The 144,179-nt window shown below is 36.0% G+C and overlaps 5 protein-coding genes and 1 long non-coding RNA gene across 31 annotated transcripts; 5 read left to right on the forward strand and 1 right to left on the reverse strand.

Annotated features, from left to right (window-relative positions):
• Nucleotides 1-2,509: 2,509 nt before the first annotated feature.
• LOC127837377 (GTPase IMAP family member 9-like) lies at nucleotides 2,510-6,742 on the forward strand. Its single transcript, XM_052364380.1, has one exon. The coding sequence runs from the start codon at nucleotides 3,433-3,435 to the stop codon at nucleotides 4,432-4,434; it is 1,002 nt and encodes a 333-aa protein (XP_052220340.1). The 5' UTR covers nucleotides 2,510-3,432; the 3' UTR covers nucleotides 4,435-6,742.
• Nucleotides 6,743-14,672: 7,930 nt separating this feature from the next.
• Nucleotides 14,673-74,919, forward strand: LOC127837367 (angiopoietin-2-like). 19 transcript variants are annotated; one of them, XM_052364341.1, is made up of 16 exons: nucleotides 14,673-14,777; nucleotides 14,971-15,029; nucleotides 15,200-15,282; nucleotides 25,194-25,265; nucleotides 25,514-25,601; nucleotides 26,569-26,663; nucleotides 28,747-28,815; nucleotides 33,157-33,295; nucleotides 40,756-40,917; nucleotides 43,955-44,116; nucleotides 46,835-46,972; nucleotides 70,911-70,934; nucleotides 71,172-71,302; nucleotides 71,467-71,563; nucleotides 73,447-73,611; nucleotides 74,577-74,919. In XM_052364341.1, the coding sequence occupies exons 2-16, from the start codon at nucleotides 14,972-14,974 to the stop codon at nucleotides 74,843-74,845; spliced, it is 1,752 nt and encodes a 583-aa protein (XP_052220301.1). In that variant the 5' UTR covers nucleotides 14,673-14,777; nucleotide 14,971; the 3' UTR covers nucleotides 74,846-74,919. The 19 variants fall into 19 exon arrangements, with proteins under 19 accessions (XP_052220301.1, XP_052220302.1, XP_052220298.1 ...); XM_052364342.1 differs by lacking the exon at nucleotides 46,835-46,972 and adding an exon at nucleotides 57,665-57,802; XM_052364338.1 differs by lacking the exons at nucleotides 70,911-70,934; nucleotides 71,172-71,302; nucleotides 71,467-71,563 and adding exons at nucleotides 47,232-47,365; nucleotides 47,537-47,633 and having other exon boundaries at nucleotides 46,835-46,996.
• Nucleotides 19,173-20,586, reverse strand: LOC127837396 (uncharacterized). Its single transcript, XR_008029262.1, has 3 exons — nucleotides 20,472-20,586; nucleotides 19,486-19,572; nucleotides 19,173-19,302 (listed from the first exon to the last, which is right to left on the reverse strand). It is a non-coding gene; the product is annotated as an uncharacterized LOC127837396 (long non-coding RNA).
• A 15,636-nt stretch (nucleotides 74,920-90,555) lies between the features above and the next one.
• On the forward strand, nucleotides 90,556-93,526 carry LOC127837372 (angiopoietin-2-like). Its single transcript, XM_052364361.1, has one exon. The coding sequence runs from the start codon at nucleotides 90,603-90,605 to the stop codon at nucleotides 92,088-92,090; it is 1,488 nt and encodes a 495-aa protein (XP_052220321.1). The 5' UTR covers nucleotides 90,556-90,602; the 3' UTR covers nucleotides 92,091-93,526.
• A 4,557-nt stretch (nucleotides 93,527-98,083) lies between these two features.
• Nucleotides 98,084-100,503, forward strand: LOC127837381 (techylectin-like protein). Its single transcript, XM_052364383.1, has one exon. It carries the CDS (start codon nucleotides 98,459-98,461, stop codon nucleotides 99,422-99,424), a length of 966 nt encoding a protein of 321 aa, XP_052220343.1. The 5' UTR covers nucleotides 98,084-98,458; the 3' UTR covers nucleotides 99,425-100,503.
• A 6,519-nt stretch (nucleotides 100,504-107,022) lies between these two features.
• On the forward strand, nucleotides 107,023-142,238 carry LOC127837374 (stomatin-like). 8 transcript variants are annotated; one of them, XM_052364367.1, is made up of 11 exons: nucleotides 107,023-107,166; nucleotides 109,326-109,430; nucleotides 109,578-109,664; nucleotides 117,616-117,678; nucleotides 119,096-119,214; nucleotides 120,430-120,502; nucleotides 121,608-121,690; nucleotides 125,547-125,750; nucleotides 127,184-127,239; nucleotides 127,592-127,952; nucleotides 128,193-129,187. In XM_052364367.1, the coding sequence occupies exons 4-11, from the start codon at nucleotides 117,660-117,662 to the stop codon at nucleotides 128,403-128,405; spliced, it is 1,128 nt and encodes a 375-aa protein (XP_052220327.1). In that variant the 5' UTR covers nucleotides 107,023-107,166; nucleotides 109,326-109,430; nucleotides 109,578-109,664; nucleotides 117,616-117,659; the 3' UTR covers nucleotides 128,406-129,187. The 8 variants fall into 8 exon arrangements, with proteins under 8 accessions (XP_052220327.1, XP_052220323.1, XP_052220330.1 ...); XM_052364370.1 differs by lacking the exons at nucleotides 125,547-125,750; nucleotides 127,184-127,239; nucleotides 127,592-127,952; nucleotides 128,193-129,187 and adding exons at nucleotides 139,704-139,907; nucleotides 140,324-140,379; nucleotides 140,612-140,792; nucleotides 141,648-142,238 and having other exon boundaries at nucleotides 107,024-107,166; XM_052364363.1 differs by having other exon boundaries at nucleotides 127,592-129,187.
• Nucleotides 142,239-144,179: the final 1,941 nt, after the last annotated feature.

A 144,179-nucleotide genomic window follows, 5' to 3' on the forward strand; every position in this document is an offset into this window, starting at 1 on the left:
TCATTTATTTGAGAGTTAATACTTTAAATGCGTCATCTTACACCAGAGGTAGTTGTGTTTCATACAAACCAGTGTCTTGCTTCTTAAACGCTAGATTGGCTTGTTTCATTTATATTACACCTGAGCATGTTAACCAAATCAAATAAATTTACGTTTTATTATTTGCGTAAATTTACTAGCTGGTTTAAAAAATAAAACAAAATCAGTAAACGATCAAAACAAGTGAAACAACTGAATAATTTCGTATCTAAGTGTATTGTTGCTAATTGCATCTCCCAATACACTCCCAATATGGAAATATCTCATGGCACATGGAATAATTGTCAACCATGTGTCACTAAGATAAACCAAAGGGATTGTAAATTATAACTTAAACATTTCGTTATAAAAGTTTATCCGAAATCCGTTCTTTCCGAAATATAGCCATATATCATATGTCTATGTATTGAGGTTAGGCGTAAAAAGCAAGAAGAATCAATATCGCCAATATATTAATTATAATAAAACGTACCGAATATCACAATGTGAACTCCTTGCCCCGAAAATAAATTAATTGTCCATTTTAATAAACACACTGGCTGCCGCCATGAATCATGTATGCCGGACCCAATACAAAGTGTCAGGGGCAGGTAATCCAGACTAGTACACAATGCAAATCAAACTCCTCACAGCAGTTACTTCCCTTGGGCATTCGCCCGGTCATTAACCACTGCCACCACAAATATCACGTGATCTACATACAACAACAACAGGACAATAATAACAAAAATGGCGGAGACGCAGACGAACATTGTAAAAAATCCGTGTTTATTGTGTAGAAAAACCCAGCATTTTAATTTATATAGTGGAATTCATTCATCTTCGTTAATTAGTAAAATATCATGTTTGGTACAAGTCGATTTTCAACGTTATATTGATAAAAGGTCTAGTCTCTGCAAGTCTTGCCATCTGAAAATAAACTCTTCTTTTGAATTTGTACAATTAATAAAAGAAAAACTTAGCATTAATGAAGGCGTTCAAAACGCAGAAAAGCGTGGGGCTAGCAGTCCAATTACTCCCCAGTTACAAAAAACTGTAAAGGCTCTGAAAACAAATGTGGGAGTGAGAGTGAGTCTGAATCAGAATCTGTACTTGATGATGAAGAAAAAAATAATGACGATCATCATTATTCAAGACCCTTGAATGTTCGTTTAAATGAACCATCTGAAATATTTTAATATTTTCTACCAGCAGAAGAAGAGACCGTGGTTGCTGATATTCAGTCAAATTCTGTAAGCGTCCTAATGGAGTTGTAAAAAAGACCCGATAATCCAATTCATAATATGCCTTACTTACCCTTATCAATGTTCTTATGCTATGGAAATAATTCAATATGAATATGAAACACCAGAAATTTTCTATCACACTAGTGCCAGTATTATAAGAAATGTTATTATTATGACTGTATTATGTATAGGGCTGTAACGAATACACTAGGTGACGAATACGATACGTATCACAAAAACAGGGTGGCGAATACGAATATGTATTCGCGAATAAGAATTTCAATGAACAAAAGTATTGCTGACAACTTGACATGACATTATATAGTATGAAACTATGAGTATTTGTCAATTTGATTAATTTAGTATCATTGCATACTGAAAATATGAAATATAACACTTTGAAATAACAAAACACTGACTAGAACTGCTTAAACTTTGAACACAGCGCCAGACAAACGACATGTATTTGGCTTGCGGGTCAACGATATCAATAGCATTCCCTTTTCTAGGCTCCATGTTTGTTGATAAGTTGCACAATCATTGTCGTAAAGATAAACAAAAAAGAAATTCCATCTGCTAATCCTCTGTGTGTATGTTTGAGCATCACATCACTTGTATTTACCTAAATAAACATTAAACAACCATCTAAAGATTTTTCAATTCAATGTTGTAAATATTCAACCGATGCCCGCCATTTTTGTTGATAATCTCACTGTGTAACATAGTGAGTGGGGTAAACATGATGAAAAACGCCGGAAAAAGGAGAATATTTAAATAAATGGGTTTATTGTATGAACCTTCATTTGTAAGGTAAGATAAGATGATTAAACTTTCAAACTCGACACCACGTTGTTTGTATTCGTCAAATATTCGGTTCAGGCTCCCAAGAATCCAGGGGTCAGTGGTTCGAGCCCTGTTGAGGTTTACTTTTTTTCCTTTGTTTAAATTGTAGTATTGTTATTTTCCAGGAGATTTTTAGTTCAAATGTTTAAATTTATGAATATAAAGCATTTAAATCATTTAATGACAAGCTTCAATACATGCCAAAATCTGTTGGACGGCCCTTTTAACATATAACCAGACAGCAGTGCATAATTTCCAATAACACCTACAAACGAACAGAGATTATCTATTATCATATGAGCTTTCATAATAGATGACAGGACAAACCAAATCGAGCTGCATAGGAATGTGTATTTGTATGTCAGAAAACTGATATGTTTAAGCGATAAACCCGCGCAGCTTTGCTCATAATATGAATACCCATCAACCATGATAGTCTAGTTTTAACCTGATACAGTTCGTTTTCCGTCAATGGATTGTAATAAAACTGTCAGCGACGATAAATTTACAGACGACGTGGTGACCGTTTCATAAAGTCAATTTAGCAACACGAATAGTCATTTACTTTACCATTGTTAGATGTCGGATTTCGTAAATGAGACAATTGTTGTATTATTGGGTCCAGACGGACACGGAAAAAGTTCGACTGGTGTTAAAATTCTTGGACGCGAGGAGTTTAAGAAAGAATTAGACTTGAGCCGAAGACGATATCATTCAGGAAATCAAATAAAAAAAGCTACGTGCTCAATAATTATTGGTTATCGTTCTATTGAGTAAGAAATAGTCGACACTTCGGGACTTTTTAAATCAGGAGACGTAGCAGAGACAGCGCTGCTACTCCTTCAAGTATCAGACTTGAGACCACATGTGTTCCATATTCACTAAGGATGAACGACACACAACCGATATGTTGAGAATTGTATTCGGTGACCGTGTATTTGAACGCCCGCTAATAATTTTAACTTGGGCAGATGAGTTTGAAAGTGGACATAAATTTGTGGATTTAATGAAGATGTTCGACGATGGCAAAACGCTTTCAAAACTGTGTGGAAATCGGGTCCTGCTAATTGATAACGTAAAGAAAAGATTTGACTTTGATAATTTTCGTGTATTAATTGATGGGATTTCACAGTGTTGACGGTTTGTCTACGATTTAGATTACAGCCTGACCCTTAAATCTATCTTCCACAATTGTCTAGACGGCCTAGCCGATAACACTATTGCAATTCAGCTTGAAGAAATAAACACAGAACTTGGTCGGCGATTGCCTCATGGGGAATTGTCAGTGTCTGTTAATGAGACCAGATACAACGGAGCACAGCCCATGTCATTAAGGAGCAACATATCTTTTAAGCAGAAACTTGACTATAAGATTGTTCTTGTCGGGAAAATTGGAAATGGAAAAAGTGCGACTGGAAACACCCTCCTTGGGCGGGAAAGCTTTAAGTCGACAATGAGTGCAAAAGGAGTCACAAACGATGTTTACAGCGCCAGGTATACTACGACGATCGGTTTTTCTGAGTTGGTGGCTGAAAATATCGATACACCCGGGTTATTTGATTGTGGAAACGTTGCAGAAACGGCGTTGAAACTTCTTGATGTTGTTGACTTGAGGCCAAATGTCTTCGTTCTGGTCTTCAAAGCAGGTCGTTTTACGGAGGAAGAAAAATGTACGGTTGATATGTTCAGGATTATATTTGGCGAAAAGGTATTCAGGCAAACTCTTATAGTTATAACGCACGGGAGTGAATTTCAAGACGAAGAAGATTTTGCCATGTTTTTAAGTAATTCTGAACATGTCAACAAGCTAACTGAGCTTTGTGGAAAACGTGTGATGAAAATCGAGAACAGGACGAAAGATTTCGATGTAGAGAAATTTTACAGGTTAATATTCAAAATAACCCAAAATGGAAAACTGTTTTATGTAAACAAACATGCGAAATACCATAAGGATGTTTTGCAAAAATATCTCCATAGCCAAAACGGTGACAAGAGCATACCAGTTCAGCTTCAAGAAATGAGTGTAGAGCTCGGACGACGGTTGCCAAACTGGAAGGTCCCGCTGATCGCCGGTGCGGTTGTCGGCGCCGCCATGACTGGTGGAGGGATTCTGATGTTAGGAGCACTTGGTAGCGCTACCACTGCAGCTGCTGCTGCTGCAGGTACTGGAGTCTTGGCGTCGTCTGTAGGAAGCGCTGCGGCCTATGCCGGAAATATGGTGGCTGCTGGGGGAGCGGTGGCGATTCAAGGTGCGGCAGTCGTTGGTGCTGGAGTTTTAACATTGGGAAAAACTCTCGGACCACTTCTTTTGCGCAAGTTCTGGTGACTCTAGGTATATCGTTAGTGTTCTCTACTATGTTTACATATTCAAACTTCTCTCCATCAATGGCTGAAGGGGACGTATCTTTCATGGGTTAACATCACGTTCTTTTGTGTAAATTTGGAAAATAAAATTGAGCACGTAAGATTGAGAGGCATTACAACTTGTTTGCGAACTAATTTTATTAGTCAGACATGTTTCTTATGTGGAAAACTGTATCTGCAAATCGCAACATTTAAGGAAAGTTAATGACTCACGAGACTTTGCCAAATTTATTAGACCTTTTCAGCTCTCTCGGGCACAAAGAGCACTGGGTTTAGATACTGTGGCCACCTTAATACCTGCGTACTTCGTCGTGCGTTGGGGATCTTCATATTTGATCTCGTAAGGGCCCTTATGTTTCATCTTTATAAAACTTTTCTATAATTTTTATCTTGGCATAGCTTGGCCGAGTTTGAATAAGCTATTTCATGCGATATTAAAATCTAGGTCGACCGGTAAAATGTTACAAAAACCTTGTTACAATTTCAGAGGCCACATGTGTGACACAATCTTGATAAAACTTGGTAAAATGTTTATCTTGCTTATACCTGGGTCTAGAACAAATCGGGATTACCTTTGTTCCAAAACAAGGTCAGTAGGTCAGGTCTTAGAAAAACCTTGTCACAACTCTAGGTGCCATATTAATTATCTAGCTTAAACATGGTCAGACGGTTTATCTTGACATAATCTACATCGTATTTGAATCTTGATCGAGAACGCCCGAAATTGAAGTCAACTGGATGAATCTCAGAGGAACATTATTGTCCCTCTAGAAGCCAAAGTTAAGAGTCGGTCTCGATGTAATTTGGTCAGAATGTTTATCTTTACAATATCTAGGCTGAGTTCGAAAATGAAACATGTGCGTCGAAAAACTTATTCACAAGGTATAATCCTATTTATTTTTTAAACGACTGTTAGCACTCAAGAAGCCACATTTTTTACTCAATATGGATGAAATTTCGTCAGAATTGTTGTCTTGCCAATTTCTAGGCTGAGTTTGAATCTGGTGAATGTGTATCAAAAAATTAAGGTCACCAGGTCAAAGCTTTAAGAACATTTTACAACTCTACACTCAATATCAATGAAACTTGGTCAGAATTTTTATCTTGACATTATCAATACCATTGTTTTTTGTCATGTAGAGTAAAAAATCGCAATAGATTACATTGAAATTTAGGGTAATCATAGCAATATAATATATTGTGTCCTTCAGTTCTCTTTCATGACTTTATTAAAACATGACCTACAGGGATAGCTCTTATTAGGTGTACTGATTTGGGAAGTATCGTGTGTTCGGAATTAGTAAATAATGTAAAACAGACCCCTAATTTGGCAAGATTGCTTCCATGAAAACTTTAATGTATTCAGATCATTTCATTTATTGCTATGTTGTAAAATATGATTTAATTAGTTAAGAAAGTATAACAGTATATAACTTTAACAGACCTATGGATAATGTTGCGTTTGTTTCTTGAATGCTTATTGATTAAGAGTTTCAATATATGAACTAATTTTACAAAGAAAACGTTTAAATAAATATTACACTTTATTCTAGGATTTCATATTTGAAATACATTTTGTTTGAAAACGGTTGTAGTGTTCGGCATTAGCAGTAGATTGTTTATTTAAGTTTGTGTGTGTAATTATTTGGTGAAACGTATGTGTTAACGATCTTTTACACTTAGCATTGCATATACAATTTGTATTTGTATACAACCGCAGAGGGGTTTCTAAGGATTTTCGTCTGTGTGTTCTTTCTGTCAAGACAATCAATCTTGTCAGACAAAGTATTCTTTCAACAACAAAATTCGAAATTGCTTGAATTACTATTTATGATATGAAGATAAGCATAGGCTATTTGTATAAGAAAGATATACAAATTTCTTTTTAAAAAAGCCCATTTTCAACGTAGAATTATAACAACATGATTATTACAACTTGCTCCTATAAAGGTGTCAAATGATGCGAGTTAAAAAAAACTCAAATACATGTTTGCACATTTCTGTTCTCAAATAATCACAGACAATAAGTTTGTTAGTATATCCTGCAATACATACTGTATGCAGGTTTAGAAAATGATAAGCCTGCTTATTGTTAGGGATATTGAGTTTTTCAGAAAAATTGTATTGCAGTCGCATTACAGTTGCCATGTGTTTGATAATGTAGTATTTATCAACATTCCAATACAAACCTATGTTAATTATGACGTGTTATTGTTGTTATTGATTTCTTTCGAACATGTGTGATTAAAACTAATTGGTAAAAACTGAAATGTTCAAATATTTCCTTATTTCTGTTGATTGTTTCTTATAAAAACGTATGACGTTATATTGAATATTTGATTCTGGCTGTGTGTTGCATATTTCAACATTTATCTGATGTAAATTTTTTACTGAACCCAAGTAAATATAAAAAATGTGGACAGCAATTCCCCCCTTAACCCAACACAAGATATAAAAATACAGCAAATATGTCTTCTCTTTTGGGAAGTTCGTTTGACGATACTAGTTTTAAATGAGTTTTTATTCTCGTGATGTGTTATTGTCTCGTGATGTGTTATTGTCCTCACATTACAAAAAGCCAGTTTAACTTCCACACCTGATAGGTTACCTGCTGTGCAAGCTGTTGCACTTCATATCTTATTATGGGCAGCAAAATATGGATTTTCTCTGGCTGAAACGCTGGCTTATCAAGTTGGTCGTATTTAGTATGGTCTGGTTTAACATAAAGGTAAACTTTCAATGCATATCATGTTTCAAACTATTTGTGTTTGCATGAGTGCTTTTTGTAAAGGCACTTTGCATTTGCATTTGAAAACATGACACCAACTTGTATATGTCTTTCCTTTTACGTCATATATCGAGTCTTTCAGCAGAGTGCAGATTTTTATTAAACTTCACAGCGATGATCATTGAGTGACCCTTATGTTATTGTGTTATGTATTATGGGCCTTGATTAACTAAATAAACTGTTCTGTTCGGTTCTTCTGCAAAAAATGGTCAACTCGAACCAGTCCGAAGTACATGAAGGCAACCATAATTAAAATTTAAAAAAATCAACATTGAAACAATCTCAATCTACGAAACCACAAAGAGTCAAGTACTAAATATGTATGGGGTCATGACTGGTCACACCCGAGGGGTCAAATTGTTAATGTCGACCTGTACAGTAAATAACTTAAACAATCTTCATATTTGAAACCGCAGGGGTCAGGGAGTTTGTATTTGGTGTTTAAAATTGTAAAGTGGTCTTTACTAAATTAGTTCAAATCAAGATACTGGAGCCAAAAATTGGCCTCGCCACATTAGTTACATGATTAATAAAAGACTTGTTTATAAGACTTATAAATAATCTTAATTTTCTGTTTATGAAACCGCAACGGTCAGTGATTCAACGTTTGGCAGTACCGGGCTAAATAGTGGCCACGCCCCAGGTGCCACAGGATTTGCACAGACTTGCAAAATCTAACTAATAAAAAATCTACAAATCAACAAATCTCAAAGCTTTCTTACTATTTATATAGACTTAAGTAGACTTATATTATAAATAATTTTGAAATCTTCCTAAAAGGTTCTCATATAGGTTAGTCAAATTTTAGATAATAAATAATTTTGACATCATCCTAAAAGGTTCTCATGTAGGTTAGTCAAATTTAAGCTTCATAGGTCTACAAATTACAAGGAATCAAACGAATATAATCATGCGCCATACGAATACAGGAGCCCCTAGTATATCGATTTCTTTATGGTAAAATGTCTTTGTAAAAGTCATAAGAAAAAAGGATGTTGGTCCGTACAATATATCGAAATGTAAATTTATTTTAAAAATCCAAATTTCGTGTCTTTTGTCATTAAATGTGGACCAATTTGGCGCCAATTTCGTTTCCGAGTATAGAGACGTTAATTTGGGACTATCGTTTACCTGTTCAACCCGCTATGGGATTAACGATTTATTTGTTTAAAAAATATACCTAAATCAAAATTATTTAGTGCCTAATGCATTTTGCCGATCTTGGTGAAATCAGGGCTTACAGGCCATCTTGATACATCGACTATCTCCGGAATCCTCCATAGCAGATATAAGCAATTATGATTCATTGTATATAAATCATTTCTCAAATATGACTTTTCGCTATCTTGTAGATTCGTCTTTGTTGTTTTTGATTCTATCATTATAGCATTAATTGTTAAATAGATTCTAAATGCTTGATAAAAAAATTGTCCTAGACCTTTTCATGTATTTATTCTTTATTTACCAACTTATAAAATTCAATACTGATCACATGTCATGCCTTGATATATGTTACTATGTTTTGAGCATGTAAACTCATGGACTGTATGTATATTGTATATATTGAATAAACTATATCATGAGAGATTTACGTGACACTATGATCGGCTATGGGAAAGAGTAATACAGCAATATAAAAGACATAAAGAAGTTACAGAGTAGAAACACAATTTTAATATATTTGTACCTGAAGCTTTCACCGGGAAACGGCTCAAACAAACCTCCCAGGCATTAAATGGAAGTTAAATCTGGACGAACGGACAGTCACAACCACAGAGACATATATAACATTTCAACGAACGTGTGTCTACTATGTGCCCTCCATCTTCCCATCATTTTTTAGAATAGGTTAAATAAAGGTGATCAAAACAACAAGCTTAGTTTTTTATTGCCTTAACAGTACATATGACGTTCTTACGATTGAAATCCCAACTCTTTTTAAAAAACTGTATATTTCTCGCGTGACTTGTTAGTGAAATATTTTTCACCGGTTAAAGTGAGTGCGTAACAAAATGTTATTTAAAATTTTCTTAAACAGCTTAATTATAAAGATGTCGGACGCCTTAAATCAGAAAGCTGCTGTTCTGCTTGGACACGAAGGAAAGGAATGTACAACGGGAAAGGAAGGCATTCAAGCTAAAAAGCAACGAGAAAAAAAGCTCAAAATATAACATCGGAAATTGAATTTCCTCGACAATAGTTTCTCATAGCGATGTCGAATAGGAAACTGTTAACACTCTGGGGCTTTTCAGTCAAGAAACGTAGCGAAAACAGCTCTGAATCTCAGAATTCCCTACAATTGAACGACTTAAAGCCTCGCGTGGTCGTGCTTGTTCTGAGATCAGATGATTTCATTGGCAACGAAAAATACACTGCTGATATGCTGAAAATTGTGTTTGGTAAACACATATTTGACCACACAATGCTTGCATTAATACACTGTGATAATCTTGTATGTGACCCCCACTTGGATTCATTAAAAGAAAACTTTTATTTTGTCAGAGAGGTTTTGAAACTATGTTGAAATCGTGTCATTTTCATTGATAATGGCATAAAAAAGGGTTTGATTTTTATGATTTCCGTAAAATCACTGAACAGCATGCAACTCGTGGACGGTTGACGTATGATTTGAATTACATGTATACTTTTAAATTTGTCTTACACAATTATCTCTGCACCAATCCACTTACAAAAGCATTAAAAGTCAGCTTCAATAAATAGGCCAAGAACTTGGTCGGCGATTGCCACTCTGGACATTGTCGCATTGGAGAAACCAGGCAATCAGATCCACAATCATTTTCATTATTTAGCAACGAATACTTTATTCAGAAAGGGGCGCAAAATAAATGAATTTGCAAAAAAGCGCGACTGGGCTGGGATAACTTGAAGTCAGGCGATGATGCAACAGGCTTAACTAATTATATAACCAGCGCCAGATGTGACCGAATAATAAGGGAGTATAATAAAATGTTTTCATATTTATCTTTGGTCTAAATCCTGTGAAATTGTTTGACTGAGAGAGTGGTTAATTTTGTTTGATTTTTTGACCATATTCTAACGGATTTTTTTTTTTAAGTAAGCAACTAGGAAGGTAGGGATTACGTTCACAAATGCCTTCTTACTTAGGCACTCAAAGAACACACTCAAACCTGCTGAATCCAATACGGAAAATATAAAGAAGAAGGAAATACTGACACTCCGCTTTCAACCGACATGTGTACAGTATCGCAGTCGTCGCATGATCCACAGTCGATGCGATTGGACGATGTGCCTTAGTGTGATAGAAATACTTGATACACATAGTCAGTTTGAATGTCGGAAAGTTTCGGAAACCGCGTTTTAACTGGTCGATATTGTTGACATGAAGCCAAATATCTTCGTTCTTGTCCTGGAAGAAGGTCGAAATACTGAGGAAGAAAAAAATACGGTTGATATGCTGAGGATTATTTTTAGGAGAACATGTATTTTCGCATGCTCTTAATTTAACAACCCATGAAAATAAATTTCAAACGGAATACGAGTTTGTCGAATATTTTAGTGAATCAGAACTTTTCACCAATCTGAGTGAGCTATGTGGATTAAAGATCATGACTATTGACAACAAAAAAGACATTATGATAAAATAGTTTTTTTTTTTATTTGCAGACCAGATAACAAAAACGGATCATTGTGTTACGAGCAGAAAGATTTAAAACAGCACAAAGATGTTTTGCAAAAATATCTTCAATACAAAAAAATAATGAAAAGAGTGTAACAGTGAAGCTACATGAAATGAGTATGGTGCTCGGGCGACGGTTGCAAAACTAGACGATGCCACGTATTGCTGGTATGTGTCCGCACCATTGTTACTGGTTTCTGATTTTAGGTGCAGTTGGTGGCATTGCCGCTGAAGCTTCGGTCCACTGGTTCCCGGAAGTTCTGGTGACTCTATATGCCATTTAAGTGCTGGCAGCTTACATAGTCAAACGCCAATTGCGTTATGGGTCCCCTTTGACTTACGTGTGTTTGTTTGATCAACACAAAATCAACTGCATTAAATTTTTATTATGATTGCCGTATACGTAAATTTCTGTTTCCTCTGTATTCTCTTAAGTATACTAACACGTACACCTAGAAAATACGATTAAATGCATCCGGCAATACTCAGGATAACTTTTAAGTATATTTTGCGTACATCGGGTACTTTGTAGTATTTGAAGAGTACTCGGTACTTTTAAGTAGTAGTAACTAAGGTTATTTATTATGTGACAAAGACAAGGCAGTCAGTGCACAATTAGTAGAATTGTTTCATACAAGTCGTAATGAATGAAAGATCATTATGTTTAACTTACCTGGCCCCTTCGCCCCTGAGTGAAGGATTCGTCCCAGTCTGAAAATGACAGTCCTATCGGCCTCTTGCACTTGATGTGAATGATGGAATGGGGACGAATTTCGTATGCGTGTATTTTAACCTAGAAAGAAGTGTGGTTATGATTGTGCTGGTTATGTTTCATGTGTATAAGCTGTTAAACCTGTATAGCAGTATACGGATTGGCAACGACCAATAAACTACAACAGTTGTACTGAACGCTCGCTTACAAAAAGACAAATATTAGTTTCTTAAAACAAACTGCCGTAACTATGCGAAAAGGAAACACATTTGTCTGCTGTGCAAAAGGAAGACACATCTTTTTTTTCTTCTTTCATTTCACGAAAACTCGTTTCATGACGGAATGTTTTCAGGTGAGAGATATGAAAATGGCAAGCGCTATGATCAATTTACGAAAAACGTCACTCGTAATAGATGATGAATTCAGCGCTTAATACTCGCAACATGAATATATGTATGATTGTTAAACAAAATTCGAAAAGCTGTCATGAAATATGAATATTTCAAAAGATCCGAAAATGCTTTTGTCCGGAAAATACCAGCCAACCTAAATTATTCTTATCGACAGGATGATTTGTCCGCAGGGCCGTTAAATAAAATGCAATGATATGTTCGTGTTGTCTTTTAAATGTTGATTGTGCACAGGTCCGATAAAGAAAATGCTATCATATGTTCGTGTTGTCTTTTTAAATGTTGTTTTTTAAAACATTAAGGCTTTCTTCGCTAACGTCACGTTCTTTATCCGTTTTCAGCTCGCTTATTTCAATGTCCGCCATATTATAGCCAATGTTTCTTCTTCAACGTTCAGATTTATATACAGGTTACTGTTCATGCCATTGTAAGTGAAAGGATACCATGAACTTAAAATAATTATGTATTTTGTATAATAATTTTCTCTTCGTTTTTCTTACGTTTATAAAGCGTGGTAAAATAAAATAGGCAGTTTATTGCACACAGCGAATGAAATCATGGTATGCGGATATTACAATGCGGAGAAAAATACGGCTGATTATCTCCGAATGATTGTAAGTTACATACGTGTACACACTCTCTTACACTGCGGTTCATTACGAACGACAACTTTGCTAGGAGAATGACGTGTACATACTTGCACACACAAAATAGCTTCGAACATCGCATCACTAAGTACATGATTGTCCGTTTTTAAATCGCTTCTTTATAACATGCGCCGCGTTATGGGAAAACTGGGTTTAACGCATGTGCAGTCAGCACAGGCTAATCAGCGTCGACACTTAACGCATCAAATGGGTTTTAGCCAAAAATTTTCTTTAAACTGAAATACCATAAAAGCGGAAAGAACAGCACGCACAGGCTAATCAGGCACGATAGTTTCCGGTTTTATGGTAGTGTTCGTTTGAATGAAATCTCTTGTGCTTGCACATGCTAATCGACACTTTAGGCACATGCATTAAAGCCCGTTTCCTCAGAGCAATGCTCATATCAACTGCGTAAAAAATATAACTTGTCAGATATTGTTTGCATTTCACACACATCAGTTATTCGAACAGACTGGAGTATGCGTGAGATGTTCCGACGGGATATAGGTAAATGTAGTTTAAAGCTCATACAAATAGATGTCAAATACTTAAACATAGATTTTGGCATGTATTGAAGTTTGTCATTAAATGCTTTATATTTATAAATGCTACATTGGATCTACAAAGCTTCAGTAAAAAACTAGAATTCAATTAAAAAAAGAAAAAAAAGTAACCCTAAACTGGGCTCGAACCCCTGATATCAAAAAGTCTACCGCTTAGACCCCAGGCTAAAAACGGTATGTCGCATTTTGGAGCCCGGTGGCAACCTTCACGGGCAAGGTTACACTTTCAGGCAAAAGTCAAGATACAGGTATATATTGTCACAATAAGGCTTGATTGCTGTATAGCTTGACTATGCATTGAAATAGTTTTAAATAATGTGTACACTTATGTTACGCGCACGAACTACCAGGCAAATTTCGACGTTAAGATTAAACTTTGAAGTCAACATACATAATTTATTGTAAAAATACTAACGGTCTGTGTTATATATAACTTTTTCATTTACTGAAATACTAAAAATAAACGTGGCAATAAGGCGCTATTTACAATTTATGTCACTTGACATTTCACCTATATGTATGCCCTTGTCCATACCTTCATGGACAAGGTCATACATATAGGTAAAATGTCAAGTGACATAAGTTCTTTTAAAAAAATAAGGCGTATTTATCATGATCTTACCCATGCATAAAATGATCTTGAAATTACTTTGCACACATTTTATAGAAAACGAGCTAGTTTTGGCGCACAATAAACTCATGACTAAATTAAATATTTCACTTGGAAATAAAAAATAAATGAACATCATGGATTGTCAAGAATTTATTTTTGTATCATATATGTAGATGATCGCATAACTCACTTTGCCAGTGAATAGCTCTTGTTTACTTCCATATTTTTCTCTAATTTGAATCTTTCAACAATCAAATCGTTTATTCGTGAGAAGGTATCATACAGAGGTATAGTGTTCAATCAGTGACTCTTATTTGTACTACACGCACGGCGAGGTATATTGTTCAACCAGTGACTCTAACTTGTACTACACGTACGGCGAAGATTGTTATCGGTAATTGTACTATGCCAGTCAATTATTTAACCGTTTGTTGCAAACGTCTGGAATTCATAACAACAATGTATAGACATTGTATTATAAAACTAAGATTAATCTAGTGTTTTATATTCAGATTTAATACAATCTTAATTTTCTTAGAAAGTCATGGGTATGTGGATTACGTCCGTTTAGTTAGTTTTTTTACTTGGTTGTTGCACCAGTTCATAGCTATACATATTCCTTGTTATTCCCTCTCTTTATCTCATTTCTATTTTGTTATTTTTATTTATATCTTGCGTTGCTGGTAATATATTTTATGGATAGATGTGAGCCAAACGTTTACGCAATATAGCTGGGGAAATGCAATGCGTTCAGCGCTTTGATTTTCTCATATCATTCAAGTTCTAATGTTTCTTATCATGTCAATGACATAGCGTGATCCTAGTTCATAAGATACACTGACTGTAGCCTATCTTATCACTTATATCCACGTCAGCAGAGTCACTCTTCAGGTTGTGTCTCGTTCGATTAGCACGTAAGTTATAAGTTCGTGATGAAATATTTCTCGTGCTTTTTTGTAAACAGTCTATATATTTTTCGTATAATAACATAAATAGCTGTACACAGGCATGACAGTAATTATGCCATTGAATTAGTCTTATCGCGTCGTTGAATCATTTTTCGCTCTTGAATAATATTTGCTGTACATTTTTTATTCATTTTTTCAGAATGAACGTTTTTAAAGTATTGGTTTTGATCTGGTCAATCTACATCTTTGAGCAAAAAGGTATACACGTAAATCACATTTCCATATTAAATTCAACGTATATTTAATACACGTACAAAATTATCATACAAGATTTAATTATTAACATCATGTCGTTGTGTTTTTTATGAGATGTGCTTATATCCCGTTATGAGGACGTTTGTCATTGCTAAAACATTCTCCTTGCACAGTTGAAGCGCTGACCTGTCTGAAGTGCGACTACGTGGTGCAGCCTCGACACTGTACAACGGTTATCTCATGTCCGGATGATGATGTAAATAATATGTAGCGTATTGTTTTTTGTATTTTACTCGTTACCCTCCGCCTAAAACCATGAGAAGTATAAAAGGAACGTCCTCCGTCAGTAAGTCAGTTACATATATCCTTCGCCAGTTGCCGGTTTTTTTAAATGAAACTTGCATACACTGTTATATAGACGAATTGCAGAGGACATAAGTAAGTCATGCTGGCAAACGTCAAAGTCGAAATGGCATTGAAGGTAAATCACTTGAGCCTCAATTTTCTGATCCGGTTTATAACAATCATACCATTTCAAGAACTTTCATGAACATTGGATTATATATAAAGGCCCTCATTGTAATAGTTAAATCGCTAAAGAAATACATAGAGAATAATAGGTTGGTGACGTGGATGAAGAATGGTTATCTGGCAAGTCGGTGGAAGTTATCAGGTGAGCCGAAGGCGAACCCGATAAGATCCTCCGACGAGCCAGATAACCATTCTCCATCCACGTCACCAACCTATTATTCTATTTATCCTGTCACGTTTACAACATTCGTTGAAATGTTTCTAAAATATATAGTTTTCCAGTATTTTGTGTTTAAATATTTAATATGGGAAAAAACACGCCGCAGCAAAAACATTGTGACATCACGTCATGCAAAACGCTAAGGCTAGCTTCCGTCTTGTAGACTAATAAAATAACAAGTATTCCCCATCAAAGGTTCAACTATCAGCAACAGAATCGATTCCCATCAAATAAGTACCTCTGATATATGAATATACGCCTAGTAAAAATCGCACAAAATCGCATGACAGGAAATTTGATATTTTAGCTAAGAAACATGACCATCGTTGATTTTGTTTGGAAAATCTGTGATATATGAGAGTTTCCCTTATTTTACTCAGTGAAATTGAGCAAGTCTCGTATACTGTTTAATTTTGATAAGAGATCACCTCGAGCTGAAGCTTTGATGCAAAATGCAGCTAATTAGGTGTTTTCCTCGAAAGTGCGGGCTGTTTCAGTGCTTTTTCAGGGGTCTATTTACCCCACCCACTTTTTTAACAGTGAAAAATATTTCAATAGTTTGAAATGAGTCTTCATTAATATGGATTTGGGAAAATTTCAGTATTAGATAAGAATAGGGCCAACAAGAAAAATCACTAAGATAAATGTACTAATATGTATTGTGTTGTAAAAATAATTAATTTATTGTGGCATTTCTATCAAAGCAACACTAACAACGTGTACTATATCAATGTGTATCGTTTAAAACTAAATTTCATATTCAAGTTGCTACAAAACCTTAACATCATATCACTTTAAATGAAAATTTACTGTTATTTTGATATTAACAATTAAATAACTTACATAATATATAAATAAATATTATTTAAATATTTATATAATATATATATACATATATGTATACATATATAGCATATTTTACTACCTTAATTTACAATGGCAACTTTTTTATACACGAATTTCTTGGCGCAAATAATAAAAGCTATCATAAATCTATGAAGTGATAAACAATTAAAACACTTATATTGTAAAAAACATATAAATTAATGTTACCATGGTAACATTTTTGCATAAGTTACAGTACAAACAGAATGAAAGCTACCATAAGTCTGTAAACTGATAGAAGTTAACGTCGAATCAAATACTGAATCAATAATTCGTATTCACAAAGTACAAAAGCATATTAAAGTATACAATTGGATAAAAAATGGTGCATTTACTAGCGCTTCTTCTTATACTGTGTACAGCTGTAGCATGCATTAATTGTAATATATATTATACAATTTTACTTTATATAACTATGCATGCAAAGGAACAAACATACTTGTAGCCATCATTTCAAAGTGTTTTCTAAAATTTCAGATTATTGAGCCCTTACATCTTCAACAAAGATAACCAAATCTGAATACACGAGTTTCAGTACGCAATATTTGAGGTCAAACATACGAATTTGTACATAAAAATATGCGATATGTCTCAGAAAATAGGACATAAGTATAGTAACTGTTTAAGTACCATCATATAATGACGATGTGCTGTAACAATTATTTAGTCAAAGTATTATATTCATAACTACAGTAAAAAGCGTCTAATACTATTTCACAGACTGAACACACGTTAGACAAACAAATTTTTTAACCAATATGTTTACTTGGAAGTAAAAGATTGTGACTTTAAACTTCATCATCGCTATCAATCGCGGTCAATTTGGGGGAATTAGAACAGCCGACACCTCGACAAGCTCAACACCCAGTCGTACACTCTAACCCGTGCTTTCTACAGGTACATCTTTTGCTGTCACAATTAACTCGACAATTACAGCGGATAGCGTTCAGCAATGTTTCGGGTGCTGCCGGCATGTAAGTTTTAGTAGGCGTCAACGTTCCCTTAGTAGACAGCTCCCATCCCCAATCTGTAGGCTCAAGTGTATTATTTCCTACCCATATCTGACTTTGTAGATACACTCGCTGACTATGAAAAGATGCAGCTGCCGACGTAAGTGGAAGTGTACAAACCTGGACGCACACACTACTTGTCATAACCTTTGAGGTAAACTTATGATACCTCAGAGTATCCAGATTTTGATAACAGTCTTGACCCGCAACGAGCAAAACAATCGCTCTTTCACCAAGCTTTATAACTTCATCCTTGGAATCTGTCGCCATCATTCGTTTACCAATTTCTTTCAGCTCTGCATTCGAAATAATACATTTTAACGCCATGGGTTTTCCAATACCATTAATTCGTGAAGTAGAGTCGCATCCTGTCAATGCGTGAAGGAATGGTAGAAGTAGACAAATTTCGGGCGTTAAGACGGACTGTGATTTCTTGATATCCCAAACTCTTGGTTTGGTTCTGGAGTAATGTCTGATGTGAAGAATACGTTTTCATTTAATGGATTTACATTTTAGCAGAGCAAAACTAACAAATCCGTATCCTCGCCAATCACAAATACCGTGTCATTTTCAGCGTGATCTACTGCAGTTTGTACAATAAGACAGTCTGCATCACCTGTAGCATGTCTTAAATTGATCCCCTTTTCCAACAAGTAATCACCTAGTAGATTGATAAACTTCTGTTTGTTAATTATGTTCTTCAGGAAGACAACTTTTTTAGATCTGAATGGCGTATCATATGTGAATATTTAGCAGCTGTTGAAATGATATTCTTTTTCTTTTCTTCTTCAGTGACATTACACTGTTCCTCAGAGAACTTGTGTAAAATTGCAGAAAGAGTTTTCTTCATCACGACTTTATCGCATTTTCCTTCTTGTGAAATTACAGAGATGCAATCGCCAAAATGATGCAGTAATTTAGTTTTCATATGGGTGATAGTATAGGCACGATCTCCACATATTTCTTCCATCATCTGTCTTAGCTCATTTACTGTTAGTATCATACCTTCATTTTCTTCTATAAACGATGTAACCCTGTTAAATGCTTCAATTACATCAACTGAACATCGGTTCGGGCTTTTCTTAATTTTCTTGCATGGGCTGTCTTCATTCTCAGAGAAACGTAAAGGGATATTATTTCCGGTTCTGAAATTGGAGCTACACACCTGATGATAAATTGCATCAGCAGCTGGTAAATCTATGACCTGTGAAAGCCTACCCAATACATCTTTAGACCAATGATCATTCCTTTGCTTACATACTTTTCCAATTGTCACCTGAAAGTCTAATTCTGTAACAGGAAAAACATCAAGACTTCGCTTCTTTCCGTTCAGTTTGGCAGGTTTACCACAAAATAGACAATTTGTTTTGAAATCAAAGGAATTAGTTGACCTTGTAGAAAAGTTCGCTTCACATGTATTTATGTCAGATTCAATAGCTAATGATTGTAGTTCTCTTGGGTGAGTAAAGTCTCTTCTACAGTTTTTGTGTACTAATTGTCCGGGTATAACACTCAGTTGTAAGTTCTTTTTCTTACTAATTGAATTGATAGTATCGCATCCTTTGAGTCGAAGTTTAGCGGTTAAATCACCAGGTACGGCTTCCTCTTTACAAAAGGGGAACTCCTCTATCTACAATAACACATAAAACTTGATAACTCTTATATCATGTGTGATATTGTATGCAAAGTTTGAAACAGTTATAATTATATGAATTGTGTCTAATTCATTTTTAAATACACAGCACATACTTTATTCTATGTTATTGCTTTTGTAAAGTTAATTGCATATGAACAGTAAAATGTAAAGTTGTACCTTGTACAATCAAAACTAATCTTCATACGGAAACGTATCGGTTCACCGTTTTACACAACATATCGAGGACAGTCACTCTGCCAGTCCCTGAAATCCAAGAAAAAGGCATTATTTATGTTACCATTGACATTACATATGTATGTATTATAATCATAATATTTATGGATGTAAATAGACATGCTGCTTTAATATAAATGTATTTGAGATTTTTTTTACACATCACACTATTTTAAACATGAGCATGCATAAGTATTGTTTAATACTTCTATATTATAATTTCATCAGGCTAAAGTTATCCTTTACTCCTACTACTAAGTGCTGTACTTTATGCGTGTTTATTGACAACTATAGAAGTACCCATTTCAATTATACCATTATAAAATCTGAACAAATGTAACGAAACGACTGCAAAGAAAAAAAATGCAAATGAAAGTATAATGTATAGGCTTTAGAAAGTATGAGTAATGTATATGTTTGAAATACAGTAAGTTTACTTTCTACTTTCAAACTCTTAGATTTATTGTTTAGGAATCAACAGCGATTCAAATTGCAATAATGAGCATATAAAACAACACTTTCTAGAAAAGGGAAATATTTATTTGAGCAAACGTTATTGTCTTTACAATAACACACCAATAAACCGCTTTTCTAATGCAGTTTCAGAGAAAAGACCAAAAACTTTATGAATAATAAAGTGTTTCGAACAGGTGAATTTTGACACTTATGCGCTTCCGTAGAAAAAAAAATCAACAAAACCCGATTTTAAAAATACACATATTTTACAATATAAACTCGCTAAACTACATGATTTATAACTATTTCATAACTTGTTGACATATTTATATCAAATGCATATACTTTTAGACAGGTATTACGACAGAGAATACGATCGATGCATGCCGTATCGGTTGTCAAGGTCGAACACAAAACAAGATGGCATAATCTATGATAAACGGCAAATATGAACAAATTCAGTATTTACTTACATAGTAATCATCACGCAGACAAGTTTTGACCACATTAGTTGTGTAATCGGCAGCAAACCATCGCCAATCACATCAAAATCCGTCGAGGTCTTCGTTGTTTACATTTCAGTCTTCAAATAAAACGCGCGTGAGAACTTTTCACAGTACCTCCAATCTGAAGAGTACTCGGTATGGTGTGCGTGAAGTGCCATCACAAGTATATGTCAATTTTGGGTTTTTTAAGTGTCAATATCTTCATGCGCCCCAAGAGTTGAAAGCGCGATTTTTTATGATTTGTTAGTTGGGTAGTATAGTTTCGTACAGTGTTAAAATAATTTATGTTGGTCATAGTTGAACCCCTTTCTTTAATTTGATTAGTCTATTGTTAAACAACACAGAAATCGAGTCAATCGTTATCAATTCAATACAAAAAGACGAAATTATGCTGTTAAAATGATAAATTTTTAAACAAACAGTACTTTACACGTATGTTGTAATTTTTTAAATTGAAAACAAGTATATTTTATAAATAGAAAAAAGTACAGGCGTGCGCATGCGCGGATAGCAACTGACGGATATTCGAGGTCACATGGTCATCTAGCCTTATATCTTTTGGGATATTAGGGTACCTGGTTATCGGGCTGATTTAAAGGCATGTGACAGGATAAATTCTTTTATCCCACTTTTACAGCGAATTCGGTTGATTAAAGCCCCGTTGATTAAATTTCTGCTATAAACCACGGCACAAAATGACGTCATTTTTCGACAAAATGACGTCATAAATCCAGCAAAACTAATTTTGTTTGAATAAACAGGTTTACTGAATAAAAAGTGGGATAAATAGAATAATGGTTAAGTGTTGATTTTGTTTTCTAAGCCTCGTATGATAAACATGATCTTTAATCAACACTAACCTATTTAGTGTTTTTCCCAGTAGGGCAAAGGGGCATGGCGCATTACTTTCAAGAAGGGCATTTTAGCGCGCAGTTGAGGCAAAAAAGGGCAAAAACGTTCCCTGAATACCTGAATTACGGGGCAACATGTAATCGCATCTGATGCAGTTGTGGAAAAAATAACATATAAACAAGCATATTTAATGGTGATTGATGTATTTAACTTACTATGATTTATATTAATATATTTACCTTGCAATGTACATTTAAGTTCCATGCTGTTTCAATAAACTGTACAGCACGACAAACATAATAAAGCAATATATGCATATGAATCTGATTCTACACAGACCCACTAACATATAAATGAAACCATGTTTGTCTTATCCCATTTTCTAACAATAATATTGCCAGATGTTTAAAATAACATTGCGAGTAAATTGATCGCTAACAATATGCAAACACTCGTTTCCGTGACATACATCCACCAAGTAGATTACAAATAAATAAATAGTGTTGTTGCTATCTAAAACATTTTTATGCATCGTTGATTATCACAGACATTTCATTAATTCCTTCTTAATGTATAATCTCCATCGTTAATTCGATCGTTTACGACGTTATTTGCCATTTTTGCCGAGTCGCAATTTAATTCTGTATAGTCCGCCATGCTGTTCAAATGTCAAATGATGTAAGCGACAGGTGCGCATAGCAACGTTAAATCGTATACGCGATTCGCATTTTGTTCAATTAGTATACGTCTCAGTAATTATTTCAATAATTAGATCTTATTATCTTAAAGACGAAAGCGATAAAGAATAAATTTGTTTGTGTTTTTAAATGTAATTATGCGTAAAAATATATGTTTTGATATAACTGAATAATGCATGCAATGCACAATTGCCACGCGAATAACATCGAGTTTTTCATCAAAAGTCTCCGAAGTAACGATTTTATCGTGGAAGGAATACACGTTGCCGACCGAAAAGTGCGCTTGGTATAACATAGCCTCAATCGGGACTCCTCGGACAATTCCGCCATAACGGCGATCGTCTGACGGTGTGGTGTAGCCCACTGTCCGATGCGTTCGGGAGACGTTAGGGGTGTTAGGGGTCGGGTTAGGGTTTGGGTTAGCCTAAACCCAACCCTAACCCTTACCCGACCCCTAACCCGACCCCTAACCCTAACCCTTTTTTGGGGTTATCACCCCTGACAATGCCTCGCCCGTTGTAGTTTTCCGTCTCCCGATGCGTTCAGATTGACATAGCCTCTGGCATTATCGATTGATACTGACACGGGGGTTATTCACGCATGACTAATTCACGGCTTTGGAGCAGTCTACCTATAAATCGAGCACTGTAATAGATTAAATCTGCTCAAATAATATAATCGATTAGACGTTGCCGTCTCTCGAGTAAATCATGCACAGTCGGAGCGTCACAGACAATCAAGGACGCTGATGTTGCGGACCAAGTTAGATCGTAAGGCAATAAAGATGTTATCGATAAGAGCGCGTGGCGAAATTTGCCTTTGAAAAGAAGGGCGCGTGGCGAAATTTGCCTTTGAAAAGGGCAGCGTGGCGATCCGGGAGGGCGGCGTGGCTTTTCGCCACGCTAAAATGGCCTGGGAAAAAACACTACCTATTATTCTCTATATACACACCGCTAGTGTGATATTTGAGGCCATTATGACCTTGCATATACAGTTCAGAACAATACAAAACCTTAAAAAATATTAAAGCTAGTGTCACCGCCTTTGAACGGCTAATGTTGAAGGCCCACCAAAAACACGCTTAGCATTATTCACTTAAAATCGAATATACACAGTTGACGACAGATTCATTACAACAGGGTCATAAATATCCCAAAATTATTAATGTTGGGGTCACTGCTTTGAAACGATAAATGCACAAATGTCATGAGGGCTTAAACCGGTTGAATGGCATGCATAAAATCACATTGAAACCAGAATTAAGCACTGATACACAGGTGTCAATACAAATAAACCTATAAGAATTGTTATTTTAATTAAAAGGCAAAAACAAATTTTAATTGCAAAATAATTACTCGTTTAAACGGTTTGTCTTTGTTTAGTGTAGTTTCAAAAATGTCAATGTCGTTAATGATCAGTACTTGATCAGTAACCACATTAATTGGGATTCTTGTGCGTAAATATTTCAATGAACCCATTGATTTTACATACACTGCATAGTAATCGGCAAAAATATGTTTTACTCATATGCGTTTTCAGCGCCAAGGTACTTTTGTACTGTTTGCAATAAAGCCAAGTATGTTTTAACTTTTCATAAATCGATGATTCTATACTCAATTACTATATTCTGAATAGACGACGATCTTTCAATTATAGGTAGATTGCAAACTTAACATCATATTTCTACCTACTTTGCTTAATGGCCTTATTTCACTACGAAAACAAGCCCACGATTCGCTACGATTATCACATTTATTGAATCGGGAAGACTCGTGAAAGTCTACCATTCAGTTACGACACTGGTAGGATTGAGTTACGACGAATCGTGGGGTTCGGTTAAAGTCTTGCGAATAGGGTCGCGACTTCAATACGATGTTTAAGAATCTACTGCGACTGTACTACGAACGATACAGATCGGTCATGACTAAGCTAGGGCCTCACAGAACGCACCCATGAATTAGGCGCCAATTTCTATTGATATTTATCTAAATCGCGAGAATCTTAGCGGGCTCGCAACTCACTCGGGGTGAACTCGTGAGAGTCTTGATCTAAATCGCGAGCATCTTAGCGGGCTCGCAACTCACTCGTAGAGTACTTGTAAGAGTCTTGACAAAGTCGTAGCTGATTCGTAGACAGATCACGTGATCATCGATTTCCCGATTGAGTCGCGAATTAACTACGATTCCATTACGACGCCCAAGAACGCACTATGACGCTGTTACGAGTCAACTGCGATTAAATTCAGTCTTGGAGGTCCTGGCCAAATTTTAAACATGTTTAAAATCTGGCCACGATTTTTCGGGAGCTCACGAGTTGCAGGAAACACTTACGACCGGCCCACGACTAGCTACGAATGAGTTAGGACCTTCGTAGACCCAGATGAGACGCCGCATAATGCGGCGTCTCATCTGGGTCTGCGCTGTTTGCTTAAAAGGAATTTCTTTATGAAATATTCTAAATATAGAAATAAATATACTTGACATCCCTAATTTTGGAAATAAATTGATCCAATTTAGAAGGATGGGAGAGTCCACTAGGCATAAATTGGTTAAGCATGTTTGACTGATATTTTATTCAAATATGGACTGACCTTTAGTACGATTATTACTGTAATGCGCCGTTAATCGCGTTAATTTAAACGCATTTTGAATAAGGTCAGTTCACATTAATATAGTACTACAATTGGTGCTGATTTCTCATGGGAATTAAGAATTATGATAACCAAATTTCGGAATACAATTTTAACAACTTTCTTTGTGAAGTAACGATCTTCTGATTCCAACATGACATATTAACTCTTTCAGTGCTGGAACCGAATTTTGGAGGCCTTTGCAAACAGTTTGGATCCAGATGAGACGCCACAGAACGTGGCGTCTCATCAGGATCCAAACTGTTTGCTATTCTGATAGTATTCTTTGAAAAAAAATCGAAGAAAATGCTAATTTTAGAAGTTCTGCAGACGACATTTTAGCAAACGACAAATTTCCCAGCATGCAAAGGGTTAAATGCAGCTTATTCTTACAACGGTAGCGAACACGTAACACTTCCTGGCCAATAGCCAAGTGTAAAGATTCAATTGATGCTTCAATATCCTACGTAAGGACTGTAATTACAACTAATTTCTACATTTCATTTTCAGTCGTGCTTTGTTGAGAAGCAGACAAATGCATTTGGTGAAACAGGTTACAACCTTGGATGTATCTCAAAACGTGTATGTGCAAATATATGTTTATTAAACATTGCAAACAATAAAAACTGTGTAAATAATATATGATATGTTTCCCATTATAGATTATCAGTGCTCGTTTCGTTGTTGTTTTCTAGGAATTCATGGTTGTACGTAACAGTTCATTGTATCTGTCAATGCTTTGGATATATTTTATAACGACATCGGATGACATAATACATGTGTGTTCGATGATTTATTATACAAACACTTTTGTTTTACTTTTATAACAGTCGTGCAGAAATGCCATCTCCAGTTTGAGTCATTGTACACAGTGCTGTGACATGGATCTGTGTAACAACGCTGGATGCGGTAAAGAAGGTAAATACAAACAAGGGCTGTTTGTGAAACATGCATGCCCCCCATATTGGCTGTCAGTTGTAGTGGCAGCCATTGTGAGCATACGTTTTTGTCACTGTAACCTTGACCTTTGACATAGTGACCTGAAAACCAATAGGGTACATCTGCCAGTCATAATCAATATACCTATGAAGTTTCATGATCCTAGGCCTTATCATTCTTGAGTTATCATCAGGAAACCATTTTGCTGTTTCGAGTCACTATGACATTGACCTTTGGCCTAGTGACCTGAAAATCAATAGGGGTCATCTGCCAGTCATGATCAATGTACCTATAAAGCTTCATGATCCTAACCGTAAGCATTCCTGAGTTATCATCCGAAAACCATTTTACTATTTTGAGTCACTGTGACCTTGACCTTTAACCAAGTGACATGAAAATCAATAGGGGTCATCTGCCAGTCATGATCAATGTACCTTTGAAGTTTCATGATCCTAGGCCTGAGCGTTCTTGAGTTATCATCCGGAAACCATCTGGTGGACGGACGGACCGACGGACGGATCGACGGACCGACCGACATGTGCAAAACAATATACCCCCTCTTCTTCGAAGGGGGGGGGGGGGCATAAGTATGTGCTTTAGAAATTAGACGTATTGTCATGTGTTCAAACTGGGCTGGAAATTAGTACAAGTGCATGATGCTAAACGTATCACAGTATTGCATGTGTATTGCATAAACCCCACTTTTCCATGTTACACAAATCATGTCAACGCAAACAATTGCACTAAGATGGTATTATTATACAAAGGATCAGTCCATACATATCACAGCAAGGATCGAGCGAGGCTTAAAATATTAAACATAAAGTGTAATACTTTTCATGCTTTAACAACCCATGCTATTACAAAAGCACGTTTGAAACACCATAGCTTTATACAATATATAAATAATCTATAAAAACAGACGTTCCTTTATGGTTTTATTCAGGTTATCCTTTTCAACGTGCACCCGTGTGTTATAGTTGTGAAAACCCGTTACCTGAAGGTCGTTGTCATAGTATTGATGTTTGTCAGGAAGGAGAGGTATGTTCAGATAGGCAAATGGATATTAAGGGATTGCTAAACCTATATTCTTTACATTGATTTGTTTTAGAGCGCGTGATGTGTAATTCTCATTGCATTCTTATTAAGGTGCAATAGAAATAAAGGTCCGTTCAAATCTAATTTATTCTGCAACAACTACTGCATTGAAACGATGTATATAATACACATGAATAATGTTCCAAAGTCATGGGGGACTGGGGTTGTCTGAGCTCTTACTTAACAACACAAATATTTACATAGTAGAATTATGAAACTATATGTATCATCTGGTCGTTCCGATCGAACGATCATTCATGAGCCATTTTCCTCTAATTACACGTGTAATTGGTAAAGAAAATTTCGTTTTTTCCGTAAGATCTCAGTGTGGCACTTTGTTGTGTTTGACCCTTATTGAGTATTTAATAAAGTTTTAGGTTCGTTTATCAGTCGCGTTGTGCATATTGTTCTTTTGACTTCAAACGTTTAACTACAAAGATTTGCAAAATAAGGCAAATAGTCCTTTTCTATATTATATCAGTTTATTCGTTGATTAAATGATCGTTTAGTATTATATAGAAATTTCGTCTGGGTTTTATACAGACTGATCACATTGACAAAAACGTGATTACCAGCCCACCTGGCCCCGTGTTCACAAAACAGTTTTTGCAATCGAAAATCGATTTTGCTTCTCACTGAAAATGGATTTCCATCGTAGTTGATAGGCAAAAATAAAAATCGATATCAGTCAAAATCGATTTTCGATTGCAAAAATGTTTTGTGAACACGAGGCCTGGTTTTAGTAAATTAACAAAACTATTCATCATTCTGTCAAATTGGTATATATTTGTCCCCTTAACATGCCGCACAGCAGATCGTGGGTAATTAATATCGGTATCACCGCTAGATAACCATATATCCTTACAGTCACGATAGGTCGAATTTACGTAATTGGTTTCCAAAATATAGTTCAGATAACCTATATACTTTGTCAGCTTACTAGTACATGCTGCGTAGACAAGAAGTGTTACACTCAGGAACTAATGACAGCACTATGTTGCAATATGATGAAATTAGGTGCAAAAAAGGAGGAATTTTTATAATTATATGAATATATGGTGGTTGAGAAAACAATCAGTTCTATCATTTATATAAGGAAAATGTTATGATACTATTACTCCCCAGCGTCCTATCAACAAATCACATTATCTTGAGACTTCAAATAGCATAACATTTTTTTTATATAATAGTTTGTAGTAAATTGAGCATTGTCTTATTAAAGGGGCATTTTCACGTTTTGGTAAACTGACAAAATGAAAAAAAAAATGTTTTAGATTCGCCAGTTTTCGTTGCAGTTATGATATTTGTGAGGAAAGAGAAATACTGAACATTCACTATGCTCTAAAATATCCGTTATATGCATGTTTTGACGATTTAAAAAACTGAAAATGTTTAAGCGTTGCAACGCGAAACGATTGAATAATTTGAAGAGTTCTGTTGTTGTCGTTATATTATGTAATACTACGAGGATTGCTTATATAAATTATAAATACCGAGTGGTCTAAGCGATAGACTTTTACTCCAGGGGTGGTTAGAGCACAGCTGAGCGTTACATTTTTTTCTTTTTTTAATTATATTCTTGTTTGTTTTACTGGAGCTTTTTAGATCCAATAATTACATTTATCAATATAAAGCATTTAATGACAAACTTCAATACATGCCAAAATCTGTGAAAAGGTCCCTTTAACGCATGTCGTAAAAACGTGTTAAACGTTTTACATAGAGTTTCATGTTGGTTTGCATGCTGGCTGACCTGTGATAAACGTTAGCTATATTCTAAAACAATATCATGTTCAATTATACCATCGTAAATGTAGCTTATCAAAGTACTGATTTTTTGCGGGAAAGGATGCCGGAAATGGAAAACATTTTAGTCACAATGCCAAAAAGCCAATTGTCATTGTAATGACACTTAATTACTTCTGCAATTAAGTATGAACAAAAAAAACGATATAAACTAAGGCAACTTTGTGTTTTGGTTACCGGTAGTTAACTTTTTCTTGACACAAACGCACATTTTACATAGGTGTGCAGCTTAAACGGCGAGGACTCGTTTGGATCCATATTATATACATCCAGATGCATGCCAAAAGACGTGAGTATTATAGACAATGTTATTATCAATTTATTTATGTATTTATGTATGTATGCATTTATGTATTTGGGTATGTATTTACAGTACAGCTCCCGCAAAACCAACAAAATCCGCGGCTACGCCGCTGACACACTCTTTTGTTTTCGAAATTACTCCGCATCCACAACGAGTATTCCCGCGGCATCATGCCGAGGCACTCCGCGATAATTCGCGGAGTTACGCCGCGTCTGTTCCTGCCTCGGCATCGATCCGCGGCATCACGCCGCGTCTTTACACGCGGCGGTTCGCCGAAAAAATACAAATATTTATTATATACTATAACACATGTTAAATATTTTTTACATAAACGATTATTGGAAACAGATACAAATAATACGTTGATATATTTACTTCTGCGTGATTGTGTAAACCTTTGGTCAGCTTCTCTGCATACGGAACTTCATACATAATGATTTTGTAGGTCATTATAACCATATCAATGAACCTTTCACAGTTTAATCCCGAACATGATCTCGAAACAAGATTTGCTTTAAACATCGAAAATAACATATTGAGTATCATAAGATTTGCGAAAATACATATGAGAACCAAACAAATATACACATAGAAAACAAATATAAATAATGTTGACAATTTTAATAAAAACTTATATTCGTTTATATTTAACAAGAAATATCTTTAAAAAAGATATACGGCGTAAATAGTTTAATGAATGAGATCAAGGATAGCGAATGTCTTTTTCTGTGCAGTTCTTAGCTGCATCACACGCAGTACGGGATGTTACGGGGAGTTTTCGCGGCTTATTTTACATTATAACATATTGCTGGTCATAAACCTATAGATACAAAACAGAAAACCAAAAGAAGAATGAAAGTGAAATTTAAACATATGAGTCAACCGGCCACACGAGAACAAACCTGTTTTAGTGGTCTGTCGGGCATTGCTATTTGATTCGATTATTAACAGTATCGAGAATCATCGTGCTCATGCTTAAAGTGATATTATGGGCATTTTGCACTGTTGAATTGAGCTGAAAAGAATTAACAGGTCAAAATAGTTAGTTAAAATGTGGTTACTGATCAATTATCTGCAACTCACCTTGCTACCAGTTGTTTATAAAAATATATTTTATATTCGATATTCTTACGTGACCCACCCAGTCCTGTAAGCCGAAATGATCCGTAAAACAATATTGTGTCTTTGTGTCGTATGAACAAATCTGCACTAAAACTAAATTTAGGTTCAACTCGTAAACGCATGATCAGTTGTCAAACGAAAGTACGGTTAATATTCAAATGCATTATTTTTCTCTTTCTGGTATATTGTTTTAGTATGTTGATGCTTCATTAATTACTATAAGTGTATATGAAGTAGAAACATCAAAAATAATCAACGGTTGCGATAGACACCTATAAACTGTTACATGCTCATAATATCACTTTAGTACATTAGGCAATATGGTGGAATAATTATTGTTAAATTTATTAAAAATAATATGTATCATTGTATTGTTGAAAACACATTAAGAATCTATTATTGACATACCATAATTATATTGCTGAATATCTTCTTTTAACATATTTCTGGTCTAAAGAAAATTCCAGGTCACCTAGTTCACGGATAGCGTCTTTATTATATAACGATTATTTTACTGACCGCGAACTCCGGTGATGACCTGTATATAAACTCTGAATGTCCGCGACTTGACCCGAAACCTCGCGGGTTGAAATGCAATTCTTTAAAGTGAGGCCTCGCTTCCACTGCTCTTTATACTTTTACATGTTAACATGTTGACAGGAATATGGAAGTAAGTACTAAATATGAGAACATAGCCTTTTAAGTATAAACGCTTTTGCGCTGGTAATACTCTGAAAATAAAAGGTGTACGCACAAACTGTATTGATGTCGAGAATTGAGTGTAAAACTGTTCTATCTATTAAGCCTTTTCATTAGAGATAAAATTGTTTCATACAGTAAAACAGTGTTACAAAGACGCGGATATGTTTCCAATGTTCTGGTGGTATACTCAAATCAGCCAATGGAATAAATGAAGTGTATTCATTCGTACCTAGCCGCGGGAAATTTTATTTGAATTTTATTGGACACTTACAAAGGTCAAGTCAGGGTGAAAAGCTGGCTTATGCAGCTTACGCCGAAAAATGATTACTTTCACTTCGTCCCGATTTTCAGAAATGGCCATGTACATGTTGCATCTAAATATAAATTTAATAAACGAAATTATCGGGCAATATATTGAAACATTAAACTCGGCATAAATGTGACTACCAAAATAATATTGCGACGCAAAACAGTATCATTATTGTGACAATTAAATACACTTGAAAATCTGCTGTTCTTATAGAAATTACGCAAAAATAAAGATGACTTGTGTAATATCACGTTATCTGCCTGGAAAGCGTGAGCATTTTCATTGTAATTTTAATAAATCTGTGCAAATAATACGAGGATATAACAAGTAATAAAAGCGTATGCGAATCTAAAAGGAAATGCAGTGAGAACCCCGCCTTAAAATATCGAATTCTATACTGAAACATTAGGCGGTTAATCTTTTGATTTGTCGGCATTTTTTTAAACTGAAACATTAGGCGGTAAATATTTTGATTTGTCGGCATTTTGTTTCATTTCAGACTCCATGCAGTTTTCAGATCATAATCTCAGTGCTTTATTACCCGAACTCGTTAGTTTCTTGACACGTGTGCTACTGAAAATAACCACCGGTTATGGCCCAAACAAGCACAAAGTGTCTAGTCCCCCGTGTGTTTTATCCCTAAATGTTAGATAAGCACGTGCACTATTAATTATTATGTTGGTCAGTACAAAAGGCCTTCTGAAAACCGCCGACTGCGTCTTTGTTTTATTGCTCAATCAAGCACCGATAATCCAATATCCCGTGTATTACAAATTAGATAAGCGAGTGTCGTCTGTCAAACCCATAATTCATCAGTAAACATATTGAAGTAATTCTCGTATATGATCTCGGAAACGGGGCATTTACCATTACGATATTTTTTTTCATAAGATTTGCTTAAAACAAATGAAAACCAATCAAAAATACACAGACAAAACAAAATATAAATAATTATGACAAATTAAATGGAAAAAAACGTTGGTTTATTTTCGAAAAATCGCTTTTCCGTTCTCCCAATTTTCAGAAAATGACTTATACATGTTGCATAAAATCTGAATATAGATGACGCTGTTTATTGGTCGTTGTAAAAGAATATTAACTTTACACCGCACTTTGTGTGCAATCAGATACAATACAGTAATTGTTGCAATATTGAACGAACTTTAATATGAAACTGATACATCGCTTTTGACTTTTTTTTTATTCAGGAAAATGTCAAAATCATTTGCGAGATACCCCGATACTCAAATGGAAATTAACTACGAAGTTTTACAATGCTGTCTGCGCTACGCAGTTTTGTGTATCAATAAATTCACCCACGCCTATTTTCGCGCGCTTTTTGTTTTAGATAAACACTAGACATGAAAATATCATGGGCATATACATGTATTTATTTGTGTTACCCTTGTCCCGATTGGACACCTATTTCATCAAATCTTTATTAGAATTATATGCCGAAATTCATTTGATATTTTAGAAAAATGTTGGATGTCTGTGTTAATGAGTTTTCTTGAGCACTTTTCTCGTCAGTATTAATCACAATTTGCATTTGAAAATGGAATACACGGGATTAGCGAGTAATGGATAGAGACGGGAAAATTCACATGTATGTGGAAATCGATAATGACAGTCATAAACGCATGTATCGGTGAAACGATAGACTCGGGATTATACGCATCTATCAGGGAAAGGGTTAAGAAACAGTTAATAAAGATAATTTGGACAAATGATGCAAAACCTTATTGTCAATGTATTATGTAGTGAATTGTTTCGCAACGTAGTAACGCTCCATGTAATAAATTTTATGATGCGAAACTCGGAGTCCATTTCTATCCGAGGTACATGTACATAGTAAATTATAATTAATACGATTGTCCGCCGAATGACTCGACATCATCAACAAATTACTCGGCATCATGCCGAGGCGCGTCGCGGAGACGAGATGCGGAGTGCCTCGGCGGACAGACGCGGCTACTCGGCGACCAGATAGTCGATTCCGAGTCGACTCCGCGAACACAAGATGGCGTCTGACTCCGCGGATCGCGGAATATGTTTGTTTTGCGTGAGCTGTACTGTATGTATCTATGTATTTATGTATTTATTCATGTGTTTTTGTGTTTGTTTTTCAAAGTGTATGTCAATTTATTAATTTATTATGAAATCCGTGAAATACAAGGACAGAAGTATTTCAGCACTGTCTTTCCAAACCTGGTAGTGTCCTCATTGGTCGACGCAGTCACATGACATCCACACTAACAAGGTCACATGGTCTGCATGACTGTTTCAACTGTTGTGATGCTGACCTTTGTAACACAAATTGCAAAACCAGAGGTACTCATATTTTGAGCTCATTTGAGCATACTCTGTTCATGGTGGGCGATTGTGGAGCATGGGGGCAGGGTAAGGCCAAAAAAAATAGGTCCATTTCGGGTCGCCCGACCGTGTCTCCCGAATCGGCGCCGCTCCTCAACATTTTATTGGGGTCGCCAAATTTTTTTTTTCATTTTCGTTCATATAAGATGTTATAACAAGCAAACCAAGCATATGTATACATGTATTTTTTATTAAAAGCTTAAGTAGCCTTCCATTTTAGTACCCCCCGCCCACCCCCCCCCCCAAAAAAAAAATAAAAATAAAATCCCTACCTACAGACCCTGTTTTTTTCCAAGGAGACACCAAACGGACCTTTTTTTGGCCTAAGAATACGTGTGTCGTGCATCGTGTGTCGTATGTCTTGCGGTTTTCGCCATTTTGCTTCAAAAGGTATCCCTCTTGTCCATGGCATGTTTGTCCATCATATTAGGAAAGAAAAGCCGATCCCCCCTATTCACTTTTTAATGCGTATTTGTCATGGTACTGTCGTTAAATTGCATATCTTACTTATCGGTTCTTGTTTACCTAATTCATTTTGCCATTGCAAAAATAATCGTCCAACTGTCGGAACAGTCCAATAATAGTAACAATCTGATTCGAGATCTTTCATAAACGTATTGTAATGTAGACCAAGTAAGATTGATAATGTTAAGGTCAAACCTATTTGATCAAGAGTTGACGTCCTGTTGTAACTAGCGTTAACCAATCTATCAGAAACCAAAGCTGACCTAGCTTAACTTAACCCTTTGCATGCTGGGAAATTTGTCGTCTTCTAAAATGTCTTCTGCTGAATTTCTAAAATTAGCATTTTCTTCGATTTTTTTCAAAGAACACTATCAGAATAGCAAACAGTTTGGATCCTAATGAGACGCCACGTTCTGTGGCGTATCATCTGGATCCAAACTGTTTGCAAAGGCCTTCAAAATTCGGGTTCAGCGCTCAAAGGGTTAAAAACTGAAAAGCAGGTTCAACAGCATTGCTGTTGGAAGTGAAAATACTTGTATTCACTAAAGATCCTTCACAGCATTACTACTGAAATCACATGGCTTTTCTACAACAACAACAACATAACCTGTATTAAGCTTAAATCACAAATACAGTGACACATGAGTATACAGTGACAATGCAACTTTTAAAAAGAGTTATTAAAGGGATCTTTTCACGGTTTGGTAAATTGACAAAATTGAAAAAAAGTTGTTTCAGATTCGCAAATTTTCGGTTTTGTTATGGTATTTGTGAGGAAACAGTATTACTGAACATTTGCCATGGTCTAATATATCCATTATATGCATCTTTGGACGATTTAAAAACCTAAAAATTATAAAGCGTTGCAACGCGAAACGATTGAATAATTTGGAGAGTTCTGTTGTTTTCGTTTAAATTTGTGAAACTACGAAGATTGCTTATATAAAGAACAAAATACACATCTCATGTATGCTTGGCATGATAGCTCAGTTGGCTAATGCGTTTTTGCTTCAGGATTCCGGGGGTCACTAGCTCGAGCCCTGCTGCGGGCTACTTTTTTCAAGTGTTAAGTGTCATTTATTAAAAAAAACATATTATAAAGTATTCAAGCAAGGTTAACAATAAGCTTGAGATACAAACATGTACATTGCACATAATTTGCCTAGTGCAAGAATTAAAATATAAATCACAATTTGCTAACAACATTTATGAGTAAATAAGTAATTTGTGACATTGATAGTGGTTGCCGGATTGGAAAAATATGCATAAAACATATTTTAAACATGCATAGTGAATGAAGTAAGGTATTCAACATGAACTATGTAGTAATACCAAATATATACGCTAATTTATCCGGTTTCCCAGTTATTAATCTATTCTAGTATGCAATCGTTCTGCAGTTTATAGTGAGTTATATGGGGTATCTGCCTAATTCTGCGTATATCATATATAGTGGGGTGCTTTTTCTTTGATTGAAATATTTTCTCAGAAATTCATTGTGATTTCTAGCTCTATGATTGGACCTCATTTATCCCGCTTGTCGAGTTGTGACACTTTATAACCGATTGAATTTAATCGGTCTAGCGTGAATGCCTACTCGTTTCCGTGTGTAAATGCGTGATAATTGAATTAGAAAAAATCAACGCAATGGTTCCTATTGCAGTTGACGGGCTAATTATGCAAATCGTTGTCCGAGTATGGATTTGTTGATTGCTCTTAAATTATAATTGTATCATAATGTGCTTTTCTGTATTCCGTTCAGTGAATTTGTCAAGTATGTTTATGTCACTTAGCATCGATGATCCTGTAAAATCCTCGATTAAATGATCCAATTGTTTGCTTAATTGTTAAGATGCTGTCCTTCATTTCTGATAATTATCACAGATATATATGCATTACATATACCTTTAGACTGGCAATTTGCACTTAAAAGGAATTAATTCCATGAAAAATGTGTATGCATCCTTAACTTTATGAGTTGTGATCAGCACAGCAAATATTTCACTGAAATAAAAAACATTGACTCCTCTTTACCAAGTGGTGTGAACACCCCACACCGCACTTACTAACAACACGATACAGGTGTATTTTACACAAACTTTTAATACTTTGATGAAGGAATAAGCAAAACAAGAAGGTTGAATCGTTTTATATTACTTTTAATTATTTGTAGGGTGTGGTTGACATTCATCGAGGTAACATCTAAAACAATAACGAATGACCACGTCCGGTTGTAAACACTGAGGTTGCATTACACTATAAAGTTATTACATTCTTCCCCTTTTTAAAACTGTCAAATGTTTGACACCTAGTTTTTCATATTACTGATTATCTATAATATTGATTAAAATGACTAGATTAAAATGTGTGTTGTATAATGTCATTAAACAGTCAAAGAAAAAGATGTAAATTTAATTTACAACAAATGACTATGATGGTGCACAGAACCAATATTTTGTTGTGTCTCACAGGCATTATTATGGCCTTAAACACAGTGAGTACACAATTTGCTGTTAAACACTTAAATGAAAAATCAAGTTTCTTGGGTGGTCTGCGAAAACGTTGTGGATTGCGCCTTTCCTGTGGATGTTAAGGTGTTCGAGGTGAATTTGGAACCACCGGTTGGTCTGGTGACTTCTGAACCGGTGAAGTTGCTTCCACAATCGGATTGGTTTCGGTTGGAACTTCCTCTGGTGTAGCAGACTCTGCTACTGGACAGGTGTTTCTTGGAACGGGTGTGTTGGACGTTACTTGGTTCCCAAGTACTGGACCAACTTTAGACTCTAAGAACGGACTGTAAGAATCTGATGACATTTCCATCGATGAATGACGTGGAATCCATTGGTCTGCATGACAATATCGAATCTTGTTACTGCATTTCACCAGATATGTCACTTTCCCCAGCACTTTATGGATAACGCCCGAAATTCAATGCCACTTTCCGACAGTCGTGTTGGTTTTCACAGCCACCAAATCTCCATTGACGAATTCTCGCATCTTAACTGAAGGATCATGTTGGTCTTTCATCTCCGATTGCTTCTTCTTCAGGACCCCGTCCTTGTCTGGTTTTGTCAGACTCAGTCGTGATCTCAGCTGTCTGCCCTTGAACACTTGAACAACACGCATGGCTTGACACCAGTTGTTGTATGAGGTGTGATTCTGTACTTCAGCAAGAAGTCTGCAAGCAGATGGTTAACACTGACTGAATGTACATGTTTATCATTGTCTTTCAACCTTGCTTTTAATGCATGTTTGACAATTTGAACTGCCCTCCCTGGTTGCCCATTAGATGACGGATGGCAAGGAGGGGTGCACTTGTGATAAATACCATTCAATGAACAGAACTCCCGGAATTCTGCAGCTTTGAACTGAGGACCATTGTCGGAGACAATAACTTCTGGAAGAAATGTGCTTGCAAAAACAAGCCTGAGCTTTTCAATAGTGCTCTGAGTGGTTGTACTTTTCATTGGAACCACTTCCAGCCATTTACTGTAGCTGTCGATGATGATCAAGAATGATTGATTCTTGTAGTCCGCAAAGTCCATGTGGACACGCTCCATGGGTCGACTTGTACGTACCCACGGATGCAGGGGTGTTTCTGGTGGAAGGTTTCTCAAAGACTGACATGTGTCACATTTCTTGACCATGTCTTCCACTTCAGCATCTAGGCCAGGCCACCGCACATAGCCACGGGCCATTCGATTAACCCCCAAATGTTGATCATGCAACTCTCTCAATATTGCTTCTCTTAGTCTCTCCGGTATAATTGCTCTAAGGCCCCACAGCAAAACGCCACTGTCAACTTACAACTCTTAACGTCTGCTGAACTATGGCTTAATGTATTCATCATCATTGTGATTTGGCCAACCAGTCTTCACATAATTCAATACCTTACTCAATAAAGGAAATTTCCTGGTAATTTCAGCAATTTTTCTACTGTCAACTGGAAGCTCTTCGATGAAAGACACACAGATATCAGTGTTTTCGTCTGTTTCATTGCCTTTAACTGGAAGTCTCGAAAGCCCGTAACAATTTCCATGTTGCACAGATTTCCGGTACTGGATGTCGTACGTATAACCGGACAGCAAGATGGACCAACTCTGGAGTCTTGCTGCTGCGAGAGTTGGAACTGCTTTCTTGGGTCCAAAGATTGTAATTAGTGCTGAATGGTCAGTAAGCAAAGTACACTTCCTATCATACAAGTGTTTGTGGAATTTTTTTACCCCATATACTATACCCAAGGCATCTTTCTCCACTTGCGAATAATTTTGCTCAGCTTGCCCCAATGTCCTTGACGCGAAAGCTATGGGTCTCTCCGTACCATCATCCATAACATGTGATATCACGGCTCTTAAGCCGTAAGAAGACGCATCACATGCTAATGTCAGGGGTTTTGTCTGCTCATAATGAACAAGTAACTGATTGCTTGCCAACAGATTTTTACTTTCTTGAAAGGCCTTTTTACACAACTGGGACCAGTCCCAATTGACATCTTTTCTCATCAGGCGATGTAATTGATGTAGCACTGTTGACAGGTTTGGAAGGAATGTTCCATAATAGTTTAATAGGCCCAAATATGGCTTCAGTTCCCCTACACGTTTTGGCTCTGGTGCTTCCAATACTGCTTTTGTCTTCTCTCCAGTAGGGTGAATACCCTCAGAGCCAATATGGTGACCCATGTACACCACTGATTCAGCCATGAAAACGCATTTCGCTGCGTTGAGCTTTATATTGTACTTCTGCAAGGGGGAGAAAACCTCATGTAGCTTTACCCGATGCTGCTGATCATTTTCGGCTGTCACAAGGATATCATCAATCCTGCACACCACACCGGATAAACCTGCTAGTACTGTATCCATTAAGGATTGGAAGATTGCTGGAGCTGAGCTTACTCCATATGCAAGTCGATTGTAGCGAAACAATCCCATATGTGTGTTGATTGTTAACAGTGATTTTGAAGCTTCATCAAACTCTAACTGTGCATATGCTTGTGCCAAGTCCAGTTTCGAGAATTTCTTTCCACCAGCCAATGTAGCGAACATATCTTCAACGTTTGTCAATGGGTACTGTTCCTCGCTTATTTCCCGATTGACTGATACCTTGTAGTCACTGCAAAGTCGTATAGACTTTTTGTCAGCTTTCGGTACTACCACTAACGGTGAAGCCCACTCGCTGTGCTCTACTGGTTCAATCATTTTTTCCTCAACAAGTTTATTCAATTCTTGTGTGACCTTCTCTTTAACTGCATAGGGCACTGGCCTTGCCTTGTGAAACCATGCTTGTGCATTTTCTTTGAGTTTTATGCTGGCTTTGAATCCTTTGATAGGCTGTTCAGTTTAAGTGAACAAATGTTTGAATCTTGACTTAAGTTCTTCAATTGTCTCAACTTTAAGTAACACAAAATTTACAAAAATGGTTTTCCAATCTAATTTAACTTCATTTAGCGAATTGCGACCAAGAAGATTTGACTTGTTGCCTTTTACGATGATTGCCTGTAGAGGCTCTCATTTGTCACTAAAACAGTACATTCTCCCAGAGTTTTTATGTTTTTACCCGAGTAGCCTTTAAGTTTCACTGCTGTTGGCCTAAGACAACAATTCTGTAGGTATCTTCTATATATGTTTTCATTTATGAGTGTTCGACCACTGCCAGTGTCTAGCTCCATTTGAAGTTCAGAACCATTAACCATTAGCGTTATGTCAATTGCTTTTGATTTTCCATCTTAATTTGCATAAACTGATAGTGCGTACTCTTCTTCATCTTCTACATGTATGTGGTTTGTAGATTTTGACCTTTGTGTATGGCACTTCTTTGCAAGATGCCCTATTTTCAAGCACTTGTAACACTTGGCGTCTTTGTGTGGACATGTCTTTGGGTTATGTTTTCCACCACATCGGTAACATTCCTGCTGCTTTGCTCCTTTAAATGATGTACTTGGCTTCTTCCAAGGCTTATGCTGTTGCTTGTGATGGTGTGCCGCGGATTTGTTTTGAACTTTATTAACGCTTTCAGTGTCTTTGCCTTGTGCGCTGAAAGATACCGTATCTATTTTGGCCATTTCCATAGCCTGTGCAATTTTGACAGCTGCGTCGAATGTTAGCGAGTCCTCTGCCAATAGCTTTCTTTGCATTGATTCCGATGATAAGCCACAGACAAATCGGTCCCTCAAGACATCATCTAGAAATGTACCAAAATAGCAATTGGTAGCAAGACGCTTTAACTCTACCATATACTCGCCTAACTTTTCACCCTCTTATTGAATTTAAATCTTTCTGAGATGATCAAAGGTCAAGGGTTGTAGTGCCCCTTCAATAACTGGATCAGCTCCTGGTAGCTTTTGTCCTTTGGCAAATCTGGCTGGACTATATTGCGAACAACCCCATAAGCTGTCGCTCCGACCACAGATAAAAAAATGCTACCTTATTTTCATTCTTGATTTCGTTCGCCGCAAAAAACTGCTCCAATCTTTCAACATAGTTCTCGCAAATTCCGTGACTTTTCCTATATTAGGCATCGTGGAAGTCGATAACTCGTCGCCAGTTTTATAACTTTGATGAAGGAATAAGCAAAACAAGAAGGTTGAATCGTTTTATATTACTTTTAAATATTTGTAGGGTGTGGTTGACATTCATCGAAGTAACATCTAAAACAATAACGAATGACCACGTCCGGTTGTAAACAATGAGGTTGCATTACACTATAAAGTTATTACACAAACGGTCTTCATTAAGAAATTGTTTTAAGTGTTCTGGTCATACGTAGGGAAACGAATCGCTGTTTCACAGACAAATGTCAAAGTAACATTAAATATTATTGAATGCATTGTGAAAGCTATTTAATTCACTAATACGGGAGAATTATACTTTCAATACAATGCGGTCAACATGCAACTGATTTACTGCTAAACAGGCAGCCAACATGAAATTTTGTTTAATATATATTACTTTTTTAAGTAGACGGTCAGTGGGGTGCATGGACTACATGGTCCTTGTGCACATCTCATTGTAACCAAACACGAACACGAGCGTGCGACAATTCAGCACCGCAACATGGCGGGAGAGATTGCACCGGCCATACGACTCAAACACAAGGCTGTTACACTGACCAATGCCAAAGTAACATTGAACAGTATTATGTTAATGGTGTACGTCATTTAATTCAACTTGATTGGTTTGTTTGAAGCTTTTATGCATTCAATAAATGTCGATGGAAAACGCAGGTATTAAATAAATTAAGTTGGCGTGTTCCAAGTCACTGACGCAACATAAACTGTGAACTGTGCACTAGATAATGTGTTAATTAAATATGTTGTTTTGAGTGTTCTTGCCTAACGACGACACCAGAAGGCTATATCACAGACACATGTAAAAGTAACATTCTATGATAGTTTATACATTGTGTAAGCTATTCAATTCATATATAACAACATATAATTTTCATTTTACGTTATTTTAGCTCACCTGATTACTCAGGTAAGCTTTTGTGACCGGTCTTTGTCCGTCGTATGTCCGTCCGTCCGTCCGTTAACATTTGCTCGTAAACACTCTAGAGGCCACATTTCTTGCCCCATCTTCATGAAACTTGGTCAGAAGCTTTGTCCCAATGAAATCTCGGCCGAGTTCCAAACTGGGTTGTGCCGGGTCAAAAAATAGGTCACTAGGTCAACAAAAAGAGAAACCTTGTAAACACTGTAGAAGTCACATTTCATGTCAAATCTTCATGTAACTTTGTCAAAATGTTTGTCTTAATGATATCTTGGTTTAGTTCAAAAGTGGTTCCAATCCGTTGAAAAACATGGCCGCCAGTGGGCGGGGCAGTTTTCCTTATTTGGCTATAGAGAAACCTTGTAGACACTCTAGAAGTCACAATTTTTGCCCAATCATCATAAACATTTGTCAAAACATTTGTTCAATTGATGTCTCGGACGAGTTTGACAATTGTCGAGATCGGTGAAAAAACATGGCCGCCAGTGGGCGGGGCATTTTTCTCTATATGTATATAGGGGCAGTTTTCCCAATTTGGCTATAGAGAAACCTTGTAAACACTCTAGAAGTCATAATTTTTGCCCATTCATCATGAAAGTTGGTCAAAAAATTGATTTTATTGATATCTCAGACGAACTTGAAAATGGTCGGGATCGATGAAAAAAACTATGGCCGCCAGTGGGCGGGGCATTTTTCTCTATATGTATATAGTGAAAACATGTGAACACAGTAGAAGTCACATTTTTGGCCCAATTTTCATAAAATTTGCTCAGTACATTTGTTTCCTTGATACGAGAGTTGAGTTAAAAAATGGTTCTGGTCAGTTGAATAACATGGCTGCTGGGAGGGGGGCAGTTTTCTCATTATGCCCCCCCCCCCTTTCGAAGAAGAGGGGTATATTGTTTTGCTAATGTCGGTCCGTCCGTCCACCAGATGATAACTCAAGCGCGCTTATGCCAAGGATCATGAAACTTCATAGGTACATTGATCATGACTCGCAAATGACCCCTATTGATTTCTAGGTCACTGAGTCAAAGGTCAAGGTCACGATGACCCAAAATAGTAAAAATGGTTTCCGGATGATAACTCAAGAACACTTATGCCTAGGATCATGAAACTTCAAAGATACATTGATCAAAACTCGCAGATGAGCCCTATTGATTTTCAGGTCACTAAGTCAAAGGTCAAGGTCACGGTGACCCAAAGCATTAAAATGGTTTCCGGATGATAACTCAAGAAAGCTAATGCCTAGGATCATGAAACTTCATAGGTACATTGATCATGACTCGAAGATGATCCCTATTGATTTTCAGGCCACTAGGTCAAAGGTCAAGGTCACGGTGACTTAAAATAGTAAAATGGTTTCTGGATGATAACTCAAGAACGCTAATGCCTAGGATCATGAAACTTCATAGGTACATTGATCATAACTCGTAAATGACCCCTATTGATTTTCAGGTCACTAGGTCAAAGGTCAAGGTCACGATGACCCGTAATAATAAAATGGTTTCCGGATGATAACTCAAGAACGCTTATACCTAGGATCATGAAACTTCATAGGTACATTGATCATAACTCGTAAATGACCCCTATTGATTTTCAAGTCACTAGGTCAAAGGTCAAGATCACGATGACCCGAAATAGAAAAATGTTTTTTGGATGATTACTCAATAACGCTTAGGCCTAGGATCATGAAACTTCATAGGTACATTTATTATAACTCGTAGATGACCCCTATTGATTTTCAGGTCACTTAATTAGAAGTCAAGGTCACGGTGACCCGAAATAGTAAAATGGTTTCCAGATGATTACTCAAGAACGCTTATGCCTAGGATCATTAAATTTCATAGGTACATTGATCATGACTCGAAGATGACCCCTATTGATTTTCAGGTCACTAGATCAAAGGTCAAGGTAACGGTGACCTGAAATAGTAAAATGGTTTCTGGAGGATAACTCAAGAACGCTTATGCCAAGGATCATGAAACTTCATAGGTACATTGAGCATGACTCGAAGATGATCCCTATTGATTTTCAGGCAACTAGGTCAAAAGTCAAGGTCACGGTGACTTAAAATGGTAAAATGGTTTCTGGATGATAACTCAAGAACGCTAATGCCTAGGATCATGAAACTTCATAGGTACAATGATCATGACTCGCAGATGACCCCTATTGATTTTCTGGTCACTAGGTCAAAGGTCAAGGTCACGGTGACCTGAAAAAGTAAAATGGTTTTTGCATGATAGCTCAAGAACGCTTATGCCTAGGTTCATGAAACTTCATAGGTATATTGATCATTACTCGCAGATGACCCCTATTGATTTTCAGGTCACTAGGTCAAAGGTCAACGTTACAGTGCAAAAATACGTATTCACACAATGGCTGTCAAGGTCACGGTGACTCAACTTAGAAAAATGGTTTCCGGAAGATAACTCAAGAATGCTTACGCCTAGGATCATGAAACTTAATAGGTACATTGATCATGACTCGAAGATGAATTATTGATGAAACTTGACCACGATGTTTGTCTAGACAATATCTAGGTCAAGTTTGACATTTGGTAAAGATTGAATGAACCAACTCCTCTCAGATGAGCGAACTAGGGCCATCTTGGTCCTCTTGTATTATTATATGAGGTCCTTGTGCCAATGTAAGTTACTGTTTTAAGTTGACGGACAGTGGGGCTCATGGACTGCATGGTCTCTATGTACATCTCACTGTAACCAGACATGGACACGAGCATGCAACAATCCAACACCGCAACATGGCGGGATAGATTGCACCGGCCCTACGACGCAAACACAAGGCTGTTACACTGACCAATGCCAAAGTAACATTGAACAATATGATATTAATGGTGTAAATCATGTAATTCAATTTGATTGTTATGTTTGAAGCACTTATGCATTCAATTAATGTCGATGGAAAACGCAGGTATTAAATAGATTAAGTGTTCGTGTACCAAGTCACTGACGTAATATAACATGTGAACTGTGCACGAGATAATGTGTTATAAAATATGCTGTTTTGAGTGTTCTTGCCTAACGACGACACCAGAAGGCTTTAACACAGACATATGTAAAAGTAACATTCTGTGATAGTTTATACACTGTGTATGCTGTTCGATTCATATATAACAACGTTTTTAGCTCACCTGATTGCTGAGGTGAGCTTTTGTGACCGGTTTTTGTCCGTCGTATGTCCGTCCGTCCGTAAACATTTGCTCGTAAACACTCTAGATGCCACATTTCTTGTCCCATCTTCATGACACTTGGTCAGAAGCTATGTCCCAATAAAATCTTGGCCGGGTTCCAAACTGGGTTGTGCCGGGTCAAAAACTAGGTCACTAGGTCAAACAAAAAGAAAAACCTTGTAAACACTGTAGAAATTCATTTCATGCCCAATCTTCATGTAACTTTTTCAAAATGTTTGTCTTAATGATATCTTGGTTGAGTTCAAAAGTGGTTCCAATCCAATGAAAAACATGGCCGCCAGTGGGCGGGGCAGTTTTCCTTATTTGGCTATAGAGAAACTTTGTAAACACTCTAGAAGTCACAATTTTTGCCCATTCACCATGAAAGTTGGTCAAAATTTGATTCAATTGATGTCTTGGACGAGTTCAATAATGGTCGAGATCGGTGAAAAAACATTGCCGCCAGTGGGCGGGGCATTTTTCTCTATATGTATATAGTGGCTGTTTTTACCTATTTGGCTATAGAGAAACCTTGTAAACACTCTAGAGGTCACAATTTTTCCCAATCATCATGAAAGTTGGTTGAAACATTGGTTTTATTGATATCTCGGACATATTTGAAAATGGTCGGGATCGGTGAAAAAACATGGCCGCCAGTTGGCGGGGCATTTATCTCTATATGTATATAGTGAAAACATGTGAACACAGTAGAAGTCACATTTTTGGCCCAATTTTCATGAAATTTGCTCAGAACATTTTGTTTCCTTGATACGAGAGTTGAGTTAAAAAATGGTTCCGGTCAGTTGAATAACATGGCTGCTGGGAGGGGGGCAGTTTTCTCATTATGCCCCCCCCCTTTGAAGAAGATGGGGTATATTGTTTTGCTAATGTCGGTCCGTCCGTCCACCAGATGATAACTCAAGCGCGCTTATGCCAAGGATCATGAAACTTCATAGGTACATTGATCATGACTCGCAAATGACCCCTATTGATTTTCAGGTCACTGGATCAAAGGTCAAGGTCACGATGATCCGAAATAGTAAAATGGTTTCCGGATGATAACTCAAGAACACTTATGCCTAGGATCATCAAACTTCATAGATACATTGAACATGACTCGCAGATGACCCCTATTGATTTTCAGGTCACTAAGTAAAAGGTCAAGGTCACGATGACCCAAAGCATTAAAATGGTTTCCGGATGATAACTCAAGAACGCTTATGCCTAGGATCATGAAACTTCATAGATACATTGATCATGACTCGCAGATAACCCCTATTGATTTTCAGGTCACTATGTCAAAGGTCAAGGTCACGATGACCCGTAATATTAAAATGGTTTCCTGAGGATAACTCAAGAACGCTTATGTCTAGGATCATGAAACTTCAATGGTACATTGATCATAACTCGTAGATGTCCCCTATTGATTTTCAGGTTACTAGGTCAAAGGTCAAGGTCACGATGACCCGAAATATTAAAATGGTTTCCGGATTATAACTCAAGAATGCTTAGGCCTAGGATCATGAAACTGTATAGGTACATTGATCATGACTCGTAGATGACCCCTATAGATTTTCAGGTCACTAGGTCAGAGGTCAAGTTCACGGTGACCCGAAATAGTAAAATGGTTTCCAGATGATTACTCAATAACGCTTATGCCTAGGATCATGAAACTCCATAGGTACATTGATCATGACTCGAAGATGACCCTATTGATTTTCAGGTCACTAGGTCAAAGGTCAAGGTCACGGTGACCTTTAATAGTAAAATGGTTTCTGGATGAAAACTCAAGAACGCTAATGCCTAGGATCATGAAACTTCATAGGTGCAATGATCATGACTCGAAGATGACCCCTATTGATTTTCAGGTCACTAGGTCAAAGGTCAAGGTCACGGTGACCTGAAATAGTAAAATGGTTTCTGGATGATAACTCAAGAACGCTTATGCCTAGGTTCATGAAACTTCATAGGTATATTGATCATGACTCGCGGATGACCTCTATTGATTATCAGGTCACTAGGTCAAAGGTCAAGGTCACAGTGCCAAAAAACGTATGCACACAATTGCTGTCATGGTCACGGTGACTCAACCTAGAAAAATGGTTTCCGGATGATAACTTAAGAATGCTTACGCCTAGGATCATGAAACTCAATAGGTACATTGATCATGACTCGCAGATGAAATAATGATGAAACTTGACCACGATGTTTGTCTGGACAATATTTAGGTCAAGTTTGACATTTGGTGAAGATTGAATGAATCGACTCCTCTCATGTGAGCGAACTAGGACCATCTGGGCCCTCTTGTTCATTATAATATGAGGTCATCGTGCCTGTGTATGTTACTGTTTTAAGTTGATGGACAGTGGGGCTCATGGACTGAATGGTCTCTATGTACATCTCACTGTAACCAGACACGGACTCGAGCTTGCGACAATCCAGCACCGCTACATGGCGGGAGAGATTGCCATGGCCTTGCCACGCAAACCCAAGGTTGTAACACATCTTCATGTGAAGGTAATTATAAACTTTTTATCTAGTTAGTATTAATCGGTACATCAATGACAAAGTATGTATTCAATATTATGATAATAGATAGCTATGGTAAAAAGTATGTCAATTGTTATTACAACATAGGCTTGCACTTTTTTGAGATAACGATTTAAAAATATTATCATGTGAATACCTGGCCAGGTAGCTCTCTTAATACCAAGTACTTAACGTGTGTTCATACATTGTTTTCTTTGCTCAGTGAAAGATTGCTTGGAGCTACTAAGCAGTGGTGCTGCTCTGCTTAGTGGTGTGTACACCATCACCACCCCTCTAAATCACACCAAGATACAGGTTTACTGTGACATGGTGACGGATGGAGGAGGGGGGTGGACGGTAATTTGTAATTAAAATTTTGTATATCAATAATATGTTTGCCATTTGAAGTGTATTGAAAGACACTGGATACTTAATAAGCATGCACTACACGTAATTTCTAAATCAATGAATGGTTTATAAATGAAGTTGTTGATGGCATTGGTGTAATCTCGAAATTATATAATTTAGGTTTTCCAAAGACGGTTTAATGGCAGTGTGGATTTTTATCGAAACTTCAGTGAATATGAAAACGGGTTCGGACAAAAGGACGGCGAACATTGGCTCGGTATGTTTCTTGTTCCATGTTGTACTCAATAATGTTAAATGCAATTAAACAGACTCTATCTGTATCTAAACTTACGCCTTAATAGCAAAATACTATGCAACACATTAAAACCACTAAAACACATACATAAACAAAACTAAGTATTGCAATGGGTATAATCTAATTCCAGTTTGTAAATGTTAATGCTACTCAATGGGCTATTATTTTTAAAGGAAGGTGCACATCCAAAAACGCAAAAGATAGTATTGCGCGCAATAAATAATACCCCCCCCCCCACACCGCCCTGCCAATATGAGCGGATGACTACTCTAATGGTTAAAAATGTTCATTAATTGAGCTACATATTTCAATTAATCAAGTCAAATGAATTTAGTGTATAGCAATACAGCATGATAAATAAAACAAAATCACAAAATGTACATGCACACAGTACATGCCAAGATTAAAACCATTTCATTTATACCTTATGATAAAATATGACATTTCTGCAGTGAAATAACAGCAGTGAAAATTTGAAAAAATGTTATTTTCACCGGTGAAAATAACAAGTTTTCCTGACTACTTTTTCTACTTTTAGCTAATATCAAGATTTACTACCCTTGTTTAACCCACTTAAAAAGTATTGTTTATGATCACTAGTGAATTAAAATCAATATTACATCGAATCTAACACATTGTCTTTTTATTTTAATCTTTTTTTCACCGTTTATTTACATTGTAAAAGAGTTTAACTGGATAATTTCGCTGGATTTATGCGAACACGAGGCGAACACTAATGACGTCATTTTGTGTATTGAAATGTATTTAGGCACGCCATGGGAGAAATCAGACCAGATCAAACCATCGGATTATGGAACATATTGATATTGTGTTGTATTTGAATGTGTTTTATATTTTATTAAATAATGTTTAATATAAATACAATTTCATTTAAAAACAAAATTTACATAAGTTAAAATATATACTGCATAACAGCAAGTATACAGATAATATATCCTAATTTCAACAATAATTTAGTATTCAAAATATACATGCTCTTCTATTATAGTGTTATCGTTTCCTTATTGGTAATGTTTGCAAAATATATGATTTCTTGACATTTCTCAATTGTCTATTAAATTCTTTTTCAATGCTATTGCTAGAAAAATTAAACAACTAAATATAGCTTTAAATTGCAACTAAAATTCCAACATCATACCAATTATCGAGAGTATATGAAGTTAAATAGGCAGAATCCGGGTCCACACATAATGCAGTCTCATGCGCGTAAGGATAAACTTGTAAATACGTTTGCGGAAAATTCATCATTTGTCCATTGTGCATTCGCCTAGGAAGGCTGATTCAACAGTTGTAGTATCCAATAAATATCTTAATTGATCCGATGCAAGAATCTCAATGGTCATTCAATAGAACTGTAAAGTTCATTAGGAATTTATTGACCACGCTTTCATTTGCCAAGACCTTCTGGTGGACGCACGTCCATTGTGGTCGACATGTATTACAACAAATTGCATCATCTAGCATTTATCAGTCATTTTAGTTATTGCTGACGTACAGACCGACGAAGGAATAGACAGAAAGATATATTGACAACCCATAGCCTAATACGTACACCAAGTTCCAAGATGATATATGTACTTTTGGAGTTATTTCAATGTTTAGTTTTGTTATAAAAAGCGACCTTACGTTTGACTTATAATGGCCAAAACGGGTCGTGCATAATCCAAACAACATTTCAGGGCTAAAATACATTCAAGAGATTACATCAAGTGGTGACTATCAAGTGCGTGTGGATTTCAAGCGTTGGAACGGGGCAAAAGGATATGATGTTTACAAAAATTTCAGTCTACAGCCGGGTACTGACTACACAATGAATATTGGGTCACGATTAAAATCACTGGATGGTGAGTCACTTCTTAGACCGACAACTATTGGACGCGCAAATTAGTTGAGACCATGTAGTCACATATAAATAAAATGGTATGCAGCTTACAACGCCAAATGTTCTTACGAAAGTCAATGACACGTATTGAATTAAACTGGTTTATTATTTGCAAACCGCATGTTCAATATCTTTGTTCAAACAATTTGGTTCAAATCAAATTTAAAATTATTACTACTGTGAGTAATAAATGCAAACTGTCTAAAGACTCAACAAGCTATCGCTAACCGACATACATGCGATAATAAACAAGTGAACTGGTAATTTTTCTTCCAATAGCGAAGCGTTTTATTGTAAGTTGTTTATCGAAAACGATTTTTCGACAAATGTAGTATTAGTAAATACCACTTTCCGGACCTTTGCTTGCAAAACTATAACGGCCTATAATGGTCTTTGCTATCACAACTTAATGATACTTATGCGTTTTTGGAAGAACTGGCGCTATATGCACTATTAATGCAGTAGTCTGCAAAATAATTTTCAATTTTATTTAAATGTCGACTTGCAGCAATGTATGTTCTATATGAAATATTTTGATCGTGCAATATTTAAGCACTACCATAGTCAAATGATTATAATATCAGGAACATTGTATATGACCATTCATGAACAGCAATTGGATCAAAAGCATTTATAGTGTTGATAAAGTATTTAAGTTTTTTCGTATGAAATGTTCCTTCATCATTAATATTAATTAGGTATATGCTATTATAATTACATATATGATATATCATTTTTCATTATACAGCATATAAACGGAATCAAATATTTCTTTTAGTTTCCGCAAATTCGCTCATTGGTAATCCCTGGTATTCTCCAGCCGGCTGCGCATTCAGTACGTACGATCACGACGTTGACAAAGGATACGATAGGAATTGTGCAGTGCTATGTAGAGGAGGCTGGTGGTACAATGGCTGTCATGATGGAATTAACCCAAATGGACGATATGGCCGACCGCAATCACCCTCAACTGAGTACATGTTATATGGTTCGTTTGATGCGCTTGCTGCCATCACCATGATGTTCAAGCAGACATAGTGCAGTATCGAACAGAATTATGTGCATTAGCGTGTATAGCATTGTGCATTAAATTTACACCGCACGTAACTATAGCACTATGTCCATGATGTCTTACATCCATACAAATTATAATACATGCTGCGCGGTATTTTATTCTTCAATAATACAAAAGCAATTGAACCAGCGTTTATTGTATGACAGCACATAAAAGCTCAGCGTAGCACTTAAATAATGTTTGTTTAATTATGTTCTGTTTTAAAATACATACATAACAGTGGAAGTGTACGTTTCAAATAAATGATTAATTCTTACGCACAAAATGCAATTGTCGGATTGAGCGTGTATCATTTTCGAATTCCTATATGAGATACAAGAGTTTTACACACAGTCATCAGATTGATCATTCTTAAAACATAAGCTTATAAATGCGACGTCCGGCGCGACTTTATTGTTATATTTACATGACAGTGAATGCGTTTACTACATTTTATGGACCGATTTATAAGTTCTAACTTGTCTACACCTGCAGTCAACCGTCAAGCAATATGAAACGATTCAGACAGTGTTAACAATAAAATATATTTGCGAAATCATGTGAGCCATGAGATACCTTCGTTACTTGCATGTTATTTGATCATGGATTACGGTTCACAGTTACAATCCATATATTTTTTCGGTTTTTAAATCAGAGTGCCTGATTCCTTTGTTGTCGTTCTGTACAAATTTAATACCCGTATGCGATCGTCAATTCAATAATTTAATTGTCTCTAAGTTTTTAAAAACTTGTAATTTTTGGCTGTAAATTTTCGGATACTTATTTTTTTAATATTGTTTGTTTCTAAATTTTCGGACACGATTTTATTTTTAATGTTAAAGTGTCCGAAAACTAAGAGTTATTACGGTACCTGTAAACTGTGACGTAGTCACACGATTTTATATTAATCATGTTATTCTATCCCCACTACCTGAAAGTGAGAGATACATCGGAGTCACTCTGTGACATGTCCATCGGTCTTCAGGTATCGGTCTGTCTTGATTCATGTGGGGTTTCTGATTTTACAATGAAAAAAATTGATGACGAAACTTAAATAAAATTGAGCGACAGACAACTTAAATAAAACTGAGCGACACCGAACTTCTATGTGCAATACGATCAGAATTCTCTATTTCTATCAGCGCACATGAGAGACGATCCGACAATTTATGCTTTCTGTACCGAAGAAATGCGAACGAAATTAGCATAACGTAATGACAACCGGACATAAATGATATTCAGCTGGTCCACATAAAATTTAATAATGTCAACTTCACCCAACATAAAATCAACTGAACCCAGCATAATCCCAACTTAACTCAAAATAATGCAAACTTAATAAACATAATGCCACCTTAATCCAATATAATGCCGACATAACCCAACATATTGCCAACTTAACCCAACATTATGTCAACTTGACCAAACATGATGCCAACTTAACCCAACGCAAAGCCATATTAGCGAAGCATTATGTTAACTTAACCAAACATAATGCCAACTAAGCCCAACATAATGCAATAGCGTAATTTGATGGGATAATAACGTACACGGATCGACGATTTTTCATTGAGATTGTATTGTCCTTTTTAATAGTCCGCAAAATATTCTAATCAACAACATAGATGCGAGACCCTATACAGGTCGCGGAAAATAAGAGAACTAATGTGATCTCTCTCTGGCTGTCTGATGTATACGCCCTCAACTACAGAAGAGGATATATTAATATTCCTTGAAACATTCGATTGCGACGTGTGAAATACTTCCAAAGGGAACATGTGCAAAATAACGCGTGCAACAGTAACAACGGAAATATGACGAATGCAAGGGGCATATAACGAATACATACGGAATCATCCGATGATATGCAAAACTTTCGTGAACAAACATGTCTGACAGTTTTATCGCTTACATACACCATTTATGCGTTGGGCGAAATTAATAGGAATATAAACAAAATTAAACACGTAGTGACAAACACTAATTAAAGTGTGAGTTTGGATTGAAATAATTTTCATTTGCCACGATTTATACATGTATCTACTATTTGAACTACTATCAAAAGTAGGTCGTTACGTTACAATGCCAGCTAACCAAAAATATCAGTTTCTTTCAAAAGGATGACAGGAGGAGGGCAGGCCGAACCTCACATATTCCCCTGAATTAATAACAAACCACATACGCTTCTAAAATACGGTAATCTTAATACAATGTACCTATGCAGACAGAAAAGGAAAATATAAATGCCAAAATGTGACGCGTGAATCGAAAAGAACACACACATAATTTAAGTTTACTGGTGTCGTAAGTATCGGAAACATATTAACACTATTCTAGCCAAATAAAAACTCAAAAATCAACGAATATTTCGTAAAATAAAGTTAACCATTAAAATCAGTGTACCTGATAGCAATAGCCGAAATTTCAACGTTATATGTGGTCTGGTAAGATTGATAAAACGCGATACAAAATGCTCGTTTTTATTTCCGGCCTACAACTAAATGACATCCCTGCATATGTACATAATTCAATAAAACACAGTTGTAATTATAGAATACACATATTTTGAATATTTAGAAATTACTTCCTCCTGACGTGTACCTTAATTTATCATATGCATGTTGTTGTGGGGTTTTTTTTCAAAGAAATTTAATGCTGCAATCCAAATCTGGCTTAGGGGTTCGACAAAAACGTGCATGCCCCACCTCTGTAAATAGAAACATGTAAAGATTGATAAAAGTATGTTGTTGGGGCAGCACTTTGGTAATGTACAATAGTTTAAAATTAATTTCCACTCATCTTCTCAAATTTCTCATTCTTCAAATGCGTCACCTTCTGTCCAAGATTTGTTTATAATGTTACATTGTTTTAAAAGAGAAGAAAAATGTCGATTCTCATTAAAGTTTTTTTTTTAAAGTCTTAGGGGTTTCTTATATCTAAAGCCTTCTGAGACGTGTTTTTTGTGTATTCATCTTAAAACAAATTACATTTTATTGTTTCGCTCAATTACGTTTTGTTCTGACACCATTTAAATGTTTTGTGACACGATAATGTGCAAACATTTATTACGCATGTAATCTTAAGCACACATCAAATAAGCTTTTTCCCGTTTATAAGGTAGCATCTATTATCATATTACTTTGATAATGTATATATACATTAACACAGACATACTATTTTAAAACGAAATTAAACCATATTAGGGTAATTTACCAAACGCAAATCTTCCATACATATTTCAATTGTCGTACACAGTCATTTCCCTGGATTACCGATATATTGTACAATGAGTCATAGCGATCTACATATAAACATACTGATTGAGGGAGTTGTTCTAAATAAATAAATAACAATGGTATATATATCATGTTATTCTTTAAAACACATAAAAATAAACTATGCCATGTGTTCATTACAATTAGTACATACGCCGATTTTTTTTTCTTTTAAGGTATTTCTGGTATTAAGATATTTTGAGTTTCGCCTCAGTAAGTCGATTTCCTGGCGGGCTGACCACGCACTGACCCATGATACCATGCGAGATGGAATGCAATGCAATGCATTTAAAAAGAGGTCACGATTGCAAAACCAGAATGACGGCTTACGTTTAACTACCGACTGAAATATTGTGAAAAGTCCCTATAATTTAGGTATACACTCTTGTCCTGACAAAGTGCAAAATATGAAGGAGCGCACAAAAACTGTATGGCATACAATAATTTCGCGCTGAACACTCAGTTCGCAAAACGCCATGCAGCATTCCTGTAAATTAAAAACGGTAATTTAATTTTGCCCTTTACTAAGTTCACAAAGTAGATCGTCAATGAAATTATCTGTTAATGTAAATGAGTTAAAATAATATAGATTGCACTTTTTCGCGCAGTTTTGGTATTTTTCCCAACTACGAATATTCCATTCACTTTATCGTCCCGGGGGTAATTGTCTGAAGATTTGATTGAACAAATACAAAGGTCGAGAAAGGTCCAACCCCTGGGTTAGACAGTTACGACAAAAAATATCTGTTCCTGCTTACATCCTCTGAAGACTAAAAATATGACAACATCGAAGGTCATCGTTCGGTAGATCCCGGTAAGTTTGGACATTTTTACAAGGACTCATATTTTCAATATTTTGCACTTGTAGTTATTCATGTAATGATAGCGAAATCGGGAATCTCATTTTTATGTATGATTTCATGCACTTACGTTAATAAGAAATATAATCAGAAATGAAGTTCGGACACTGTAGGAACACCATTTTATCATGCGTAGCCCCTTGCAAAGATACTGCTTGGTAAATGTCATTCTGTCGGTCGGTACTTAAGGTCCGCAGACGAATTTCTTTCACGATATCTACACGGATTGAAACTGCAGGGGCCCACTAACTAAATTACATGACAGTAAGACCCGATAAACATTGTGTCCTACGGTGTCGCTGCGCAACTTACTTGAGTGCTTATTCGCGTTGTACGATGGGTAATACTGTAATACTATTTTTATTTTTGTATGTCTATTATAACAATGAAAAAGCTGGAAATTATCAGCTATAATTCAAAATTCGTCCCAACTTTCTTGAGCCTAGTAAGTTAATAAGGTAGGAGTGCTGTGACACACTTTAGGTTCACACATAAAGCTGCCTCTGGCTCGAAATGGACCACATAAACTTCGAAATACACACACGCACACAATGGTCACTTCTACAGTGGATGCGAGTGGGACAACATCTGAAGAAAAAGGTACGATACTCTAACAGAGGGTTTAATCACGTGCCAAACAAATTGGCGACGTCCATGCCGAGACAGGTATTTTTCGCCATGTTATACCCTTTATTCCTATTTTTATTATATTTAAATGCCGCTCACTTTCCAGCGGGGTTACCTCATTACAACTCCACTGAGTAAATTCATATATAACAACGTTTTTAGCTCACCTGATTGCTGAGGTGAGCTTTTGTGACCGGTTTTTGTCCGTCGTATGTCCGTCCGTCCGTAAACATTTGCTCGTAAACACTCTAGATGCCACATTTCTTGTCCCATCTTCATGACACTTGGTCAGAAGCTATGTCCCAATAAAATCTTGGCCGGGTTCCAAACTGGGTTGTGCCGGGTCAAAAACTAGGTCACTAGGTCAAACAAAAAGAAAAACCTTGTAAACACTGTAGAAATTCATTTCATGCCCAATCTTCATGTAACTTTTTCAAAATGTTTGTCTTAATGATATCTTGGTTGAGTTCAAAAGTGGTTCCAATCCAATGAAAAACATGGCCGCCAGTGGGCGGGGCAGTTTTCCTTATTTGGCTATAGAGAAACTTTGTAAACACTCTAGAAGTCACAATTTTTGCCCATTCACCATGAAAGTTGGTCAAAATTTGATTCAATTGATGTCTTGGACGAGTTCAATAATGGTCGAGATCGGTGAAAAAACATTGCCGCCAGTGGGCGGGGCATTTTTCTCTATATTTATATAGTGGCTGTTTTTACCTATTTGGCTATAGAGAAACCTTGTAAACACTCTAGAGGTCACAATTTTTCCCAATCATCATGAAAGTTGGTTGAAACATTGGTTTTATTGATATCTCGGACATATTTGAAAATGGTCGGGATCGGTGAAAAAACATGGCCGCCAGTTGGCGGGGCATTTATCTCTATATGTATATAGTGAAAACATGTGAACACAGTAGAAGTCACATTTTTGGCCCAATTTTCATGAAATTTGCTCAGAACATTTTGTTTCCTTGATACGAGAGTTGAGTTAAAAAATGGTTCCGGTCAGTTGAATAACATGGCTGCTGGGAGGGGGGCAGTTTTCTCATTATGCCCCCCCCCCCTTTGAAGAAGATGGGGTATATTGTTTTGCTAATGTCGGTCCGTCCGTCCACCAGATGATAACTCAAGCGCGCTTATGCCAAGGATCATGAAACTTCATAGGTACATTGATCATGACTCGCAAATGACCCCTATTGATTTTCAGGTCACTGGATCAAAGGTCAAGGTCACGATGATCCGAAATAGTAAAATGGTTTCCGGATGATAACTCAAGAACACTTATGCCTAGGATCATCAAACTTCATAGATACATTGAACATGACTCGCAGATGACCCCTATTAATTTTCAGGTCACTAAGTAAAAGGTCAAGGTCACGATGACCCAAAGCATTAAAATGGTTTCCGGATTATTACTCAAGAATGCTTAGGCCTAGGATCATGAAACTGTATAGGTACATTGATCATGACTCGTAGATGACCCCTATAGATTTTCAGGTCACTAGGTCAGAGGTCAAGTTCACGGTGACCCGAAATAGTAAAATGGTTTCCAGATGATTACTCAATAACGCTTATGCCTAGGATCATGAAACTCCATAGGTACATTGATCATGACTCGAAGATGACCCTATTGATTTTCAGGTCACTAGGTCAAAGGTCAAGGTCACGGTGACCTTTAATAGTAAAATGGTTTCTAGATGAAAACTCAAGAACGCTAATGCCTAGGATCATGAAACTTCATAGGTACAATGATCATGACTCGAAGATGACCCCTATTGATTTTCAGGTCACTAGGTCAAAGGTCAAGGTCACGGTGACCTGAAATAGTAAAATGGTTTCTGGATGATAACTCAAGAACGCTTATGCCTAGGTTCATGAAACTTCATAGGTATATTGATCATGACTCGCGGATGACCTCTATTGATTATCAGGTCACTAGGTCAAAGGTCAAGGTCACAGTGCCAAAAAACGTATGCACACAATTGCTGTCATGGTCACGGTGACTCAACCTAGAAAAATGGTTTCCGGATGATAACTTAAGAATGCTTACGCCTAGGATCATGAAACTCAATAGGTACATTGATCATGACTCGCAGATGAAATAATGATGAAACTTGACCACGATGTTTGTCTGGACAATATTTAGGTCAAGTTTGACATTTGGTGAAGATTGAATGAATCGACTCCTCTCATGTGAGCGAACTAGGACCATCTGGGCCCTCTTGTTCATTATAATATGAGGTCATCGTGCCTGTGTATGTTACTGTTTTAAGTTGATGGACAGTGGGGCTCATGGACTGAATGGTCTCTATGTACATCTCACTGTAACCAGACACGGACTCGAGCTTGCGACAATCCAGCACCGCTACATGGCGGGAGAGATTGCCATGGCCTTGCCACGCAAACCCAAGGTTGTAACACATCTTCATGTGAAGGTAATTATAAACTTTTTATCTAGTTAGTATTAATCGGTACATCATTGAATATTGGGTCACGATTAAAATCACTGGATGGTGAGTCACTTCTTAGACCGACAACTATTGGACGCGCAAATTAGTTGAGACCATGTAGTCACATATAAATAAAATGGTATGCAGCTTACAACGCCAAATGTTCTTACGAAAGTCAATGACACGTATTGAATTAAACTGGTTTATTATTTGCAAACCGCATGTTCAATATCTTTGTTCAAACAATTTGGTTCAAATCAAATTTAAAATTATTACTACTGTGAGTAATAAATGCAAACTGTCTAAAGACTCAACAAGCTATCGCTAACCGACATACATGCGATAATAAACAAGTGAACTGGTAATTTTTCTTCCAATAGCGAAGCGTTTTATTGTAAGTTGTTTATCGAAAACGATTTTTCGACAAATGTAGTATTAGTAAATACCACTTTCCGGACCTTTGCTTGCAAAACTATAACGGCCTATAATGGTCTTTGCTATCACAACTTAATGATACTTATGCGTTTTTGGAAGAACTGGCGCTATATGCACTATTAATGCAGTAGTCTGCAAAATAATTTTCAATTTTATTTAAATGTCGACTTGCAGCAATGTATGTTCTATATGAAATATTTTGATCGTGCAATATTTAAGCACTACCATAGTCAAATGATTATAATATCAGGAACATTGTATATGACCATTCATGAACAGCAATTGGATCAAAAGCATTTATAGTGTTGATAAAGTATTTAAGTTTTTTCGTATGAAATGTTCCTTCATCATTAATATTAATTGGGTATATGCTATTATAATTACATATATGTAATATCATTTTTCATTATACAGCATATAAACGGAATCAAATATTTCTTTTAGTTTCCGCAAATTCGCTCATTGGTAATCCCTGGTATTCTCCAGCCGGCTGCGCATTCAGTACGTACGATCACGACGTTGACAAAGGATACGATAGGAATTGTGCAGTGCTATGTAGAGGAGGCTGGTGGTACAATGGCTGTCATGATGGAATTAACCCAAATGGACGATATGGCCGACCGCAATCACCCTCAACTGAGTACATGTTATATGGTTCGTTTGATGCGCTTGCTGCCATCACCATGATGTTCAAGCAGACATAGTGCAGTATCGAACAGAATTATGTGCATTAGCGTGTATAGCATTGTGCATTAAATTTACACCGCACGTAACTATAGCACTATGTCCATGATGTCTTACATCCATACAAATTATAATACATGCTGCGCGGTATTTTATTCTTCAATAATACAAAAGCAATTGAACCAGCGTTTATTGTATGACAGCACATAAAAGCTCAGCGTAGCACTTAAATAATGTTTGTTTAATTATGTTCTGTTTTAAAATACATACATAACAGTGGAAGTGTACGTTTCAAATAAATGATTAATTCTTACGCACAAAATGCAATTGTCGGATTGAGCGTGTATCATTTTCGAATTCCTATATGAGATACAAGAGTTTTACACACAGTCATCAGATTGATCATTCTTAAAACATAAGCTTATAAATGCGACGTCCGGCGCGACTTTATTGTTATATTTACATGACAGTGAATGCGTTTACTACATTTTATGGACCGATTTATAAGTTCTAACTTGTCTACACCTGCAGTCAACCGTCAAGCAATATGAAACGATTCAGACAGTGTTAACAATAAAATATATTTGCGAAATCATGTGAGCCATGAGATACCTTCGTTACTTGCATGTTATTTGATCATGGATTACGGTTCACAGTTACAATCCATATATTTTTTCGGTTTTTAAATCAGAGTGCCTGATTCCTTTGTTGTCGTTCTGTACAAATTTAATACCCGTATGCGATCGTCAATTCAATAATTTAATTGTCTCTAAGTTTTTAAAAACTTGTAATTTTTGGCTGTAAATTTTCGGATACTTATTTTTTTAATATTGTTTGTTTCTAAATTTTCGGACACGATTTTATTTTTAATGTTAAAGTGTCCGAAAACTAAGAGTTATTACGGTACCTGTAAACTGTGACGTAGTCACACGATTTTATATTAATCATGTTATTCTATCCCCACTACCTGAAAGTGAGAGATACATCGGAGTCACTCTGTGACATGTCCATCGGTCTTCAGGTATCGGTCTGTCTTGATTCATGTGGGGTTTCTGATTTTACAATGAAAAAAATTGATGACGAAACTTAAATAAAATTGAGCGACAGACAACTTAAATAAAACTGAGCGACACCGAACTTCTATGTGCAATACGATCAGAATTCTCTATTTCTATCAGCGCACATGAGAGACGATCCGACAATTTATGCTTTATGTACCGAAGAAATGCGAACGAAATTAGCATAACGTAATGACAACCGGACATAAATGATATTCAGCTGGTCCACATAAAATTTAATAATGTCAACTTCACCCAACATAAAATCAACTGAACCCAGCATAATCCCAACTTAACTCAAAATAATGCAAACTTAATAAACATAATGCCACCTTAATCCAATATAATGCCGACATAACCCAACATATTGCCAACTTAACCCAACATTATGTCAACTTGACCAAACATGATGCCAACTTAACCCAACGCAAAGCCATATTAGCGAAGCATTATGTTAACTTAACCAAACATAATGCCAACTAAGCCCAACATAATGCAATAGCGTAATTTGATGGGATAATAACGTACACGGATCGACGATTTTTCATTGAGATTGTATTGTCCTTTTTAATAGTCCGCAAAATATTCTAATCAACAACATAGATGCGAGACCCTATACAGGTCGCGGAAAATAAGAGAACTAATGTGATCTCTCTCTGGCTGTCTGATGTATACGCCCTCAACTACAGAAGAGGATATATTAATATTCCTTGAAACATTCGATTGCGACGTGTGAAATACTTCCAAAGGGAACATGTGCAAAATAACGCGTGCAACAGTAACAACGGAAATATGACGAATGCAAGGGGCATATAACGAATACATACGGAATCATCCGATGTTATGCAAAACTTTCGTGAACAAACATGTCTGACAGTTTTATCGCTTACATACACCATTTATGCGTTGGGCGAAATTAATAGGAATATAAACAAAATTAAACACGTAGTGACAAACACTAATTGAAGTGTGAGTTTGGACTGAAATAATTTTCATTTGCCACGATTTATACATGTATCTACTATTTGAACTACTATCAAAAGTAGGTCGTTACGTTACAATGCCAGCTAACCAAAAATATCAGTTTCTTTCAAAAGGATGACAGGAGGAGGGCAGGCCGAACCTCACATATTCCCCTGAATTAATAACAAACCACATACGCTTCTAAAATACGGTAATCTTAATACAATGTACCTATGCAGACAGAAAAGGAAAATATAAATGCCAAAATGTGACGCGTGAATCGAAAAGAACACACATAATTTAAGTTTACTGGTGTCGTAAGTATCGGAAACATATTAACACTATTCTAGCCAAATAAAAACTCAAAAATCAACGAATATTTCGTAAAATAAAGTTAACCATTAAAATCAGTGTACCTGATAGCAATAGCCGAAATTTCAACGTTATATGTGGTCTGGTAAGATTGATAAAACGCGATACAAAATGCTCGTTTTTATTTCCGGCCTACAACTAAATGACATCCCTGCATATGTACATAATTCAATAAAACACAGTTGTAATTATAGAATACACATATTTTGAATATTTAGAAATTACTTCCTCCTGACGTGTACCTTAATTTATCATATGCATGTTGTTGTGGGTTTTTTTTTCAAAGAAATTTAATGCTGCAATCCAATTCTGGCTTAGGGGTTCGACAAAAACGTGCATGCCCCACCTCTGTAAATAGAAACATGTAAAGATTGATAAAAGTATGTTGTTGGGGCAGCACTTTGGTAATGTACAATAGTTTAAAATTAATTTCCACTCATCTTCTCAAATTTCTCATTCTTCAAATGCGTCACCTTCTGTCCAAGATTTGTTTATAATGTTACATTGTTTTAAAAGAGAAGAAAAATGTCGATTCTCATTAAAGTTTTTTTTTTTAAGTCTTAGGGGTTTCTTATATCTAAAGCCTTCTGAGACGTGTTTTTTGTGTATTCATCTTAAAACAAATTACATTTTATTGTTTCGCTCAATTACGTTTTGTTCTGACACCATTTAAAAGTTTTGTGACACGATAATGTGCAAACATTTATTACGCATGTAATCTTAAGCACACATCAAATAAGCTTTTTCCCGTTTATAAGGTAGCATCTATTATCATATTACTTTGATAATGTATATATACATTAACACAGACATACTATTTTAAAACGAAATTAAACCATATTAGGGTAATTTACCAAACGCAAATCTTCCATACATATTTCAAATGTCGTACACAGTCATTTCCCTGGATTACCGATATATTGTACAATGAGTCATAGCGATCTACATATAAACATACTGATTGAGGGAGTTGTTCTAAATAAATAAATAACAATGGTATATATATCATGTTATTCTTTAAAACACATAAAAATAAACTATGCCATGTGTTCATTACAATTAGTACATACGCCGATTTTTTTTTTCTTTTAAGGTATTTCTGGTATTAAGATATTTTGAGTTTCGCCTCAGTAAGTCGATTTCCTGGCGGGCTGACCACGCACTGACCATGATACCATGCGAGATGGAATGCAATGCAATGCATTTAAAAAGAGGTCACGATTGCAAAACCAGAATGACGGCTTACGTTTAACTACCGACTGAAATATTGTGAAAAGTCCCTATAATTTAGGTATACACTCTTGTCCTGACAAAGTGCAAAATATGAAGGAGCGCACAAAAACTGTATGGCATACAATAATTTCGCGCTGAACACTCAGTTCGCAAAACGCTATGCAGCATTCCTGTAAATTAAAAACGGTAATTTAATTTTGCCCTTTACTAAGTTCACAAAGTAGATCGTCAATGAAATTATCTGTTAATGTAAATGAGTTAAAATAATATAGATTGCACTTTTTCGCGCAGTTTTGGTATTTTTCCCAACTACGAATATTCCATTCACTTTATCGTCCCGGGGGTAATTGTCTGAAGATTTGATTGAACAAATACAAAGGTCGAGAAAGGTATAACCCCTGGGTTAGACAGTTACGACAAAAAATATCTGTTCCTGCTTACATCCTCTGAAGACTAAAAATATGACAACATCGAAGGTCATCGTTCGGTAGATCCCGGTAAGTTTGGACATTTTTACAAGGACTCATATTTTCAATATTTTGCACTTGTAGTTATTCATGTAATGATAGCGAAATCGGGAATCTCATTTTTATGTATGATTTCATGCACTTACGTTAATAAGAAATATAATCAGAAATGAAGTTCGGACACTGTAGGAACACCATTTTATCATGCGTAGCCCCTTGCAAAGATACTGCTTGGTAAATGTCATTCTGTCGGTCGGTACTAACTAAATTACAAGACAGTAAGACCCGATAAACATTGTGTCCTACGGTGTCGCTGCGCAACTTACTTGAGTGCTTATTCGCGTTGTACGATGGGTAATACTGTAATACTATTTTTATTTTTGTATGTCTATTATAACAATGAAAAAGCTGGAAATTATCAGCTATAATTCAAAATTCGTCCCAACTTTCTTGAGCCTAGTAAGTTAATAAGGTAGGAGTGCTGTGACACACTTTAGGTTCACACATAAAGCTGCCTCTGGCTCGAAATGGACCACATAAACTTCGAAATACACACACGCACACAATGGTCACTTCTACAGTGGATGCGAGTGGGACAACATCTGAAGAAAAAGGTACGATACTCTAACAGAGGGTTTAATCACGTGCCAAACAAATTGGCGACGTCCATGCCGAGACAGGTATTTTTCGCCATGTTATACCCTTTATTCCTATTTTTATTATATTTAAATGCCGCTCACTTTCCAGCGGGGTTACCTCATTACAACTCCACTAAGTAAATTCACAGCGAGTAAAGTCGATATATACAGCGAATTCGATTACGAAATAGACGCTTATCATTCGCTTGCTGAAATGGCTGGAAAGTGAGCGGCATTTAAACAATTAATAACAGTAATAAAGGGTATAAAACGACGAAAAAATACCAGTCTCGGCATGGACGTCGCCATCCTGTTTATCACATGATTACCCCCTCTGTCTAACTCTTTCAGTGCTGAAACCGAATTTTGAAGGCCTTTGCAAACAGCTTGGATCCAGATGAGACGCCACAGAACGTGGCGTCTCATCAGGATCCAAACTGTTTGCTATTCTGATAGTTTTCTTTGAAAAAAATCGTAGAAAATGCTAATTTTAGAAATTCAGCAGACGACATTTTAGCAGACCACAAATTTCCCAGCATGCAAACGGTTAAAGAACAGCACTCTGGACATTTTGGGAATTACGTTGAATTCAACCGCTGCTACCCGGAATGCAGCGTTCCTGTGGCTAGGAACGAGTTGGAGTGGCGGAAGCTTCACCTAGGGCCTTAGGGTGACGAAGATGTTGTACGTAGAAGCTTCGTATTTCCTTAGTAAAACAGTCTTTTGGAAAGTGGATTGAAATTGCCGTTTGGATACAAGTCCGATCTTACACTTTCTGGTCCAAAACCAAAGTTTTCGTCGAAATAGTAACATGGCCAAATGAAGCAATATATGTTTATTTGCTTTCTTTTATTGTAGTAATCAATAAACACTATGAAACGTTCTCGTTATTAACAAAATATCAATGAAAACTGTTTTAACTCTAAGGGTTTTTTTAAACTGACGCATTGGTGTACTCCACGACTTTTTATGCAGTATAATTGTTCGTCTTAGTAGTCAGTGTTTTTTTTCCTGATAAGTCAATCTTATCATTTTTCATGTCTGGTAATGGAATTGTACTGTTATTTTAAATTAACCATTGAAATTGAACGTACAAATGCGAATAGTAAGAGGGACAACTCTTACAAACATTTGCGAAAATTATCTGCAAGCTGTCATTCTCATGCAAATTGATAATCAAATCGGCCAGTATAGTCGGACTGATTTTGCGCTGAAAGAGTAGGTCTTGACCAATAAAAAAAGATCAGACATATTAGAAGGCGTCGACGGAGATTCCGTGAGGAGACTTAAGCCGTCGGCTCCAGAATCCGGAAAGACGCTCTACTTGACGTGGAACGCCACGACTCCTCGGTCGAGATCGGAGAGGTCAACCGTGCTGCCGTGTGGCTCAACACCAATTAACTCGGAGAACTAAAATCGGTTTGGAGTCCGCCCCGCTTTCTATAAATCGGCCTAGAACACCCGTGGATTTGTAAACCAGAAGCTGTGCCCTCGCCTCGTTGACGCTGTCTCCACCGCAGGCGAAGAATATTTCCTCGGCTCTCGCCGACAGTCCGTAGCATTCAATTTTCCTTGCCTGCGCTGTCGCATATCGTCACGAACTGGAGTTCCTTCGTAATATCATATACCGAATGGCTTCGCCAAATATTTGTTTTAATATTCAAGCCCGGCTGAGGTGTACTGGAAAGTTTAAATTTAGGTTGAAGTATGCATGTAACGCAATTACATATCTTTTTAATTTGTACAGACATTTAATTTAAACTTCTCACATGTCTTGAGGATAATCATATGTTAATAATTGACAAAGGCCGATATCCCAACCAGTGCTTTAGCAGAATTGCTCCCAGTTAACACACAGCTTATGTCTGGAACAGTCAGGTTAACTTTGGAAGCAATAACCCGATAATTATATGTATCTAACGTATATTGTAATCCAACTTTGCATATAAATCCAAGGTCTTTTGACACAGTCACTAACCAAAACATATAACTTTTACCAGGTTTATAGCAATATGATATCCACTGTTATAAATAAGGTTGCGTTTAAGTTGAAATTCAATTTAAAATTTGCATTCAACTGCAACAAGTATAATATTATTTCATATAAACGTAACAAATGTTTTGGGGATCATCGTATGTGGTAACCGACAAACGCCCATGAAATACAGAATTAAAGTTGCTAAAAACTTGACAACTTTGCTCGATAACTTCAGATGAGATTAAGATACAGTGCTGACTTGTTTGTATAGGTAGGTACCAGGCTGATCTAGTGAGGAATGACATTTAAAAACTATAAAAGTGCTATACTCTTGATATGTTTAGTTTGGATGCAGGAAATGTGCTGTAATTTTGTTTCTAATTAATTTGCATGCAGACTTAGGGTGGGTTTTAAAGGTGAAATTGTAATTATATTGATTGTGGGCAAAATATATAGGCCAAATTTAATAATCAACCAGATCACTTAAAGCACTTCTGAAATATAACCATTGAATTATACATAAATCGTGATGTTCAATTTTCTTTACGCGCGCTTTCCGGTAAGCGCGCAGTGGTAGGTGAACAAGCTTCTCACAGGTTCACACTTGAAGACCGTCAGCATACAAACTTGCCTGAAATGTGCCTGTACAATTATGAAGGGGAAACATTTACTGACTATTTTAACAATACAATGCAGTTTTACTCATTAGACACAAGAACGGTATTGGTTTCCCGTAACTTTGGTATTTTAATAGTTCAGACTAAAACACATCAATGTATACATATACAAACATGTACATGTGGTTATCTAGTATGAATTCAAATACGAAGGTGAAAGTAGTCATTTCACGGAAACCACAATACACGCGACCAAACAGATACCTTGGAACGTTGTGTATTGTTTCAAACAAGATACAGCACTGGCATTGTCAGTCGCGTTGTTTCATACTATTTTTAGCTTGCAGGGAAGTTCAGAAGTATGTATGTTTTGTGAATGAATTATTAACCCATTTATGCCTATCGTCTAGAAAAAAAGGCCTTGGCAAACAGCGTAGACCCAGATGAGACGCCGCATGATGCAGCGTCCCATCAGGGTCTGCGCTGTTTGCTTAAATGAATTTCTGTCAGAAATATTATAAAAATAGAAATACATATACCAGACTTGGCTAATTTTGGAAATGAATTTATCCAATTTAGAAGGATGGGAGAGTCCACTAGGCATAAATGGGTTAATTATTCCTGGGTAAGACGTTAAAACTTCCAGAGAATTAAGCCACTCACGATAAATGATTTAAAACGTTATTCTATAATAGATATTCTTTAATTTGATACAGGAAATTATTAATCAATCTTAAACTCATAATTATACTGCATTGGGTTACTATGACGATCTTTAATTCAGCCATCAATGACTTGCTTTCGTGGTTTTGCAAGTGAAGGTAAAACTAGTTTAGAGATTCTAAAGTGCTATACTCTGGATCAGCAGACGATTTATTGCATATATCAGTATATATCTTGCGGATGATTCCGGAGAAAGTCGATGTATCACGATTGAAAGTGCCGGTATGAAACATTTATATTGTACATTAAAAACACAGCTGAATAGTTGATGCGAGAGTAATATGTGTGGGCTGTTAGGCAGAATTGTGTTTTAGTAAAAGCGAATGTAAATAGAACATTCTTGTAACAGCGGCGGTTATTAATGACAAGAAAGATCAGCTGATGTGATAACATGGCACTCACTTAACCCTTTCAGTGCTGGAACCGAATTTTGAAGGCCTTTGCAAACAGTTTGGATCCTGATGAGACGCCACAGAACGTGGCGTCTCATCAGGATCCAAACTGTTTGCTATTCTGATAGTATTCTTTGAAAAAAAATCTAAGAAAATGCTAATTTTAGAAATTCAGCAGACGACATTTTAGCAGACGACAAATTTCCCAGCATGCAAAGGGTTAAAGATCAAATCTTATGAGCATCATCTAGTAGTGGCACGAGATCATGTGTTGGCATTAAATAAATGTAAATAAATGATCGAGCAATTGCTATTTGCCGATCCCATGGTTCATGTCAGTATTTAAAATAAAGGAACAACTTGAATGTTTTTTCCAAATACGAGAGGGTGGTTGTTAATCAGAATAATCGTCTTAAATAGGTATAACCACACATACCATTCCTCGCGTTTCATACACAATGAAAATATAATTTTACTTTTAAATTCACACTTATATGGGCCCATCCGTTTGTGCTGCTTTAGGAGGCGAAACGTTCCGTCTGTGTTTTATAGAACCACGGTGACAAGCTCTCTTTCGAATTTATCTTGGAATCAGAGAAATATCTGACCATCATGCATGCGCTTGCGATCTACGGTTGCTCGAACGCCAAGACGTGACGTCATCAAATCGCGTGACTGATGAAGTCATATATGTTGGCCCCGTGGAACAGAGAACGTGGAATAGCGATAACAAAATTGAAATATTAATGAATGGACCACGTCATGCGGAAATGGATCTTAGGAAATATGCATCCAGCGCTCCTCCAGACTAGCCGGCGCATGCGCACTGTCAGGTCGGGAGCTACTATGTCCGCCATAATGTCATAAACGGTTTCAATACAAAGACAATGGTCTCAATAGCGGACTTTTTTCGACTCATAATCAGATAATAAAGATGCAGAGGCCTGTCATGAGCTAAACGGCTTAGATATGTTCGAAAACCCATCTAACGTATGACACGGGGCATTTATGCTAAAATTATATATAATAATAATAATACTAATAATAATAATAATAAATAAGTCTAAAACTGTGAATTATTTTAATACAACACACGTTTTTAGCACTATATGCACAACTTACTTTACAACATCAAATGACATGCTTATTAATCAGGACACTTTGATGACTTTGATTTCATCCGCGTGTGGTCTACTTCACATATTTTGTTTTATTATTTTTATTATTATTATTACTTCTTATAAGTATTCGTTTTAGTATTATTATCGTGTGTGATTATTCTAAAAACAGTATATTTATGCAAAATAGCAGAATTACCGATACAAGTATTTTATGTAAAAATGCGAAAAATGCTAAAAAAACATGTTCTGTTTGTATAAAAGCTATACCTCGAGTTGAAGGAATAAAATAATAAGTCGTGTAACTACATAATAAAAATGTACCATATGATATAAATATTATAGACATATGAGTGCTATTGAAAATAGTGTACTCCGAGATGGCGTTTGTTTCCACAAAGATGTCAATGATGTGCACACGACGTAATGTTGACTTTATCCCAGAAAATGTCTATGATATTTACATGACGTACCGATGTGCACATAACTCTTTGAGGGGGTAATGTTTATTTTATCCCAAAATGGTGCCTATGATATTAACTATACGTACCGATGTGCACATAACTCTTCGATGGGGGAAATATTTACTATGTCATAGAAGATGTCTATGATATTAACATTACGTACCGATGTGCACATTACTCATCGAGGGGGTAGTATTTACTATATCCCATAAGGTGTCTATGATATTTACATGACTTATCAATGAGCACATTACTCTTCGAGGGGATAATATTTACTATATACCAGAAAATGTCTATGATATTAACATGACGTACCAATGTACAGATTACTCTTCGAGTGGGTAATATTAACTATATCACATCAGATATCTGATACTAACATCCCGTGCTCTTAATAACAATGGAGTTGATCGTGCACATTTTATGTGAAAATATTGCGCTCATAAAACTTTATTTGGTTTATATATTGAATAAGCGCCTACCGATTATTAGCTCGAAAGAACTGTACGGAAAACCCGCGCTACTTCTTTTAGCCCCACGCAGTGTTTTTCAAAAAGTATAGCCCGAACGGGATATATTACTTTCAAACGTCATTAAAACTAAGCAGGTATCGGTATATGAGATATTTTAATCGAAAAGAGAAAAGTATGATAAAATTGCCCATTCCTTTGTCCAGTTTATTTTCTAGAATTAAGAAGCCCATTGTGTTTCAAGAATAACACTGCGAAAGTGCAAATAAAATTGTTATGTATAATTTTGTTTTGAACGAGTTCGTAATATTTAACAGTACTTCGTTATTAAGACATGCAATTTATCGTCTAACAAAGTATTACAAAGATACTACTCAATTTTCTATCGATATGCTACTTTTTACATTAAGTACCTTTAGTATCTATCTAGCAGAAAATATGTATCGCATTAACCGAAACGCCGTATATTTTACTTCAATGTTGCATAGTAACAGTTTGCGCAATACAGGTATAACGATCAACGTGAGTGCTCAGCGATTCGGTTTCCATGACAAACGTTTTCAGGTAACCCAGTGTCTAATCTATTTTAGCCGTATCTTTCGTGTGCATCGCAGTTGCGATTCCCGTATTACTACTGCGTGTTAAACGATTGGAATATAAAAGTTTAGTTATGGATTTTAAAAACAAAATGTTAATGTACATGCTTTATTTAGTCTTATTTAAAACTGTTTTTTCACAATTATTAAGTGAAACATCGTCCTCGAGAATTTTTAAAAGATTCGACAGACTTGAAAACGATGTACTCGTGATTCGAGACGATGTACTTGTGATTCGAAAGGCTCTAAAAGAAGAAAGTGATATATTTAGAGAGGACATTTCTACGCTTTTTAACGAACTGCGAAATTTAAGAAAGGATATGGATGAAGAAAGAAAACGAAGAATTGGGGATATTTCTACGGTGTCCAACAGGTTAACGGAATCTGGACAGGTAGAAAGAAATGACAAACAACCAGTTTCCATAACGCAGCAATTGTCATGTGATTGTGGAGCTGTGGCGAGTCAATATAAAAATGTAATAAATGCATTTAAAAATGAAAAATCCGAAAACATAGTTCTTCGAAAGAAATTTGACGAAATTAGAAAAAAACATGATTTTGAAATCGGAAATCTTCTCGAAATGTTTAATAATAATGTTTCTGGATTAAAAAGTACGGACAAGTCATTACGTTCAGAAATAGACACCATCAAAACTGAAACAAAGGCGAATTTGAGCGCTACACAGAAGCTGGTTCACGACAGCTTTGTTGTCTGTCAAAAAGATAATAATTACGCGCGTGCTTACTTCGACGAAGGGTTAATGCGTCTAAATGCGTCATTGACGAATCTTTCTCTGAATGCAATACACGAAATATCTCGCATAACATCAGATATTGCCAGTCTTAAAACGCAAACGCAAGGTTGTTACACATCTTCATGTGAAGGTAATTATCCACTTTATATCTAGTTATCATTAATCAGTACACTTATGACAGTGTATTTATTCAATATTATGGTAATAGATAGCTATGGTAAAAAGTATGTCAATTGTTATTACAACATAGGCTTGCACTATTTTGAGATAACGATTAAAAAATATTATCATGTGAATACCTGGCCAGGTTGCTCTCTTTAATAATACCAAGTACCTAACGTGTTCATACATTGTTTTCTTTGCTCAGTGAAAGATTGCTCGGAGCTACTAAGCAGTGGTGCTGCTCTGCTTAGTGGTGTGTACACCGTCACCACCCCTCTCACCCACACCAAGATAGAGGTGTATTGTGACATGGTAACGGATGGTGGGGGATGGACGGTAATTTGTTATTAAAATGTTGTATATCAATAATATATTTGATGTGTATTTAAAGACACTGGATACTTAATAAGCATGCACTACACGAAATTTATAAATCAATAAATGGTTTATGAATGAAGTTGTTGATGGCATTGGTGTTATCACGAAATTATATAATTTAGGTTTTCCAAAGACGCTTTAATGGCAGTGTGGATTTTTATCGAAACTTCAGTGAATATGAAAACGGGTTCGGACAAAAGGACGGCGAACACTGGCTCGGTAAGTTTCTTGTTCCATGTTCTACTCAATAAGGTAAAATGCAATTAAACCAACTTTAACTGTATCAGAACTTACTTCTAAATAGTCAAACACATTAAAACCACTAAGACACACACATAAACAAAACTAAGAATTGTATTGGGTATGATCTAGTTCCCGTTACTAAATGTTAATGCTACTCAATTAGCTATTATTTTTAAAGGAAGGTGTACATCCAAAAACGCAATAGATAGTATTGCACACAATTAAGAATACCTCCCCCGCCGCCATTATGGGTGGATGGCTTCTCACATGGTTTTAAAAAGTTAATTAATTGAGCTTCATATTTCAATTAATCAAGTCAAGTCAAATGAGTTTATTTTATCTAAATCACAAAATGTACATGCACACAGTACATGCCAAGATTAAAACCACATATTATTAACATATAAAGAAAGAAATACTGTATTAGCTGATAACCATCGGATTATAGAACATATTGATATTGTGTTGTATTTAAATGTGTTTAACATTTATTAAATAATGTTTAATACAAATACAATTTCATTTAAAAAAAATACATACGTTAAAATATTTACTCCATAACAGCAAGTATACAGATAATATATCCTAACTTCAACAATAAATTAATATTCAAAATATACATGCTCTTCAATTATAGAATTATCGTTTCCTTTTTGGTAATGTTTGCAAAATATATGATTTCTTAATATTGCTCAATTGTCTACTAACTTCTTTTTCAATGCTATGGCTAGAAAAATGAAACAACTAAATAGCTTTAAATTGCAGCAATAATTCAAACATCGTACACAATTTTAGAGTATATTAAGTTAAATAGGTAGGAGTTCTGGGGCAGAATCCGGGTCCACACATAATGCAATCTCATGCTCGTAAGGATAAACTTCAAAAAACGATTGCGAGAATTTCTTCCTTTGTCCATTGTGCCTTGGAAGGCTATTCAAAGTTGTAGTATCCAATAATTATCATAATTGATCCGATGCAAGAATACCAATTGTCATTCAATAGAACTGTTAAGTTCCTTATGAATTTATTGACCACGCTTTCATTTGCCCAGACCTTCCGGTGGGTGGACGCACGTCCATTGTGATCGACGTGTATTACAACATGTTAAGTTGTTAATCTGTTTTCATTTTTTAATGTTGTTTTTATTGTAGTTCAATTGACTTAAAGGTCGCCTTTGCGTAGATGAAATGGTGTCCGTCTAGCGACCGGTAGGTCATGGGTTCGATCCCGACTCTGGGAGCGTACTTAAGATCACCCCATGGACACCAAGTACTGGTTCTAGGCCCAGAAAATGGACTCGAGAGCGTTTCAAATAAGCCTCGGGCTGTCGATGCAATACATATCAAATAAATAGATTTAAACTAATTGACTGTATTGGTAGTCGTGTACAAATAAATGAATAAATACAACCATGGACTTTGTGAGCAAAGAGCCTCCACCCCTCTTCACTGTATTATAGCTAAATGCATATGCCAATCTTCATTATAATATGCTATCTAGTTGTTAAATAACTACAATATTATTTGTTATTATAGTTTTGTTTTATAAACAGTGACCTGACCTTCTATATCCGTCGAACACTAAAATGTCTTAATAGCCCTTGATATGTATAATCTATGTTTGTCCCACCACCATCTTGCATTGTATCAGTCATTTTAGTTATTGCTGACGAACAGACCGAGGAAGGAGTAGACAGAAAGATTGATTGACAACCCATAGCCTAATACGTACACCAAGTTCCAAGATAATATAATATACTTTTGGAGTTATTTCAATGTTAAGTTTTGTTATAAAAAGCGACCTTACGTATGACTTATAATGGCCAAAACGGGTCGTGCTTAATCCAAACAACATTTCAGGACTGAAATTCATTCAAGAGATAACATCAAGTGGTGCCTATCAACTGCGTGTGGATTTCAAACGTTGGGGCGAGACAAAAGGATACGATGTTTACGAAAATTTCAGTCTGCAGCCGGGTACTAACTACACAATTAATATTGGGTCACGATTACAATCACTAGGTGGTAAGCCACTTTCTGTTCTAGGCTTTAATTAAACCATCAAAAACAATTTAAACGAAAAATGTTCCACCAGACCGAACTAAACAACGAGTACAATCTGGTAATAGTGTGGGACTTACGGACGAACGCAGGGGCGGGTAGACCTATTGGACGCGAAAATTAGTTGAGCCAATATAGACACATAAAAATAAAATAGTATACAGCTTACAGCGGCAAAGGTTCTTATGAAAGTCAATGACACGTATTGAATTTAACTGGTTTATAATTTGCAAACCGCATTTTACAATTTCATTGTTCAAACAATATGGTTCAAATCAAACTTTAAAATTAATAATAGTGTGAGTAGTAAATGCAAACTGTCTACAGGCTTAACAAGCTATCGCTAAACCGACATATATGCGATAACAAACAAGTGAACTGGTAATTTTTCTTTCAATAGCGATTCGTTTTATGATGCGTTTTATGGTAAGCTGTTTATCGAAAACGGTTTTTCGAGAAATGTAGTATAAGTAAATACCACTTTCCGGACCATTGCTTGCAAAACTATAATGGCCTATAATGGTCTTTGCTTCATAACTTAATGATACAAATGCGTTTTTGGAACAACTTACGCTATATGCACTATTAATGCCGTCGTCTGCAATATGATTTTCAATTAAATTGAGAATAACATTCCTGTTTAACTGTCGACTTGCAGCAATGTATGTTCTTTATGAAATATTTAAATCGTGCAATATTTAAACACTGCGATAGTCAAATGATTATAATATCAGGAATATTGTATATGACCATTCATGAACAGCAATCGGATCAAAAGCATGTATGGTGTTGATAAAGTCTTTAAGTTTTTTTCCTATTAAATGTTCCTTTATCATTAATATTAATTGTGTATATGCTTTTATAATTTCATATATGTAATATCATTTTTCATTATACAGCATATGAACGGAATCAAATATTTCTTTTAGTTTTCAAACATTCACTCAATGGTGCGCCCAACAATTCTGCAGCCGGCTGTGCATTCAGTACGTACGATCACGACGTGGACAAACACCCTATGAATTGTGCAGAGACGTATAGAGGAGCCTGGTGGTACAATGCCTGTTTTGATGCTATTAACCCTAATGCACTATATGGCGGACCGGAAACACACGAAGCGCGGTACATGATGTATGGTTTTAGTGATGCGGACCGGTTAGCGCTGGCTGCCATCACCATGATGTTCAAGCAGGCATAGTTCAGCATCGAAAAAAATTATGTGCATTAGCGTGTATGGCATTTTGCATTAAATTTACACCGTACATAAGTATATCACTATGTCTTACATCGATATAAATTATAATACTGGTGCTGCGCAGTACTTTATTCTACAACTTCAATTGAACTAGCGTTAATTGTATGACACCACATAAATGCTCAGAGTAACACTTAAAATATGTTTTTTTTGTATTATGTTCTGTTTAAAAAAAATACATAGCTATAGAAGTGTACGTTTAAACTTATCGATTAATTATTACGTAATATTGTCGGATTGAGCATGTATCATTTTCGAATTCCTCTATATGAAACACAAGAGTTTCACACATAGTTGATCATTCTTAAAACATAAGCTTAGAATGCAACGTCCGGCTCGAATTTACTGCTATTTTTACATGGCAGTAAATGCGTTTACTACATTTATGGACTGATTTATTAGATTCTTACTTGTTAACACCTGCAGTAAAGCCGTCAATCAATGTGATACACTCAGGCAGTTTTACAATAAAACATATTTGCGAAATTATGTGGACAATGAGATACATCGTAACGTGCATGTTATTTGATCTTGTACTATGGTTCACAGTTAAAATCGATAAGTTTTTTTTCCGGTTCTGGCATGAGGCAGACAACACGCCGACACGCCAAATGTACGAGCCGATTTTCTTTGCGACTTTTAAATCCGCTGTAAGTCTAGAATGAGTGACGTGTAACTAGTCTTTCCCGCTAGAACGAGAACACCACTAATACATATATATTATTCCGCAATTTGGCGTGTTGGATTCTCTGATTCGAATCGCTGTTGCATGCTTGAGGGCTTGAATGGATTGACGGGCAAAATCGAACGACATATTTCCGCGTCGATATACAATTATGGCATTTATCGTTCTTTAGTGTTGTCGAGGGTTTGAAGGTCATACTCCTATCCGATCGTCAATATGTTTCTTAATGTTTGGACACGAACTTTTGTATTTATAAGTGTCCGAAAACTTAATTACGTTACCTGTTATTTCATGTTTACGTTTAATGTTTAGAAGAAAACTGTAACGTAGTCATGCTATTTCATATTTTATTCTGTAATTCTATCACCACTACCTGAAAGTGGGAGATACATAGGAGTCACTCTGTTACATGTTCTTCGGTCTTGATACATGTGGGGTTTCTGATTTTTGCAATAAAACAATGACGACTAAACTGAAATAAAACTAAGCGACATCGAACTTAAATGAAATTGAGCGACATCGAACTTCTTTTTGCAATAAGATCAGAATGCTCTATTTATATCAGCGCACATGTTAGACGATCCGACAATTAATTCGTTCTGCATCGAAGAAGTCCTAATGAACCTAACAAAACGTAATAACAACCTGACCAAATTGTATCCCGCTGGTCCACATAAAAATTAATAATGTAAACTTCACCCAACAAAGTGTCAACTGAACCCAGCGTAATCCCAAAATAATGCGAACTTAATAAACGTCATGTCACCTCAACCCAATATAAGTCCGACATAACAAAACATAATGTCAACTTGACCTACCATGTTGTCAACTTTACCCAACGTAATGCCATATTTACTAAGCATTATGTTTTACCCAAGATAATGCTGTAGCGTAATTCGATGGGATAATTACGTACACGAATCGACGAGTTTTCATTGATTATACATTGTCCTTTTTAATACGACGCTTTCATAAGTCCACCAAATTTTCTAATCAACATGCGAGGCCCTAAACGGGTCGCTGAAAATAAGAGAACTAATGTGATCTCTCTCTGGCTGTCTGATGTGTACAACCCTCAACTACAGAAGGGGATATATTAATAAACAATGAAACATTCGATTGGGACGTGTGCAAAACTTCCAAAGGGAACGTGTGCAAAATAACGTGTGCAACAGTAACAAATGAAGTATGTCGAATACAAGGGGCATATAACGAATACATACGGAATAATCCGATGATATGCAAAACTTTCGTGAACAAACATGTCTGACAGTTTTATCGCTTACACACACCATTTATGCGTTTGGCGAAATTATTATGAAGTTTAAACAAAATTAAACACGAAGTGACGAATACTTATTGAAGTGTGAATTAATTTTTCCTTTGCCAAGATTTATACATGTATCTACTCTTTGAATACTTATCAAAAGTAGGTCGTTACGTAACAATGCCAACTTACCAAAAATAGCAGTTTCTTTCAAAAAGAGAACGTTTTGGCGTTACATACAAAACATTGGTGTTTAAACCAGTTCGACGGGCTGGCCGAACCTCTGAATTAATCACAAACCTACGCTTCACATTTTGGCATTCTTGTTTTTCTTTTCTGTCTGCATAGTTCCATGATATTGAGATTTTTTAGAAGCGTGTGTGGTTTGTCAAAGTAAAAAGTCATAACTCACAAATCAAAAGGGCAGGTTTAAACCTATACATACAGAAAAGAAAAACATGAATGCCAAAATGTGAAGCGTGAATCGAAAAGAACACACATAATTTATGTTTAATGGTGTCGTAAGTATCGGAAATCTATTAACACTATTAAAGCCACATAAAAACTCAAAATGAACGAATAATGCGTAAAATATTTCGTAAAATAAAGTTAACCCATTTAAAATCAGTGTTCCTTATAGCAATAGCCTAAACTTCAAGCCAGATGTGGTCTGGTAACATAGATTTTACGCGATACAAAATGCTCGTTTTTTCCGGCCTACAACTAAATGACTTCCCTGCATATGTACATAATCAATAAAACACAGTTATAATTATAGAATACACATATTTTGACTATTTAGAAAATATTTTCTTCTTACGTGTACCTTTATTTATCATATGCACGTGTGTTTTTTTCCAAAGAAATTTTATGCTGCAATCCGATTCTGGCATAAGGATTCGACGAAAACGTGCCTGCCCCAGCTCTGTCAATAGAAACATGTAATGATATATAAAAGTATGTTGTTGGGGCAGCAATTTGGTAATGTACAATAAATTATTTTTAATTAATTTCCACACATCTTCTCAAATTTCTTATTCTTCAAATGCCGTCATCTTCTTTCCAAGCGATTTTTATAATGTTACATTGTTTTAAAAGAAAAGAAAATTATCAATTCTCATTAAAGTTTTAGAAAACAGTCCTTATATCTAAAGCCTTCAGAGGCGTGTTTTGTGTGTATTCATCTTAAAACAAATTACATTTTATTGTTTCGCTCAATTACGTTTTGTTCTGACACCATTTAAATGTTTTGTGACACGATAATGTGCAAACATTTATTACGCATGTAATCTTAAGCACACATCAAATAAGCTTTTTCCCGTTTATAAGGTAGCATCTATTATCATATTACTTTGATAATGTTTCTATACATAAACACAGACATACTATTTGAAAATGAAATGAAACTATGTAAGGGTAATTACCACACGCAAATCTTCCATACATATTTCAAATATTTATACGCGCGTTCTTCAAACAGATCTGTTTGAGTCGTTTGTCGTACACAGCCATTTCCCTGGATTACCGGTATATAGTACAATGAATCATAGCGATACATATAAACATACTGGTTTAGAGAGTTATTCTAAATAAATAAATAAAAATGGTATATATCGTGTTATTCTTTAAAACACATAAAAATAAACTATTCCATGTGTTCATTACAATTAGTACATACGCCGATTTTTTTTACTTTTAATGTATTTCTGGTATTAAGATATTTTTAGTTTTGCCTCAGTAAGACGATCGCCTGACGGGCTGACCGCGCACTGACCATGATACCATGCGAGATGGAATGCAATGCAATGCATTTAAAAGAGGTCACGATTACAAAACCAGCTTACGTAAAACTACGACTGAAATATTGTGAAAAGTCCATTAAAGTATACACTCCTGTCCTGACAAAGTGCAAAATATGAAGGGGCGCACAAAAACTGTATGGCATACAATAATTTCGCGCTGAACACTCAGTTTACATCGTAGGAAAACGCCATGCAGCATTCCTGTAATTTAAAAAATATATAATTTGATTTTACCCTATACTAAGTTCACAAAGTAGATCGTCAATTAAATTATCTGTTAATGTAAACGATTCAAAATATTATAGATTGCACTTTTTCGCGCAGTTTTGGTATTTTTCACAACTACGAATATTCCATTTACTTTAACCTTGGTTAAACAGTTACGCCGGAAAATGGCTCTTTTTGCTTACATACTCAGAAGACTAAAAATATGAAAACATCAAAGGTCATCGTTAAGTTGATCCCGGTAAGTTTGGACATTTTTACAAGGACTCATATTTTCAATATTTTTCACTTGTAGTAATTCATATGATGATAGCGAAATCGGGAATCGCATTGTTATGTATGATTTCATGCGCTTACTTTAATAAAAATATATTAAGAAATGAAGCTTACCAAAATGAGGTAAGTTTGGACACTGTAAGAACACTGTGGACACTATGTTGTCATGCGCAGCCTCTTGCAAAGATACTGATTGGTAAATGTCATTTAATCAGCCGGTACTTAAGGTCCGCAGACGAATTTCTTTCTCGCACGATTTCTACACGGATTGAAATTGCAGGGACCCACTAACTAAATTACAAGACAGTAAGACCCGATAAACAATGTGTCCTATGGTGTCGCTGCGCAACTTACCTGAGTGCTTATTCGCGTTGTACGATGGATAATACTATTATACTATTTTTAGTTTGTGCCAACATTTGCATGGGACGCTTCCGATAAATATTTGCAAAAATCAGTATTGTTTGTAATGGATGCACGGTACTATTTTTATACAACCACTCTGTACTTAATTTAAATCACTTTTAAAACGCATTTCCACCGGAATTGATGCATTAAAATAATCTTTAATCTCAATGTATGTCTTTTTTAACCCCTTGTAAACACGATCACGGTGTAACATATTAGGATTAAGCCTCTATTAAACACGGGAATTATCTGATGTGAATGCTCATGGGACTGAGTCTGGTGCTATTAAATGTCGTCGGGACACTGTGCGTGCTACGAAGTATAGTGGAATCGTTGCGTCCGTCTGTATGTAGACACAAGCTTAAACATGTATAAATGTAGTTGTTCATGTGGAAATTTTATTATCCGGCGTTGAAAAGTTACGCAAAAATAACCTGTAAACCATTCTATCAAACAACAAGTCCTAAAACTTTATTTTTGCACGTGACATCAGATATCGATCCTTTACGAGTTTATACAAAATCATGCTCCCCCCCCCCCCCCCCTGGGGTCAAAACTGTTCACGCACCACTGTTTACATTTCCATACTAACATTCTTACAACTTGCTACATATTTCGTCATAGATTCACCAGGAATGCGTCACTACTGTGACAAGCCTTAACAAGTAAAGGTAACAAGTAAAGGTTTTTGTCTTGCGTCGGCGTACACAGTCATGGTGTACAAAAGCGACGGCGTGCCATGGAGTGACATGTCGTTGAGCGGCATGATACAGTGACCGAACACACCCACCTGCGAACTCAACATCACAGACACGCAATTCACTGTGTGTTCTTCACGTTAATAATATATCATGATATCCAATAAACCAATATACGATGTCTATCATTTCATTAAAATTATCCCAATGAACTGCATTTGTTACGAAGTGTTTCGGGTTCGAATTAGATGATTTACTTTTCATCACTGTTACATTACAAATGCCTCCATTAGGTTTACATTTGCCAAGTAAACAATGTGGAAATGTTACTTGTATTTCAAAAAGTAAGTTCATTTTCTTGTTAGAAGTGATTTATTAAGTATTGTTTAAACAATTAGTTTTTTAGGAATGTGTCTACGAGAATCCTGCATATAAATTTGGCTCGCTTCTTTGGCAGTGAAGGAGATATTCATGATCGGTAATCTGCGTAGAGTACGGAAGGCATTCGGTGAGCTTCGTCAAACGCGAATAGAATTCGGTAAGGTCGGTAGATTCCGGATCGTGCCTTTCCGTTTATTTGGCTAGGTGGCGCTCGGTATATAAAAAATAATTGGGAATTGGTCTCTGCTAGCTGTCCTGCTTGCGCATTGGTTGGTACACTCGCTTCTCAAATTGGCGCCCCGGGTTCAATTTCCGTTTCGGGAAGCATGTGAGTTTGGTTGGTGGACACCATGCAAAACAGGTGGGGTTTCTTCCGGGTACTCCGGTTTTCCCCCAAATCCCAAAACCACATCAAAATTGAAAAATGTTTATGTAACAATGAAAAAGATGGAAATGGTCAGCTTTTATACAAAATTCGTCAAAATTTTCTTGAGTGTAGTAAGTTAATTAGATTGGAGTGCTGTGGCACACTCCGGGTCCACACGTTATGAAGCCTCTGGCTCTAAAAGGACCTCATAAACTTCGAAATACACACATGCACAAAGGTCTTCATTCTCCAGTGAATGCGAGTGGGACAACATCTGAAGAAAAGGTACGATACTCTAACAGAGGGTTTAATCACGTGCCAAACAAATTGGCGACGTCCATGCCGAGACAGGTATTTTTCGCCATTTTATACCCTTTTTTTCTATTTTTATTATATTTAAATGTCGCTCACTTTCCAGAGGGGTTACCTTATTACAACTCCACTAAGTAAAATCACTGGGAGTAAAGTCGATATATACAGCGAAATAGACGCTTATCATTCTCTTGCTGAAATGGCTGGAAAGTGAGCGGCATTAAAACAATTAATAAAAGTAATAAAGGGTATAAAACGACGAAAAAATACCAGTCTCGGCATGGACGTCGCCATCTTGTTTATCACATGATTACCCCCTCTGTCTAACTCTTTCAGTGCTGGAACCGAATTTTGAAGGCCTTTGCAAACAGTTTGGATCCAGATGGGACGCCACAGAACGTGGCGTCTCATCAGGATCCAAGCTGTTTGCTATTCTAATAGTTTTCTTTAAAAAAATTGTAGAAAATGGTAATTTTAGAAATTCAGCAGACGACATTTTAGCAGTCCACAAATTTCCCAGCATGCAAAGGGTTAAAGAACAGCACTCTGGACATTTTGGGAATTACGTTGAATTCAACCGCTGCTACCCGGAATGCAGCGTTCCTGTGGCTAGTAACGAGTTGGAGTGGCGGAAGCTTCACCTAGGGCCTTGGGGTGACGAAGATGTTGTACGTAGAAGCTTCGTATTTCCTTAGTAAAACAGTCTTTTGGAAAGTGGATTGAAATTGCCGTTTGGATACAAGTCCGATCTTGCACTTTCTGGTCTAAAACCAAAGTTTTCGTCGAAATAGTAACATGGCCAAATGAAGCAACATATGTTTACTTGCTTTCTTTTATTGTAGTAATCAATAAACACTATAAAACTGTTTCGTTATTAACAAAATATCAATGAAAACTGTTTTAACTCTAAGTTTTTTTTTAAACTGACGCATTGGTGTACTCCACGACTTTTTATACAGTATAATTTTTCGTCTTAGTAGTCAGTGTTTTTTTTTTATAAGTCAATCTTATCATTTTTCATGTCTGGTAATGGAATTGTACTGTTATTTTAAATTAACCATTGAAATTGAACGTACAAATGCGCATAGTAAGAGGGACAACTCTTACAAACATTTGCGAAAATTATCTGCAAGTTGCCATTCTCATGCAAATTGATAATCAAATCGGCCAGTATAGTCGGACTGATTTTGAGCTGAAAGAGTAGGTCTTGACCAATAAAAAAAGATCAGACATATTAGAAGGCGTCGACGGAGATTCCGCGAGGAGACTTAAGCCGTCGGCTCCAGAATCCGGAAAGCCGCTCTACTTGACGTTGAACGCCACGACTCTTCGGTCGAGATCGGAGAGGTCAACCTTGCTGCCGTCTTGGCTCAACACCAATTAACTCGGAGAACTAAATCGGTTTGGTGTCCGCCCCGCTTTTTATAAATCGGCCTAGAAAAACCGTGGATTTGTAAACCAGAAGCTGTGCCCTCGCCTCGTTGACACTGTCTCCACCGCTGGCAACGAATATTTCCTCGGCTCTCGCCGACAGTCCGTAGCATTCAATGCCAACTTTCATCATATACCAAGTCTTTTCCTTGCCTGTGCCGCCGCATATCGTCACGAACTGGAGTTCCTTCCTAATAGCATATAACGAATGGCTTCGCGGACAAGTACACTTGGTCTAAATCCAAGAAATGTATCAGAAATGAAGTTTGGCTGCGACAAGTAATGGCGGAATTAAGCCCTTTGTCTGTTTGTCCACTATGGGTATATATAATTCAAACATTTTGGATTTTGTATTGCGACATTTTTTTGCATAATTATGTTCCTATGAATGTTGTTCCAACATATAATATATAATTGCCTGAAGCTTGTGTTTTCAACTCTCCTTTCACTGCACGGGTGGATCTCGCTCAAACTTCTACAGTTGAACGACCTTAATTAAGTTGTTTTTACCCCACTTTTACAGAGAATTCGGTTGATTAAAGCCCCGTTGATTAAATATCAACTATCATCAATGGCAGGAAATACCGTCAATATTTCGACGAAAAGCCGTCATAAATCCAGCGAAATTATCCAGTCAAACTAATTTTGTTTAAACAAAAAGGTTTACAAAATAAAAAGTGGGATAAATAGAATAATAGATTAGTGTTGATTATAGATCACGTTTATCATACTCGGCACGAAAACGAAAAAGCACTCGACAAGGCTCGTGCTTTTTGTTTTCTAAGCCTCGCATGATAAATCTGATCTATAATCAACACTAACCTATTATTCTCTATATCATTAAGAAAGGAACTTTGGCGGCGACGTCATTTTGAAAAATTGTGACCCTAGTTATTTCCACTTTATCACACATATTGGTTAAAGAACTTCATTAAACAACAGTGCTTGTTCAATCCAGAACTATTCACTCGCTGTTTAAATAAATTGGACACGTTTGATTCTCTAAAAACTAACAATGGTTATCTTGTTAATCAAGTTATAACATACTTCAGAGTTGTTTTTGAAAAACATCTTAAATAAATAGTGTGTAAATAATTTTATCTATAATTATAACATTTAATTACCTTAACTATCCATCGTATTGTTAGAGCTATATTACTAACATACATGTCAGTGTCAGTGTAATGCTTATGTTTGGTTTAACGGTCATCACCTCTGTTTAACTGTTAAAAATACACATAATAAATTGAAACGTCAAACATGTGTTTTGGTTTATTGAGTGATGTCACTTACCAAGTTCCATAACTCTTACGTGTAATTAAGCAGCATTGAGCACATCTATACTATGAAATTCAAGGTTAAGCTTTGCGTGCAACTACGCCATATATTTGCAACATATATCGTAATAAATAGCACATATGTGTTCAGGGCCTTCATAAAAATTCACTGACAAAGACTTACAACTTTGACAAGTTTTAAACAGGATTATGTTCCTTTTTGTTTTAATACTCAAGCCCGCTGAGGTGTACTGGAATGTTTAAATTTAGGTTGAAGTATGCATGTAACGCAATTACATATCTTTTTAATTTGTACAGACATTCAATTTAAACTTCTCACATGTCTTGAGGATAATCATATGTAAATAATTGACAAAGGCCGATATCCCAACCAGTAATTTAGCAGAATTACTCCCAGTTAACTTGCAGCTTATGTCTGGAACAGTCAGGTTAACTTTGGAAACAATAACCCCATATTTATATGTATTTAACTTATATTGTAATCCAACTTTACATATGAATCCAAGGTCTTTTGACACAATCACTAACCAAAACCTATAACTTTTACCAGGTTTATAGCAATATGATATCCACTGTTGTAAATAAGGTTGCGTTTAAGTTCAAATTGATTTTAAAGTTTGCATTCAACTGCAACAAGTATAATATTAGTACATTTAAATGTAACAAATGTTTTGGGAATCATCGTATGAGGTGACCGACAAACGCCCATGAAATACAGAATTAAAGTTGCTAAAAACTTTACAACTTTGCTCGATAACTTCAGATGAGATGAAGATACAGTGCTGACTTGTTTGTATAGGTAGGTATCAGGCTGACCTAGTGAGGAATGACATTTAAAATCTATAAAAGTGCTATACTCTTGATATGCTTAGTTTGGATGTACGAAATGTGCTGTAATTTTGTTTCTTATTAATTTGCATGCAGACTTAGGGTGGGTTTGAAAGGTGAAATTGAAATTATATTGATTGTGGGCAAAATATATAGGCCAAATTTAATAATCAACCAGGCCCCGATTTCTCGAAAATTCTTAAGTTATAAAGATTAAATTAAGACTTAAACCCCATTTAGTGGTTAAGCTAAGTACTGCAACTTAAACCGATTTCTTAAACGAGTTGAGCGAAGAGTTTAGCTAAGCGATTTTTATGCGATTATCTTGCCGATAGTTTTGGGTACAATCGGTACTCTTCCAAAAGTCGTCTGTTTACAAACAAAACAAAATGGCCGAAGAAAAAACCATAAAACGCTGTCATAATTGGTCAAAGGCAGAAAAGGCCTTTGCCTTAGAACTTATAAAATCACAAATTTAATAATCAACCAGATCACTTAAAGCACTTCTGAAATATAACAATTGAACTATACATAAATCGCTATGTTCAATTTTCTTAACGAGCGCTTTCCGGTAAGCGCGCAGTGATAGGTGAACAAGCTTCTCACAGGTTCACACTTGAAGACCGTCAGCATACAAACTTGTCTGAAATGTGCCTGTACAATTATGAAGGGGAAACATTTATTGACTCTTTTAACATTGCAATGCAGTTTTACTCATTAGACACATGACCAGTATCGGTTTCCCATAACTTTGGTTTTTAAACCCATTTATGCCTAGTGGACTCTCCCATCCTTCTAAATTGGATCAATTTATTCCCAAAATTAGGGATGTGTTGTATATTTATTTCTATATTTATAATATTTCTCATAGAAATTCCTTTAAGCAAACGGCGTAGATCCTGATGAGACGCCTCACCATGTTTCCCAATGCCTTTTTTTCTAGACGCTAGGCATAAATGGGTAAATAGTTCAGACTAAAAACACACCAATGTATAAATATACAAACATGTACATGTGGTTATCTAGTATGAATTCAAATACGAAGGTGAAAGTAGTCATTTCACGGAAACCACAATACACGCGACCAAACAGTTACAGTTACCTTGGAACGTTGTGTATTGTTTCAAACAAAATACAGCACTGGCATTGTCAGTCGCGTTGTTTCATACTATTTTTAGCTTGCAGGGAAGTTCAGAAGTATGTATGTGTGAATGAATTATTAACCCATTTATGCCTAGCGTCTAGAAAAAAAGGCCTTGGCAAACAGCGTAGACCCAGATGAGACGCCGCATGATGCGGCGTCCCATCAGGGTCTGCGCTGTTTGCTTTAAGGAATTTCTGTCAGAAATATTCTAAAAAAAGAAATACATATACCAGACATCCCTAATTTTGGAAATGAATTTATCCAATTTAGAAGGATTGGAGAGTCCACTAGGCATAAATGGGTAAATTATTTCTGGGTAAGACGTTAAAACTTACAGAGAATTAAACCACTCACGAGAAATGATTTAAAACGATATTCTATAATTAATATTCTTAAATTTGATACAGGAAATTATTAATCAATCTTAACATCATAATTATACTGCATTGGGTTACTATGACGATCTTTAATTCAGCCATCAGTGACTTGCTTTCGTGGTTTTGCAAGTGAAGGTAAATCTAGTTAAGATTCTAAAGTGCTATACCCTGGATCAGCAGACGATTTATTGCATATATCAGTATACATCTTGCGGATGATTCCGGAGAAAGTCGATGTATCACGATTAAAAGTGCCGGTATGAACCATTTATCTTTTACCGTTTGAACACAGCTGAATACTTGATGCGTGAGTAATATGTGTGGGCTGTTAGGCAGAAATGTGTTTTAGTAAAAGCGTATGTTAATAGAACATTCCTGTAACAGCGGCGGTTATTACTGACAAGAAGGATCAGAGGATGTGATAGCATGGAACTCACTTAAAGATCAAATCGTGTGAGCATCATCTAGTAGTGTCACGTGATCATGTGTTGGCATTAAATAAACGTAAATGAATGATCGAGCAATTGCTATTTGCCGATCCCATGGTTCATGTCAGTATTTAAAATAAAGGAACAACTTGAATGTTTTTTCCAAATACGAGAGGGTGGTTGTTAATCAGAATAATCGTCTTAAATAGGTATAACCACACATACCATTCCTAGTGTTTCATACACAATGAAAATATAATGTTACTTTTAAATTCACACTTATACGGGCCCATCCGTTTGTGCTGCTTTCGGAGGCGAAACGTTCCGTCTGTGTTTTATAGAACCACGGTGACAAGCTCTCTTTCGAATTTATCTTGGAATCAGAGAAATATCTGACCATCATGCACGCGCTTGCGATCTACGGTTGCTCGAACGCCAAGACGTGATGTCATCAAATCGCGTGACTGATGAAGTCATATATGTTGGCCCCGTGGAACAGAGAACATGGAATAGCGATAACAAAATTGAAATATTAATGAATGGACCACGTCTTGCGGAAATGGATCTTAGGAAATATGCATCCAGCGCTCCTCCAGACTAGCCGGCGCATGCGCGCTGTCAGGTCAGGAGCTACAATGTCCGCCATATTGTCATAAACGGTTTCAATACAAAGACAATGGTCTCCATAGCGGACTTTTTTCGACTCCTAATCAGATAATAAAGATGCAGAGGCCTGTCAGGAGCTAAACGGCTTAGATATGTTCGAAAACCCATTTAACGAATGACACGGGGCATTTATGCTCAAATTATATATAATAATGATACTTATAATAATAATTATAATAAATAAGTCTCAAACTGTGAATTATTTTAATACAATACACGTTTTTAGCACTAGATGCACAGCTTACTTTACAACATTAAATGACATGATTATTAATCAGGACACTTTGATGACTTTGATTTCATCCTCGTGTGGTCTACTTCACATATTTTGTTTTATTATTATTATTATTATTATTACTTCTTATAAGTATTCGTTTAAGTATTATTATCGTGTGTGATTATTCTAAAAACAATATATTTATGCAAAATAGCAGAATTACCGATACGAGTATTTTATGTCAAAATGCGAAAAATGCTAAAAAAACATGTTCTGTTTGTATAAAAGTTATGCCACGAGTTGAAGGAATAAAATAATAAGTCGTGTAACTACATAATAAAAATGTACCATATGATATAAATATTATAGACATATGAGTGATATTGAAAATAGTGTACTCCGAGATGGCGTTTGTTTCCACAAAGATGTCAATGATACGCACACGACGTACCGATGTGCACATTACTCTTTGAGGGGGTAATGTTTACTTTATCCCAAAATGGTGCTTATGATATTAACTATACGTACCGATGTGCACATTACTCTTTGAGGGGGTAATGTTTACTTTATCCCAAAATGGTGCTTATGATATTAACTATACGTACCGATGTGCACATTACTCTTTGAGGGGGTAATGTTTACTTTATCCGAAAAAGGTGCCTATGATATAAACTATACGTACCGATGTGCACATTACTCTTTGAGGGGGTAATGTTTACTTTATCCCAAAATTGTGCCTATGATATTAACTATACGTACCGATGTGCACATTACTCTTTGAGGGGGTAATGTTTACTTTATCCCAAAATGGTGCTTATGATATTAACTATACGTACCGATGTGCACATTACTCTTTGAGGGGGTAATGTTTACTTTATCCCAAAATGGTGCTTATGATATTAACTATACGTACCGATGTGCACATTACTCTTTGAGGGCGTAATGTTGACTTTATCCCAAAATGGTGCTTATGATATTAACTATACGTACCGATGTGCACATTACTCTTTGAGGGGGTAATGTTTACTTTATCCGAAAATGGTGCCTATGATATAAACTATACGTACCGATGTGCACATTACTCTTTGAGGGGGTAATGTTGACTTTATCCCAAACTGGTGCCTATGATATTAACTATACGTACCGATGTGCACATAACTCGTCGATGGGGGAAATGTTTACTATGTCATATAAGATGTCTATTATATTAACATTACGTAAAGATGTACACATTACTCATCGAGGGGGGTAGTATTTACTCTATCCCATAAGGTGTCTATGATATTTACATGACTTACCAATGAGCACATTACTCTTCGAGGGGATAATATTTACTATATCCCAGAAAATGTCTATGATATAAACATGACGTACAAATGTACAGATTACTCTTCGAGTGGGTAATATTTTCTATATCACATCAGATCTCTAATACTAACATCCCCTGCTCCTCATAACAATGGAGTTGATCGTGCACATTTTATGTGAAAATATTGCGCTCATAAAACTTTATTTGGTTTATTTATTGAATAAGCGCCCACCGATTATTAGCTCGAAAGAACTGTACGGAAAACCCGCGCTACTTCTTTTAGCCCCACGCAGTGTATTTCAAAAAGTATAGCCCGAACGGGATATATTACTTTTCAATGTCATGGTATATTAAAACTAAGCAGGTATCGGTATATGAGATATTTTAATCGAAAAGAGAAAAGTATGATAAAATTGCCCATTCCTTTGTCCAGTTTATTTTCTAGAATTAAGAAGCCCATTGTGTTTCAAGAATAACACTGCGAAAGTGCAAATAAAATTGTTATGTATAATTTTGTTTTGAACGAGTTCGTAATATTTAACAGTATTTCGTTATTAAGACATGCAATTTATCGTCTAACATAGTATAACAAAGATACTACTCAATTTTCAATCGATATGCTACTTTTTACATTTTATCCCATCACCAGACGTGCATTGTCGAAATAAACCACTGTGGAATAAATTTCCTTTATTTCAGCAGTGCTGAAATATAGCTGTCACGCGCGGCGAAGAATGTTCATATTACTCGGAATCAACTATAAAGTAATAATTTTTAGTAAAATCGAATCAGATTCAACAAAACAAACAATTTGATACCAAGATGTAATATAGTTTTATCACATAATGCAACTCAAAAAGCAAATAAACATTATTTACAAATATTAAGTGCGCGTACTCGTGACGTCATTATTAACACGTCATACGACACAATGCATGTAGTTTCACGCTAAAGATGCAGTTGTTTAGTGTCTCTTTTTTTCATTATTTCTTAAAAATCGGGGACGTAGAGGTATGATAAACGAAAAAACAGGTTGGTTACTGATCTTTTTGTAATGTATTAGGCTCGACACGATAAAAATAATGAAACAATGTTTGCTTAAAATATCTTTGGAATTTTCCGTCTAGTTCGATTTTCCTATTCTATGTATAAAGAAATAATTTACGACTAAGAAAATTGATGGGATAAATCGAATACTAGGTCGGTGCCGAATAAAGCAAAGTTTATCTTGCTCGGCACGAAAATCTGAACCACTCGCCAAGGCTCGTGGTTCAGATTTTCTAAGCCTCGCAAAATAAACTTTGCTTTATTCGGCACCGACCTAGTATTCTCTATAAGTACGTTCAGCAGTATCTATCTAGCAGAAAATATGTATCGCAGTAACCGAAACACCGTAAATTTTACTTCAATGTTGCATAGCAACAGTTTGCGCAATACAGGTATAACGATCAACGTGAGTGCTCAGCGATTCGGTTTCCATGACAAACGTTTGGCAGGTAACCCAGTGTCTAATCTATTTTAGCCGTATCTTTCGTGTGCATCGCAGTTGCGATTCCCGTATTACTACTGCGTCTTAAAGGAATGGAATATAAAAGTTTAGTTATGGATTTTAAAAATAAAATGTTAATGTACATGCTTTATTTAGTCTTATTTAAAACTGTTTTTTCACAATTATTAAGTGAAACATCGTCCTCAAGAATTTTTAAAAGATTCGACAGACTTGAAAACGATGTACTCGTGATTCGAGACGATGTACTTGTGATTCGAAAGGCTCTAAAAGAAGAAAGTGATGTATTTAGAGAGGACATTTCTACGCTTTTTAACGAACTGCGAAATTTACGAAAGGATCTGGATGAAGAAAGAAAACGAAGAATTGGGGATATTTCTACGGTGTCTTACAGGTTAACGGAATCAGGACAGGTAGAAAGAAATGACAAAGAACCAGTTTCCATAACGCAGCAAGTGTCATGTGATTGTGGAGCTGTTTCGAGTCAGTTTAAAAATGTAATAAATGCATTTAAAAATGAAAAATCCGAAAACATAGTTCTTCGAAAGAAATTTGACGAAATGAAAAAAGAACATGATTTTGAAATCGGAAATCTCCTCGAAATGTTTAATAATAATGTTTCTGGATTATACAGTACGGACAGGTCATTACGTTCAGAAATAGACACCATCAAAACTGAAACAAAGGCAAATTTGAGCGCTACACAGAAGCTGGTTCACGACAGCTTTGTTGTCTGTAAAAAAGATATTAATTACGCGCGTGCTTACTTCGACGAAGGGTTAATGCGTCTAAATGAGTCATTGACGAATCTTTCTCTGAATGCATTACACGAAAAATCTCGCATAACATCAGATATTGCCAGTCTTATAACGTCGAAGGAAATCTTGAATAACGTAACTGATAATTTAATTCAGCTTCAACGTCATCACCCACAGTCTTGCGACTTTGTAGAAAAGAGTGGCACATACAAAATCTACCCCAGTTCTCACCCAAACGGCATCATGGTATATTGTTATAAGGAATCCGCAAATAAGGGATGGATAGTAATACAGAGGAGAGCAGACGGATCTGTGAACTTCAACCGCACTTGGGCCGATTACAAAGCTGGCTTCGGCGACTTGAGTGGGGAGTTCTGGTTGGGAAATGAGAATATCTACCAGCTGACTAAGAACGAACCAAGAGAACTGCGGATCGATATGGAGGCGTTCAATGGAACAAAGCGATATGCACTGTATTCAAAGTTCAGTATTTCGTCCGAGTCTGAGAAATTTAAGCTACATGTGGACGGATACTCTGGTGACGCAGGAGACGATTTAACTAAACCTACTCGAACTCACAATGGTCAGTCGTTTTCAACTGTCGATGCAGATAATGATATTTCTAGTGCATGTTGTGTATGCAGTTATGGAGGAGGTTGGTGGTATAACAATTGTTTCGAATCCAATCTGAACGGGAAATACCTCCAGAGAAGCGAGAAAGTTATTTACAATCGTGGAATTATCTGGCCCAGCTTAACTGGGTGGAATACATCTTTGAAATTTGTCGCAATGAACATACGCTAAGGATGCAAGTTGGTACGTTGATATAACCTGATAGTTCATTGCCATCAGAGCAAGACAAATACTTGTTGTTCGTGTTTTATTTGCGTGTTTAATAGTTTGACTTTAATACAAGTTCCACTATATTATTAAACTCTTAATATTTTTAAATAACTTTGAGACACCTACCAGGGGAAACCCTGTCGTTTATTTATTGAAAACATAACCTGCCAACATATATCGGGCATCATTACATACCAATTTGTAACTAACAAATCGCTTCTTCATTTGTTATAACTTTTGTTCATCTACATAATTTAAAATACATTAATTGTTTTCTCTTGCTTCTACCTTTTTGAATGTATCTACTGTTTTGACAATGTAAAAGGATATAAGTACTAACAAGTGAAATTGCAATTTGTGGTATAAAACATGGGATTTTATTTAGCATGATGAAGTTGTAGCAGGTTATGCCTTTCATAATTATATATAGTGTATTGTGTTTAACGTTCATCGTGTCTTAAATATGTTTATGTGTAACTTTTAAATTTCAAGTTTCATGTAAATTTGATGTTTATCCAACCGTATACATGTTTGGGCTGCTGTATGCTTCTAAATATTTCCATATTTAGCAGAAGTGTGACCCCGGGTGAAAAGAATTTACATAAAACTCCAATCAATCGTCGTATGTGTTTGGTCTTTCTTATAGTTTCATACTAAATTCATCTCGACGCGCTATTAACGTGTTGTTGACTGACGGACGGACAGTCAGTCGGATACACGGACAGACGTATGAACGGAAGCCTTAATACCCTCGGTGAAACAGCAGAAAGGGGCTGAAAAGAAACTATCGCCAAATATGTATGTATCATCAGTTTCCAGAGCACGCCGTTGTTACAATCAGATTACTGACATGGCAGTGTGACAATAAACTTTATTGAATGGTTGATGTCGTTTCTAGCGAGTAAAAAACTGTGAACTGGTAGATCTTGTTTCGAAATGTTTAAATTACAATTGTCTTTACCTGTGTTTAGGAAATAAGCTTTGACTTGAAAATCATATCATAAACCTATGTATGATCAGAAAACTTTTATTTCCGTAAATATTGTAAAAAGAAACCTTATACTCTTCAGCCGCTGCAGTTTTGTAAAGTGAAAATTAAATGATATCGAAGTGTTGAAAATTGTTCTCAAAAGCGTCGAATGGCAACATGTCAGTAATGATATAGGCGATGGTATTGTCATATACCCTATTTTATCATTGCATCGCTCTCAAGGCTTAAGAGTTAGGGGTTAAAGGGTTAAATGGGGCGGTTGCACCATGGTCACCTTGGTATGGGTCACACATCTCTATTCAAGATTTTCTTGCGTACGTGCACGAGTGGCTTTTTATTATTATATGGGAATGTTTATTTATGATTTTTGCATTATTAAAAATTATAAAACAAGAAAACCACATTCTTAAACATAAAGACATGTTTTAATTTCTTTTATCATTATTTGCCACCTCATTTAAATAAAAATATTGTTTACGTAAGCCTTTCTTTTGTATATTCAACTCGCATTACAACTTTGCGTGCGTAATGGGCGCTTACCATATCAAGCATGTAATGTATGTTATGTGAGTTTGGTCTATTTGCTCTCATTTTTTCCGATATCGTTACAGTAGAAAAAGACGATGAGGAAACGTTCGGTGTTCCGATATGGTCACTTGTTGCTTCAAAGTATCAACCTCTGCGGCATTTATCTGTAACAAATACATTAACTTTAAAATAGGGTGTAAACTACGAGATAGTTAAGAGACCGCTATTTCATTATCCGAAAGCACATCGTAGAGCCCTCGTAATAACGACCTTTCTTTCAGATCTCGTGAGTAAATAGTGACTTAATTTGCGGTGAAGTAAGTTTTATTCATTTGTTTATTTTTTGTTTGGTATTTTATAAATTACGTCACCAATAAATCAAAGAGAGACAATTTTTTACATTACCTGCTGTCCACCAGTCATTTTAAAATTCCGCGCAATATTGTCTCAAATGTGGTGTCTGCGTTACATTTCTCCTAAGTGTACGCACACAGCGTTATAAAATAATTTCAATTTTGCGTACGGGTTGCTATGCCTCTGGTAGGTGTGTATACCGGATTCTAAGATATAAATTATATTTTAAAGCCTGAAATACACTTTTTAGCAAAGTAAAGGAACATTTTATGCAAAGCAAATAAATATTAAATGTAGTATGTACCTCGTTGATATGCTGAACTTATTCTTACGAATTAAGGTGCATTATTGTTTAAATCAATGCTTACGATCCTGGGGCATGGTTTCCTTATGTTCTTATTTCTATGCAATATCGTTTTATTTTTTTAATGCTTATCGTTGAAGTATGCATGTAACCGCAATAACATATCTTTTTAATTTTTACAGACATTCAATTTAAACTTCGCACATGTCTTGATGATATTTATATGTAATAATTGACAAAGGCCGTTATCCTACCAGTATTTTAGCAGAATTACTCCCAGTTAACTCACAGGTTATGTCTGGAACAGTCAGGTTAACTTTGGAAGCAACAACCCCATAATTATATGTATCTAACGTATGGTGTTATCCAACTTAACATATGAATCCAAGGTCTTTTGACACAGTCACTAACCAAAACTTATAACTTTGACCAGACTTATAGCAAAATGATACCCCCCCCCCCCAGTTGTACATAAGGTTGCGTTCATGTTTGAATCATTTTTAAGTTTGCATACAGCTGCAACACGTATTATATTAGTTCATTAAAACGTAACATATGTTTTGGGGATCATCGGGTGAGGTAATCGACAAACGCCCATAAATTGCAGAATTAAAGTTGCTTAAAACTTTACAGCCATGCTCAATAACAAGATGAGATGAAGATACAGTGCTGACTTGTTTGTATAGGTAGGTACCAGGCTGATCTAGTGAGGAATGACATTTAAAAACTATAAAAGTGCTATACTCTTGATATGGTTAGTTTGGATGAAGAAAATGTGCTTTAATTTTGTTTCTAATTAATTTACATGCATACTTAGGGTGGAATTGTTAGGTGAAATTGAAACTATATTGTTTTGGGCAAAACATCTAGGCCAAATTTAATAATAAACCAGATCACTTAAAGCACTTCTGAAATATGACAATTGAATTATACATAAATCGCTATGTTCAATTTTCTTTACGCGCGCTTTCCGATAAGCGCGAAGTGGTAGGTGAACAAGCTTCTCACGAGTTTACACTTGAAGACCGTCAGACCGTCAAACTTGCATGGAATGTGCCTGTAGTGAAGTGGAAAAATGTCTTGACTCTGACTTTTAACCCATTGCTGCATAGCGTCTAGAAAAAAAGGCCTTGGCAAACAGCGTAGACCCAGATGAGATGCTGCATGATGCGGCGTCTCATCTGGGTCAGCGCTGTTTAATTAAAGGAATTTCTGTAAGAAATATTCTAAATATAGAAATAAATAAACTAGACATCCCTAATTTTGGAAATAAATTGATCCAATTTAGAAGGATGGGAAAGTCCACTAGGCATAAATTGGTTAACAATACAATGCAGTGTTACTCATTAGACACAAGACCAGTATTGGTTTCACATAACTTTGGTATCTTAATAGTTCAGACTAAAAACACATCAATTTATAAATATATAAACATGTAAATGTTGTTATCTAGTATGAATCTAGTATGAATTCAAATACGAAGATGAAAGTAGTCATTTCACGGAAACCATTATACACGCGACCAAACAGTTACCATGGAACGTTGTGTATTGTTTCAAACAAAATACAGAACTGGAATTGTCAGTCGCGTTGTTTCATACTATTTTAGCTTGCAGGGAAGTTCAGAAGTATGTATGTTCTGTGATTGAATTATTAACCCATTTATGCCAAGCGTCGAGAAAAAGGCATCGGCATGATGCGGCGTCTCATCAGGGTCTACGCTCTTTGCGTAAAGGAATTTCTGTAAGAAATATTCTAAATATAAAATAAATATTCTTGACATCCCTAATTTTGGAAATAAATTGATCCAATTGAGAAGGAGGGGAGAGTCCACTAGGCATAATTGGGTTAATTATTCCTGCGTAAGACGTTAAAACTTCAAGAGAATTAAACCACTCACGTTAAATGATATAAAACTATATTCTATAATAGATATTCTTAAATTTGATACAGGAAATTATTCATCAATCTTAACCTTATAATTATACTGCATTGGGTTACATTATGACGATCTTTAATTGAGCCATAAGTGACTTGCTTTCGTGGTTTTGCAATTTAAGGAAAGCTAGTTGAGATTCTAAAGTGCTATACTCTGAATCAGCAGACAATTTATTGGATTGATCAGTATAAATCTTGCGGACGAGTTCGGAGAAAGTCGATGTATCACGATAGAAAGTGTTGGTATGAAACATTTATCTTTTACCGTTCAAACACAACTCAATATTTGATGCTTGAGTTATAAGTGTGGGCTCTTAGGCAGAAATATGTTTTAGTAAAAGCGTATGTTTAGAAGGCATTCTTGTAACAGGGGCGGTTATTACTTTTTTAATATAAGGGGGTAATATTTATTATATCCAAGAAGGTGCCTATGATATTTAAATGACGTACTGGTCAATGAGCACATTACTTTTAGAGGGGGTAATATTGATTATATCAGAGAAGATGTCTATGATATTTAAATGACGTACTGGTCAATGAGCACATTACTTTTTGAGGGGGTAATATTTATTATATCAGAGAAGATGTCTATGATATTTAAATGACGTACTGGTCAATGAGCACATTACTTTTTGAGGGGGTAATATTTATTATATTAGAGAAGGTGCCTATGATATTTAAATGACGTACTGGTCAATGAGCACATTACTTTTTGAGGGGGTAATATTGATTATATCAGAGAAGATGTCTATGATATTTAAATGACGTACTGGTCAATGAGCACATTACTTTTTGAGGGGGTAATATTTATTATATCAGAGAAGATGTCTATGATATTTAAATGACGTACTGGTCAATGAGCACATTACTTTTTGAGGGGGTAATATTTATTATATCAGAGAAGATGTCTATGATATTTAAATGACGTACTGGTCAATGAGCGGATTTCTTTTTGAGGGGTTAATATTTATTATATTAGAGAAGATGTCTATGATATTTAAATGACGTACTGGTCAATGAGCACATTACTTTTTGAGGGGGTAATATTTATTATATCAGAGAAGATGTCTATGATATTTTCATGACGAACCGATGTGCACATTACTCGTCGAGGTGGTAATATTTACTATATCCCAAAAGATGTCTATGATATTTACATGACTTACCAAGATGCACATTACTCTTTGAGGGGGTTATATTTACTATATCCCAAAAGATGTCTATCATATTAACATGACATACCAATGTGCACATTACTCTTCGAGGGGGTCATAATTTCTGTATCACAGAAGATGTCTATGATAATAACATCCCGTGCTCTTAATAACAATGGAGTTGATCGTGAACATTTTATATGAAAAAATGCGCTCATATAAATTTATTTGGTCTATATATTGAATAAGCGCCTACCGATTATTAGCTTGAACGGACTGTTCGGAAAACCCGCGGCACTTCTTTTAGCCTCACGCACGCAGTGTATTTCAAAAAGTATAACCCGAACGAGATATATTACTTTCAAACGTCATGGTATAAAATTAAAATTAAACAGGTATCGGTATATGAGATATTTTAATCGAAAAGAGAAAAGTATAATAAAATTGCCCATTCCTTTGTCCAGTTTATTTTCTAGAATTAAGAATCCCATTGTGTTTCAAGAATAACACTGCGAAAGTGCAAATAAAATTGTTTTGTATAATTTTGTTTTGAACCAGTTCGTCATATTTAACAGTACTTCGTTATTAAGACATGAAAATTATCGTCTAACTAAGTATAACAAAGATACTACTCAATTTTCTCTCAAGAATTTTTAAAAGATTCGACAGACTTGAAAACGATGTACTCGTGATTCGAGACGATGAACTTGTGATTCGAAAGGCTCTAAAAGAAGAAAGTGATATATTTAGAGAGGACATTTCTACGCTTTTTAACGAACTGCGAAATTTACGAAAGGATCTGGATGAAGAAAGAAAACGAAAAATTGGGGATATTTCTACGGTGTCTAACAGGTTAACGGAATCTGGACAGGTAGAAAGAAATGACAAAGAACCAGTTTCCATAACGCAGCAAGTGTCATGTGATTGTGGAGCGGTTGCGAGTCAATATAAAAATGTAATAAATGCATTTAAAAATGAAAAATCCGAAAACATAGTTCTTCGAAAGAAATTTGACGAAATGAGAAAATAACATGATTTTGAAATCGGAAATCTCCTCGAAATGTTTAATAATAATGTTTCTGGATTAAACAGTACGGACAGGTCATTACGTTCAGAAATAGACGCCATCAAAACTGAAACAAAGGCGAATTTGAGCGCTACACAGAAGCTGGTTCACGACAGCTTTGTTGTCTGTCAAAAAGATATTAATTACGCGCGTGCTTACTTCGACGAAGGGTTAATGCGTCTAAATGAGTCATTGACGAATCTTTCTCTGAATGCATTACACGTAATATCTCGCATAACATCAGATATTGCCAGTCTTAAAACGTCGATGGAAATCTTGAATAACGTAACTGATAATTTAATTCAGCTTCAACGTCATCACCCACAGTCTTGCGACTTTGTAGAAAAGAGTGGCATATACAAAATCTACCCCAGTTCTCACCCAAACGGCAATAGGGTATATTGTTATAAGGAATCCGCAAATAAGGGATGGATAGTAATACAGAGGAGAGCAGACGGATCTGTGAACTTCAACCGTACTTGGGCCGATTACAAAGCTGGCTTCGGCGACTTAAGTGGGGAGTTCTGGTTGGGAAATGAGAATATCTACCAGCTGACTAAGAACGAACCAAGAGAACTGCGGATTGATATGGAGACGTTCGATGGAACAAAGCGATATGCGCTGTATTCAAAGTTCAATACTTCGTCCGAGTCTGAGAAGTATAAGCTCCATGTGGGAGGATACACTGGTGACGCAGGAGACGATTTAACTAATACTACAAATATTTATTATCACAATGGTCAGTCGTTTTCAACTTTCGATGCAGATAATGACATTCAGTCTGGGTGTTGTGCATGCACGTATGGAGGGGGTTGGTGGTATCACCACTGTTTCACCACCAATCTGAATGGGAAATACCTCCAGAGAAGCGATAAAGTTATTTACAATCGTGGAATTATCTGGTTCAGACTCACTGGGTGGAATACATCTTTGAAATTTGTCACAATGAACATACGCTAAGGATGTACGTTGATATAACTTGATAGTTCATTGCCATCAGAGCAAGACAAATACTTGTTGTTCGGGTCTTATTTGCGTGTTAAATAGTTTGACTTTAATACAAGTTCCACTATATTATTAAACTCTTTATATTTTTAAATAACTTTGAGACATCTACCAGGGGAAACCCTGTCGTTTATTAATTGAAGACATAACCTGACAACAAATATATCGGGCATCATTACATACCAAGTTGTAACTAACAAATCGCTTCTTCACTTGTTATAACTTTTATTCATCTACATTGTAAAAATTCATTAAATCCGTTTCTCTTGGTTCTACTATTTTGAATATCTCTACTTTTTGGACAATGAAAAAGGTTATAAGTACTAACAAGTGAAGTTGCAATTTGTGGTATAAAACATGGGATTTTATTTAGCATGATGAAGTTGTAGCAGGTTATGCCTTTCATAATTATATATTGTGTATTGTGTTTAACGTTCACCGTGTCTTAAATATGTTTATGTGTAACTTTTAAATTTCAAGATTCATGTAAATTTGATGTTTATCAAACAGTATACATGTTTGGGCTGTTGTATGCTTCTAAATTTTTCCAAATTTAGGAGACGTTTGGCCCCGGGTGAAAAGTATTTATATAATACTCCAAACGATCGTCATATGTGTTTGGTCTTTCTTATAATTTCATACTAAATTCATCTCGACGCGCTATTTACGTATTGTTGTCTGACGGACGGACAGTCCGACGGATACACGGACAGACGAATGAACGGAAGCCTATATACCCTCGGTGAAACAGCATAAAGGGGCTGAAAAGAAACCATTGCCACAAATGTATGTATCATCAGTGTCCAGAGCACGCCGCTGTTACAATCAGATTACTGACATGACAGTGTGACAATAAACTTTATTGAATGGTTGATGCCGTTTCTAGCGAGTAAACAAACTGTGAACTGGTAGATCTTGTTTTGAAATTTTTAAATTATTGTCTTTACCTGTGTTAAGGAAATAAGCTTTGACTTAAATGGCATATCATTAAACAATATATGACCAGACAAAATTAATTTTCGTCAATATTGTAAAAAGAAACCGTATACTCTGCAGCCGCTGCAGTTTTGTAAAGTAAAATTTAAATGATATCGAAGTGTTGAAAATTTTCTCAAAAGCGTCGATTGACAACATGTCAGTAATGATGTAGGCGACGGTATTGCAATATACCCTATTTTATACGATATATTATCATAGCATCGCTCTCAAGACTTTGAGGTCAAAAGGTTAAACGGGTTGCACCATGGTCACCTTGATATGGGACACAAATCTCTATTCAAGATTTTGCATGCGTACGTGCACGAGTGTGCTTTTTAGTATTTTATGGGAATGTTTATTTATTATTTTTGCATTATTGAAAATTATAAAACAAGAAAACCGCATTGTTAAACATATAGACATGTTGCAATTTCTTTTATCATTATGTGGCACCTCATTTAAATAAAAATATTATTTACGTAAGCCTTTGTTTTGTATATTCAACTCCCACTCCCACTATGAGTTCGTAATGGGCGCATTCCATATCAAATATGTAATGTAAGTTCTTTGAGTCGGGTCCATTTGCTCTTTATTTCCGATATCGTAACGGTAGAAAAAGACGATACGGAAACGTGCGGTGTTGCTTCAAAGTATCAAGCTCTGTGGCGTTTTTTTGAAACAATTACATTAACTTTAAATTAGGGTGAAAACTACGACTTATTTAAGAGACCGCTATTTCATTATCCGAAAGCACATCGTAGAGCCCTCGTAAGAACGAACTTACTTTCCGATCTCGTGAGGTAATCGTTACTTAATTTGCGGTTTAGTAAGTTTTATTAATTTGTTTATTTTTTGTTTGTAAAAATGATTTTAAATTTTAATTAGATTAATAATATTTACATAAATACGCGGTGTGCAATAAAACAAAGACACAAAACGGCAAACAAACAAATGATATAAATATTAATTGTCATTGTCACTCACAATCAATAATCTTTCACAAAATACGTACTTTGTCAATACAATTCCAATTTTTATTGCAATAAACTCAAAATGAATTGATATACAGTCGGATATCGTATGTTTTATTACTATAGTTTTCATTTCATTCGATCATCTTGTTCAAATGTATTTACACAAAAAAATCTGATATTTAAAGTTTATTAAAAGAAACAAGGGAGCAACGTTTAACAAATGATACGCATGATTAATCGAATCATTATTTGTTCTTATGTGATAGCTTTACAAACACTTAAGTTAGAGATCAATCCGACAAAAGATAATGTTTGATACGAACATGGAAAGACGTTTCATCCCTGTAGTATGAGGGCAATGTGGGTAGTGCATATAGGCAGTAGACCCCCTTCCCAGACCGCCCACAGTATTTATTAAAAAGACATTAGTTATGAACAAAAAACAACAACATTTAAGCGGTTGATATTCAACTTTAAGACCGTCACCAATTATCTGTGGCGATAGTCTTATATTTGGCTTTAATTTATCGTATATTGTGTGGTCAGACATCACTGACATTGCAATCGTACGAATATGTTATTCATAAAACCAATGCATTATTAGGAAAATATTATGTATACGTGTATTGCAATGACGAAACAGAACCAGACAAGTGGTGACTACAGGATAATACTTAAGTATAGCGCAACCAGTAGTTCTCTCATATGTTATTGATATATTCCTTGTATACGAAATTTAAAAACACATTTTGTACTCAACCTTCTAACTGCAACCGTGCCAAAAGGCACACAATCGTAACATTCCCAAATAATAAGTACAGTAGTACACCACAATGTTTGCTTCCGTTCTGCAAGCATATCTCAACGTGTTTTAGTGCTATTTGGAATTGCTTAATGAGTCATTATTTGGTTTACCCTTATTTACCAATACCACTAATGCTTGCATTTACACCTCTGTACTTCCCAGCCGTATTGGCAGCTCCGTCGTTGCCTTGCCCGCGCATCTTTTCAACTTCAACACCTTTTACTCGCAGGTTTTCTAATAAGGAATCCGTTAAAGCCTTTCCTGTGGTCGCCGTGCATTCAGCAAATCCTTTGAACTAGTCCCGTATCCGCTTTTCAGTCCCTACATAAAAACGCAAACACAGAGCCATCTGCTCTATTGTAGCGACATCTGTGTCTTTATCGGCTATGAATCCAAAGCAGGGCGCTGTTTTGCCGGCTTTCAATATATCTTCACTGAGTATACCTCGACAAATTTTAATCAACTCATTTTGAATGTCTTGGAAAAGATAAGTTGTCTTGTCGGTTTTTGATTCCAATTGCTATCGCAAATGCTGGTTCTTCACTTCTATACTTTAATAAAGCTAAGAAGTTACTCCTACTTTCTTCGTGTCCGGGTAAAGAGATGTTTTAGTATCGATGAACCAGCCTGGCTTTGTCTTTCTCTTAGAGTTGGACATCGGCCTGGAAATAATGTCCTTTATTAAGAGTCCATTTCTAATTATCAAAATCGTCTTATGCAGTTACTATCAGCATTGTTACGAACCTTGTAAGGAAACTGTAAGAATGAGATGTATTTCAGGTTTTTGTCAATACATTGTACTTGATTTCGTCGGTCAACTTGCAGTCCGACAAAATATCTGGGTATGGTGGTTAAAATTGTTTGTTTTTGGACGCTTCCATTTTGATGCAGAAGGTTATGTAGAGGGCGTATGACGTTTTTATTTGTGAGCGAAGCAATTTTGCATATCAGTATGGATCCGTATGGGCTTAGCTACGGCAGGTACCGTAACCCGTGATTGCCTGTGTGGATAACTCCAGTAAACTTTAGCAGACGATGAATGCTAAAATCTCTGCTTAAATCACCGAATCTACCTGTTCTCACTAGTACAGTGCATAGAGTGTATTTAACAAGTTGAAAGACAACGTTGGCCAGTATAGTGTTTATTATTGAAATCTGTACATATTGGCTGCTTTCAGGGAAAACGGGGCTTAATGCATGTCAAATAAGATTAGCCTGTGCACACTGATTAGCTGTATCAATGATTTGAAAAAAACCACACATCTCGACCTATGTTTTAAGACACACTCATTATAAATTTGAATGGGTTGTGTGCGTCTAAGATTAAAGAACAGCGAACAAATTTAGTGCCTTCAGCGCTTTGATTTTTATTAACGCAGTCACTAATAAATCAAAGAGAGACAATTATTAGATTACCTGCTATACGAGCTGTCATTTTACAATACCGCGCAATATTGTCTCAAATGTGGTGTCTGCGTTACATTTCTCTTAAAGGGATCTTTTCACGTTTTGGTAAATTGACAAACTTGAAAAAAAAGTTGTTTTCGATTCGCAAATTTTCGTTTTAGTTATGATATTTGTGAGGAAACAGTAATACTGAACATTTACCATGGTCTAATATAGCCATTACATGCATCTTTTGACGATTTAAAAACCTGAATATTATAAAACGTTGCAACGCGAAACGATTGAATAATTTGGAGAGTTCTGTTGTTTTCGTTTAATTTTGTGAAACTACGAAGATTGCTTATATAAAGTATAAAATACGTCACTCGTACATACTTGGCAGGATGGCCGAGCGGTCTAATTGGTTTTTACTCCAGGACTCCGGGGGTCACTGGTTCGAGTCCTGCTGCTGGCTACTTTTTTCCCTTTTTTAAATGTTATTCTTGATTTTGTACTGGAGCTTTTTAGATCCAATGTTTACATTTATCAATAAAAAGCATTTAATGACAAACTTCAAAACATGCCGAAATCTGTGAAAAGGCCCCTTTAAGTGCCACGTTGATTATAATTTGGGTAAGAATTGCCTGCATAAAGGTCTAACATGAGTGGTTTGATATGCGTTCAATTACTTTATTTCATTATGTCAGTGTGTTGTGGCATAACGAACGATTGTTTACTTTTCAGATTTCCCTATTTAATTAGTGCAACTTCTGCCACATTACGACGTTTCAAACCAACGTTATTATAAAATCAAACTTTCATTTAAAATAAGGTAAAATACGTACGTGTGCAATGAAGCCGCGCTTTAAAGAGATCTGACATGTTGATTATTTTTAATTACTTTGCAGCAAAGGGTGTTTAGCTCCTGTCACGGATTACGGCGAATCAAGCGACTTGTGGTTTGAACTGCATTTTGAAGAGTAATGAATTGTAAATTATTGTCTTTTTAAAATAAATTTCCATTAAGTCTAATGCCCAGGGTTGCGAGAGATAATATTTTACTTGCACACGTTAACCCTTAAATTGTAGTGTACAGTTTTAATAATCAGTGTTGCTCATGCATTGGCGTTTAGTTATTTAACCACGATTTAAAGCGGTTTTGTAAATTTATCTTTATATATTAAGGAAATATGTATTTGTATTGAGTTTTCACAAAATTAAATCTTTAAAGCAAGTTGCAATATCTAGCTTATCAGGATTAGATTTTTTTATTTTATAAAAACCGGTATAGAATATATTTTGCTAAATAAAAGAAAGAAAATTACTCCCAGTTTTGTGGAATATATATAGATATATAGTCTATGATTTTTTAAACATTATTTATACATAAAAAACGCACGAGTAATAATACGCGTATTATGAAATCGTTGCCATGCGCTTTTTATAGAAATATTAACTAATTAATGAATGTAAGCATTATGAGTCTGAAGCACATGAGCTTCTCGGAAAGGCGTGGTAATAATTGTAGCACGTAACACACAATTAAAGTGAAACATGAGCTTTGCGCAAGAAATATACATGTAATCATGTTTTACTAGATAGCAGCGAGTTCCTTGATAAATTATATTCGTAGAGTCCATGGTTATTGTTTCAATATTATTATTTCAAATTATCCCGGTCTGACGTTTCCATAACATCCGGCTAACAACAACAAATCTTTGAGTGGATGTTAAGATTTTATTTTAATGAGCTTGGGACTACTACGTGCTTGGAAACTGAAAATTGAGTTCGTTGATAGTAAACGAATTATTGTATGCTTAAATAAACTAGGATGTAAAATATTTAATTTGTTTTTGATTATCGTCATCACATTAAATTTCCATGCTTTTGTGGTTTGGTAATGATTTTTACATCAATAATAGTTGTTATTATGTTAATGACTCATCTGAAACGTATGGGGAATGTGCGCATCACACGTTCTTGTCTGCTGAAATATTTGTTTCTATTAATGGTTAAAAAACTTCAAACATTTAAAAGAGCAGAATGTTATAAGTTTATTATATTGCATACAATATGCAATGAACAGTAAAAGCTTGGACAAGCCATTTGTGTCACCTTTAATATAATGACTTCACATTGACAGACTCTATAATGGTAGTTTTAGCGTCACACATTTTAAAATAGGGTTTTATTTGCAGCAATTCATTGTGAAATCCTTAATCGCAACACGAGATTTAGTTAAAGTTCAAGAGTTAGTTCGGCATTATCCTCCAAAGAAAGAACGAACGTATGAAAAAATCATTGTTACATATAGACCCCGACACATTTCTGTTATTTGAAGCTAAGGACGCCGTCGATACTAAACAGATTCTTAAGTGACTATGTATCGATTGTTTAAAAAAGAAACAAACAAAAAACCATAATTTCATTGATATGATGTTTCACTTGATTTCCTACAACTATACAATCGTGCACATATTTTGACTCTATATGTTTGTGTAATAGAGACATTCAGCATTAAGCTCGAAATCAACATACACATTACGCTGACAATGAATACAAGTGCATTATCAGCAAATTGTATGCAAGCATATAAGAATATTGTGTCTCCTAGCTCGTACTCCAGTTTAAGGTATCATCGAAAAAGTTTTTTTTATAATTTATACTAAAAAATATTTAACAGAAAAAATAAAATAAATATTAAAATGCCAGAAATTGTAGCGATTTAAATTTGATGTTGGAATTTCATAACAGGGTATTTTTACTATTAAAAATAATTTAAATTGTGCATCATCAAGTGTTATTTACTTGATAACATGTAAAAAAAATGTCTAAAACAATATGTTGGTCAAACTAATCAAAAATGTAGTCAAAGAATGAATAGCCATAAATTTGACATTGAACATTTTCCCGACTGTTTAACAAATGTCTCAGAACATTTTAATTCTGCTGGACATAGCATTGATGATTTTTCTTTTGCTCCTATTGAACAAAAACAAAATAACTGGAAACGCCTATTTAAAGAATGTTCTTGGATGCATTACCTAGGTACTATAGCTCCCCTAGGTATGAATTCTAAAGTTCTCTTCTAATTTTCTAGTTTTTAAGGTAGTTTTTATTGGTTTATTTAACATTTTCGCATTCAAACTGCATTTTTCCAGTAATTTTGTATCAAAACTGATCCTACTTTAATAATCTAGTTCATTAGATAACATATACATATATGAACTGTATGCTTTTTATAATGATGTTATACATTATTTAGGTTATATGTTAATTTTAACGCTAAATAGTATGTAACACTTTGACGTTGTTGCAATTAACGTCATGTGATTGTGACGTCATTTCCTTTATTTTATAACAAAATATTTACTCCTGATAATAATAATAATAATAATAATAATTATTATTATTAATAATAATAATAATAATAATAATAATAATAATTTCTTTATTTCCGAAGGTAACTCATTAAGACAACACATTGATACAAAGTCATGCAAACAGTTTAACAATGGCAATCTTATTTTCAATGAGGCCTTCAAACAACTATGGTATGTATAATGCATTTCTACATTATAATGCAAACATGTAGACTTTGACGGACATAAGAGTACTGTAACAGTGTAATAGAAGTGTCATAAAAAGCAAGTATATTATATGAATTCTCTTATATTAATAATTTCTCTTCCAATATTGAAATGGTCTCAAGGAACAAATATTTATTAACAGAAAGTATTTAAGAATATAAATGTATTGTTGATTACATTTTCCCATATGCACACACTCTAACGCACGCACGCACACACACACGCGCGCACGCACACACATATACACACACACACTTATACACTTACCATATCTTGATTAACACGACCAAAAACAATAATAAAAAGTTAACAAAAACAGCCGCGTACATTATTGTACAAAGTCAGAGTTTAAAAACGTGGAATACATTATTCTTGAAATAGTTTACGATTGATAGAAGTGGCTGATATACACAAATATTATAATTACAGAAAACAATATTCATGACCAGTGTTGTTCACAATAGGATATGAAATTACGCGACTGTTATGAAGAATAACCTGCACCTCCTTGCTATATAAATAGTTTGAAAAAGCAATATGTATATTTGTTTGAAGAAATAAAATATACAGTAATCATTACGACACTTATGGAGGAGTATTTGACTTTTGAATAAGAGGAAAACAGAAAAAAATGTTACTATGCGTGAGACTCATTTTGCGCCTCAAAAAGGAAATATTTCTTAAGCCTATGTTTGAAAGTGGTGAGAGTGAGAGATTGGCGAATACTAACCGGTATGTGGTTCCATATTTCCATACCAAAGTGACTGAACGACTTTTTTTTAAAGGTTTGAGTGAGGTGTTTTATGCGTCAAATCATTGTTTGATATCGATCTTAAATTGTTATTATTGTTTTTCACCAGTTTTATCAAGTCGTCAATATATGTGGGCGTTAAATTATAAAGAGATTTGTAAATAATTATGCATGTGAAATATTTACATCTGTTTTCAAAAGAAAGCCATTGTATTTTTTGTGATAAGTCAAAATCATTTATTTTTAAGTCATTACGTAATATTACTCTTAAAAACCTTCTTTGCAGTTTTGATATTCTGTTTATTTCTCTAGTATTTGCATTTTGCCATGTGACACATCCATAATCAATAATTGGTGTTGAAGGTCTAAATTGACCGAAACGTTAAGTGAATAGATATTTTAAAAAACAAAGAAGTTGCTTCTCTGTTATATATAATTATATAACAGGGTATGAGTTGTTTGGCTGCTTGTTTTTTATACAGGATATAGGCGTAGGGTATAACTGTTTAGGAATTTGAATAGTATCCGTTCGTACAGTTGTTTTTAAGTTTAAATATATCAAGCGTGTTCACTGTGAGTTTGTTTTTGTTTAAACGGTTAATACGAAAAATAGGGTGTTATTCGTTTTTATTTTTGTACGACATTAACATTCTAAAATCAATGAAATCAATTAGAAATGTGGTGACTTATGTCGCGGATGTTTTTTTCATAAATGTAAACAGAACCCCGTCCATATATGTACGAGGTTTAGCCAGATTTTTATATTTATTGATCCATATTATATATTGATGATAATTTATCTATAGCCAAAACGCACAAATACTATGTGTAAAATGCAATAAAAGCATTGGGTAACCGCACAATCATGAATCCCCCATACATATATTTTAAATATGAATATGCACGAGTTCTGTACAGCTATAATTCGCAATTCCGTCCTATTTTCGCAAGTCTAGTAAATTAATTTGGTAGGAGCGTTGGAATACAATCCGGATTTATACATACTACAGCCTCAGGCGCGAAAGTACATCATAAACTGCGAAATACACACACGCGTCATCGTATAAGTTGATAACGGGGCCCAGTAATTCTAAATGTTAAAAAAATAGTAGTTTGTTTCTTTTCTATTTCCCCTACTCATTAAAGATAGGGATGTAATTTACTCACCGTATTGATAATCTCCCTTTCAGATGCATGGCATTGACATATGCTTTTGAAGTATTTAAAAAAAACACTAAACGTTATCTTTTTCATCGCAATACGTTTTTGTGAATCCTAAAGAAATATGAGATTTTCTATGACTGCTTTAAAGTGCGAACAACTGGAGTGCCTTCAGCGCTTTGATCTTATACTGTGATTATATCCATTTAAGTTCACGGAGCATTCCGGTGACAGTCGAGTAAGCACGATTGCCAAGGACTCGCGAATGTAAACAAACCAGTCACGAGAATACTACTTTGACCCAATTTATGCACAGGTGGGTATATTGATTCAGACCAGCCATTTATGATCGAATCGGTATTTCGCAAGTTGTAATTCTTTTGAAATATTGGAAATATTGGATTAAATACGTGTCTGGCTGCACATGTACATATAACCAGGTAAAGTAATTGTTTAATTTCAGTCGTTAATAGGATTCCGAACGGCTAGTGTGAGCGAGTTACGCTATTAGCAGTATTTAACTGTGAGGATTTGCTCTGGTGACTTTAAGGTAAGTTTTGACTTGCTTCAACAATGTTTAGTCTGTTTGCACAATGAAAGAAAATAATCTCTTTATAACAGTCTAATATTATACGAACACATATTACGTTATACAGCACTTACAGCTCGAGTAATCTCTGTGATGTATTCGTTCTCTTAATGGGTGTGGTACTTGTTGTATGCTTGAACAATCATGACAAAAACCAACGTTTTGGTGGTTTTGTGGAGCGATGCCAGAATTTAAGTTACCCGTCTCCGGATATAACATTACTAATTAAACGTATGTTTTCGGGCATGTGTACATTGGTAATTAAACTATATTGTTGACGGTACGTAATTACTGAAATTTAACAATATTTATAATTTCTCTGCTTAAATTTAGCTTTGTTATTGTTATTCTTTATACTACCATTATAATAATAATTTAGTTATTATTATTAGTATCTGTATTATTATTTTACCGTCCCAAATGACGATAGAGTGTAAGTAACAAGCAGTCGGCTGGTTAAATTTAATACTAGAAAGTTTATTACTGATTGTAGATAACTAGGAATGCTGTGTAAAGGAGAAGATACACATTGTTCAGCTTACTAAACTAACAAGATAATAACGGATAAAACGTGTGATATGTTCTCATGTATAGTTGTGTATACCTGTACGCTAGTTCAATTTCTAGTTCAAGCAAGTTGTGTTTGCTATGAAAGTATGCAGTTAATAGTAATTTTAAATTTTAAACACGGAAGATCTAGCTCGAATAGTACATGTTCTCTGTTTTGTTTTGCCCCAACCCTGTCGACCATATGGGCTGATCAACACAAATAAGTATATTTTTCCTGAATAGAAATAAGCAACAAAATACGAGCCCATGGTCAATACATTGTGCGACCGTCCCTTAAAGAAATACAGGCGTACTGAAAATCTACGTCGTTCTTAATATCACACCATTCTGAATGTTAAACATCGAAGGACCAAAGAAGAACCATGATTATTTCGATCAAGCCCTCCCCCCTTGGATCTTTGTGACGCGGCCTTTAGCCCCTCAATTTCTGAAAAATGAGTCGCTAACCTCTCAAAATTGTGAAAAACGGCCAATCTCTTAAAAGAGAACAAACCTTGCTTATACAACGTGTCTGGGGTCGTATTCCAGAAACATCTTAAGTCATTTCTTAAATATTTTCACTTAAGTTCAAAATTACAATGTTTTGTATTTCTTTACTTAATAAAGACATGCATTTTTTGGTATTTTTCAAATAACATTGACATAATGATGTTATTTTGATGCAATTTTCGATGCCTAACTATCGGAGTATGAAATGAAACACTTATAAAAAAAATTAACCAATTTAGGGATAAACAAACAATTTAACTTAAGATGCTTCTGGAATACCACCCCTGATAAATTCGTTTTAATGGCAAATTTGCTACGAAATTGCCAACTACGACTTGATCGAGAACGTGACAATGACCACTCGACAAATCACCCCCGCAAATCACCTAGTCACTTGACGTTAAGATTAGAAAACTCGAACAAACAATAGGAGGCAAACAGCATTTTGATAATAAAGTTTGATGATTTTTGAAAGTATTCTTTAGCTTACATGGTCATACTATCACTGCCCTTATAAGGCCGCGAAACATTCAGTGTGTGTTTTTCACTACTATTTTGGAAACGGGGCCGGGTCCCTTCGGATTGGGAAAATTTGCAGCGTTTTGACTAAAATTGGGAAATTAGTGTTGTTGTTGTTTTGCTAAAAAATGCGTGAAAATTGAGAATAAAAGTGTGTTTAGTATTATATTTACTAAGGTTGAAGTTATATGGATGGGAATTGAACTAAATATTGAGATCTAAAAACATTTTTATTAAGCCTTCTATTGGGAATTTTTAGCTCCCATTTGGGAAAATATATACTTTTTTCAATTTGGAATAAAGCGGATTACCGGCCCCGATTTTGAATGAAAAAAACACACACTGACATTGCGTTATTTTACAGCTGAAAACGTACCTTCTGACCAGACTGCGCAATGACGGAGGCTGGTCTGGAGCTACGGGATGCAGCATTAGACCCATTTTCGTATAACGCGGCTCAAACATATCATTAAAACATATAAGGCTAATAAGCCCCACGAGAAAATTATTGTAAGCAAATAGAAGAAGACTATAACCCTAATTATGATTACTCCGTCTTCTTATACATTTAAAGGACACGAAGATGTTACGTCTGTGGCATAGACATTGAATGTGTAAATACCTCAAACTATTTACCAAGGCATGAGTATCATATTTTGTATTTTTCATATAACTTCATAACTTTAAACTGCGTGGTTATTTTATAATCCTCAACCACTTAAGACATTTCCATAATACTAGTTCTATGAACACTCGTGTTCCACTTGGATTATAATACTTAGATTCGTAAGTGATTTCTCTTCCTCAATTACACAGATGATTCATATCTAAAGGAATGGGTATAGACATGAGAATCACATCTTGTGTTTTCATTGTGATTATAAGTGTTGGACTATAAATCTATCCCGACTACAGAGAAAGCAGCTATTGATAGCTGAACAATACTAGAAACATCAGCAGCAACAACAACAACATTGGTATTATTAACTACTTAACGATTTTAAAGACTTTCATTAAAAGTTTTTAAATGTTTGTATAGAATTTGTATTTTTAGGATCGTGCCGAATATAAAGACTTTCATTAAAAGTTTTTAAATGTTTTTACAGAATTTATATTTTTAGGATCGTGCCGAATATAAAGACTTTCATTAAAAGTTTGTACATGTTTGTACAGAATCTGTATTTTTAGGATCGTGCCGAATATAAAGACTTTCATTAAAAGTTTTTTAAATGTTTTTGCAGAATTTAATAATTATGAATCGTTATAGATTTCGTACCAAATATTCCATTTGATTGATTAGATCGAACACTTCGTGTAAGCAGCGAAATAATCATGATTGTTATTAGCAGTCATATGTTAATATTCAATATGGTGTCATATTTGTGCCATAATGCTACACATTACAATTTTTGGTTTATTCAAGACTCTCAGAGACAAATTAGCATTTTAATGAATTCAAAATTAATAAACCTTGTCTATAATAACATGTAGTTTGAGTTCGCGGTCAAACAAAACCACATTACATGCCCCTCTGGCTGGACCTATTGAAATATCGCACTGCAGACACACCAGTGCGGGGGGGGGGGGGTTGAAGTTAGTGTGGTGTAGGGATGGTAAATATGGTGTGTTTTGACCTAAAATGCCAAACAAAGTCCTATCTAATAAAAGTAACAATAATTCCTACTAGAAATGTATTTTATTACAGCCATCAATAAATGGCAGAATTAATTCCGTAAAATATTGCAACTTAATATTGCAACAAAGTACACGCAGCTGAGATGTAGCGTTATCGATAATCAATTACAATTTTGTTGATTAAATGCTTTGGAGAAAGTAAACAAAATTGTGAAGATCATAAATTAACGCCGTAAACATGCCTTAATATAACTTGTTCATTCACTTTTCAGACATGAATAGATTTAATAGTCTAAAAATAGCCTGCCTTCTGCATCTCCACGTTGTTAGATTATGTTATATTCTGCACAAATTATAAATTTCTATTTTCGTTCCGCCGCATGAGCACCTTGCGACAGGATCGAACAAAGTCCACAATAAGTAATCGTTTAACGTTCTGAATTGAGTTTGTCGTCTGCAACGTAACCATGGTAAATATGCCTGTCAGTCGAAAATACTTAAAGCAAAAAGAAAACCCTGTACCAAATTTGCAGAACGTTCAATTATTAATAGTTGATATCCAAGCTGTGCGATTTATTTATAAAATTCCGTTGCACTTTGCAAAATCGTTAATTTTGATCGATTACTGAATGACTCTAGCCTTATTAGCGCGAGCCAGATACGATGATGGTACAAATAGTTCGATATTTACAAAACAAGAAATATTTAAGTTACAAACAAGGGCAGTTATGGTCAAAATAATAAGGTTCACCCTTTTGTTTGCAAATGTTCAATGACAAATGAATACTTTTTGTTAAACAACCTTATTAATGTCCATTCCTGGTAATACTAGTCTAAATTATCGCCATGTCCAATCTCATTTGTTTTGTGATCAAAGATCTGGGGCTTGTAATTTCAGAGACCTTACGGAATATTTAAGATTGAAAAGAATGAAAAAACAAAACTGAAAACAAAAAATAACCATAATTACAATACCATATACTCTTCTTCTGAAATTGTATCGCACATTAAAATGTCCTCCGATATTTAACTAAACCGGACCCAGTTTCCTGGTACGAATCGGTCCCTTTAACGTTGACTTTAATATGCTTGATACGTATTTCCCACTGCCGCTTGCAAGCTGTTCATGACTCACAAAGTAGAAATTGTGTTCTCAACTGTGTGTGTTTGTGTATTCATTTAATTGTAGCGATGGCTGGTATGAAAACCGTCGCAAGCTATTAACTCTCATAATCACCAGTATAAAACAGGAATTCTTTTCTAAATGTCTAAAGGGACAATACCCGCAAATTTACAACAGAAAACCAAATACTCAATGTTTACAGACATTTGGTATATAGTCGTAAAAGGACATTATAAATCAAAGGCAATATAATAATCCCCATTACATTTTTAACGTAGTAAAATAATTTTATTTAATAATTTGAACCGCGAAAATGGTTCTTATGCCATATGCGCCAAGCGAAGCTTTATCACAGCCTGCTCAGTCGCGGTGTCTTATAAGGCGCTACGCTGTACGCTATAATGTCACGCAAGGTTTCGTGGTCCCATAAGCGGACACTGTAGCTAATGACCAGACTGTGCGAACGCGAAGGCTGATCAGGAGCTGCCCTGGCCGCATATGGCATAAGAACCATTTTCGCACGACGCAGCTTAATAAGTACATGCATATATCAAACACGCCATGCAGTAGCTCAATAATTTAGTATACGGAGTCAGTCCGTCGCATTGACTGGTACCACACGTCCATCGGATATTATTTAGTAAACTGATTGAGGAATTATAACAGTACGTACTTATTTGCCAGTATGTTGATAGCATTGTTCTTGTTATACGTATTTACTGTCAGATATTTGCGCATGGCAATCCCTATGCTTTATTATGCAACCGCCTAGTATATCAGTCTGAAAAGCGCGCACAAGTGTGTGTATTAAGATCAGTTCCGATTTGAGATCGAGGTATTCTTTTCATCATTTAGACTAACGGCTGGAAACTTGTGTACAAAAAGTGTACTTGTCGGAATTTTTCATACAATTGGATAGGCACCTTAGTATTTGGATTTTTTTCGACCTTAGTGGAGTTTAGTGACACAAAAAGCATGTTAGTGAAAGGTTATTTTACAGTTAGGAACGAAACTAATTTCTAGCAGTATACGACAGTGCTAATGAATTGTGGCGCTTTGAAGTAAGCGTAAAAGTTAACATTAGAACCACTTTCAGGAAAACTGTCAGCCTTAATGAGCAGGGGCGACACCTTCCGGTATATACCACTTCCTTTTAAAGGATATCACTTCTAAAGAAAAATAAAATCAATGCGGAAAGTGTCGTCCCTGATTCGCCTTTCCGAACTGCACAGGCTAATCAGGGAGTAATGTTAACGTTCATGCATTAATCCCAGTTTTCCCAGTACGAGGCTCGTTTAATTTATGTGATGTTATTTATCATGATCTTACCAAAGGAATTATCGATTACCGTGTTTACGTATATGGTACTTTTCTCAAATTAAAGGGATCTTTTCACGGTTTGGTAAATTGACAAAAGTGAAAAAAGTTGTTTCAGATTCGCAAATTTTCGTTTTAGTTATGATATTTGTGAGGAAACAGTATTACTGAACATTTACCATAGTCCAATATAGCCATTATATGTATCTTTTGACGATTTGAAAACCTAAAAATTATAAAGCGTTGCGATTGAATAATTTGGAGAGTTCTGTTGTTGTCGTTTAAATTTACAAAACTACGAAGATTGCTTATATAATGTATAAAATACTCATGCTGTGTAAACCCGGCGGAATAGCCGAGAGGGCTAATGCGTTTTTACTTCAGACTAACTCCAGGACTCAGGGCGTCACTGGTTCGAGCCCTGGTACCGGCTACTTTTTTTTCCTTTTTTTAAATTTTATTCTTGATTTTTTACTGGAGCTTTTAAGACCCAATGTTTACATTTATCAATATAAAGCATTTAATGACAAACTTCAAAATATGCCAAAATCTGTGAAAAGGCCCCTTTGACGCAAATATTAAACGTACTCTTGTTATATATTCTACTGATAATCGATAGTAGTTGGCATAGGAACAGCCTTTGTCGTCAATGTGGTCGCATCGTATTTGAAAAATGAAACCGCGGTATTAATATTGCGATAGAAAATAGCCATTACCCGGGAAAATTGACGACAAATTAAACGAGATAGAAATGTTTGCACACTGCTGGGCGGGAGGTGGAAAGCTTTATTGATTACTGATTTCTAACTAAGTGTGCTGGAAATAGTTATGATCTATACAAATTATGCGAGCATTGCTGATAGCGCAATGATATATTATTTATATATTTAAAAATGCAGCAATATATTTAACCATGTCACAGTAGGTTGGGGGGGGGGGGGGTATTGTGTGCTGCGGGATCAAATATACTAGGACAATATCCGAGCCTGTCGGGGAAAGGTGGCTAACATTTGGCTTTTGTTGATTTTCAACAAATCGGACTGGTTGGACTTCTTCTTGATACCTCAAGACAAAAAAAATCGATTCAGCTTAGAGTCGAAGCTTTTGACCGAGCGTTTTAATTACTCTAACACTGACTTTGCCGGCGTTGGTATACTCCATACGTATACGTATATAAGGATGATTATTCTCATATGATTTGATCTGCATTTGCATGATTTTCACTTCACCAGCGGTAAAATTGCAAAATTGGTGAAACATAAAAACTCAATTTGCTTTTTCATATTCTAAGTCATCATAGGCGCTGCATGTGGTATTGCACAAATTATAGTCGCGCGCATGTTACAAGTAGGATGTCGTTTGTCCCATATTGATCAATGAAACACCCGATTGATCAAGTTAGCGCAGTGGTTGTAATACGCTCATTTAGGTAACTCGGGTTCAATGCCCGCTCGCGACGCATGTAAGTTGATGGTCACAATACCCGAGAGGTGGGTTTTCCTCCGCGTTCCCCGTATGCATCACCCACATCAAAGCACAATACCACACACAATACACCTACAGCATTAAACATATTTCCACAATAGCTATTTATTGAAGCCATAATTCAATTCATTCCGTCTTTATGCGTTTAGAAGTTTATTAAGTTAATTAGGTAGATGCGTTCTTTTTCCGCACACAGAGCAGCCTTGAAAGGACCTGGGTCCTAATAAACTTCGAAATACCCACGTACACTAGTGGGTCACAATTGAATAGTATTCCTTGTCCATTACGGTTACATATTAAACCATATATTATAGGTACTTTCTATCGTTACAAAAATGTGAAATAAAAAACGACGATGTTTGAATAATATGAGTCGCGTTCTGAGAAAACTGGGCATAATGCATGTGCGTAAAGTGTTTTCCAGATTAGCCTGTGCAGTCCGCACAGGCTAATCAGGGACGACACTTTCCGTTTTTATGCTATTTTTAGTTTCAAGGAAGTCCCTCCCTCTACGAAAATCAAGTTTAGGCGGAAAGTGTCGTCCCTGATTAGCCTGTGTGGACTGCACAGGCTAATCTGGAATGACACTTTACGCACATGCATTAAGCCCAGTTTTCTCAGAACAAGGCTCCTATGATATCAGTCTTCAAACAGGTAAAACTCATGTCATCTTATGTATTCACAGATATGAAATATATGATTTGTTGGAAATATCCAAACGGAGGTAAATAATTGATTAATCTCTTTTGTCATTTTTATTATTTTATGTTTCAGACTAAACCTTCAAAATTTCGGTCTCGCCGCTTCCTTTAGTTGACATGGACAGTAATGACAGAGGTATGTCAAATGAATGTACATATATACAGTACATGTGATTTCTTTTGCCAAAATTACAGCCTCTTACAGGTTGTTTCCCAAAAACAAATAGTGACTTTTTTTTCAAAAATATCTGACCAAAATTTCACCCAAAAGATGCCAACATTTTCCGACAAATTAATTGGTTTATTGTGTTTATTAAACAGCGATATAATTCCACAGCTCTTAATGATATCAATTCAAAATTCAGGTAAATATGCATTAACAATTTGAATACTGTTATTATACTTGTTTTAATAATTTATCATTTGTCCCAATTACACGGTATTCGCGCTATTTGTCCTTATCCACAAGACTCAGGCTGTAAAATATAACGCAACAAAATCACTGAGACCATATTGGGAATCCTATGTAAACGTTGTTACCTAGGTAACGTTAATTTTGCAATGCTTATAGCAACGAACGTTTACCACCAACTTATCCGTGTTTTACTTCATATCAGTTTTTAGTTCACAATATTGCATGATTAACCATTCAAATACAAATTGGTCATATACCATTCCCTCTTTTCTGAAGTACATTGAATAACGGTAAATGTATGCGAATGATTTTTATAAGTTTATATTATCACTAATCATCGCTCCAGGAAAACGGGGTTAAATGCATTTTCGTAAAGTGTCGTTCTAGATTAAATTATGCAGTTCGCAACAGATAATCATGGACGACACTTGCCTTCTTAACCCTTAAAGCGCTGGAGCCGAATTTTAAAGGCCTTTGCAAACAGTTTGGATCCAGATGAGACGCCACAGAACGTGGCGTCTCATCAGGATCCAAACTGTTTGCTATTCTGATAGTATTCTTTGAAAAAAATCGAAGAAAATGCTAATTTTAGAAATTCATCAGACGACATTTTAGCAGAAGACAAATTACCCAGCATGCAAAGGGTTAACTGGATTTTCGCTAAGCAGAGTCTTCCTGCAAATGAAATGTACAATACGAGCAAAAAGTGTCTCCCCAGATCAGCCTAAGCTTATTAGTTAAACCCCGTTTTCTGAAAAACTTCGCATAATGCATGTGCGTAAAGTGTCGTCCAAGATTAGCCTGTGCAATCCGCACAGGCTAATCAGGGACGACACTTTCCGCTTTTATGACATTTTTCGTTTAAATGAAGTCTCTTCTTAGCAAAAATCCAACTTAGGCGGAAAGTGTCGTCCCTGATTAGCCTGTGTGGACTACACAGGCTAATCTGGTTCGACACTTTACGCACATGCATTATGCCCAGTTTTCTCAGAACGCGACTCAATTAAGCCCCGTTTTCATAGGGCACGGTTCAAATACTTGTACACGAATTGTTGCATTTCCACTGTGAACATGAACTTAACCCCATACCAAATAATATCCCGGCAACAATTCAATACGCGCCATTTTCATGTTGAAGGTAAAGAAGGTCGGCAGGAGCCGGAAGGGGAACTGGGCTGCTGCGGCTGCGTGCTGATGGGCGTCTCCATCTTCATCCTCATTATCTTCTTTCCTTTCTCCCTCATCTGTTCACTAAAGGTGAGCCGTAGAGCGGTGGGCTGAACTCATTTATACTATCCGCCTACATTTACCCTACCATACTCGCTAGCCCACTGACACGCTGTTAGAGAACTCGTCTGATTTTAGGGGAAACAAGTGAGCACTATCGGTAGCCAAATGACGATTACTTCTTAGGCCGAAAATTAGCTACTTTAATGTACCAAAATATTTAAGAAAACGTCTTTATGTTCATGTTCTGATGTAACTGTTTCAAAATGACATGCATGCAGACCAGCAACAACAGCTTAGGGATTTGCTTTCATAATTCAGTAAGTGCATAGTCCATACCATACTGTTGTTTTACTACATTTATGTATGTAATAACCTACATACAAACACAATGTGTTTTGTATATTTACCCTGCATGTGTTTGCTTAAGTCTTGCAAGTGGTCTTTGTTAGTTTATTAAAGCGTTTTTATCCCTATAACAAACCCGCCCAAAACCAGTTGAATCTAGTGTCATATTCAAATTAGAAATGTTATTGAACGCTGAATTAGAAATGTTATTGAACGCTGAATCATTTATCGAATTTCGAAATGCGTTTGAAAGGAGCGTTACATAAGTAACATTTTCTAACCAACAAGTTGTATTGATTTAAGGTTTAAATTTCTATGGACTCGCCTGTGTAAAGTTCACGCTTTATCGACTTTTTCAATCAAGTTGCAATGAGATCGATCGCTTTTTGTTATGGACATTTTGTATCGCCAGTATATTTTGTCTCTCCCGCAGTAAACGTGATGATGGCAAATATATTGATACAAGATTTTGGTTATGGGGTCGATGGTGGTGATAATGACGCTGCTGCTGACGATGATGATGAATATGATAATGATCAGTTATGCCTTTCTTTACTAGGGGCCGAATATATAGGCCCGTTATCCCAAGAGAATTTATGTAGATTTGGGTAGATTTTGGAAGATTTGGGTAGATTTGGGTAATTCAAGTCGCCGGAGAATTTAGTAGAAGTCTATTTTCCCACAATTTTAAGTTAACCTTGAAAAATGTCCTCAAATGTTTCAGGATATTGTGGTGAACAATCGTTCTCTTAAAAAGAAGTCTATGCTATTGTTTTCCAAAATCAAGAAAACAAATCTCTGCTAATGAAGACAATCGTTAGGTTTTCGTTGTATTTCTGTAATGTGGCCCCATTCTTACGATGTTTCTGTACACTGACCCCTAATTCTTGTACCCAGATCGTGCAGGAGTACGAGCGAGCTGTCATATTCCGGTTGGGTCGGGTCCTTTCCGGGGGAGCCAAGGGACCAGGTACGTGACGTTGTGTCAACTGTGAAATAAATTTTTATTGAACATGTGTAGCAACAGTTTCTGGGGCGTTTTTCATCGCAGTCAATACACTTCTATTAGTATAGTATACTAGTATGTAGTTCTGTCTATTCTGACTTCAATATTAATCAAAGTTCTTTGTTATCTTAAAAAACAACGTATGTCACGATAAAAAACTTATGCTTTTATCTTTAGATGTTGTGTTTAGTTCGGTTGTTTTCGGGGAAAACCCGAGGTATTGTCATAGCCAGCTCGTCGTATCGTCCGCCGTCCGCCGTAGGCGTCGTGCTATAACCTTGACATTTTACTCTAAAATCAAAGTGCTTCCACCTACAACTTTGAAACTTTACATGTAGATGCACATTGATGAGTTCTGCACGCCACACTCATGTGTGGGTCACTAGGTCATAGGTCAAGGTCACTGTGACCTCAAAACAAATAAAATAAATATCTTTCTGACAAGCTTTCATTTATTTAAAACTGCACCGTCAGCCGAGCGTTGGCACCCGTTATGCGGCGCTCTTGTTAAATTTTAAAAGTCGCCGTTTAGTATTACGTCTAATTTTAAATGCGCAGCGTTCTTAAATGGCTACCGAATAAATTTGCGTTAGCGTTAAACTTAAGTTTGAAATCAGATGTTATAAGATCGATTCTTTTGTACAAATGCGATAAAAACTTAAAAGTCGTTTTTAATGTATAGCTGTAGCCGAAAAAAGGCTACGTCTCCCGAAAGAATTTATTTAAATTCACGCAGTTTCCCTAAAAAATACAACTAAGTTCTGGGAACGTCATTCTCCATGCCTGTAGCAGTTTCATCGAGTGAAAATTCGGTCGAGTTGGTTGTGCAAATGCGGTAAAATCTTACAAGGCGTTTTTAATGTAAAGCTGTAGCCGATAAAGGCTGCGCTTCCCCAGATTATTTATTCAAATGCACGCAGTTTCCCTCAAAAATAAAACAAAGAAGTTATTCCCCATTCCTGTAGCAGTTTCATCCCGTTAAAATTCGGCTTGACGCGCTATTTTTCACCATATTTGAAGTTCCTTCCATTCGTTCGAGCCTTACAAAAACCGTTTCTTGTTCGTCCAGGTCTGTTTTTCCTGATGCCCTGCGTAGACACGTTCAGGTGTGTCGACATGAGGACCTTCTCCTATGATATTCCACCACAAGAGGTATGTCTTTAGCGAGCAGACATGTCATCTATCAGTATAGCTAGAAATAGGGATGGTACAGAAAAATGAAATACTATTCAAATACCAGGTACTCGTTTATCATTATTCGCATAAATTCGAATATTCTACTGAACATATTGGTTATGTTTATCCTAAGAGCTAGAAATATTTTTTATTATTATTTTAGCTAGAAATATTGATTATGTGCATCTATATATATATTCGATGATAATAGTTAATTGGTAAAAAGCTACATTTAATGATTCCATTCAAGATTGTGTTAATGTTAGCCAGATTAGATACGTTGTGTAGAACTGTTTGGTATATACATATGGTTGTTTGTTCATTTGCCAAACTGAAATCGGTTAGGCTTTTTAATAGTTTTTACTTGAAAAAAAGTCTGGATATGTTGACTAAGGTTAAGTGCATAAACCCATTTGAGATTGTTGCGTTGTGAGACAGATTTAGTTTAATGCCTTGAGTTGTAGTTTGTTTGTTGTCATCGTAACTGTTTGCTTACTTAACTAAAACATGCATCATTTGCGATTTATTGAAACCACAGGTGGTTAGCGTGTGGCTATGATATTAATTAGTGAAAACATCATTTTGAATGATAAATTATCATATTATAACAAGATATCAACTTTTCTGAAAAAAAATTTCACTATCAAATATATATGTAACAAGGTATCCAACTCGAAATCACCCGAAAACGGGATGCATCGTTTTGAACAGCCATTACATCATCATTTTTGCAGCGATTTTTACGATCTTGGTCTTATGCAACGCAGAAATGAATTTCCTTTCTGGAAATGTATATGGCTTGCAATATTTATACAAATACTGGGTCATCTTTCAAGAAATAACACGATACACAACTCGCGTGACCTGGATAACATCGATCAATATCAAACAGCAGAACAAATTGTCATCATCACCATGTTTGATCTAGTGTACCTGATAGTTGCACTGATTATTGTTCTCCGAACTGTGTCCCCTTGGCTGAACTTGCAAACTTTTTGAATAAAGGTCTCAATTTTTCTATACTACTATAGGTGTGGGTGGGGTATTTGGATGCTAGTTTCCACACCCATTTACTGTCTTCTTGCATTTGTCAGCTTAAAAACATGTTCTGAAGCCACGTATTACCCATTCTTTGTTACCTTCAGAATATGTTCTTCAAGCTTGTTTGATTTTCAATATAACTGTGTTTTTGAGTTCGTTATACATGTAAACATCTATTTGGTTATAAACAATTTATTATAGTTACTCAAATTTTTAGCATTATTTCAAATAAATGTATATGCATGTACTAAATTAAGTATTTGTGAACAATTCTTCTTAAAATTCTTAGAATTCGCACGCGCATTAGCAAGTTTCGACTGCGATATTCAGCGCAATAAAACTGCATATTAACTGCTGCATATTTTATAGTTTTGTTTCAGTGAGGTTTTTTAGTTCACTTATAGTTCGTTGATCATTGTTAGCACAATATATTTAATTTTACTTGTATTTAAATAGTATATCAACCAGTGAACCATAAACGACCCGATAAATCATAGTTCAGCCTGCTGCATGTGCACATGCCTCGCCTTGTGAAAAGTGGGTTTAATGCATGTGCGTAAAGTGTAGTTTCAAATTAGCATGTGCAGTCCGCACAGGCACTCTCCGCTTTAACGATATTTTTCGTTTAAAGAAAGTCTCTTCTTAGTAAAAATCTTGTTTAGTCGGCTATTCTGGGACGACACTAAACGCACATGTAAGCATTAAAGCCCCTTTTCACAAAACACGGCTCATTTGCATTAAACGGCATAACGTAATATCAACACATAAAACGCGGATTTTATTATTTAAATCGCATTAGCATTACTAAAATTTTAACTCGTTATACTTGATCAAATAGTCTGCGTGACGTCACTGTGTCGTTTGCTCACATGAGAGTTGGCAAATGTCCAAATTATCGGTTGCAAAATGTTCAGTTTTGAAATGACGCAGATAGCGCGCATAATATATCTATATATATAGATTAAACGGTGTATTTTGTACGACCGACCTCATTTCATGAATGTAAACACGTCATTGACTACAAGATATGCGTATAATACAACTTTTGAAATACGAACCAGTGTATTAATATACATAAACCATTTAACAAACCTTGCCAAATGTTCGTCTGCGTAAAAGATTCATACAGTAATATTTCAACTATATTGGGTTTAACACATACTGTACTTCAATTATATCTACTACTTCTTTGTTATAATGTATTAATATAAATTGTCTGACTCACTTATCTAAGTTTGGTTTGAATAATTGTTTTGTTCAAAATGTTTATAAAATCATTTTTTTCTATTTCATCAAATTCGATGTTCACAAGCAAATCACAATTTTTAGCTTCACATGTTAATCAGGGACGACACGTTCCGCCAAAACTTGATTGTCGCTAAGAAGGCACTTCCTTGAAACTTAATATGCCATAAACGCCGACTGCACAGGCTAATCTGTGACGTCACTTTTCGCATATGCATTAAGACCCGTTTTCCCAAAGCGAGAGTCGAATAGATTTTTCATGACGTCATTGTTTAGGTTAGGGAACTGAAGTTGCTTGATTCATGCTTTTAGGTTGTTATCGGAATGCCGACATGATTTGTAAGCATCGTCCGAATTTCTTCGTGAGTCAGTTTATCGATGTATAAATGCGTTTTGCTCATGAAGAAATTTAGTTTACATTTAAATGCATAAGCAATCTAGCTGCGTCGTGCCCATGTTGTTTCTTTTAAGTTGAAATTCCTTCTGACAAACACGTGGGTTCATTCGTCCGTTTGTCCGAGTGCTTTTTAACCGATAATATTTCAACGCTGTCGTCAGTTTGATTTTGCGATGATTTGATGTACACCGTGTTAAGAAGTTGACGCCCTAAGAATCCGAAATCTGTCGATGCATTATATGATTAAGCATCGACTGTGATATATTCATTCAACATTTGTTCTTTTAGGTCACACATTAACGTTTACAAGTTTTTACCATGCTGGAACGCTTAATACACAAATATTATGTTATTTTAATATAAATTGGTATTTACAAAATTTCGTATATCGTTGCACTACTGAATGTTTTTCGGATTTCGGATTTGTTATCGGTATTTATTGATGAACGGCTATATTTCGCGCCGTTTTGACACCATGTTGGCACTTATGCTCACTAAACTTCACCATTTTTCGGTATGTAGACTTTACTTATTTACGCTTTATTTCTGAGTTTTATTTGCCCGATCTCTGTCAAGATTCCACACCATTTTATGCTATACCATTGAATTGAATCACACAACCGTATCCAACAAAAGAAGAGAAAAAAATATAGTATGCAATCGGATGCACTACATATTTGCGTGAATAAAATAAGTCTCCATATCATAACTGGTTTTGCCTATAGCACCACACTCTCTGTGAAGTTTGTAATCTTATCATCACGTTTAGTGCTAGTTAGACTTCAAACTTTCTCACCGTTTCTATTGCAACAGGTTGTGGATCTTGACAGATCAGATTATTAACAGTATTACAAATGTCGTTTGCCTGCCCGCGTTTCGGTCCTCGTTTGTCGGCGATATTCGGTAGTTTCCGTTTTAGTTCCTAGAGCTCAGACGGGTTACGAGCTATAAACAAACCAAACGCAATACGAGCGTATACGGAAAGTATCGAATGTCTTTAAAACCGAGGACTTAACGATGGGACGGTGCTGATATAAAAATTATTTTGTTTTGTTAAAACATGTTTAATATCTTTTGAAATTAATTTAAAATTCACTTAGTCCAGCTTTTGATCGAAATTTACGTGAATGAATACATTTATATTTTTAGATTCTGTCACGTGACTCGGTGACCGTCGCAGTTGATGCGGTGATATACGCACGCATTTTTGACGCCACGCTGTCAATAATCTGTATAGAGAATGCTCAGAGTTCGACGCGCCTCCTTGCGGCCACTACGCTTAGGAATGTGCTGGGAACCAAACCACTCTCGGAAATCCTCACGGACCGCGAGAGTATCGCGAGTCAGATGCAGGTTCGTTTATATTTATGGATGGTTATTTCTATATGAATGCTGAGGCTTCTGTAGGTACTCTCGAGTCCTTTTCTTGGGAAGAACCAGTAATTCATGTCTTTTTGGCATGGAGACATCGAGAACGCTCACAGAATGGGGATCGATCCACGGATATCGCCGTCGTTATTAAGACACCGTAATATATTAAGGGTTGTCAGCACTTGATTGCTGACTTTCCTGTAGTTAGAGTTGTCCACATTTATGTTTTTACTAATTCAGTGGTAATGACCAAAAATCTATTATTAAGAGTTTCACTTTCTTAAGTAGACGTTTTACATTAAATAAAGGATAATTATCCGTGATGTAAGGAAAATAATTAAAAGTGTACAAATAATCAATGCACAGTAGTTGGTATTTACATAGACTATAGTCATGAAACCCAATATGCGCTTAATGTGAACCGGTGGTATCCTAGTATTTCAAACAGTGGAATTTGGATTCAAATTGTTTGTGTATTCCACAATTAACCGCAATTAACCAAGGGAAACAACTAGAATATACTCTTGTTGCACTTGCATAATTATTATGTTCCTTGTTCAGGTTTGGATATTGATGTAAACATTTCTTAGTTTTAGTGTAACCACATTTGAAGTACGATTCTTTTCAAATATTAAATAGCGCGGTTTGTTTAACCGACCAAAAGTTGGGAGTTACTCGATACAAGATGGGGTATTACGTTTAATTCGGGCACGTTTCACTATGACTGATGTTATTTATAGTTTATTTAATAACATGTTTTAGAATTTTACATTTTAAGGTCACTCAGAAAACAAGTTGCCGCGAAATGACTCGAGTTTATATGGAAATATTGCACTTAAATTGTGTATGTGTGTAGCATCCACGAACATCTAGCTTGTGAATGTATATGGGGACAGTCTGGTCGATGTCAAGGTCGCTGTTACTGAAGGTCTCTGTTACTAAAATAGAAAAAAGTAAACAGGTGGTTTCCCGTTAATTGATATATCTTTATTGTGTATGCATGTAGCTTATATATATACTCTGTTTGGGACTCAAATTGGGACTAGTTCGGTCACTGTTTCTAAAAAAATTCAACATGCTTCCTTATAATTAAAATTAGGTATTTTTCTGAACTTTCGTATGCTGGTAGCTAACACGCAGACCTTGCTTGTGAATACATTAAGGCCCAGTAGGATCAAGGTCGAGGTCATCGTTTCTTAAATTGTTAAACCTGTTTCCGATTAATAAATTATGTTTGGATAGAGGTATTTCGCTAAAATTGTGTTTGCTGGTTGCTTACATAAACTTTAAAAGCATGTATTCATAGAATTGCATTTGTTCTTGTTTATTTACTAGAATGCTAACTATTTCATGTCATTTGTTCACACACGAGCACATTTGTTAATCTTCTTGTGGTTCCCTTTCATGTTTTTCAGCATACACTTGATGAGGGCACACATCCGTGGGGTGTGAAAATCGAGAGAGTTGAAATGTACGTATATTTTTTTCAATAAAAAATCACTGGAGTGCGGTGATGTATTGGATTGGGGCTCATCCGGTCTGGTGGTCGGACCACGTGCCCACTCCAATCGTGGAAAGTTCACAAAAACACTCCTACATACAAAGTACTGTTTATTGAGAGGAAATTGACAGACGCGAAAGTGTCCCAATAAGCAGATGCAAATGAGCTTTAATTAATGGGTTTTACCTAAAAAATGGTTTCTGAAGGCCCTTAATAACGAAAAAAGTAGAATAATTGTGTCGTACTGTTAAAAAGGTAATTTTAATGAAGTATGGGGTCCATGCAGAATGCAGAATGACCGGATCGCTGCTTTTTTCTTCAGGAAGGATGTCCGTCTTCCGGTTCAGATGCAGAGGGCCATGGCGGCGGAAGCGGAGGCCACGAGGGACGCCAGAGCCAAGGTGATCTTGGCGGAAGGAGAGATGAAGGCCTCCCGTTCCCTGAAGGAAGCCGCCGACATAATGAGCCAATCGCCAGCGGCCATGCAGATTCGGTACCTGCAGACGCTGCACGCCATTTCCGCTGAAAATAACTCCACAATCATTTTCCCTCTGCCTATCGACATGTTGTCGGTGGCGACGAAAAAAGGCGGCGGGGGGAGCAATAGCAGACCGGCTATTCAGGCGCCTCCTATCAGAAAAGTAGAGCCCTTGCAGCCAGCGATAGCGGAAGTGAAACAGGAGGTCTCCAAGGCACCGATGAAAACGGACGTGGTTTTCGAGAAGCAGTCACATACGACAGTCGAAAGAAAGTGGTCGGAAACGCCCGATCCTGCCGTTTACGATGAGCCTATGCCTATCGACATGTTGTCGGTGGCGACGAAAACAGGCGGCGGGGGGAGCAATAGCAGACCGGCTATTCAGGCGCCTCCTATCAGAAAAGAAGAGCCCGTGCAGCCAGCGATAGCGGAAGTGAAACAGGAGGTCTCCAAGGCACCGATGAAAACGGACGTGGTTTTCGAGAAGCAGTCACATGCGACAGTCGAAAGGAAGTGGTCGGAAACGCCCGATCCTGCCGTTTACGATGAGCCAGAGAAGGAAACATTACTCGTGTCTGAGTTGACCCGAAGCGATCTGATGGCGGAGTCACCGGTTCCGAGTCTACCGGGTACTCCCGACGAAACGACGGCGCTCTAGATACGGCCCTCGTTATGTTAGATTGGATCCATTTGAAGTGACGTCGCATTCACGCGTAACCCCTGATTTAGACGGCGCTCCCTGTCAAGTTTAAAAAGATCCTGTGTAATAAACGTATGAGCATCTAAGAGACATTATTAAAATTGTTTTGTCAGAATAGCATCATCTAAAAAGGAAATATGTCATCCATGAAGTTGTTTGTGCCTTAACCAATTAATGCTAACATGCTGAGAACTGTAGAAGAAGCGCGTGGCTATGCTAATGACATTTTCATACATTATTGTGTTTGCAGAATAATTGCATTTCGGGCTAAATCACACTGGCTTCGCTCTCGAAAAACGGTTTTATTTGCGATCTCATGTCTTTTCATTGTTTATCAGCAGTATTAACACTTGAATAAAGGATTTCTGAACGTGCATCGATTTTTTATTCACATCAGCCCCCCGTAAAAGTTTTTAACAAAGCAGTCCTGAAAATATATTGAATAAATCTGATAGGTATAACTTTATAGACTGCCAAACGTACTATTTTTTTTCTCCTTAATTTCAACAAAATTAATACACTCCCATTAGTTTGTCGATTTTTTCCACACAAAATAATGTCCATATTAGCTGTGTAGGCTATTGCTCTTTTGTAGACTGTGATACTAGTAGTTTTAGCATAATTGTAACAGTACAGGCTGCTTGTTTATTTATTGTACTCAGTTTTGTTCATGTCCATTAATGTAAATGACGTATGATATCATAGATTTTCTTTTTTGTTTTAATAAATAGTTACCTTCACGACTAGCTGTTAATATGTTTGGTTGCAAAAATAACACAACTAAATCTGGTAAATATTGCACATGACAAACCATGTACAACAAACTGAGCTCTTTGCATCGAATTGATCGGCGTCATTTTATTTAAATTAGCGTCAATGTTTCTAATTTGACAAACGAAATAAACTTTTCGATAAAAAAGTTTTTAGCGATAAAAAAGCACAACATTTCGAATAATGCTTGCATTGAGATCGTTCCGATTTTACGAGGGAACGAGTACATACAATTTTGGCTTCAGACGTCTCTTCAAACTGGTACGGCGTGTGTTCAGATATATTTATTGTTTTCTTCAAGTTAAAGATGTATAGTGTATTTATATGTCAAGTTGTCTATTATTGCTTAAATATCATTCAAATAAAAACGTTACAGAACTGACATTTGAATTTCTGTTTCTGTGTAACCATTTCTCTTTCTGGCCTTTTTAGTCTGCTGCATACTTGAGCGAATCTTGCTTATATTTTCAATCAACTGGTTGTTATCAAAACGCATCCATTTGAATCCCTTGTATTGTATTAGTCATGTTTGTATGTTTCAAATTAGCGCGAATAAACCACGTGTCTCTCATGCAATTAAATATATAAAATATGCATAATTTATTTTACTATACTGTTTTGTTACATTTTGTCTTATGTGTGACGTTTTCTTTTCTAATTATAGATTCTGTCACGTGACTCCGTCACCGTGGCGGTTGACGCGGTCATCTATGCTCGAATCTTCGACGCCACAATGTCGATCATTAACGTCGAGAACGCGCATGCGTCAACCAAGCTCCTCGCGGCGACCACGTTGAGGAACGTGCTGGGAACCAAAGTACTCTCGGACATTCTCAGCGACCGCGAGAGTATCGCCCACCAGATGCAGGTATTTTGGGGTGGTTGCTTGTGGCCCTGTGATTAACGTCCGATTATGTCTGAGTTCGGTTATGCACGTACTTTTGGGACTGTGTCTTAATGAACTTTTCAACTCAGCCGCGATTAACATTTGTCACCATTAATCAATTTGGGGTTTAATATTATTTTAAATATTGTCACGTTATTTTCTTTTGAATATTTTCGCAGTAATTTTCGTTGTATTTCAGCGATTAATCTCGTTGTGAAAATTCGCTTTGATATTATCGTTGAAATTGTTGATCTGACTTTCAAGGTAAATCTTGTCGAGTTGAAATGTGTTTCGAACGGGAGACGGAAAACTACAACGGGCGAGGCATGGTCAGGGGTGATAACCCCCAAAAAGGGTTAGGGTAAGGGTTAGGGTTAGGGGTCGGGTTAGGGTTAGGGTTGGGTTTAGGCCTACCCAAACCCTAACCCGACCCCTAACACTAACCCAAACCCTAACCCTAACCCTCTAACCCCCCCTCGCGCAATACCATACCATGCCTCGCCCGTTGTAGTTTTCCGTCTCCCACATTGTCATTTTGGTATCGTTTTGAGAATTGTCGCGATGATACTTATTTTGAGTGGGTATCATTTTGAAACATGTTGTCGCGTTGAGTATCGGTTTAAACAATGTCGCGTCGAATGTATGGTTTTAAACACGGTTGCCAAAAGTATTGTTTTAAGCACTTTCGCGCTGAATATTTTATAGAGCACTTTTGCGTTGAATTTCATTTTAAACTGTGTTGCGTTGAGTATTGTCGAGCGCAATGTTGCTTTGACTATGATTTTGAACACTTTCGTTTTGACTATTGTTTTGAACAATGTCGCCATGAGTAATGTATAAACACTTTCGCGTTGAGTATCGTTTTTAACAGTTTCGCCTTCAGTATTGTTTCGAACACGGTCGCATTGAATATAATTTTGAACAATGTCGCTTGAATATTGTTTTCAACAATATCGCCTGATCATCGGTTTTTAACAAAAGCGCATTAAAACAGTGTGGCATTTAAGTTCAACTATTTCTGGCAAAAGACACTTGATTCTCTCGAAAACACTATGATAACGTTATCATCATTGTGATTCGCCATTTTTCAGCTTTATTTGAAATTATGCGGTTACAATTTAGCAATTAAACATGTATGGGCCAACAGCCTTCTTATGTCTTCACAATGTGTTTTATCGTTTTATCCCTTTCAGTCGATCCTGGACCATGCGACGGACCCCTGGGGAGTGAAGGTCGAGAGAGTCGAAGTGTAAGTTTAACAAGGGTCTTTATTATAAATACGTTTGAAATGTTCTTAAAAGTAACATAAATACTTAAATTCAACGAATATTTCGTAAAATATTTCGTAACAAGTTACAAAGTTAACCCATAAAAACCAGTGTTCCCTATAGCAATTGCCAAATTTTCAACGCTTGATGTGGTATGGTAACGCAGACATATCGAGATACAAAATGCTCGTTATTATTGTTTTGTGGCACAACATATTCCATTTTAATTTGCTGCAAGTATATCTATTCATACGACACACTAACACTAACTTGGTACATGTGTTGCATATATTTTCCCACAAAAAAAAGACAAACTGAGCATGTTTCTATCTCTTTAAATCAATGTTATCAGACCACTTCTAGCGTTGAAACTTTGGCTATTGCTATAAAGAACATTGAGCTTTTATGTGTTCACTTTATTTTTCGAAAATATTGTTCGAAATATTCGTTGATTTTGATTGTGTATGGGCTTTTAATATAAGAGAAACTAGTGATTTTTTATGCCCCCGGATCGAAAGATCGGGGGTATATTGTTTTTGGCCTGTCTGTCTTTCTGTCTGTCATTCTGTCCCAAAACTGTAACCTTACAGTAAACTTTTGCAAGAACTTTTGAAATATTGAACATAGCAACTTCATATTTGGCATGCATGTGTATCTCATGGAGGTGCACATTTTGAGTGGTGAAAGGTCAAGGTCATCCTTCAAGGTCAAAAGGTAAAAAAAAAAAACCTACAGTAAAGTTTTGCAATAACTTTTGAAATATTGAACATAGCAAGCTTCAAATTTGGCATGCATGTGTATCTCATGGGGCTGCACATTTTGAGTGGTGAAAGGTCAAGGTCAAGGTCATCCTTTAAGGTCAAAGGTAAAAAAAAGCGGCGCATTAGGGGGCATTGTGTTTCTGACAAACACATCATATGTTTATAGATTGTTGTGGTATTCATTTCGATAATACAGTCACACAGCGCTACCAATATATTAACCAATGTTTTAGCCACTTATATCACTTCTATAATCTATTAATCTTTTTTTCATAACAGAACTAAATGGACACTTAACCAAATGCGCCGATTATAATCGTTTTCAATGTTTTTAAATGTTCGCTTCCCAGGAAGGACGTCCGACTTCCGGTTCAAATGCAGAGGGCCATGGCGGCGGAAGCGGAAGCAAATAGGGACGCCAGGGCTAAGGTGATTTTGGCGGATGGAGAGATGAAGGCCTCACGCTCCCTGAAGGAAGCCGCCGACATCATGAGCCAGTCGCCGGCCGCCATGCAGATCCGGTACCTGCAGACGCTCAACTCGATCGCCGCCGAGAAGAACTCGACCATCATTTTCCCGCTGCCCATCGATATGCTTGGCGGCCTGATGAAGAAATAATCGCGGATGCGCGAACAGAAAGATATTGGAGAAGAAACAATATATTTACAAACCATTTGAGACTATTGTTAGCATTGTTTAAGTTATTTCTTGATACTGTTTTTATTTGAACTGCTATGCCTCTATGAACATTCACCATACGGGTAGGAATAATTACTAATCAGAAAATGGAATGTAAATAAATGGAGCAAATATTAAATAAATAAATAAATATATATATATTAAGATGGCCACACAAATGTGATACTGTACAAAATGAAACTTACATTAACGCATTCTTTAATGTATATTTAATAAAACATTTTGTTTAACCAACGCGTGTAAAATAAATTTAAAAAAACATTGTCTTATGTGGACATGTACATAACAACTGATGCTCTAATTCAACCATAAAGCTGTTTCACAAGTTACATTTCGATTTCTCCCATAAGTTAAAATGAACGATGAAAGTGTTAGTAACCTTTTTTAAGTTATACTTGTCACTTTGTACTCTTTGTAACGATATATCCCATAATTAAAAATGAACGATTAATGTGTTAGTCATATTTTATAGTTGTACTTGTCACTTTGTACTCATTGTATCAATAAAGTCTTTTATACCAAAATATGTTCATTCAGTTTTTGAACGAAAGTATTGGTTTAAATGAGAGAAGTGTTTTGAAAAGATCGAGTTAACATTTCAAATCCATTACAGTTTTTGTTTTATTTTGCTGAGTGTTACATCTCGATAATTAGCGCTGCTCACTCGGCTTTCCTCCGCTGAGGCACTAAGAATGATTGGTTGAAATGAATTGTTATTTTTCTAAAGTGGTTTATACGCAGTGTGATTTTTCAAATAGTGCATCATAGCACATCGTCAACCTCGAAGTTTCTAAAACAGAAAACTTTCAGAGGTGAGTTGATCGTTCTATTTAAATAAACATCTTCTCTTACTTTCCTCAGTACTTAACGAATGTAGAATTGGCACTAGCTATTTTGCTAGTAACTTTGAACTTTGTACGTATAACTCATGTATAACCGTAGAGTATAACATCCTATGCATGAAGCACTGCATGTCCTTCTTATTTTTGATACAATATAAAGCTTCCAACTATTCCGTGTATAACCGTAAACATTTTATGTAAGGAGTTATTAAATAAAAAACATTAAAACGACAGACAATAAAAGAAAACAATCAATAAATGTTTAAAATTCATAAATTCGCGCATAATCGTCTTCTAGTTTATTAATAAAATATCACTTCACTGTTAAAATAGCGTTGTTCTTTTTGTACTTTTCTTTTTTAGATTCTGTCACGTGATTCTGTGACGGTGTCGGTTGACGCGGTCATATACGCGAGGATCTTTGACGCCGTGATATCGATTTGCAACGTGGAGAACGTTCACTCGTCGACGCGCCTCCTGGCAGCAACGACGCTCCGGAACGTGCTGGGAACCAAACAACTCTCGGAGATTCTCACGGACCGCGAGATTATCGCGCAGCAGATGCAAGTACGTAAGCTATGTGGTACTGTCAAATCATACGTGGGACAGTAGTTTTTGTTGATTTCGTGTGTTTACCGATGCAAAGATTTAATACATCGGCAAAATGGCCGAAAAAATCTTCATGTTTTTTTGTTTATGAAAGTCAGAAATCCTCGAATCAACGTGTCCACGGAAACGACATTAAAAACACAAAATTGTAACGAATATTTGCCAACGAATAAACATTATTATACAGTTTATTAAAATCAAACATGCAGTTTTCAGCATCATTGATCTCATCTTACTAAAGTTTTGACCCTTTGAAAAAAATTAATGTGGCTTACATCCGGACAAGTGATTGTGTTTTCTTAGTTGAAACTCGAATGATGTCTTCATAGGCATGAACGGATAGTCCGGTTTGATTTACGACATTGTGTAATGTAGCGTTTCGTAAAACATGGTTAAAATAGCAAAGTGGTGTGCTAACAAAAAACAACAACGTATTTCTTAAGTCTGCCATTTGTATTAAACTTAACGTAACCCTAGAAAAGGCGATTACGTTGCCGCCCTACCGGAAGTTGTTCTTTTCACTCGTCAGGTCGTACAAGGCGACACATCTGATCGTAATTCCTCTCCCGCTTTCTACGTCCGTCAGTTTACATTCGCACTTTATCTAGCTGTTTATTTTTAACCCATTTATGCCTAGCGTCTACAAAAAAGGCCGCATGATGCGACGTCTCATCTGGGTCTGCGCTGTTTGCTTAAAGGAATTTCTGTAAGAAATATTCTAAATATTGAAATAAATATACAAGACATACCTAATTTTGGAAATAAATTGATCCAATTTAGAAGGATGGGAGAGTCCACTAGGCATAAATGGGTTAAGGAACCTGTTCACAAATGTTCGAGTTTTTTAAAATCTAATTTCATGGATGATTATCCATTTACGCAGTTGTACTTTAAATGTTACTCCGTGTCATTTATCTTATTTTCTCTGTGTGTGAAAATAGTATGTACATCCTTATGATATGTGGCTTTTAATTTTTAGAAAGGTCATTATAACAATCTTTAAACTGATTACTTAAAACATGAGCCACTTTCTGGGAAAACTGGGCTTAATGCATGCTTGTTATGTCGTCCCGAATAAGCCTGTGCAGTCCGCGTTATGTGAAAACTGAGCTCAATCTACGAGTGTAGTGTCGTTCCGAATAAGCCTGTGCAGTCCGCATAGGATTATCATGGACGACACTTTTCGCCTAGACTGCATTTTTATTTAAAGGAGACTTCCTTTAAAAGCGGAAAGTGTCGTCCCTTGTGCATATGTTTATGTGAATGTTTCTGATTACAGACCATCCTGGACCACGCCACGGACCCCTGGGGAGTGAAGGTGGAGAGAGTGGAAGTGTGAGTACACGTGAACTTAAACTTCAACCCAGTCTAAGTCTTCAGAATACAGAATAAACTTAGACCAAAGAAAATAACACAGTTTGAATGTATACATACTGGAAATGGTGCTTTGTTATTTACAAACAGTTCTAGATAAATAATCCTGTAAATATATGTGATAATTTCTCTGCAGTACTCAACATTCAAGTCATTATAGCACCTTACAGTCATAAGACTGGTCTTTATTTGAAGACTTAAGTCTAAGAATCAGTTGGTTTAGACAGGTTCTGAGTTCTCGATGTGCTTGCGGGGAATTTCACAGGTATTCCAAAGCATCGGATTTAAGTTTCAAAACGACATAAAACAAAGAAGAAATTTACTTCTTCAACAAAAAAGTTTTTTTTGTCAATCAGAGTTCAATCCATTATTTTGATTTGAGCTGTGCTCTGTGAAAATGGGGTTTAATGCATGTGCGTAAAGTGTCGTCCCAGATTAGCCTGTGCAGTCCGCACAGGCTAATCAGGGACGACACTTTCCGTCTGAACTGAATTTTTGAACTGAAGAGTCTTTCTGTAAACAAAAAACCCATAAAAGCGGAAAATGTCCTCCCTGATTAGCCTGTGCGCACTGCACAGGCTAATCTGGGACGACACTTTATGCACATGCATTTCACAGAGCACGGTCCATTTGTTTTGCATGGATTCAAGGTCGAGCATTAAATGACCGCGATAAAAAGAATCTCTCTCTAACATTTGGACTTCCAAATATTCGCTTAATCTATATATAACTGTGAAAATTATCAATACATATAAAAATATCTACAGGTAACCAATCTATAATTGTAACATGTGTTTGTTACCCATTTTAACAGTTTTTATTTTTCTATCTTTGCCATTGGAAAGCAGTTTGTTTGACATAAGATTACCTATATATTTTCTACATTTGGTAATCTGTTTGTTTCCCTTTGGATTACCTGCATATTTTTATATTCAGTTACATGGACATCGTTGACATTCGGTTACCTGTGTATTGTTTGAAAAAAGTTTGACATTCGACAACCTGTATAATGGTTGACATTCTGTGACATGTATATTGGTTGATATTAGGTTACATGTATATTTGTTAATATTCGGTTACATGTATTGTTGGTGATATTTGGTTACATGTATATTGGTCGATATTTGGTTACTTGTATTTTGGTTGATATTAAGTAACATGTATATTGGTTGATATTCGGTTACATTATATTGGTTGATTATCGGTTACATGTATTTTGTTGATGTTAGGTTACATGTATACTTGGTAATATTCGGTTACATGTATATTTGTTGATTTTGGTTTCATGTATTTTGGTTGATATTCGGTCACACGTATATTTGTTGATATTCGGTTACATGTATATTGGTTGATATTCGGTAACATGTATATTGGATGCTATTTGGTTACATTAAATTGGTTGATATTTGGTTATATGTATATTTGTTTATATTAGGTTACATGTTTATTCGGTGATATTCGGTTTCATGTATATTGTTGATATTTGGTTTAATGTATATTGGTTGATATTTGGTTACATGTATTTTGGTTGATATTCGGTTACATGTATATTTTGTGATATTCGGTAACATGTATAATGGTTGATGTTTGGTTTCATGTATATTGGTCGATATTTGGTTACTTGTATTTCAGTTGATGTTTGGTTACATGTATATTGGTTGATATTCGGCTACAAGTATTTTGGTTGATATTTTGTTACATGTATATTTGCTGATATTCGGTTACATGTAGATTTAGTGATATTCGGTTACATGTATTGTTGGTGAAATTTGGTTACATGTATATTGGTTGATATTTGGTTTCATGTATATTGGTTGATATTTGGTTACATGTATATTGGTTAATATTCGGTTACATGTATATTGGGTGATATTTGGCTACAAGTTTATTGTTGATATTCTGTTACATGTATATTGGTTGATATTCGGTTACCTGTATTTTGCTTGACATTCGGTTTCCGGTTTATTGTTCGGCTACTAGTAAACTATTTATTTTAAGGCCATACGTAAACATCGTATTGTGTTTGACCTTGCCTGTTAAGTAATATGTTATTGTTCATATCTTTAATTCGTAAACTGTGTATTTTCGACGTCTATTTCATGTTTATTGTGTTGTTATTGGTTACCTTTACATTCGTTTGACTTTCGGTTACTAGTAATAATAATAGTATTTTTTGTTTGGTTTTTATTAGCCTGCTTAAACTAAGTCATATACAATATGTATATTGTCAGGTTGCGTCTTTAATTAAGTCCAATGAAGAAGACTCGTTGTATACAAACACATTATGGTGAATTTTCTTTTGCTCCACAGGAAGGATGTCCGACTTCCGGTTCAGATGCAGAGGGCCATGGCGGCGGAAGCTGAAGCCACTAGGGACGCGAGGGCCAAGGTGATCTTGGCGGACGGAGAAATGAAGGCCTCCCGATCACTGAAGGAAGCCGCCGACATCATGAGCCAGTCGCCTTGCGCCATGCAGATCCGGTACCTGCAGACGCTCAACTCGATCGCCGCCGAGAAGAACTCGACCATCATTTTCCCGCTGCCCATCGATTTGCTAAGCGGACTGATGAAGAAATAATCGCGCGTGCGCGAATGGAATGATTTTGGAGAAGAAACAATATATTTTACATGTTCTTTAATGCAATTCAACGTGCTTGGCTGACTGATGAAGAAATAACACTGGACGTAGCGCCTATGAAATGTTAATGCGTATTACCCTGACATCAATTATGACTACTGCTACAATATGAACAGCAACAAGTGAACAAAACAAATGGATATGATGTAAAAGAATAAACAATGCGTGTTTACTATATCGATTTTTACCACAAGTGGACAAGAGTTAAGAAACAAATTACTTTATCAAAAAACAGTCCGTGAAGAAAGTTCCATTTGCTTTTATTAATATATATTTGTTTATATGTATTTGTCCGTTTTTATAAGTGCTTTTTTTTTCTCCAGTTCTTTCTTAATGAACCCATTTTATGACATAGTTATGTAATTCCTTACACGTGTCCTAGCCTTCAATATATAACCACAAGCTGCAATAAATATTCGAAATTCTGTATCGTCTTGTCTTTCGATCTTCTAATACTTCCCTTTAGTTTAACTCTGTTGAGATATCATTAAAACAAGTGTTCTGAGCAAGGTTCATGGTGATTTGTCAAAGTTGAACTCGACAGTGTTCACCAGTCTTTTTAGTCAGATAAGGTCATTTCCATGCAAGGGGAGGGCAAACGAAGGAAGCGCAAATACTGTATGGCGTTGTCATTTACAAGAATTATACATATAAAGTGACTTACCGGGTGAAAATATCCGCTACTCATTCACGAAATACACGAAAACGACGCCATCTTGAAAGTAAGTTCCAACTAACCTCACTTAAACCCGGTTAGGTCCCGTATACGTCCCCTCTTACCCTACAGCCCCCTATAAACATGTTTTTCAATGAAGCGGAACCAGTTTTAGGCTTGACCGAGATATCATAAAAGTGGATTATATGAGAAAGTTTCATGGCGAGTGGGCAAACAAAAACTGATTTTCAGAGCGTTTACAAGATTTCATTAAAGCCATACTTCCAAGTAATTAAAAGCTCAAAAGTATGACTTAGTTTCGAACTTGGTCGGTACATTATCTTGAATCATAGGTTTAAGAAAACATACACATGAACAGCCGTGTTTGACATCGGCATTAATAAAAATGTCGAGAGGACATCGACGATTCGAAACCATCTCATCCGCGGCGCCACATACGCGCCTGATCATTGTTACAAATGATCAACTTTGTATGAAAATAGGAAAATACATTTGCATTCTAAATTGTTAAAAAAAAGTTAATTATGGCGACGTACGACAAACGATGGACACAAAGTGATTCACAAAAGCTCATCATGAGAACGTTTTGCTCAGGTGGGCTAAAACGAAGTCCGCAAAACGTCGTACCTGTAAATCAAATATAAATACATACGTTTTCAATTTTAAAAATAGTTAGCGTTTGCATTGAAAACGTCTCTATTTTGAAAGTAGATCTTACGTCTCTAATTTTAGATTCTGTCACGTGACTCAGTGACAGTGGCGGTGGACGCGGTGATCTACGCTAAAATCTTCGACGCTACCAAATCGATAATAAACGTTGAGGATGCGCACGCGTCAACCAAGCTCCTGGCCGCGACCACGCTGAGGAACGTGCTGGGAACCAAAGTGCTCTCGGAAATTCTCAGCGACCGCGAGAGTATCGCTCACACGATGCAGGTAGATCGTCTTAAACAAAGAAATGGGAGATTGCTTATCAAAGTTTCCTATTCCTTCAATCAAAATACTATAGGAAAAACAGCGCTTTAACAATAACATCAGGTTAGTTTCTTACTGTTATACACTGCAGTATTTACTACGAAGGTGCATATATAAACCAAGCGTTTCCGTCTTCTTTTTTTTAAAGAAATCGCGTTATAAAATGTGACGTTAAAGTTAAAATATTTCTGGCAAAAGACACTTATAGCTCACTGGATTTAGTGTCTTTGCTCCCCTACACGCTGTTTATTAGAGGTGTGATTTGCTATATACTAACTGTCAGTGTTCAATGCGGTTAAGTAATTAAAAGCTTTCATCGCATGTGCCGAGGCAAACAGCATTCTAATATCATGACAATATGCTTTTGTCACTTTTAGTCGATACTGGACCATGCGACGGACCCTTGGGGAGTGGACGTGGAGAGAGTGGAAGTGTGAGTTAAACAAGGGCCCGTACTAGATACTTTTAAGCTATTATTTAATAAATGAGGATCTTGTGATTTTTGTATGTATTTATATTATATTATCGATATATATTTACAAAAAAATCTTTTGTACACAACAGAAACCAATGTGTTTAACAAAAAATTGGTTTCGTATTTCACTTTAAAAGTAAACGGTGCCGGTAACAATCGTTTTCATTGCTTTAAAATGCTCGCTTCTCAGGAAGGACGTTCGACTTCCGGTTCAGATGCAGAGGGCCATGGCGGCGGAAGCGGAAGCCAATAGGGACGCCAGGGCTAAAGTGATCTTAGCGGAAGGAGAGATGAAGGCTTCCCGATCTCTGAAGGAAGCCGCCGACATCATGAGCCAGTCGCCGGCGGCCATGCAGATCCGGTACCTGCAGGTGAGTTTCCAGACGTTTATTCATAACGATAACAGAAGTAGATCTAACTGCATTTGTTGTTGTTTTTTTTTATCGAGTGCACCGGGATTGTCTCCCATATGGCCATCGCCCCCAGAAAGACGTGTTAGTTGGTTACGGGGGATAGTGCAAGATACAGGAGACACCCCGTTCCAGAGGTGACCCTGGGTCTTTTAGTGCCCGGTGTATAGCACCTAGTACACTGCACCTCGGTTTAACGTCTCATGCGAAAGACGAGTTAGTAGGTTAGGTGCAGCGTGGGATCGAACCAGCGATCTCTGGATTGTGAAGCCAGTGTGTTACCACTAGACCACGGATCCGCTACTAACTGCATTTATTAAACGTTCTCAATTTTTACATAAATGACTACATAAATTCTGACCAATCAGACCGCTTGTTACAAATGGACTTTTAAAACTTGGATATTAACTTCTGCTCTGGAATTAAGGGCGTAACGATTACGTAAGTTCCCATTCTCGGAAGTAAAATAAGCTCACCTATTTTCACCAATTATCATGTTTGTTACACACGAACGTTGATATCGTATGGCTTCAAGAGATTTAGATGTATGAATTATAGATGAATCCAAGCAGTTCGGATGAAAAAAGTGAAGTCGCCATGATAGTTAAAGACCACATAAATGATCACTTTAATCTTTTTTTAAAACAGTACAAGTGTTAATGGATTTTACAAATAAGCTTGATCATTGTGCTAAAAATCTGTTTAAATCTGTGTCATCCTATAAAACAACCTTCAAGCTCTATACGGAATTTATATACTATATTATGCGCTTCCGTTATTTGAAAATAATCAATCGCCTTTGTAATTTCTTGTCAGACTTTGAATCAGATCGCCGCTGAACGCAACTCTACCATCATTTTCCCGCTACCGATTGACATGCTGAGTCAGCTAAGCAAGAAGTAGATGAAATGACGTTTCTATGATGTCAACTGGCAGGTCTTTTTCTAATGTGCTCAAGATTTTCAAATCAAAAACATTGTTATTTTTTCCCCAAGTCTTTGCACAAAAATCCGAATTTTAATTAAAATAGCGATTAAAACTCGCAAAACAGTTAGATAAAGACCTGCCTGAGTTTGCATTACCCTACTGATACGTCAAGATAGTTTCGGCTTAACCTATGACGTCGAAAAGGAGTTGACAACTACTGTGACGTCACCATGTTGTTGTAACAATTTTACCGTCTGTGTTATTTTTACTTCAAACGTTCTGGACCAAGATATCTGGATATCTTTAATAATCCGTGATAACGTGATATGTTGTAAGTTATATTTCAAACTTTAAGTTAATGTTGTTGTTTTTTAATTATTATTTCTTCATAAACTCGATAAAATGTAGATACCGTTATATATGAACACTTGTTGGAATTATAATTATATCATGGTACATAATAAAACTTTGTTAAAAAGATTTCCTGAAGTCTCCGTTAAGCTATTTTGTTTCCGAGTGTTACATTCTGAATAGTTTAGCCGTTAACATTTAATTGCATTAGAGTACACTTTAAGACATATTTGTTCCTCCGGACCTTTCTGAATCATGTTAGTGGAACTCACGCCGGAATAGGCGTTATTTGAGATTGATTTTATTTACAATTTGACCCTTTGCCCAGGACCCGTTCTCACCAACCAAGACTTAAGAAACAAGCAAAATCGTTGAATTTATACCCCCCGTGACAAACAGACGGAAAACGCCAAGTCTATATCCCTCCACCGTTTTTTTTTTGGGGGGCGGGGGAAGATGATTAAGAGCCAAGAAAAAGGGTTACTTCAGTCAACGAATTTGGTTTTGGTGAATACTATGCCATATATTTTCACATTTTTCTGATTGGTCATGTTAATGTTGTTTTAAAGACGTTTGTTTCTTCTTATATATATATATATATATATATATATATATATATATATATATATATATATATATATATATATATATATATATATATATACGTGTCGGTGTTGTAGACAAACAGCACATGTTAACATTAAGTGTTATGTTTTAGTATTAAATATCGTCCTGCATATTATTCTAGGCATATCAGTTTTTGAAAGAATATATAAAGGGGAATTACTCTGGTTGTCCAAATAATATTTTGTTATCAATGAGTCAATTCCCCTGAACTACGCTGTAACTCAATGAACAGACAAAAAGTCTATGGTGTTGAAAAACTAATTGTTAAATTATAATTGTACTGGTGTGTATAATGCAGATAACCTATGGGTATTAACAAATGTAATTAATTGATAAACTTGCATTTACTGAGTACGAATATCTAACATAAACGTAAAAATGTGTGTACATTTCCGTTCCATTAGTTCACAACTATAATATTTATTTGTATGCCCGGTTATTATTGTATTGGGCTCAAGCATTGGCCTAGTGATTATCCCGTTTACCTACGGCAGGGTTGTCAAATCCCTCGCGGAGGTTAGTTCGCTACATAATGCACATTGATCTCTGTTATATCTGAAATTTATAAAGTTTTTAGAACGTGCTGATGAAAACCTGCTTAAGTAAGCATACATATAACAAAATAAACAACTTATTCCTTCAGTATCACTTTGCAAAACGATGATAAATACAAAGGATCCCAAATAGACGGACCTGTGTATAAATCTCGTCTGCCTTGGTTTTTATCGTCAAGTAAGATAATTTTGGAAAGCCACTAAGGTCCTCAATCGATTGCAATCGGGCAAACTACCAACTGATCTGCATCGATTTCAGTTGTTTCCGAATAAGAGGGTGTGTATTGTGGATTTTGCATCTCCAAATTATCACATACAATCGGAAAGGAAAATAAAAACAATTACCGAAAGAGACACGTGTTTTTAATAAATATTCTAGCGAAAAGTATAGACAATTTCCCAAACAACACACCGTTAACACACCGTATTCCATATGATTACGTTAATGGGCAATACGACTGACAACGGAAAACACCGAAAGTACCCGAAACGTGTATGAACAAAGTTGTATATGCATTAATTATATTTGTACGTCTGAATTTAATGGATACCCACAGATGAAGAAAGATATTCGATACATCATAATGCATAGTTGGCACCATTTTTCTACCTCTTATATATTCATCCGCACAGCTCCATGTAAGGTGTTCATTTTTCGGTTTAGTTACAACCACACAAGATTGTAAAACATCTAAAGATTTTTTGCGGGCCTCCTCCGGTGAGAACTAATGATGCAGTTGTTTGAGCTGAATTTTTTAGTAAATGCCCACCGCACGAGGTGTCTTTTTCGTCTGTCACTTCTTTAAGCGACTGTTCGCCGTGAAATGACAAACCGTCTCAAGTGAACGCATTTGTCAAGCGGTAATTTGTTCCATGAACGAATACTTTG

Source organism: Dreissena polymorpha, chromosome 7 (genome assembly GCF_020536995.1).
Source record: "Dreissena polymorpha isolate Duluth1 chromosome 7, UMN_Dpol_1.0, whole genome shotgun sequence".
In the NCBI taxonomy this organism is placed as follows: domain Eukaryota; kingdom Metazoa; phylum Mollusca; class Bivalvia; order Myida; family Dreissenidae; genus Dreissena; species Dreissena polymorpha.

Excerpts from the sequence above, each read along its gene's own strand:
- LOC127837374 (XM_052364363.1), top strand. Across the intron at positions 120,503-121,607 it reads CGGGGGAGCCAAGGGACCAG|GTCTGTTTTTCCTGATGCCC; the intron begins GTACGTGACGTT and ends TTGTTCGTCCAG. Across the intron at positions 127,240-127,591 it reads AAAATCGAGAGAGTTGAAAT|GAAGGATGTCCGTCTTCCGG; the intron begins GTACGTATATTT and ends TTTTTTCTTCAG.
- LOC127837367 (XM_052364338.1), top strand. The coding sequence starts at position 14,972 with ATGAACGTTTTTAAAGTATTGGTTTTGATCTGGTCAATCTACATCTTT. Across the intron at positions 26,664-28,746 it reads ATGTTTGTCAGGAAGGAGAG|GTGTGCAGCTTAAACGGCGA; the intron begins GTATGTTCAGAT and ends CATTTTACATAG. Across the intron at positions 73,612-74,576 it reads ACGATTACAATCACTAGGTG|TTTTCAAACATTCACTCAAT; the intron begins GTAAGCCACTTT and ends TATTTCTTTTAG.
- LOC127837381 (XM_052364383.1), top strand. The coding sequence starts at position 98,459 with ATGTTTAATAATAATGTTTCTGGATTAAACAGTACGGACAGGTCATTA.
- LOC127837377 (XM_052364380.1), top strand. The coding sequence starts at position 3,433 with ATGTCATTAAGGAGCAACATATCTTTTAAGCAGAAACTTGACTATAAG.
- LOC127837372 (XM_052364361.1), top strand. The coding sequence starts at position 90,603 with ATGGAATATAAAAGTTTAGTTATGGATTTTAAAAATAAAATGTTAATG.